The 121,896-nt window shown below is 32.2% G+C and overlaps 1 protein-coding gene across 1 annotated transcript; it reads right to left on the bottom strand.

Moving 5' to 3' along the window:
- Nucleotides 1–224: 224 nt before the first annotated feature.
- On the bottom strand, nt 225–79,332 carry LOC139526317 (NGFI-A-binding protein 1-like). The gene is made up of 10 exons (XM_071321449.1): nt 79,106–79,332; nt 51,862–51,978; nt 51,571–51,708; nt 49,413–49,591; nt 47,733–47,802; nt 46,765–47,088; nt 9,780–10,091; nt 1,947–1,981; nt 1,086–1,197; nt 225–307 (listed from the first exon to the last, which is right to left on the bottom strand). Exons 2-10 carry the CDS (start codon nt 51,959–51,961, stop codon nt 225–227), a joined length of 1,353 nt encoding a protein of 450 aa, XP_071177550.1. The 5' UTR covers nt 51,962–51,978; nt 79,106–79,332.
- Between the last annotated feature and the right edge of the window lie 42,564 nt (nt 79,333–121,896).

Here is a 121,896-nt window from a genome sequence, read left to right as displayed (position 1 = left end):
AACTGTAACATGCAAATAATTTAGATTCTACCTTTTAGTCAAAATACAAGCAGTATAAAAGGAATCCATAAATACAAACTAGAAAACCTACACCGCCTGCACATTTTTATAGATGGACAGACAAAGTTAAAAGTATAAAGCGCATGTATCCTCGATACGAGCCCTTATTAATCTAAACATATGTATTTTCCAGTTATATGTACTTAAGATGCCTTGTTATAGGATTAAGTGACGTTCCAATGTTCTACATCAATAAACTTACCAAGTATATGTTTAGGAATAACTTCATCGTGATCCATCAGAATATCTAAAAATATAAAAACAACAAACTATGAACATGGTTCTCTCAGATTTGAACTTGTTGTCTTTTGTGTTTTGTATTGATCTGATGAGTTAATAGAAATACGAAGATAAACCCTTTTAACTGATTTTTATTGTTTGTTCTTTTGCTGTACTGTTACATCACACTGTCCCAAGTTAGGGGAGGGTTTGACACTGGTACACATGTTTAACCTTGTCACATTATGTATGTTCATGCCCCAAGTCAGGAGCCCGTATTTCACTGATTGTAATTGATTGCTGTGTATCATATTTCATACATAAATCAGGCTGGTAGTTGTCTTGTTAGAATTGTTTCATATTTGTCATTCCAGTGCCGCTAATAGCTTACTTTGAGGTATGGATTTTGCTCATTGTTGAAGGCTGTATGGCGACCTATATTTTTATGTCATTTAGTTTCTGGCGGATAGTTTTCTCGTCTATTTGTAATTTTGATAATGCAAATGTTGAAATTAACATAGCAATATGTTTTCATTGAAGTTATGCAAACATTCAAAGTTAATGAACCATGACTGAAGGTACATGGCTTAACAATCTCCATAGAAATGAAAAGTGCAAATACTGATACAACTACATACCAAATACCATCGACTTATCATAAGTCATTCCCTTAAAACAAACTTAAACACAAACATTAACTTGTAAACTATGTAAAAGTTTCCAAGTCCATGAACCATGATGAAATGGTGGGGCTTTTTAATCTCCATGGAAATATAAGACTTGAAAATGCCAATAAATTTGCATACCAAATATCATTGACTTAACAGTATTAAGCGGTTCATCAACTAATACCTGTAAACTAAGCAAAAGTTTCAAAGTCAACAGACCATGTATGAGGGGCGGGGCACATATTCTCATCTGAAATGAGATGTGTGAATGCTTATTCAACTGTATACCAATTAACATTGGCCTACCACTACTGGTTTTCTTTGAAATAACCTAATGACAAACTAATACATGTAAACTATTCAGTGGTTGTCGTTTGTGTTACATATTTGTTTTTCATTCATTTTTTGTACTTAAATTAGGCTGTTAGTTTTCTCGTTTGAATTGTCATTTTGGGGCCTTCTTTAGCTGACTAAATGGTATGGGCTTTGTTCATTGTTGAAGGCCATACGGTGACCTATAGTTGTTAATCTCTGTGTCATTTGGTCTCTAAATATGAAGAGTTGTCTCATGGGCAATCACACCACATCTTCTTTTTATAAGTAAAAGTTTCAAAGTCAATAGACCATGACTGAGGGGTTGGGCCAAATGATCTCCATGGCAATGAGATATGCCAATGCTTATACAACTGCATACCAAATATCATTGACCTTCCACTTGCGGTTCCCCTTAAACTGACCTAATCACAAACTAATACATGTAAACTTAGCAAAAACTGATTTGACGGACGGACGGATGGACAGACAGACAGACAGACGGTTGGAGTGCAAATCTAAAGCTCCCTTCGACTTCGTCAGTAGGGGACTAAATATGGCTGTAGATAATCACACTAAGAGTAAAACTGCTATAAGACAATATAAACATCAATTTGAAAAAAAATGTACATCTTTCAGTCTTGCCAGAAGTTCAGTGAACTTTACTATAATATTATATATGGTTACCTTTTTCTCATGTCTGTCTTTGAGTTTCTTCATTCCTGAAACAAGACAAATTGCCAAGATGTTTCATAGTCTAAATATTTCTATAACTGAAACCCAACAATTTGTACAACATAATTTTGTCATAAACATGGATAAAGGTAAAGAAGAAACAATATTTGTCATTTTTTTATCAATAATTTTACAAAATTGAATATTTAACAAATTAAACACAACTGACAAAAGTGTTTAAAGAATTAATAAATTACTATTAGCAGATAAGGTAGACTATTGGCCAATAGATTTTTATTTTTCTTCTGTAAGGCCAGGATTTTTAATTTGTTGGTTTACGGATCCGCCGACCCGATTTTTCCGATTTCCAGAATAAAAATAAAATTGACTTTTCATGCTTTTTTATTCCCGCCGACCCTAACAAATGCATTATCCCTGAAAAATAATTAAATAATTTTTTTTTATGAAATGAAATGCATTAACCACTAACAAAATTGATAACACTTTCTGTTGTGAAAAAATAAAACTTCCAGTTTACGTTTCTAAAAATAGACAAATCAATTATAACTGACCTTGAAATGTCGTTTGCGCAAATAATATTGCGGAACGAAACTTGTTTTTAAAACCAATTACACAATAAGTTCGTTTCCCTTATTTGTCATCAGTCCGTAAGATCATCATCTCATAGAAATGGACTTGTCCAAATGTGGACAGGGTATTAAAAGGCATCAAGTTGAAGTACTGAATATTAACAAATCATTTGGAATTTTCTTGTTTCATAGATAATAAAAAAATTATCGTCCATTTGGATAAAAAACGGGAATGCGAGACAACAGATTAACCCGATAATTTCGTTTTCCAGTGGACGAGTCTATTAGGTTTTTAACACGTGTGTTGAAAGTTATTTTCGTACGACGTTTTTACATTTTTTTCTTTATCAGTTTTCGTGCTTGAAGATCATTATTCACCAAGTTTTCTGGAATTGATAAAGAGCTACGCGAATTTATTTTTCTTGTTTCTGATATGACGATTTAATTTCGTCTTTGTCCGTGCACCCCCCTTTTTTTACTGTAATTTATTAGACAATGTCATGCGATGTTTATAACATTTGAGCAATAATATTTCATCGAACTAAAATTTAAGAAATGATGATAAAATAGCATAACAAACATATTGTTAGAAAGGTGAAATATATATTGATTTTGCATATTTTTCTGTCTTCAAAGATGATTTTTTTTCTTTTTTTTTCCCGACCGACCGACCCGACTTTTTCATGGGGAAAATCTGTAAACCATCAAATTAAAAAACCGTGGCCTAAGACTTCTTTGTCAATGAACTTTCAAAATTTAGTATAAAAACTGGAAGTTTGGAACCATATTTTTTGTTAAAATACATTGAAATTTACGAAATCACAGTTATTTTAAAAGTGTTATATTGGGGCAACTTAATTCTTTCATTGAGGAAACAACAAACAATAGAATTTTTTTTAATTCAATGAGGTGATTGCTTTTCAAAATACCTTCAAAATATCAAATAAAATAAGGGGGTCACAGGCCTTATTTTCTTGTAAAAAAAACCAAGTGAATCTGTGAGCTACTGCTCACCAATGATACCCCCGCCCCGCTAAAAGTATAAGGTAAACAGGAAGTTGTTGAGTGATGAATCTGAAAACACATAACACGGTATAGCTGACTCATATCAAACTTGAAACCAAATTTCAGAAATCCTTGTAATGTAGTTCCTTAGAAAGATGTGACGAAATATGTTCATGGGACGGACGGACAGACTGACGGATGGATGGAGGGACAGACAGACAGACGGACAGACAGAGGTAAAACAGTATACCCCCACTTTTTTTTTAAAGTGGGGGTATAAAACATAACTTGTCCTTTCAAATTCAATATAATTATTTGTCCTTGATTTTAAACGGACTTTCCAGAAATGTTTAAATACAAGAGTGCACAGAATGCAATGACTCTCCTTCTTGACTAACCATTAACTTAATGTTTATAGTGCTAAATATAAAGCTCAACTATAACTATCACATAAACTTAATAAGATCCAAGGAAATGAGCTCAAGGTCAGATAAACCAAACTGGAAATACATGTACACCTTGTAATCATTCCATACACCAAATATATATGCTTTAAATATAGTTGACCTATCACACATATTATCTAAGAAACAAACTTAACAAGAAAAACATTGATCAATGAACCATGAAAATGAAGTCAAGGTCAGATTTACCCTGCTAGACAGACATGTACACCTTACAATCATTACATGCTTTAAAAATAGTTGACCTATTGCATCATGTGCATAATCTAAGAAAAAAACTTAACCAGGAAAACTTAAGATTGACCAATGAACCAGGAAAATCAGGTTATGGTCAGATGCTAATTTCCAGACAGACATATACACCTTACAATCATTCCATACACCATATATAGTTGACCTATTGCGTAAAGTACAAGAAAAACAGCAGAAAAAAAAACTTAACATTGAGCAATGAAACGTAAAAATGAGGTTGAGGTCAAATAAAACATGCCAAACTGACATGTACATGGTAAAATATGTTCATACACCAAATATACATGATATAGTTGACCTATTGTATACAGTGTTGGAAACACAGACCAAAACACAAAAACTTAACTTTAACCACTGAACCATGAAAATGAGGTCAAGGTCAGATGACACCTGCCAGTTGGACATGTACACCTTACAATCATTCCATACACCAAATATAGTAGACCTATTGCTTATAGTATCAGAGAAATGGACTTGACCACGAAAACTTAACCTTGTTCACTGATCCATGAAATGAGGTCGAGGTCAAGTGAAAACTGTCTGACGGGCATGAGGACCTTGCAAGGAACGCACATACATGTACCAAATATAGTTAAACTATTACTCATATTAAGAGAGAAATTAAGAATACTAAAATTCTTAGCTTTTTTTCCCAGTAGTCACTGAACAATGAAAATGAGGTCAAGGACATTGGACATATGACATACGGAAAATTAGTAACATAAGGCAGATTCCAAATAAGAAAGTTGAAAAGTTCCAAAAAAATATTTAACAAAATCAACTTAAATGAAGTTCTGTTTTGGAATACATGTTATACTGATATAAGTAAACACTTTTTGACAAAAAATAGATATATTCGCATTATATTTTTTACATAAAGAACACCTTAAAAAAATGTTGCTATCATAACAAAATTGACAGACATTTTGACGGAAAATTTTTATGTTAGCAACACAAAAAATCCTGATATTTTCAGTATTATCAAGGTTTGGATACATGTATATCTTGATTTTATATGAAAGGCAAATTGGAATAAAACATTTCTGAACATCTGCACCAATAAACAAGAGGCTCTCAAGAGCCTGAATCGCTCACCTGGTAAACAATGCCTTATTGAACAGCAAATATGATGAACAAATTGTGAAAAATTGTCATTAAAGGACATTTACCCCTTAAGGGGTCAATTGACATTTTGGTCATATTAACCTATTTGTAGATCTTATTTTGCTGATCATTTTTGCTGTTTACAGTTTATCTTTATCTATAATGATATTCAAGATAATGACCAAAAACTGCAAAATTTCCTTAAAATTACCAATTAAGTGGCAGCAACCCAACAATGGTTTGTTTGATTAGTCTGAAAATTTCAGGGCTGATAGGTCTTGACCTAATGAACATTTTTACCCCAGTCAGATTTGCTCTAAATGCTTTCGTTTTTAAGATATAAGCCAAAAACTGCATTTGACCCCTATGTTCTATTTAAAGTAAGGGCGGCCATGTTTTTTGACGGATCAAAAATCGAAGCACACACTTTGTGCAGGATAATCTAAGGAACTATCATGCTAAGTTTCATCCAAATCCATTCAGTAGTTTCAGAGGAGAAGATTTTTTAAAGTTAGCAAATATGATGAACAAATTGTGAAAAATTGTCATTAAAGGACATTTACCCCTTAAGGATTCAATTGACAATTTTGGTCAACTAACCTATTTGTAGATCTTACTTTGCTGATCATTTTTGCTGTTTACAGTTTTTCTTCATCTATAATAATATTCAAGATAATGACCAAAAACTGCAAAATTTCCTTAAAATTACCAATTAAGTGGCAGCAACCCAACAATGGTTTGTTTGATTCATCTGAAAATTTCAGGGCTGATAGATCTTGACCTAATGAACATTTTTACCCCATGTCAGATTTGCTCTAAATGCTTTCGTTTTTGAGATAGAAGCCAAAAACTGCATTTGACCCCTATGTTCTATTTTAAGTAACGGCGGCCATGTTTTTTGACGGATCAAAAATCGAAGCACACACTTTGTGCAGGATAATCTAAGGAACAATCATGCTAAGTTTCATCCAAATCCACTCAGCAGTTTCAGAGGAGAAGATTTTTTTAAAGTTAGCAAATATGATGAACAAATTGTGAAAAATTGTCATTAAAGGACAATAACCCCTTAAGGGGTCAATTGACAATTTTGGTCATATTAACTTATTTGTAGATCTTACTCTGCTGATCATTTTTGCTGTTTACAGTTTATCTTTATCTATAATAATATTCAAGATAATGACCAAAAACTGCAAAATTTCCTTAAAATTACCAATTAAGTGGCAGCAACCCAACAATGGTTTGTTTGATTCATCTGAAAATTTCAGGGCTGATAGATCTTGACCTAATGAACATTTTTACCCCATGTCAGATTTGCTCTAAATGCTTTCGTTTTTGAGATATAAGCCAAAAACTGCATTTGACCCCTATGTTCTATTTTAAGTAACGGCGGCCATGTTTTTTGACGGATCAAAAATCGAAGCACACACTTTGTGCAGGATACTCTAAGGAACAATCATGCTAAGTTTCATTCAAATCCATTCAGTAGTTTCAGAGAAGAAGATGTTTGAAAAATTGTTAACGACGACGACGACGTCGACGACGACGACGGACGCCAAGTGATGAGAAAAGCTCACATGGCCTTTTAGGCCAGGTGAGCTAAAAAGGAATTTTAATAACTTTAAAAAAGGATTATCTTTGAGTTGCTAACATAAGGTTTGACAGACATGAACAATGCTGCTAACATAAAATTTGACAGAAATTAAGTTGTTGCTAACATAAAAATTGACGGACTTTTTTGTTGCTAACATAACATTTGACGGACTTTTTTGTTGCTAACATAATATTTGACGGACTTTTTTGTTGCTAACATAAGATTTCACAGACATTATTGTTGCTAACATAAAATTTGACGGACTAAAATGTGTTGCTAACATAAGATATTGACGGACTTGTTGCTAACATAAGATTTTGCTAACATAAATAAATTTGACAGACAATATATATATTTGACATTTTTAACCAACATTGGAGATTTTATCCTAGTTGAAAGTCATATTAAGAACTCCTGCAAAATACTGCTGCCTGAAATTTAAAAAGATTTCAACCCAGGACAGATAACTCTTATTTGTAGCACATCCAAATGTTGCTAACATGAAATGTCAAGTTTGACAGAAATTATGTTAACAACAGAATTGATAAAACTATTGATTAAATAAAGTAAATTGAAAGATCCAAAATGTGTATGTTTAATGTACATTATGAAATACAATTTTAACAGGCTTATATAAGTACCTACAATGATGTGGCAAGATTTTATGAACCTGTTGCTATCATAAAATTTATTGACAGACAAGCATCTAAGAAGTAAGGTATTTGAAATTGAAAAAAATATATATCACAGATGTTTTATCAAAAGAAAAGCAAAAGATTTAGAAACAGGGATGTTTGAATAATCAAACTACACTAATAAAAACCATTATATCAGTGTCAACTTAAAGTTAATGTAAAACATGAACCTTGTGTCAAAAAATGGGAAGTAATTTCTGTCAAACAGTTCACATTTTTCATCTTGTTTTGATCATTTCTACTTTTAATGGAAAGAATCATATCCAATAATTGGTTTTCTTGCTTTATATAACATTCTTATTCAATATAACATTTACACATTATCATTCAAATAACAGTTTGTATTATTTTTCTTAATTTGTTCTTTTTGACGGAATTTTTTATTTCTTTTTGGAATCTGCCATAAGGCATCTATATGCAAAGTAGGAAGGATCCAGGTAATCTACTTTCTGAAATATTAAGCTTTTAAGAAGTTAGCTAATGCTGCTGCCGCCGGATCACTATCCCTATGTCAAGCTTTCTGCAACAGAAGTCGCAGGCTTAACAATAACCAAAAACCAGTTTTTTAATAGTTCCTCTCTCTTTTCTGATTTAGCAATATGTTTGTTTCCAACACTAGATCATTCATCTTACAGTTAAACACATATTAATGAAAATGTGTCTGTTTTTAGTTGAATTGGATACTTTTTTTTAGCAGATTAATATAATGGGAGGGGGCACTGACTGCCTGAGAGGGGGGCCCACTCCAGTCATGCTTCAGTGATTCCCTAAATAATCAACCAATTTTTTTCTCACAAAAGGGGGGAGTAGGGCTGGTCCCCTTTCCCCTTAAATTCCGCCTCTCAATAGATACACTCAATATGCTTTGAAAGTTTGATGTATAAAAAAATGGGCAGTTTTCATAATAATTTTATAATTATGTAAAATTTATGATATATATTGGAATCATCTAAGTAAATCAGCAGGGGTTAAAAAATCCACTAGCCCGACGCCCGGGACTAGATCATTTACGCCTCGGGCAATTAAAATGTGTAATCCGATATGCCCGACGGACTAATGACAAAAAATTCTTGACGTTTCCAAAATGGAAAGTGAAAAATCCCTTTATCACTATTCTATGTTAGCCGTTTCGATTCAATTAAGTCATCCGGGATTCCAAGAATTTGAACTGGTTTGTACAGGTCCTGTTGTACATATTTTAAAAATAGAACAAATAAATCTGGCATGTCTGGGTGGCCTGGTGTCATGTGTTGATTGGAATTCTCGTAAATATCGATTTATCATACCATGGCTTGGGGTATTGTACATTGCTTATCGTGCCGAGATTTCCAATTAACACTATTTGGGGGTATGATGTATTGATTGGTATTGACCTGTCTTGTTGCACAGCTCTTGAGCACGAAACCATGCAACAAAATATTTCTTAATATTTTAGTACGGGAACCCCAGAAACTTCGTCAGTTATTCAACGAAAAACGGTAGATGAAGGGAGTAACGAGGCTGAAAATTCATCCCCCAAAAATGCTAAATACGACAGGAAAAGACGCGTAAAAAAAATAATAATGTACAGGACAGCAGGGCTGTCAAGTCTTTAGCGCGAGACTCACACATGTTCATGCTTATTTGGCAGCATTTTCCTTTGATTTATTGTTTTTTCTCTTTGATCTTTACAATTTAGCAAACAAATCAAGCATTCACTTCCTGAAAAGTTGGCAGAACTGGGACACAATGATTCCCCTGGCAAGGTTGGCTGTTGCTGATGAAAAAAACAGACAATGCTCTGTGAATATTGCTGTTAGTTGCCCCAAGCACGCCAATAAAAAGTTTGCTTTAAATGTGGGAACAACTAAGTTAGGTTAAGCTCCAAAAGAATAAATAACAGATCAACAAAAAATATCAAATACAGTGTATAATGTCTCCTTCAAAACAAAGGACACCCACTTGGTATTATGCAGCAAACTCTTGATTTTTAAGGCATACTAGGGCTAGCAGGTCAGTTTTGATGGACTAGATATAGCAGTTCTTCCAACAGGGCTAGTAAAGTCCTGCTGCCAATAAGTCCTGGGCTAGTTAGCTGTAACAAAATTTGTTAACCCCTGATTAGGTATAATATTAATTTCAGAATCTGCTATTATTATAATTACCTATTTGACAAAATTGTATTTCTTGATCTGACAATTCTGTCTTCTCCATTTCTGAAGCAACATCCTGGTATTTTCCGTGTCTTACAGCTTCAAGAAGGTGTGTGTATGCATCTTCACCTTTGCGAATCAATGTGTTGTATAAAAGTCTATTACTTTCCTGTTGAGTGAGTGAAGAATTACAAATTTCCTCTTTTTCTTCAGTACTTAAAACATCAGACTGATACAGGTGGTCAGCTATGTCTGTTTTGGAGTCAACACCATGGACAAACATCATGTAATTCTTTTGTAGTTTAACTTTGTGTGTATTCAACACTGAAATATAAGAAAGGTATGAATGAAATATTCTCTCCCTCTTTCACACACATATTTTTTTTCCAACTGTGATTGGCTGTTTTGTTAAAGTTACTACATTAAATATCAATTGTAGGAGTAATTTTTTGTGTTTGAAATATTGGTTTTATTCCAATACACAGAACAAAAAAAACTGTACCAAGAGTGCATAATACGTAATAAATAGAATTACATTATGTATATATATATCAAATTAGACATGTAATGCATGTTAGACAATGAATGAACAAAACAGTATTTTTAAGATAAAAGGCGGGAGATAGCAAGGGGATTTTCAATATTCATAAGGCTGAGAGTCTGACAATGCCATGGCGAACTGGAGGCTCTTAAGAGTCTGTGTCACTCAACTGGAGCTATGCGAAACATGAAAAATGACCTTTCACCAACATTGTACACTACAATTTAATGCATGACTAAATTCGCTTAAAAATCTTGTTGACCTTGTATTGCTGATATTTTTTTTATCTCTTTAGTTTCTCCCTATATATATACTATCGATTCCAAAATTAAAATAAATGTCAAGAGCTTAAACGTTAGTAAAAAATTGTCTTTTATAAGCATGATAAGGGGTCAGCCAATAGTTTGTCATATTGGCATTCTTATATATATACCAATCATTTTTGAGGATAACAGTTTCTATATATATATAATTCTTTTGTACAGGCCTTGTATTGTTGATAACTTTTGTTTACAAATTATACTTATCTAATTATCTATAATTACAAAATGAATTATAGTTTTCAAGATAGAAGGCAAAAATTTACAAATAACTCAAAAATAAAATTTGAAGGGCAATAACTCCTGTAAGGCCCAAAAAAAAATTATGTCTGTTTCCTGTTTCCCGACCCACCCTGACTCAAAGCCCCCAACCCTAGATCTTTTTATTCAATTCCGGAAAAAAAATTGTTTCCGGTCCGATCCAGATCCGTATTTTACTATACCCAAACAATCAAAATGGCTGCTCCCAGCACAAATGTGTTACAATTAAGGTTTAAAAAATGTCGGCACTGGGAGGATTATTCAATTAAAGCTTCTGTAAAGAGATTAAACGATTTTAGGGTACAGGACCCATGGATTTTTCTAGCATTCCACTGAGTCCGGTATTCGGACCCATTCCCAATGGCAAAACCCCTATATTTTTCCCAATTTCAGGCGTAAAAATTCCCAAACGTAGTCAAAAAGTCCGGATTGAAATCCGCAATTTAACCTTTCCAAAACTACGCTCTTCACTTTAAAGGTAAAAAAAGCGGGAAATCCTTATCACATGTGCGCTTTAAGAAGCCCCGAATTTAAACTGGACACCTGTTGTATTCACTTATCGCTACACTGACAACAGGTATGGCCTAAATCCCGTGGTCAGAATTCTGACCACGGGATTTGATAATCCGACGAGACAAGTGCATCATGTACTATGTTTATTATGTGTTATACTGATAGGAAATCAAACAAGAAATTAGCACATTTATAAGCCTACTGAGTTCTTAAGGGAATAAAAGATACCGGCTCAGTTTGTCAAGAACATGTTAACACGCTCGTTGGTCATTTATCTGCGCTACCACCATGGGGTTAATTAACAGATACTTATTTATTTGCGGCATCACACGGTATTATTAACATTTGAGGTTAATTTCCTATCACTATAATTGGTCAATTTTATTAGCGAATCGTTGAATTTGTAAAACTCGTCCAATTAATGCCAATGTGACAATGGCACCAACCCGTTCCTTCGGTGCAAAGCTATAGATGGAACGGCGGATCAGTGTACCCCGAATTTTGATAATAAAATAAATACTTTTTAACTTCTTTCCTTTTGTAAACATGTCGTCTCACAATAGTAAATACATTTACTATATGAAGAAATTGAAAAACACCGACGGCAACAAATCCCGTAAAATCTTATCTTTTTTCAAACCAAGAGCTGTTATTGACGATGCCGCAACTGCATGTAATGAGTCAGAGGCAGCATTATCTGAGACTGAATCAATTGAAAATGTTACCGATGTTGTTGATGTTCATTAATTTCAAATGATGATCAAAGTCAAACCAATACCGATTCACTACTGATACAACCTAAGGACCAACATGACCAAGCTTAATTGTAAATTCCAAACTCAAGCTGAAATCTGTAAACCAAATAATGAAATACCAACAATGAAACCTAGTAGTAGTAAAGTCATGACTGTGTTGGGTAGTACTGACAGTAAAACTGCTCTTAATGATAAATTAAAAGTATATGATGTATCAGACAGAAGACTTTTTGGTGCAAGGAGGTATGAAATGACATATAAATGGTTTTACTATAATGAATCCTTAGAGGGATACGTCTGCAAATATTGTGAGTTATTTCCGTTTGGTAGTACTGACTTTAGTAGTAAGGGGGTAATTTTAGGGGATCATCCTACAATTACAAAAACATGAGATGAGCAATAAACACCAGCAGTCATCTGAAAAATCGTCTTCTTGAGACATTTAAAAACAAAAAGGACAGAAAAATAAAATTATAAATGACAATGAATCATGTATTGTAGTTTTTCTTTATTTTCACAAAAAAAAAATTCTAATAAATTATAGTATGAAACATACTAAAACTGACTTCTGGTTTATTGTAGTTTTCCCCAATTTCTATATAAATCGCGTAAAAAAATTCCCAAAAGTGGCCAGGGTCCTTTTTCCCAAAATACCCAGATAAACCCCTGGGACCCTAACCAAACATGACATATAACCATCTGCAAATCAGACAGGGAGTGCCAAAATAATAATAAAAAAAAAAAAAAAAAAAAATCCTGACCTACCGACCCTGATTTTTTTGCCTTGGCAGCAGGAGACAGACATATATTTTTTTTGGCCTAAGGAGTCACCTGATGGTTTGAATTTCATTGTTGTTTCTTTTGTAGATCTGATATATATGTAATTATTTACCTATCTACCTATCTATTATCATGATTATCATGATTATAGTCAACCATTATAGTACATGTACTTGTCCAAAATATTGCTGATATTAACCTAAAGTACATGTAGTACAAGTTTTATAAAAATCTGGGAAGAATTGTACATGTGAGAACACTAGCAAGGCCATTTTCCATAACTGTAATATTTACAAGGGGCATAACTCTTTTTAATCAAAGAGCTGATAGCTCTGAAGTGGAAGAAGGTGAATAAAAGGTAACTTGAATTACCATAAAAGCAGCCCCACTTACCCAGGCTGCTTTGTTCCATTATCGTTAAAATGTATTTTTTTTCTTCAAACAAGAAAAGGTCATAAGTACATGGATTTCCCATCCGTACAATCATTTTCTATGTTCAGTTGACTATGAAAATTAGGTAAAATCTTTAATTTGGCAGTAATTAAGAAGATCATATCAAGAGGAACACATGTGTACTAAGTTTCAAGTAGATTGGATTTCAACTTCATCAAAAACTACCTCGACCATAAACTTTATAACCAGAACAGGACGGACGGACAGACTAGAAAACATATTGCCCATAAATGGAGCATAAAAATAGTAAGACTTGTTACATACCTGCCAACTTTTGAAAGTTCCCATATGGGTTTTTACTGCACAACAATTTTAAAGGTTACAATTTTTAAGGACGTATTTTGCAAGATCTGGATTGTCTAGAAAAAGTGTCATATTTGTATGATGAACTTACATGCCTTTTCCTTAAGTCTGTTTGCATGATTCTAGTTATATATTAAATCGGTAGAAAAAATATACATGAAGCTAGCAGACCAGGGTTTATTTTCCAGATTAAGAATATTAGATGCTTGTTGAAATTTCCAATTTTGAATTATGCACAAAGATAGACCTTTAACAGGTTGGGAACAACACTCCAAATGAAGGTAACCTAACTGGAAGATCATCACAACCCACTGTAAAAAATGAACACAAAATAGAATTTTTCAATAAAATGCTGAAAATAGGCTTTAAAGTATTAAAATGCATTGCAAAAAACAAATATTTCATTAAATAAATTTAAGTAGAATATTCCTATGATATTCCTTTTCATATTGGATACAAATTTTATTGAGTCTACTGCAGACACTTTGTAGTCAAAGTGTTTCAACTGAGGTACTACACAGGCGTCAAAAGGCGTCATTATGGAGTAAAGGGGGTGGCGTCAAAAAGCGTCATTATGGAGGAAAGGGTTAAGTACTGAATGGTCAAAACATCATGTTTTTTTATCGACATAAATTTTGTCATAAATGTAACCAAATGATGTAGAAATTGTGTTTTTTCTTCAAATTTCCATCAAATTGTAATGTTTATAGTTCCATTATTGCCTCTCTATTTGAATAAAATAAAATAATAAGAAGAATCTGTTTCTTGTTTTGTTTTGTTTTGTTTTTGACAAATGATTGTTCACTGCTAGCAAATGAATCATTATATTTATATATCTTATCTGTATATATTTTTGTTCATGTCTTCATCTCCTTATCATTTGTAAATGTATAGACAAATAAGAAAGAAATAAGCTCCACCTGTATATTTGCAACATCGTAAATTAATTGAAATAACATTTTGTTGTAAACAAAATTATAATATAAACTTCAATTTAATCCTTGAAAGGAGGTCTAGATTGCTAAAATAATTTATAAATTTTAATTTTTTTATTTGTCCAAAATCATTTAAATTCATTTAATCAACATCCTTTTATGATTATTTGATTTAAATATTAATCATTTATAGTCTTTTTACAATTTACATTTTTAAAAGCAAAATAACTGAAAACAGGATAAAACAAAGGGAAGTAACAAAAAAGTATTTCAATATTCCCAATACACCTCGTTTTGATAACACAACGGCAGTTAGCCGGAGGTAAACATCGTTGATTACCAGTATGTTTGACACCCAAGCTGTCAAGTGAAGCCATATAATTATACATCTTCTTTGATGTTCAGGTAAAATTTAACACAGGTGTCAATTACACCCGTACAGTAGTAAGAAATGATCAAATATGGCGTCTGAAAAATTTCATACACGGGAGTTTTTTTCTCCTAAACGGGAGGTTCACATGTATGTTACGAAGGGCATCTAATTCACATGACAAAGGAAAACCATGAATAAAGACAACACTTTATATATCCTTTTTATTTATATAAAAACAAAATCTTCTAGTCTGCAGGATTGCAAATTCGTAACTTCAAGGGCGAACTTGTAAACAGGGTGAGTTGTCCCGATACCAAATTCACGCATGCGTAATACAAATATCTACAGTTAAAACATCCTGTTACAAGTATCAAATAACGTTCATGTGGATGAGATGAAATCTAATAATTTACATAAATAAAAGGGTCATATTTACGATAGTGATTGTTTTACAAAATTATCATAATTTACAAATTAAATGATTCAGATGCCTAATCATGTGTAAAAATCGGTGTCAGGAATCTAAGTTGTTTTGAAATTGTAATACACGAAATGAATGCGGCATACGGAGACTCAATGCCAATGGTCAGCCCCTTAAGTCTTCAGAAGACTTGACGTCTTCTTCCACTAAAAAAGTAGATCAGCCACCATTATAGAACTTGTCCAAGATATTGCTGATTTTAACCTATATCATGTATATATAGTATAAGTTTTAAAACTAGAAGCTCTAAAGAGCCTGTGTTGCTCACCTTAGTCTACATGTATCAGAGATGGGTCCGATTACTTTCAATGTAATTGATTAAATTACAATTACTTTGTCATTTGTACGATTAAATTAAATTAAATTAATGATTACATCATTTCTGAAAGTATCTGATTAAATTAATGATTACATTGGCAAAGTAATCATGATTACATCTGATTATAATGAATTTAAAAACAAAACATTTTGAATGATGTGAATGAATAAACGTTCAATAACACTATAGCATTTTGAGAAAGTATTTTCATTGGTTCAATTATAAAATGATAACTTCAAATTAAACTTCATTTATTTAAATAAACACCAAATTTCACTACATATATATACATTAAATTTTATCACCAATGATCTCTGAATTAATTTGAATTAAATTTAATAAAGATATATCATAATGAAGAGTTTTTTGTTTGTCTTCTGACCTCTTTCATAATTTATATGTATTCCAAGTTGCAGTTTATGGAAGTTTAAGTATGGATGAAATAAAGTTACCAGTTAAAACTATGTTAAATTTGAATAGAAGTGTTTAATCAAATTATAAACAATATGTAAGTACTAAAAATCATTGCATTTTACATGTCCAGTCCAAATACAAAAAAAAATTAAACAACATATTTGTCCTTCTTTTAATTGAGTTTGTGCTAATTAGATAAATGTGCATGTCTGATTTTTTTTTTTATCATATATATATTTCCCTACAGCTATACTCAATTTGTAATTGCAATAAAAACAAACCTTAATTAGTCTCCTACCTGTCAATTCAAAGTTGACAAAAATCACAAAAATTCACAAAAGATTATAATTCAGGGTTAAAGAAAAGTATTACTTGAATATATAACAGTTATTATCAAATATTAATATGAAGATCATTATAAAACGATGAATATACATGTATGTAAAATATCTTTTACCAAGATAAAAGATATATAATTGTATTATATGTCTCTGCTTAGGCTAATGATGACTTTTCAATACTGTAACAGTTTATTTTTTACTGAAGTAGACATGCTTAAAGTAACCAAATAATTTTAGTATGTTTAAAATTTATCAAATATGAATAACAAAGAGGTTCATTTAATGACCAAAACACAATTTTAGATTTTTTTCATTGTAATTAGAATGTAATCAAAAAGTAATCATGATTACATGGTATTTTGAAAAGTAATTGATTAAATTAAATTACATGTAATCAGATTTTTGGCTGATTAATGATTACACTGATTACTTGAAAACATTGTAATCAATTACAGCTGATTAATGATTACAATTACAATTACCCCAAGTCTGACATATATGTGCATATTCAACAAACACTCTCCAACATTGAAGACAAGAATACAATTAATGACAAAAATCTGTTTTGTTGATCTTGTAACAAGACGAATTTATCAGTTATTTTAACAAGAGTGCACACGCTGAAATGTCTCGCCTTCTAAGACTATACTAGCTAAGCTTTATAACAACTGTCACATAAACTTAACATTAACCAAGATAACTAAACATAGACCAATGAACCTTGAAAATGAGGTCAAGGTCAGATGAACCATGCCAGGCAGACATGTACAGCTAACAATGCTTCTATACAACATATATAGTTGACCTATTACTTATAGTTTAAGAAAAATAGACCAAAACACAAAAACTTAACACTGTGCAATGAACCGTGAAAATGAGGTCACGGTCAAATAAAACCTGTGCGACTGACAAAAAGATCGTAAAATATTTCCATACACCAAATATAGTTGACCTATGGCATATAGTATTAGATAAAAAGACCAAAACTCAAAAACTTAACTTTGACCACTGAAGCATGAAAATGAGGTCAAGGTCACATGACATCTGCCCGCACGACATGTACACCTTACAATCGTTCCATACAACAAATATAGTAGACCTATTGCATATAGTATGAGAAAAACAGACCAAAACACAAAAATTGAACTATAACCACTGAACCATGAAAATGAGGTCAAGGTCAGATGACACCTGCCAGTTGGACATGTACACCTTACAGTCCTTCCATACACTGAATATACTAGCCCTATTGCTTATAGTATCTGAGATATGGACTTGACCACCAAAACTTAACCTTGTTCATTGATCCATGAAATGAGGACGAGGTCAAGTGAAAACTGTCTGACAGACATGAGGACCTTGCAAGGTACACATATATCAAATATAGTCATTTGTTTTTGTCCCGGCTGATAAAGCTGCTAATAATATCATTATTGTTTGACGTAAATTTTATATAGAGGTTCTGCAAAAGGAAATCACGAATTCACCAACATTCCAACTGACTTCATTTTCAGAAAACGACATCTGTAACAAACATAAACTTTTAGCTACTTCTTTACAAGCAGAACCAAACACAATGAAAGTCCCAACTATGTACTGGCTTCCGAAGCTGCACAAAAAACCTTACAAATATAGATTTATTTCATCTTCCAGCCATTGTTCAACTACTAAATTGTCTGTTTTACTTACTAGTACACTTGGTACAATAAAAAACCTGATAATAAATTGTTCAAATAAGGCATTTGAAAATAGTGGAATTAATTACTTTTGGAGTGTCAAAAACTCGTTGGAAGTACTTGATAAATTGCATGCATATATTGGTGATTTTGAATCTGTTCAAAGTTTTGATTTTTCTACCCTATATACCACTTTGCCTCATATTCTTATTAAGAAAAAATTCTCATCCCTAATTAACTGGGCATTTAAAAAGTCGGAATGCGAGTACATATGTTCAAACTCTTTTAGATCATTTTTTAGTAGCAATAAACAATAGAACTATGTCAATTGGACATGCTTTGATACTATTTATGCACTTGAATTTTTACTTGATAACATTTTTGTTCGCTTTGGAGATTCCGTATATCGTCAAGTTATTGGAATTCCAATGGGGACTAACTGTGCACCACTTATTGCGGACCTGTTTTTGTATTGTTATGAGTTACAATTTATGACTAAAATTAGCAAAGACCCATCAAAACAACATTTGATACAAAAATTTAACAATACTTTTAGATATTTGGATGATATATTGGCTCTAAATAATGACGACTTCAGTATGTATACTAAAGAAATTTATCCTGTAGAACTTACTTTAAATAAAGCTAATGATAACAATGACCACTGCCCTTTCCTCGATCTTGATATCTATATCATAAACGGGAAGCTTAATACAAAAATTTATGATAAAAGAGATGATTTTTCATTTCCTATTGTTAATTATCCATTTTTAGATGGTGACGTTCCCTTGTCACCATCTTATGGTGTTTATATATCTCAACTTGTACGATTCGCTCGTGTATGTAACAATGTATTAGATTTTAGCGAGAGAAATTTATGTATTACTGAAAAATTATTACACCAGGGTTTTCGATATCACAAACTGGTCAAAACATTTACTAAATTTTATCACCGGTATAAGGAAATAATTCGTAAATATAACTCAACATGCAGACATCTTATACGTTCAGGTATTTCACATCCAAAATTTTATGGAAATATTCTTTATAAAGCACAAAAATGTCAGTATTCTCCTCAGAAACTAACAAAACCTATAAATAGACTTATTAAAAGGGGATATAGTTACGATACTGTTGTCAGGTCATTAAAGATTGCATATTTTGGCTTTAACATTGATTCACTGATAGGGTCTTTGCATCGGAACTAAACACATTTATTTCTAAAAAAACAGTTGTTGGCATGACACGGGTTATGTTCTTCTCATATATTTTATGATAGTATGATACTAAACCCCTAACGGGAGGGATTGTACCTGATATTCATATGATGAAGACATAATCTTTCAATCAGTTTAATTGAGGTCTGGAGCTGGCATGTCAGTTAACTGCTAGTAGTCTGTTGTTATTTATGTATTATTGTCATTTTATTTATTTTCTTTTGTTACATCTTTTGACATCAGACTCGGACTTCTCTTGAACTGAATTTTAATGTGCGTATTGTTATTGTTTTACTTTTCTACATTGGCTAGAGGTATAGGGGGAGGGTTGAGATCTCATAAACATGTTTAACCCCGCCGCAATTTTGCGCATGTCCCAAGTCAGGAGCCTCTGGCCTTTGTTAGTCTTGTATGATTTTAAATTTTAGTTTCTTGTGTATAATTCGGAGTTTAGTATGACGTCCATTATCACTGTACTATTATGCATATTTTAGGGGCCAGCTGAAGGACACCTACGGGTGCGGGAATTCTCGCTACATTGAAGACCCATTGGTTGCCTTCGGCTGTTGTTTGCTCTATGGTCGGGTGGTTGTCGCTTTGACATATTCACCATTTCCTTTCTCAATTTTATCTTATTACTTATAATAAGAGAAAATTCAACATTACAAAAAATTTGAACTTTTTTTTCAAGTGGTCACTGAACCATGAAAATGAGGTCAAGGACATTGGACATGTTACTGACGGAAACTTCGTAACATGAGGCATCTATATACAAAGTATGAAGCATCCAGGTCTTCCACCTTCTAAAATATAAAGCTTTTAAGAAGTTAGCTAACACCGCCGCCGCCGGATCACTATCCCTATGTCGAGCTTTCTGTAACAAAAGTTGCAGGCTCGACAAAAAACTAAACAAAACCGACCAGAGTTTTAATCCATTTCAAGAAATAATTCTCAAAAATTTTGAAACATTATTAATTTTGATGATTTTCAAAAAAACAACAGGCATGACAGGACAAATGACTTTCAGGAACACATTAAAACCAGTGAGATTGTAAAGACAAATAAGTCCCTAAAAAATGGGAAAAGCACCGAGCTAGCTCTACTGAATTATTTCAAATGAAATGTTGAAAAATGGAATATCAGTCTTAACAAAACAATTACAAAAGCTATTTAACTTTATTTTAAAAAACGGCTTGGAACGAATCATTTTTAATGCATGTACTTCTACATAAAAAGGGAAGTAAAAGTGACCCTGGTAATTACAGAGGATAATAACCATTACTTTGAACCTGGGAAAATTGTTTAATAAAATAATCCTCTCTTGATTACTCGCTCATATAAATGTTAATAAATTAATAAATAATAACCAGATTGACTAATTGATCAGGGTTTTCAGGAACAACATCGTTACATGCAAATATTTCAGCATCCTCAAAATTAACATTTTTCCAGAGCGTTTACAAAATAAGTGAACGGGCAGGTTATGTTGATGCTTTAAGAAATAGATCAGAATCGATCATAATTGTGTAAATTAAGAGTTAGTGCTCATAACCTTGCCATTGAAAGAGGAAGATATTGAAAAGTGCCCAGAGATCAAAGAATTTGGGAAATCTGTAAAAGTGGTGAAATTGAAAATGAACAGCACATGCTGCTACACTGCAGAGGTTACTCCAGTATTAGAGAGACTTTTGTATTAAAAATGTTCAAAATTACAGGAAAAAAATATAACCACATTGCCAAATGATTGTGCGATAAAAATAAAATAAATCTATAATAATTGCAATAGATTTTCATTATACCTTTTTTTTATTCACAAATATACAATTAAAATTGAGAATTGAAATGGGGGAATGTGTCAAAGAGACAACAACCCACAATAGAAGTTAGAACAAACAACAGCAGAAGGTCACCAATAGGTTGTCAATGCAGCTAGAAATTCCTGCACCCGGAGGCGTCCTTCAGCTGGCCTCTAAACAAATATATATATACCAGTTCAGTGATAATGAACACCATACTAAACCCCAAATTATACACAAGAAACTAAAATTAAAAATGATACAAGACTAACAAAGGCCAGAAGCTCCTGACTTGGGACAGGCGCAAACAATTGTTTGTATTTACCCGGCGAGAAGAAATTCATGACTTCATGAACTATCATGAATGGTTCGTGAATGTTCATGAATGGTACATGAAAATTCATAAATAATTCATAAATGAAGGTTCATGAATTTAATTCATGAACTGTTCATTAAAAGTTTTTATGAATGTTCATGAATTTAATTCATGAACTGTTCATTAAAAGTTTTTATGAATGTTCATGAAGTTTTGATGAATCACTAGCTGCTCATAAAAATTCATGAAATGTTCATTAAAAGTATTTATGAATGTTCATGAAGTTTTGATGAATGACTAGCTGCTCATAAAAATTCATGAAATGTTCATTAAAAATAATTATGAATGTTCATGAAGTTTTGATGAATCACTAGGTGTAACATTTATAACTTACATCACACGTATAAATGAGTATCATAGGTACCGTTTCGACCGATATATATATGTGGTGGTGTTTAACGACCTTGACTGGCCTTTCAGCCCTCGCACGGTCGGCTCGGTGCCCGAAGGCGTTTGGTGAGCTTTAAATATTCTGGAGCCATGGGTCAGGAACAAGTAGTGGAGGTCGCAATATGGAGGCCGCCATCTTGGTTTTGGTGAGTTGTTTTTGGTTTTTGACTATTTTGTTGTTTACTTCTTCACAACGGCTGCTTTCAGGGCCAGTTTGGTCAGCTTGGCAGCCCGCTAACCTCGATGAGTGAGTACTGGTAGATGATCTCGGACGTAGTTCGAAAGATGACAGGAAGCATTATCAGGACCAAAGCCGTGAGGCAGTGAAATGAAGGTCGTATCACCCAACAGCCTAGGATACAGCCCTCGGACGTTAATCGGCATAACACTCCCCATAATACAATGGTTTTGGAGTGCATGTTAACGCGGGTACGCCAACTACTACGTCTATCTGTACGGCATGGATCGGTTTCTGTCATCTTAAGTAGTAAGTCGTTGATATCTAACTGTAAACCCTCATCGAAGATAGCGGGTAAAGGAGAGCTGGCCCAGCACGTCCGTTCAGCTGTAATGACTGAGACGTGAATTGATGGATGTTTCGACCGATCAGAGTAGAACATTTTACCTAATTATTCGTGAAATATCATAAATGTATGGTGTTTTTATTTTTTTTATTCCTGCAAAATAAAAAAATAAAATAAGATGAAATAGAAGTTGTAGCTGTATTTTAAGATAGATATTATATACAAAACTAAAATTTTAAAAGGAAAACGTATATTTTAATGAAAGTGAAATACATTTTCAAAACATTCTCAAACACCCATATTAAGGGGAAGTAACTCTTGTGATTTTAAATTTCTACAAACCGGCAAACCCCGCAAATCGGCTGTTTCCGTAGTCCAACGGTCGACCGATTTTGAGAAGTTCACTGAAATACCATAACAGGGACGAATCAACTTCGGGCCGATATTATATGGGACGAGATTGACACCTTGACTTAAACGCACTTGCAAATATGACGTCATATGATTACGCTGGATAACAAAAATGGAGAATCCAAACGCAGATGTTTTCAGATAAGTATTTGATTTAACATATAATGATTATGAAATACAATTTGTTGAGGCAATATAAAACATTTAGGATTTTAATCTGAGCAAAACATCAGAAAGTTTAGGCAGACAATAAATTAATGAAGAATGATAAATTGATATATTGTTGTCACATTCATAACAGACATATCGTAATCTGACATGTAAATGGTACATGGGTATATATGATAATCTGATATGTAGAAATTAAATTGTGTGAATAATATTCATCGTAAATTAACTTGGTGAAACGTTAATAATAATTTAAGTCGCCAGTTTCATCTTCAAGGGTTAAAGAGGGGGGGGGGTACTAAATTTGAGTTTAACTTAAACTTCCAATGCAATTTAAGATGCATAATGCTGTTTCTATTGAATGTATTGCTTCATACAATCATTACCTCTTGAACAATTGATTCTTTGTGGATATTTTTGTACTTTTAGGGGATTAAATATGAGCTGCCAGCAATGATATGAAAAAGATTTTATGCAGACTCCATTTTAATACCTTTATTCAGCAATTATTGTTGGAAATACAGAGACAGCAAGTTTTGAATTACAGAAAGGAAGAGAAGTTTATATATCACGCATAATTTTTATATTAGTTAATCAGTTTGTGGATTTACCAGTGATAATTCCAGTGGAATCTACTGGAACAATTCATGAACAAGAAAGGTTCATGAACATTTAAGTGTTCATGAACTTCAATGTTCATGAACAATTTATGAACAAAGTTCATGAACAATTCATGAACAAGAAAGGGTTCATGATCATTGTTGTTCATGAACATTTAAATGCTCATGAATCTTTCTTGTTCATGAATTGTTCATGAACATTAAAGTTCATGAACATTACTGTCGATTTTCAGTTCATGAATTGCTCATCAAATGTTCATGAAGATATGATGAACTGTTCATGAAATCTGTTCATGAACAGTTCATGAAATGTTCATGAATATTCATGAATTATTCATTATCATCTCACAGGGGTTAAATAATACTACCATGTAAATTGCTTATCCATTACGTTATTACCATTTATTATAAATGCGTGTGTGCCAATAAAATATTGTATTGTATTGTACATGTATTGTATTGTATTGCTGATAATTTAGCCTATTTAGTTTCTCTCTATCTTCTTTAGTTTTTGCTCAAAACACAAAAGAGGATAAAAAAATCCTCATGTAAGGGCAATCACTCCTATAGATAAAGCAGGGGCAGATCCAGCCATTTTTAAAAGGGGGGGGGTCCCAACCCAGGATAAAGGGGGGTTTCAACTATATGTCCCCATTCAAATGCATTGATCGTCAAAATAAAAGGGGGGGGGGGTTCCAACCCCTGGAAACCCCCCCCTCTGGATCTGCCACTGTTAAGAGTGAGTCTACGAAACTATATCAGCAACATTTGACTTGTAAGTAGATCTTTACTTGCTGATCATTTTTGTGATTTAAAGTGTATCTTTATCTATTATAATTTTCCATCATATATATGGCAAAAGCAACAACAAAAAACGAGTGTGGATAGTAAACCCCCATTGACAGAAACAAGTGCCTGTGTGTGATTTACTTGGTAACAATATGTCTCTGTTGGTAATAAAGTCATAATGCATACCTAATATATATGCCATAATGCCCATACTGTGAAATTAAAATTTCTCACACTCACACATGGTGACATGACACCCTTTCTTTGGGATTGTGCAACTGAATCATTACCTTTTAGCATTATGTTTTATAATGTATAGACGTTCCACTCCATTTTTTATGTATCCCGCCTTTTATATCAAGGGATGAATAGACGCAGGGGAGTGAAACGTAGCCTATGCTTAAAAAATTTCTCAAGGTGAAAACCGTAATAAATATTTTGCAGAAAATCATTGTTAAGGATGTTCGCTACTCTGTTTCAAACGTGGTTTCAAAATAACAAACTTTTTTTAAAGACTGTTATAAATTGATAGAATGTAAATACAATAACTAAAAAAGCAGAAAAAAATGAAGGGTCCGTGTGCCATCCGTGTGCTTGTTTTCGAGATATAAGCCATTGAAAATTTGGTGGGAAATAATTCTCTTTAGATTTTGCATACATTTAACATTAGCACCTTTTTTTCTTTCAAAACGATGAAAAAATAACAAGGATTTTATAAGATTTTCAATGATAACATTTAAAACTATATGTAATAAAATTATGGAAAGAGAAGTTGGGGTTAAGGATGCTCGCACCTCTTGTTTTAGAATTTTTGCCAGATATTCGAAATCCTCTGGTTTTATCCATGTAGTGCCATTAAACATTTTTGCCCATTAACCCCTACATTGATTGCTTCGTCGTCTTCCTCGCATTCTTCACAACAGACTGAGCTTTTTATTCATGTGTTTGTTTTGTTTTGTTGCAGTACATTCTTATTAATGATGCAGGCCGTTCAATGTTTAACCTCAGAGCAATTAATATGCATGCAAGTGGTCGGGGGAAAAGTACTATTGAAGTTTCGCAGATATTTGGTGTGTGACAAGGTAATGCTAAAACCAACTTCTCTTGATATTCTGCTTTCCGTGGGCGAATCATCAGTGATGTTATGAGACTTGCACCAGAAGGCAAAATTGGTGCGTCTTTAAATTAAATTGATTGATTGATTGTTGGTTGCTTAAAGTCCAGTGGCAAATATTTCATGCATGTTCAGGACGAGAACAAGCTAACAATAAAAACAATAGGTAGGTTTTGTCATAATAGAGGCCGTTCGGGATGATGATCGGGAAAATTTATACTGCCACTGGAAAATGATGGGATATATTGGATTGGGACAGAAATTTTCCATTACAACATGCCACCTACGGACCCCTTAAAGAGTTGATGCAAAGGTTTTTAACGTGCAAAGAACGTGACACTCCCTTTACACGAGGCAGCGGATTAAACGTCCCCATTCTGACCGGACGTGACTGCGAACTTGATACATCCCGCACAGCCAAACGGACGCACAACTTCGTTTTACTGCCGGTCGGGGGAAGACCAAGTGACCATATTTCGTTTCCACATTCACCCTTGGGGAAATTTAAATTAGAAACAACAGAAATCCATATATGTGATCAAACTGATCGACATGTAACCTCACAACCTGACACTTTTATACGATCTCGCGCTCAGTTTCTTCCTTGTAGTTTGGATATGAAAACAGGGTTTTTGTGTAAAAGAAAAACCTTTAAAAAAACCCAGAAAACACCGCAAAACTGAGTCCTCTAAACGTGTTAACAGTCTTTTAAGTTGTGCTTATTGATGTGAGTAATCATTTATCAATGCATAACCAAGTACTTATTGAAGTCAACCCCTGTGCAATTAAGTAAAACAGTCACTGAAAAAATAGAATTTGAACTTGCTATCAGTTCATTAATAACGATTGTTAGTGATGTGATTTGTTTTTCCATAAGAAAAAGCCTTTCTCATGTAGCACATCCTCTATATATACCGATCAATTTTACCCAAGATTGTCTCTGATGCTTACCAAACTGCCAAACTCCAGAACTAACTAGATATTGAGACACCTTACAATTAAGACACAGTGGGGCCAAGGGATATGAATTATAGAGTTTAGCTCTGAACTCAATTTAGGGGATGCCATATCTGCTGCAGGAAAATTGAAGTCTATATAAAGATTTTCAGAATTACACCAAGGTGTGTCTGAAAATATCAAGGATACATTAAAAGAAGAATTACTTCATCCTGCCACCAGTGGTCTTATGAGCTATGTCCTCGTTTTGGTATTTCTATGGAAATGATGCTTGCATAGCTTGTTAATAGATATAGGAAGATGTGGTATGAGTGCCAATGATACAACACACCATCCAAGTCACAATTTATAAAAGTAAACCATTATAGGTCACGGTCCGGTCTTCAACACAGAGCCTAGGCTCAAAAGTTCATTTGATAGTTAATCGATGAAAAATAACACAAAGGCGCTTCTGAACCGTATATTGTCCCTAAAGATAACAAAAATTCGTAAATGTATGGCTATTACAAAATCAATCGTTTCTGTAGCAACATTCGCCCCTTTACATTTGGGACTGGCAGTGCAGATACATCATGCATATGCATATGGGAATATGGGTCACGAACATTGATCGAAACTTTGTACTCACATTTCTTTTGTGTTTCCTATGCAAAGGGAAGACTATATCTGACGAGATTGACCAAGTCATGACGGTATTTACGCTCCAGATAGCATTTGTACTAAAAAAAACTGTGTTTGCTTTGAACAAACTCTGTCCTGCGCCGAACTTGTTCTTATAAAAAAGGGAAGTGTCTTGTAATGCTAATACGCGTACTGAATCCGCATATGATGACTAAGAGATTGATTCAGGTCCCTATTTTATGAATACTTGAGCTATTGTGTGTCGCTTTTAAAAGTTATATAAGGATCATGACTGAATTTGTATATTTTGTGTTATTACTGCTCTGTCCAGACTTTCAAATACACAATATGTATTTATCTATAACTAGATACTAATTTTCACAAAATACACAACCTTTAAGATGCAAAATTAAAAACACTGTTTCAGCGCTTGAATTTTGTTTTTTTCAAAGATAGAAAAAATATTGAAATAATTTGATAAACTGGTGTTTTATACTTTAGAAAATAATTCTGTAATATACTATAGTGAAATACTATACACAATATGAAAGTTTATGGATGTGAAAAGGTCAAGACCACTTCTTTTTTTGCTATGTCTTAAATGGAAAACAATCAGAAGGTTCCAAATCAACGCCATTTTGTAATGGCAGCTCTTCATATAATTAGTCAAATTTGTCGTTTAAAACTTTTAACATCGTTTATAGCATATGCTTATGATTGAATCGTTTTTGTAGAATTCTATTGAATAAATATCAGAATATTTCTCCTTTTTGTTCTTGTGTTTGAAATATTGATATTTTTAGGTCTGACCTTTGACCTCAATTTCACAAAATTGTGACCACTCTGGATTTTTACGACCCAACTTTTCTTAATGTACACGTTGTCCTCTTTCCATCGATATATAATTTAGGTGTGTGTTCTTCCGGACCATTAAAGTTTTAAAAAATGAACTCTGGTTGCAGTACTATTAATGCAAGTTTAACCTTTCAATGTAAAAGGTCAAATATGGCAATACCTTTGTTTTTTTTCTTCAAATTATTTGATACCGGGAAATATGTGACCTTACTTTAATTCAAACCATGTCAGCTATCTTGTTTTATTTACAATAAAACAAACTGTTTTGCATTCTTTGATATCAATTTCAATTGTCCATGCAGAAATGACAAATTTTTTTTGTGTCCACTGAGTAGCATTGCATGTTCTTAAAATATATTTCTCGCACAATTCTGAACATGCAACATTGCAAAACCACGTTTACAAATGAAAATCAACACGCAGACTATAGTCATAAAGTAGGACAATAAACAATGATAAATGAACAAAAGACAAACCCAGAACACAGAAGTACAAACATTGACAAACAATAGACCATCAACTCTGAAAACTAAAAGTAAAATAGAAACATGGATAACGAAAAACATCCAGGGGATACACCAGAGAGTGAGGAGAACTTGCTCCTTGCAAGACATTTTCCGTGAAAACAATTTGATATATGAAAACAACATTTTGTTTCATTTTTTTTTTTTTAATTTTTTACATGAGGCATAAAAAATTTGCCTCATTTGCCTCAATCTAGTTACGGCCCTGGTAACTATACTGAATTGTTCATGACTTAAGATCAATCTTAATCGTAAGTTTTTTTTCGTGAAACCGACTCCTGCTCCCTTGTCCGTCAATGTTAGAAACGCCACTGACGTCATTCATAACAGAGCACACTTATCGGTTGTTTGAATTGCCTGGGCAGAACTAATCGATGATTTTCCCCGGACATAATTATGACTAGAACAAATCTATTGATTCCATTTGCAAAACATAATGGTTGCGTTACAAATATGTGATATTCCAGCTTTAGCTGGCACTTATAGTAGAAGCATCGTTTTGAAATAAAGAACGATAACTCTCTCTACACGACCCATCTGAAAAGTTTCGTCACTCTCGTTAAATCTCGTACGATGATTTTTTTTAATGGCGGCCGAATTTAACGTTTCAACGAGAACTTGAAAAAACGGGACAGATCGGAATGATTTCTATGGTAAATACGACATCAATTTTTGTTTTGTTTACAAAAACAAGAATTCAGAAATTTTCGCAACTTGTGTAGTTAATTTAAATTTTATTGTACCACCATGACCACGGAAATTACCGAAGTTAGGACAACAAAATCTGACGCCATGTTTCGTCTGCTTTGACTTTCCATTAGCTGCGGAACCGTAGCTCTTAGGTCCTTATGTTATTTTTTGACTATTTGCGGACCATAGATCTATGGTCCGCAAATAGTCAAAAAGTAACATAAGGACCTTAGAGCTACGGTTCCGCAGCTAACTTTCCATAATATCAGTGAGGTCAAAACAAATTACCTAAATAATCACAGGTACTTCATTTAAAAGTCTCAGAATCATATTTCGATAACATATTTAGGGTAAAAGTTCCGTCCAGCCATGGGAACACAGAAAAAACCTCCGCAAGCAATACATTTCGATTTTTTTGCCATGCGGCATGCGGGGTTAACTCCGGTGCACTGGTTGACCATGACTACTTGTGTTCATCTGCCGCATAATTCCACACATCAAGGAACAGTGATAATGACGTTGGTTAATTAAACTGTTGAATGTGATCACGGTTATTCATGTTGCCAGTGGCGAATACAGAACTTGTCAAGGGGGCCCCGCTGACTCACTGACTGACCTGAAAAGAAAAGGGTGGGGTGGGGCTCCAGTTTTTTCCCATGAAAGGGGGGCTGGGGGGCTCCAGTCATGCCCTATATAAGCAACAGTTTTTTCCCATGAAAGCCCCCCCCCCCCTGGATACGCCTATGGTAGCCCACAGCCTAATTCAAAACTTAACAAAAGTTTAGAACAAAAAAGAAATATTCAAATAATTCACAATCTTCTAATTCTGTACTTCCTTTGGCAAACTGAACTCTCAACAAATCTTTTCATTGATGATGTCATATATCAGATATCTACCTTATAAAGTCCCAGGTGATGGACACTGTTTTGTTTTCTCTCTCTAAGTTTAATAAAAAAAAAATGAGACTTGAGTCTGAGTAGTACATTTAGTAATGTATATATTGTATGCTCCCATATTGTCAAAAATTAGATTTTATGGGAAGATTGAGTCATCATGATAACCCATGAGAATACCATGACTTTGATAGGTATATACAGGGCATGTTACTTGGAAGTATGTGGGCTACATCATTTAAAACTCAATCTGCAGCAGTGGCCTGTATATTTTATGCGACAGTTTAAACCTGATCATAACATTTTCAATCTACCAAGTACTTTAATTATCACTATATCACTATTAGGTTCACATTTCAACCTATTTAGCAATATACACTTTGGCTATATAACATCACAGTACCAAAATTGCACTCAGTACCCAAATTGCACCTACATGTATCCAACAAAAAAAGCTGCAGAAATCTTTCAAGCTTTCTTTCACCTGACATGTGAAGTTATATAATTATCATATTTTTAAAAAGAGCAAATTAATTATAAGAAAGAAGATGTGGTATGATTGCCAATGAGACAACTGTCTACAAGAGACCAAAATAACACAGAAATTAGCAACTATAGGTCACAGTACGGCCTTCAACAATGAGCAAAGTCCATACAGCATAGTCAGCTATAAAAGGCCCTGATATGACAAAAATTAACTTTGTTACCAGCATCCTTTTCTTCAAAAAATAATATTTGAAGCATGGAATAATGTCAAATTGTTCAAATATCTGAGAAATAAAACAAAACATCTGTTTATATTCCAGTTTTAAGGATTTGAAATTAAACATGTAATCATGTATGGAATTTTGGTACTGACCTCATTACAGAATCATGGATTGTTTAGAGGTCAGTTCAAACCTATTTCCTAATGACTCTACATACATGGACTCAACATTAAATTGGTGTATTACCGTAACTATATTGTAAACAAGGATAGTCTACAAAATAAGCACAGAATGGTTCATAAAAAAAATTGGTGAAAAAAACTGACAATATAGGTGCAATTTAGGTACTCTCATGTTAGCAACTTCACAACTACAAATTTATTTTTAGGACCAAAACAAAAAAAAAGTACAAACCTAAAGGCAATAAAATGTTTTGCCATGCACAGCCTGATACGACCACGGTACATATGTATATTTAGCATATAAAAAACACCAAATTTTTTATGTCAGTTGAAATCAAGCATAATGTTGGGCCCTTCAAACTTCAATATGGACTAATTTGAAAACAGGTATCAGTTCAACCCAAACATTTCTATTCAGCAGCAGTCTCTAACTACAAATTTTATATGATAGTCCTACAAAAAAATATTGAAAATGTGTAGATTTTTTTCTTTCTAGCTTCTCTCATCTGAAACCAGTACCTTTGTGATCACTATTTATGTGTTGCGTCTAAATAAGAATTGTAACACTTTATAGTGACTGAACAGGTTAAACAAATACTTCTCAAGAAGCAGAAAAAGAAGACAACTTGAAACAGCACCAGCCATGCCAGTATATGTATGAATAAAAACTCAGATCAGAATAGCATGGACAATATGTTAGAATATATGTTCTTGTGAATAGTAAGGAAAGTTATCAATAATTCTGCAGATAGTGCAATTTTTGCATCAAGTGTTTTGTACATTTTCTGTTAAAACTATCACACAATCAGTGAAACATTCAAAAAGGCTTAAAACTAAATTTTGATTACCATGATAACTGAAAGTTTCAAACAATGACAACTTCAAGTGTTATATCTACCAAATAACTCATGTGTTTCTGTGAGAGAGAAAAATCAAGTGCAATTTTTGGAATTAAAGTGGAAAAATCCTTTTGACGCGCACTGGCGCATGTCAATTGTGAATATACTTACCAAATATATTTTCTTTATCATTATACTGACGTCAACATTATCAAGGAGTACACATTGTAGGAAAAATGCACAAATTACTGATAAATTAATTAAAACACATTATTTTGTTTGCATCTCCTACCAAATCAGTATTTGTTGCATCTATATATATACTAGGGAAAAAGCTGACAAAAAATCTTTGGACTCTTTTTTTAATTCAGTAATGAAGATAGTTGATATTCGAATACAACATTTTAAAGAACATTTTACCCTCAACAAAAACTATAAAAACCCTATTTCGCGTATCAAAAATAAACTAACAGAACTAGCCAAGGAATTTGTTTTTGTCCCGGCTGATAAAGCTGCTAATAATATCATTATTGTTTGACGTAAATTTTATATAGAGGTTTTGCAAAAGGAAATCACGAATTCACCAACATTCCAACTGACTTCATTTTCAGAAAACGACATCTGTAACAGACATAAACTTTTAGCTACTTCTTTACAAGCAGAACCAAACACAATGAAAGTCCCAACTATGTACTGGCTTCCGAAGCTGCACAAAAAACCTTACAAATATAGATTTATTTCATCTTCTAGCCATTGTTCAACTACTAAATTGTCTGTTTTACTTACTAGTACACTTGGTACAATAAAAAACCTGATAATAAATTGTTCAAATAAGGCCTTTGAAAATAGTGGAATTAATTACTTTTGGAGTGTCAAAAACTCGTTGGAAGTACTTGATAAATTGCATGCATATATTGGTGATTTTGAATCTGTTCAAAGTTTTGATTTTTCTACCCTATATACCACTTTGCCTCATATTCTTATTAAGAAAAAATTCACATCCCTAATTAACTGGGCATTTAAAAAGTCGGAATGCGAGTACATATGTTCAAACTCTTTTAGATCATTTTTTAGTAGCAATAAACAAAAGAACTATGTCAATTGGACATGCTTTGATACTATTTATGCACTTGAATTTTTACTTGATAACATTTTTGTTCGCTTTGGAGATTCCGTATATCGTCAAGTTATTGGAATTCCAATGGGGACTAACTGTGCACCACTTATTGCGGACCTGTTTTTGTATTGTTATGAGTTACAATTTATGACTAAAATTAGCAAAGACCCATCAAAACAACATTTGATACAAAAATTTAACAATACTTTAGATATTTGGATGATATATTGGCTCTAAATAATGACGACTTCAGTATGTATACTAAAGAAATTTATCCTATAGAACTTACTTTAAATAAAGCTAATGATAACAATGACCACTGCCCTTTCCTCGATCTTGATATCTATATCATAAACGGGAAGCTTAATACAAAAATTTATGATAAAAGAGATGATTTTTCGTTTCCTATTGTTAATTATCCATTTTTAGATGGTGACGTTCCCTTGTCACCATCTTATGGTGTTTATATATCTCAACTTGTACGATTCGCTCGTGTATGTAACAATGTATTAGATTTTAGCGAGAGAAATTTATGTATTACTGAAAAATTATTACACCAGGGTTTTCGATATCACAAACTGGTCAAAACATTTACTAAATTTTATCACCGGTATAAGGAAATAATTCGTAAATATAACTCAACATGCAGACATCTTATACGTTCAGGTATTTCACATCCAAAATTTTATGGAAATATTCTTTATAAAGCACAAAAATGTCAGTATTCTCCTCAGAAACTAACAAAACCTTTAAATAGACTTATTAAAAGGGGATATAGTTACGATACTGTTGTCAGGTCATTAAAGATTGCATATTTTGGCTTTAACATTGATTCACTGATAGGGTCTTTGCATCGGAACTAAAACATTTATTTCTAAAAAAACAGTTGTTGGCATGACACGGGTTATGTTCTTCTCATATATTTTATGATAGTATGATACTAAACCCCTAACGGGAGGGATTGTACCTGATATTCATATGATGAAGACATAATCTTTCAATCAGTTTAATTGAGGTCTGGAGCTGGCATGTCAGTTAACTGCTAGTAGTCTGCTGTTATTTATGTATTATTGTCATTTTATTTATTTTCTTTTGTTACATCTTTTGACATCGGACTCGGACTTCTCTTGAACTGAATTTTAATGTGCGTATTGTTATTCTTTTACTTTTCTACATTGGCTAGAGGTATAGGGGGAGGGTTGAGATCTCATAAACATGTTTAACCCCGCCGCAATTTTGCGCCTGTCCCAAGTCAGGAGCCTCTGGCCTTTGTTAGTCTTGTATGATTTTAAATTTTAGTTTCTTGTGTATAATTCGGAGTTTAGTATGGCGTCCATTATCACTGTACTATTATGCATATTTTAGGGGCCAGCTGAAGGACACCTACGGGTGCGGGAATTCTCGCTACATTGAAGACCCATTGGTTGCCTTCGGCTGTTGTTTGCTCTATGGTCGGGTGGTTGTCGCTTTGACATATTCACCATTTCCTTTCTCAATTTTATAGATGAGTAATAATCAATGTAAATATGGTAAGTTTTTGAAGACAAACCCTAAATTGTGGTAAAAAAACACACCCAAAAATGTTGTACCATAACCCCAAAATCAATTCTAATCTTCCTTTTGAGTATTGAACCTTCTAGCACAATTTCATAGAGATCCATTCACTTATACTTAAGTTATTGTCTGGAAATCAAATGTGTCTTCTTGAAAACAGAGACATACAAATGTACAAAATGTATATTTGTATTATATGTCTGTTGAAAACAACTATGACATGATTAAGCATTACTCAAAAGCAAATTTTTGACATCCTTGTATTTCCCATTTCCATTCTCAATTTTATTTTGCTGTCATATAATAAAAACTTAGTGACCTAATACGGTATATATGGGGTCAGTAAATTCCATATGGGGCGAGAGCGAAGCTCGAATCCCCATATGGAATTTACTGACCCCATTTATAACGTATTACGTCACTAGCACACTATGTAACGAATTTATCTTACCGACTATCTTAACGTGTGAAATTAAGACTAGTGATTCTCAAAATGAGCAAGTCTTCAATACTGTTAGCACTAAGAAAATACTTCCATTGATCCTAAAAAAACAGATGCCAACAATAACGACTTGTAAGGTTTAAATGTGTTTTATGAATTTGTTTCAATCTTAATCATCAATTTCTACGTCTGTTGGATCTTTTAAGATTTTTTCTCAGTACCGTTTTGTTTTTTATAAAGGGACATAACACCATTACTAACCGTGTATGAAATAAGCTCCGCCCCTTCTTACCTAATAAGGTATATAAAGGGAAGTAACTCCACTACTAACCGTGTATGAGATAAGCCCCGCCTCCCTACTAACCTAATATCAAATATACACGGTTTGCACGCGGACGCTTTTAACCAATCATATTCCTGGAAATGTATAGGAGGTAAGATGAAATTTCCTATCTTGTCATAATTGCACTCTCTTGAATGGTATCTATTAGTGTATGACATATTCAATACTTGGAGTTCAATACACAACTTGCATATTATATAATTTCAGAAGAAACAAATTTGATAAATATAAAGCAATTGTTTCAAAAACAATTGTTAGGCAGTCTTTCCCCTATGATGAATGGATAATTGATTTTTTTTATTGATTGATTTGGAAAAAGGGGGGGGGGGTATTTGTTTATTTGTTTGTTTGTTTGCTTTGGTATGGGGTCTATATTATTATGTTACCGGAGAAGTTTCATGTTTAGTTTGGAAAGTTTTTCTTTTATTTTAGATACAGCGCGCGCGCAAGATTGAGGAGACATCACGTGACGCGGGTTTATATTAAGAAAAACTTAGTCTTTTTATTTCTTTTTAGGTCGGGACTTTGAACAGACAACATCTATAGAGATGGAATGTACACAATGTAATTTCTTTTGTCATTGTAGGAAATTGACATTTTGATCCCAGTTCACCAGCAGTGCATGTTTTGGATTTAATCGATCCGGTGTAACTTTAAAACACATTTAAGGATTATTTTCTGATAATGTACATTTTTCAGCACCTGTTTGTAACACAGATTAGTATTTCAATCTCGGAGCGGACATTTTATTGTAGGTTTTTACTGAGATTTACGGACCTAGCAAGCGATTTTTACGGCATGCCATTTCTTTTTTCTAGGAAAAGTCTTGAGAGATATCTGCAAACAGTTTTTTTATGAACCTTCAATACATGTATGCCCTGCTGACTGCAAATTTTCAGGTCGATTGGACTTGTAGTTTCAGAGAATATGTGGATTTTTTTTCAGAAGAGACGTAAGAACAATAATAAAATAAAAATGTTCTTGAATAATTGAGAGTTTGTTCCTTCAATATACTGTCATAAATAAACAGTCATACATATTGATTGATTGATTAGTTGGTTGATTGATTGATTGGTTGGTTGGTTGGTTTGTTGGTTGGTTGATTAAACACGTTTGATAGGGTCACTTAGAACAAGGGAAAAAAAACTCAAGAGACCTTGCATCCCGTATTAAACGCATGACACGGAAACATACATTAAGTGATTGATTGGTTGGTTGGTTGGTTAAACACGTTAGTTAAACATGTTGGTTGAACACGTTGGTTAAACACGTTGACTGGTTAAACACGTTGGAAAGGCTCAATTTAAACAAGCGAAAAAAAAAACATCTTGGATCCCGTATTTAACACATGAAACGGAAACATGTATTGGTTGGTTGGTTGGTTGGTTGGTTGGTTAAACACGTTAGTTAAACATGTTGGTTGAACACGTTGGTTAAACACGTTGACTGGTTAAACACGTTGGAAAGGCTCAATTTAAACAAGCGAAAAAAAACCATCTTGGATCCCGTATTTAACAAATTAAACGGAAACATGCATTGATTGGTTGATTGGTTGGTTGGTTGGTTAAACACGTTGGTTAAACATGTTGATTAAACACGTTGGTTAAACACGTTGGCTGGTTAAACACGTTTGATAGGCTCAATTTAAACAAGCGAGAAAAAAAAACATCTTGGATCCCGTATTTAACACATGAAACGGAAACATGCATTGATGTATTGGTTGGTTGGTTGGTTGGTTGGTTGGTTGGTTGGTTGGTTGATTAAACACGTTGGTTAAACATGCTGGTTAAACACGTAGTTTAAACACGTACTTTCAACACGTTTGATAGGCTCAATTTTAACAAGCGAAAAAAAACCATCTTGGATCCCGTATTTAACACAGGAAACGGAAACATGCATTGATTGGTTGATTGGTTGGTTGGTTGATTGGTTGGTTAAACATGTTGGTTAAACACGTTGGCTGGTTAAACACGTTAGATAGGCTCAATTTAAACAAGCGAAAAAAAAACATCTTGGATCCCGTATTTAACACAGGAAACGGAAACATGCATTGATTGGTTGATTGGTTGGTTGGTTGATTGGTTGGTTAAACATGTTGGTTAAACACGTTGGTTAAACACGTTGGCTGGTAAAACACGTTAGATAGGCTCAATTTAAACAAGCGAAAAAAACCCATCTTGGATCCCGTATTTAACACATGAAACGGAAACATGTATTGGTTGGTTGGTTGGTTGGTTGGTTGGTTGGTTGGTTGGTTAAACACGTTGGTTAAACATGTTGGTTATACACGTTGGTTAAACACGTTGGCTGGTTAAACACGTTAGATAGGCTCAATTTAAACAAGCGAAAAAAAAACATCTTGGATCCCGTATTTACACATGAAACGGAAACATGCATTGATTGATTGATTGGTTGGTTGGTTGGTTGGTTGGTTGGTTGGTTGGTTGGTTGGTTGGTTGGTTGGTTGGTTGTTTGGTTGTTTGGTTGTTTGGTTGGTTGGTTAAACACGTTGGTTAAACACGTTGGTTAAACATGTTGGTTAAACATGTTGGTTAAAAACGTTTGATAGGCTCAATTAAAACAAGCGGAAAAAAAGAAACCTTGAATCCCGTATCAAACACATGAAACGGAAACATTGATTGATTGATTGATTGATTGATTGATTGATTGATTGATTGATTGATTGATTGATTGATTGATTGGTTGGTTGGTTGGTTGGTTGGTTGGTTGGTTGGTTAAACACGTTGGTTAAACATGTTGGTTAAACACGTTGGTTAAACACGTTGGCTGGTTAAACACGTTAGATAGGCTCAATTTAAACAAGCGAAAAAAAAAAACATCTTGGATCCCGTATTTACACATGAAACGGAAACATGCATTGATTGATTGATTGGTTGGTTGGTTGTTTGGTTGGTTGGTTGGTTGGTTGGTTGGTTAAACACGTTGGTTAAACACGTTGGTTAAACATGTTGGTTAAACATGTTGGTTAAACACGTTTGATAGGCTCAATTAAAACAAGCGGAAAAAAAGAAACCTTGAATCCCGTATCAAACACATGAAACGGAAACATTGATTGATTGATTGATTGATTGATTGATTGATTGATTGATTGATTGGTTGGTTGGTTGGTTGGTTGGTTGGTTGGATGGTTGGTTGGTTGGTTGAAATTCAAACACACATAAAACTGTTTAAATAGTGCCAAAACCACATAATTTGATGACCTTGACCTTTGACCTTGTGACCTTCGTCAAGGTCAATGCTCCACAAGGTCATTGCAAAAGATCCTATGGGTCAAGGACCTTTTGTTTAAGAGTTTTGCCTAAAAATGGCTTTTTAAAAACCATCGATGGGAGTTATGTCCCTTACATGATGGTAAAATCAATATAGTCATACTGTAAAAAAGTTGCCCCTTGAAGTACTTAACATTTTTCACTGCTTAAATTTTCTGTATCTATAACCATTCAAGAATTATAGGGAAATCAAAGACATATGAAAATCTAAAATATGACCTTGACCTTTGACCTTGACCTAATTTTCTTAGTTAGGAATCAGGGGACTCAAATAAAAATATTCCAGGGTTATACGGTTAACGGTTTATGAGTTAAAAAAACATACCGACAAATTTATTCCGTAAAGGTACATAACTCCTATAAAATTTCATCGAATCGCTTCGATCCAAATTAGCCAAAAATTCCTGAGGATGTAACGAACAATTTGTAAAAAGAATTTTGTCGCTTTCTTAATTTGTTACGAAGGAGATGCACACACATGACAAACAGTGAATAGGGAGATAACTCTTACAAAGAAAATGGTTCGGCTTAGCAGGGTGAAATTTAAAAGCGCATAAACTATACGATACAATATGAAAAAAATCTAAGCGACATATTGCGAAACAAACATTTATCGCAAGAACAAAAGTTGGCGGAAAAAAAAAAATAATAATAATAATAATAATTAAAAACCAATTGTTCAGAGAACAATTGAAGGTCTTTCCACCAGTAAATATCTATTTTGATATTAAAAATATTAAAAATCAGTCTAAAATGTCAGTTCCTATGGCTTTATGATGTATAGATATGAATTTTAAGCAAAGGTCATAATCTAGAACGTCAAATTTATCTATGACCTTGACCTCATTTTCAAGGTCACAAACCAAGGACCTCAAATCAAAAAACCCTAGGTCTCTAATATGTATGGATAATGAGTTATATCACTTTACGCATAATTTTAGATATGAAAGGGGCTTAAACTCCTATTTATTGACTACGCACCCTTTCAACCAAATCTATGAAGTTACGACATGTCGTAACTAACAATTTAGTAAAAATAACATGTCGATATGTTATACGGTTTTTGAAGAAAAGTGAAAATAAGCCAAAATCAAAATTTATAATATGACCTTGACCTTTGACCTTGACCTAATTTTCATTTTTTTTGACCAAGGACCTTAAATCAAAAGACCCTAGGTCTCTATTACCTATGGTTTACCAGTTAGAAATGCATATTACTAATATCAAATGCAAAAGGGGGAATAACTCTCATATGGAGTGTTCATATCGCTTCGGTTAAAATAGGACAAATCATGCGAAGGATATAACGAGCAATTTTATAAAATAAATTTGTCGCATTTTTCTACGGTTACGGAGGAGATGCACTCTGATGATAAACAGTGAAAGGGGAGATAACTCTTACAAAGAAAATGGTTCGCCTTAGCAGGGTGAAATTTAAAAGCGCATAAACTATACGATACCATATGAGAAATATCTAAGCGACATATTGCGAAAGAAACATTTAACGCAAGAACAAAATTTGGCGGAAGAAAAAAAAATAATAATAATAATCAGAACAAATACAATAGGTCTTTCCACAGAAAAGTGGAAAGACCTAATAATAATAATTAAAAACCAATTGTTCAGAGAACAATTGAAAGTCTTTCCACACCAAAGATATTTTGATAAGAAGATAGTTTCTTCATACTGATGCGATAAATAAAAGTTTAATTATATTTTTGAGTGATATAAGGGATATAATATGCTACTTCCGGTGAAAAGAATATCATTTCCGGTCTCATATGATAGCTTCTTTCACACTGATTCCAAAAATATATAGTTTTTATATACTTTTGTATGTAGAAGTGGAAATAATTGGCCACTTCCGGTTTGTTGGAAGTCATGTTTAGTCTTCAGTAATCAGTTTATGTATCTATATAACAAAATATATGGATTCTGAGTACTTTTAGATGAAACAATTGCAAAAATAGCTACTTCCGGTTTTCTCAAGGTCACTTCCGGTAGTCATTTTTCAAGGTCATTTGTCACCTAACCTTTTGTACAAGGTCAAATGCCTTTATAATGAACTTATTTAAAGCTATAATCAAATAACTTCATATCAAGACATTTCAGGGGCACCAACTCCTATAAGATGCCATTTAATTGTATAAGACTAAATGTAGCATATCTTCATTACAATAAAGCTGATACTTTGCACTTGTTCTTTTATATGTATCTCTCAAAGTGTCGGAGAAAATGCAAAAACAAGCAAAAGTCACAATTGAGAACTTGACCTTGACCTTTGACCTTGACCTCATTTTCTAAGTTAGGACCTAGGGGACTCAAATAAAAACATTCCAGGGTTATACGGTTAACTGTTTATGAGTTAAATAAACTTACTGACAAATTTATTTTGTAAAGGTAGATAACTCCTATAAAATTTCATCGAATCGCTTCGATCCAAATACGCCAAAAATTACTGAGGATGTAACAAACAATTTGTAAAAAGAATTTTGTCGCTATCTTTTTTTGTTATGGAGGAGATGCACACAGAGGATAAACAGTGAAATGGGAGATAACTCTTACATAGAAAATGGTTCGCCTTAGCAGGGTGAAATTAAAAAGCGCATAAACTATACGATACCATATGAGAAATATCTAAGCGACATATTGCGAAACAAACATTTTGCACAAGAACAAAATTTGGCGGAAGAAAAAAAAAAAATAATAATCAGAAGAAAAACAATAAGTCTTTCCACAGAAAAGTGGAAAGACTTAATAATAATTAAAAACCAATTGTTCAGAGAACAATTGAAGGTCTTTCCATATCAAAGAAATTTTGATAAGAAGATAGTTGTTCATACTGATACGATAAATAATGGTTTAATCATATTTTTAAGTGATATAAAGGAGATAATATGCTACTTCCGGTGAAATGAATGTCACTTCCGGTCTAATATGACAGCTTCTTTCACACTGATTCCAAAAATATATAGTTTCTATATACTTTTGTATTTAGAATGGGAGATACATGGTCACTTCCGGTTTGTTGGAAGTCATTTTTAGTCTTCAGTAATCAGTTTATGTATCTATATGACAAAATATATGGATTTTGAGTACTTTTATACGAAAAAATTGCAAAGAAGGTTACTTCCGGTTTTCTCAAGGTCACTTCCGGTAGTCATTTTTCAAGGTCATTTGTCATCCAAACTTTTGCACAAGGTCAAATGCCATTAAAATGGACTTAGTTGAAGTTATAATCAAATAACCTCATATCAAGACATTTCAGGGGCACTAACTCCTATTAGATGCTATTTAATTGTATCAGACCAAATGTAAAATATCTTCATAACTATATAGCAATCATTTTGCACTTGTTCTTTAATATATACCTTTTCAAGGGTTGAAGAAAATGCAAAAACATGGAAAATTCCGAATATATAATAGGGAGATAACTCTTACAAAGAAAAGTGTTCGGCTTAGCAGGGTGAAATGTAAAAGCGCATAAACTGTACGATACAATATGAGAAATATCTAAGCGACATATTGCGAAACAAACTTTTGTCGCAATATCAAAATTAGGCGGAAGAAAAAAAAAAAAAAAAAAAAAATAATAATAATAATAATAATAATCAGAACAAATACAATAGGTCTTTCCACAGAAAAGTGGAAAAGACCTAATTAAAAACCAATTGTTCAGAGAACAATTGAAAGTCTTTCCACACCAGAGAAATTTAGATAAGAAGGTAATTTGTTTATACTGATGCGATAAATGATGGTTTAATTATCTTTTTGAGTGATATAAGGGAGATAATATGCTACTTCCGGTGAAATGAATGTCACTTTCGGTCTCATATGATAGCTTCTTTCACACTGATTCCAAAAATATATAGTTTCTATATACTTTTGTATGTAGAATGGGAGATAATTGGCCACTTCCGGTTTGTTGGAAGTCATTTTTAGTCTTCAGTAATCTGTTTATGTATCTATATGACAAATTATATGGATTTTGAGTACTTTTATGTGAAAAAAATTGCAAAAAAAGCTACTTCCGGTTTTCTAAAGGTCACTTCCGGTAGCCATTTTTCAAGGTCATTTGTCACTTAACCTTTTGTATAAGGTCAAATGTCTTTATAATGAACTTAATTGAAGTTGTAATCAAATAACTTTATATCAAGACATTTCAGGGGCAATAACTCCTATAAGATGCCATTTAATTGTATAAGACTAAAGTAGCATATCTTCATTACAAAAAAACTGACATTTTCCACTTGTTTTTTTCTCTGTACCTCTCAAAATGTCGGAGAAAATGCAAAAACAAGCAAAAATCACAATTCAGAACTTGACCTTGACCTTTGACCTTGACCTCATTTTCTAAGTTGGGACCTAGAGGACTCAAATAAAAACATTCCAGGGTTATACGGTTAACTGTTTATGAGTTAAACAAACATACCGACAAATTTATTTTGTAAAGGTAGATAACTCCTATAAAATTTCATCGAATCGCTTTGATCCAAATACGCCAAAAATTACTGAGGATTAAACGAACAATTTGTAAAAAGAATTTTGTCGCTATCTTGTTTTGTTACGAAGGAGATGCACACAGAGGGTAAACAGTGAAAAGGGAGATAACTCTTACATAGATAATGGTTCCACTTAGCAGGGTGAAATTTAAAAGCGCATAAACTATACGATACTATATGAGAAATATCTAAGCGACATATTGCGAAACAAACATTTTGCGCAAGAACAAAATTTGGCGGAAGAAAAAAAAAAAAAAAAAAATAATAATCAGAACAAAAACAATAAGTCTTTCCACAGAAAAGTGGAAAGACTTAATAATAATAATAATCAGAACAAATACAATAAGTCTTTCCACAGAAAAGTGGAAAGACTTAATAATCAGAACAAATACAATAGGCTTTCCACAGAAAAGTGGAAAGACCTTATAATAATAATAATCAGAACAAAAACAATAAGTCTTTCCACAGAAAAGTGGAAAGACTTAATTATGAAAAAAACGATTTCAAGTAAACGCTGTGAACAGAAACGAAGTAGTGTCCCTTTCCTTAATCATTTTTTGTCAAATTAATGCTTGAAATGGTTTGTTTCACGAAATAATATATATTTATTGATGCATGTTATCAGCGATGGTTTCAAGATACCTAATCATTTTACCACTGAGGTACAATTTTAAATATTGAAGAGCCTTTTTGATTATCGTATAATTTGGCCAAAAATGTCAACATGTTTTAGTACAATCAAAATATAATTAGGCGCTAAGTGTTGAAGTCATTTTGATACAACATTATCAATTGGATATCACAAATCAAAATAAACTAGTATGTACCCGATAGATAATATATACAACTTAAGCTCAAACATAATTTCGGTCTTTCTTATGAATATCTTTCCTTTATATCTTAAGATAAATACTCATAATAAAATTGAGAATGGAAATGGGGAATGTGTCAAAGAGACAACAACCCGACCATAGAAAAAAACAACAGCAGAAGGTCACCAACAGGTCTTCAATGTAGCGAAAAGCAAGTGCACTGAGTAATTTATGTTTCAAACTTTATAACGAGAAAATTTCTGTATTAAATGCTGTGGATGTTCTATAAAAAAAAATCTTGGTTCATTTGCCACAAAGTAATCCTTTTCTAGTAAATGCAATGAAACAGTAAATAATTATGCTTTCCATCAAGTTTCCCTTGGTATATATACTAAATGGCCTATCTCTATTATTCATTATGTCTGTAGTTTTGGTACAATTGCAGTTTGAAAATTTCGTACAAATATGGCTACAGAAGGGCTCATAAACCTTAAAATCTTGCCCCGAGCTGAAAGCAGTTCTTATTAATTTTATATTTTTGGATTAACAATAGCAATTAATATACTGGACAATTGATCCGTTGAATTAATTACCACAACGACAATTTAAAAAAAACATAACTATATAATGATTTCAATACATATTTATATCAAATCTATTAAAATTGAAAAAAAAGTCAGGTTAACCGGTTAGCGTTTTTGATATTCGGTATTCGTTCGTTCGAACGGTTAACCGGTTAAACGGTTAATCGTTGTCAACACTAATTCCTATGCAAAGACCCTATAAGTGAATCAATATTAACGGCAAAATATGCAATCTTTAATGACCGGACAACATTCTGTCAAACTTTTGGTTTTTGGTTATCGTCAGCTTTTATAACGTGGACAACTGTTACAAATTACGTAAAGATTGACATACTTTTTGAAATGGTCCTTATCAATTCAGGTGATATTGGCACTACCTCTGTGATCTTAAAGTCAGATATATCTTTAGTATGAATTCGCATGTACAAACGCATGAGTCACGCAATAGACACACGGGTCTTCAAAAATAGAGGGGTGTCTATGCTGTATACGTCAAGATCAAGAATGTCTTGAGCATTAACATGTAATATAAGGTTTGGCTCCTTCCTCCTCTTCTTATTCACATGCTACCACAGGGGCGAATGCAGGAATTTTTCAAAGGGGGGGTGCTATCCCAGGGCAAAAGGGGGGGGGGGTGCAAAACATATGTCCCGATACAAATGCATTGATCGGCCAAAATAAAGGGGGGTGCGAACCCCCGAAACCCCCCCTCTGGATCCGCCACTGTACCACTCACTCTTTGTAAAACATGGTGCAATAAAATTGGAACCGTTTATGTTGTTAATTCAAAAGTTCCCGGATCCACTACTGATAAAGCTTAGCGAACCAAAATAGGCTTATGCGAGTTATATTTTACGTTAAACAATTTATCTAGTCGAATTAAACTATTGCTGTCCTAAACGTTGCATAAAATACGTGAATTTTTCCAATTTCTTTTAAAAAAGCAACAATATTTGTAAATGGAACATTATTAAATAAATCATACATATTATTGACATTGAAATGCTTCTTACGAATATCAGCAAAGTCAATACAATTAATTAAAACATGTTTAATAGTATACTTGCAGTTGCAAGGAACACATTGTGGTTCCTCTTCATTTTTTAAAAGATACTCGTGACTAAAGAAAGCTATCAGTAGCTAAATAAAGTTTCAACTCAACAAAAGTAGTAGCTACTTAACAAGCAGTTATCGATTAAGCTAGGGATTCGAAGTACTTCTTTAGCTCAGTCGGTTCGGGTGCTGACTTGTAACACAGAGGTTCCGGAGGAGGCAATATGATTTGTTATTGAAAATCATGCTCTCATTTTTTATCTTTATCTGTCAAAATATAAACTATTACACAAGGCACAATCCGGATTAGGATCAAGCCACTCATTCCTTAGGATTGTCTGTACAACAAAGAAAAACCAAAACAAAACAAAACAATATACAAAAACGTTAAAAAGACTGTAACATATCATTTATAGTAAACACAAAAGGAGCTATATGTAAATTATGTTTTAATCGAATTGTATTAGGCCTCACTACTGCTATGATTTTCAGTATGTTCTTCAGTATGTTTTTTGTGAGGACCTCAAAATAGATTAGTGAATGCTAATTGAGCCATCCTCATTAAATAAAGTCATCCCCTTCAAATAAGGTCATTATTATTTACTATTATTATTATTATTATTATTATTATTATTATTATTATTATTATTATTATTATTATTATTATTATTATTATTATTATTATTATTATTATTATTATTATTATTATTATTATTATTATTACTTACTTACTTACTCTCGTTCTGATATTTCGCGCATCAACGATCTAACGAAACCCGATAGAGAGGTCAAATTTTGTGACATAGATTCACGAACCTTTTATTTGAATAATATTTATTTTTCGTCCAATCAGAATTGATCTCTTAAATGAATTGATGCGCGACATATCAGAACGGGAGCAACTGAAGGATTTAATTTTAATTAGATTGTTATTTCTTAATATTTTAACTGACATTTACACTGGTATTTTTTTCGGCAAAACCTTGTAAAACTTCCATGTTTTGCATTTATATAAAGACATAGAAAAAACTTAAAGTTATTCGCTGTGATAAAGGTTAAAGGATAATCACTTGCCTGAAACTATATATTTAAATATATCAAGTAAGTGTGCATGACTCATTCTACATCTATTTCAACAAATGTTTAGCTGAAACTACTTACCAATCTCATTTCCTTGCCAACTAATGTGTTCGTCCCTACTTTCAGTTCTCATCATTCTCTTGACAAGCTCTTGAACACAACTATTGGATGGTTCAGATTTCTGTAAGACATTCCTAAACAAATGGAAGGTAGAATATGGTCGTTCAGTCAAGATATCCAGTAGAACCTTGTTACGTTCACGTTGTGTGGTTGCTTTGATAATTTCTTCTCTGTCCTCTATCATTATAATACATCTGGAAATGAGGTTATCTAAAACCATCTTGTCAAGTACTGTGTTATCTAATAACTCATCATAGTAACCAGTAAGGTCATGGTGTTTCTGATCTAAAATACATATAAACTGATGTTTTTAAATTATCACTGAAAGATATTCACGGAATACCCAGCAAGTAAGTTGAAATGATATTTTTGTCTTTTATTTGCAATACCCCATTTCACAATAAAAAAAAACTATATCAAGGGGTATGAAAATAACAGTTGACATGTACAACTGTAATGTGATCTCTTTTTCTATAATTTAATGACTTTTAACTGCCTTCCCGACCTTACTCATGTCACATGAGAGTGAAAAAAGGAATTACAAGCCTGAGGTTGTTAATTCACCAGTTCTTATATTAACTGTTTGTTCCCTTCATTGTAACATATTTTTCGGCTATCATATAGCTAGGTTTGGGTTTAAATGTTTTTCAACTCGTTTGTGTTTTCCAACTGTTATGATTGAATGGTCACTGATGAGTTTTTGTTGTGTAGACGAAACTCGGGGTTATTAACACATTAAGTACAATTATCATTTTCCGACTCAGAATTCAACCAATAAAAAACCCGATTGAGCGTTTTGAGCACACATGTGTGTTTGTTTCGTTCTCCAGTTTTGAAGAAACAGATTACCATAACAATGAATAACATGTACAAAGCACGGCAAATCAAATGTCAAGTTATGCATGAACACAGATCTGAAATAATTTTACCTTTGACATCACTTTGTGTTTGTTTTTGCGTGGTTTCTTCTTTCAGATTGACTTGTATCTTCTCGGATTTCTAAAACATAGTAGTTGCATCTTTATTTTTACTTAACATGCTGAATTATTACTGTTATTTGAATTTTAACTCATCCGAATATAAACAAATTTAATCTTGTCAGGAATATGTGTCCACAAGACACACTATATTAGATCCATGTTCAGTCAACTGTAAAATATTGGTTAAAAAAGCGAAAGTCATAAATATATGCGCAAACTTGAGATCTAGAATATATTTTCATCTGGGAGATCTTGGAAATGTTAAGTACATAATTACGTAATTACATAATGACAGTTGCAATCATCTCTATTGCTGAAAGTTTTGTTCTCAACCATTAATGTCAATGTATGGATCATGTTGGTGTCTGGCATAATATAAGGAAGACTTTTCTGTATCTATGGAATTATGCAAGAGGTTTTATGCTGCTTGATTTATATATCCAAAATTATGAAGCGGATCACAAAACAAAGAGATATAGGAGCAAAATATCAATGTGAACTTGAAACAACATGTTATGAATTTTGTAAGTGTAAAACAAAAATCAATTGAACAGATGTTTGCTCCTCCATTTTTTTATTTTTTGCCTGATTTTCGGAATCCTCTGGTTTTATTTATGTATTGTTATTGAAAAATTTTGCCCGTTAACCCCTACTTTTCTTTTCATAATTTTATTACATAAAATTTACAAAGCCATGTTTCAAAATTTTATAAAATTCTTGTTATTTTTTCATAGCTTTTTAAACAAATAAAGTGCCAATGTTAAATATATGAAAAATCTAGAGAGAATTAATTCCCGCCAAATTTTCAATGACTTTTATCTCGAAAACAAGCACCCAATTTTTTCTACTTTTTTAGTTTCTTTATTGATATACTATCAACTCATAATAGTCTTTTCAAAAGCTTGTTATTTTTTTAACAGAGTAGCGAACATCCTTAACGAAGAATATATCCTCGTGGACCACCAGATGAGGTATAAACCCAGTCCTGTAAAAATTGAATAACAAAAGGTCATGTGACATTCTTTATTCTTCAGTAGTAACTTAAATCGGACCTGAACACCGGTCATTGACAGACTCGTTCATGTTAATGGCCGTTTGAGCTTGTTTTTTTTCTGTTTAGAGTGATGTTCCGTAATAAAACGCATGCGTGATTCGGACGTCTCTATGTGGACAAATTTAAACGTACACTATGTGGATATTTTCCAGTTAAACATTTCCTTGTTTTAATTTTTATTTTTATTGCAGTTAGGTTGTTGAATTGGCTACCATATATTTCGTTAACTGATCATATTATAAAACTTTATTTTGTATTCATATACTGAAAAATTGCAGCACTGAAATAAATGGAAGTGACCTACAGTTATTATTATGTCTGATCTTAAGAAATCGTACATTAACTTGGGTTTTCTATAATCAATGTAATTGATGATTTTTTTTAAATACATGATATCTCAATGAAACAAACTAATTATTGAAAAACTATGGCTCAAATATTATCGCTGTCGCAATCAATACACCTGTCCCGCGGGCAGTCTATTTATCACGATAATGACTTTTATCTAATTTAGTTATTATAGATGCAAAGGACTTTTTTTAACATTCTATTGATTAAAAAAGAAGCCGTACAACCCTTGGCAGTCCTTCTTGTTCTTGTGTATCCTTCCGTTTAGTCAGAGGCAAATTGTGTACCACAGAAGACTTCCCAGACTGTGATAGTGACACTGTACCAGGCTTCGAGCCAGATGGAGCTAGAGACATTGTAGAAATATCAGCTTTCGTAATGTAGCTAGGCACATGCGTATCCTTTCCTAAAAATTGAAATAAACATGCCAAGTAAAAATCAAAGCATCGGTTGTTGAAAAATAATACATTTTGACAAGGGTCTTCTTTCGAGCTTTGAACATCATTTATATTGCATCAACCTGGAGATATATACTCCATAAGAAGCCACTACTGAATCTCAAATCATTTTGCGTCTTCTTTGTTTTGAACCAACCCGTATTTTAAAGTTCTAGATATTAATTAAGTCAGGTTTAACAACTCTAAGTTCGGTGACCCAAGGGATCTTTTACGTCCTAAGCTTTATGAATAATGAGAATGTTTGTGAATGTATCCAACTTTAAGGTTCTTTTAAACAATGAATGAAAGACACCATAGGAACATTCAAACTCACACGTCAAAATTCAACCGACAACGAACGCCATGGCTATAAAACAACCAGACAAACAGACACACAATAGTACACAACAATAAAGAAAACTAAAGACTAAGCAACATGAACCCCACCAAAAACTTGGGATGATCTTGAAGGCTCCCGAAGTAGATTTATAATTCATCAATAACACCTTCCTTTGACAATTGTTTCAGGAGGAAAGAAGATACGTGTGAGGAGTTAGGAGGTGTACCTTCGAAATACTTAGGAATGAGTTATTAAAATGTATAGCTTCTACATGTAAATTTTACTAAATTGCGATTTGAACACAAAATGCGAGAAAACGACACAAGTTGACAAAAATTATATATGAGTGTATCTACCCAAAAGACGCTGTCAGGTTAAACAACGAGTAACGTATTTTAATTGTTATAATGCATTGTGAAAAAAACTCATCTTACAACAATACATTGTTATGTAACATTTATGGAAATTATGTTTTCTAGTCTGCTCGTCCGTTCATTCGTTCGTCCGTACGTCCGTCCCGCTTCAGGTTAAAGTGTTTTCGAGGTAGTTTTTGGTGAAGTTGAAGTCCAACCGACTCGAAACTTAGTAAATATGTTCCTTATGATATAATCTTTCTAGTTTTAATGCCGAATTAGAGATTTTTCCCCATTTCACAGTCCCCTAAACATAGTAAATGAAAGTGCCGATGTTGCATTCGTATACTATAGATACATTCTTGTTTCCACATGTTTCACTTATTTCAATATATATGCAACTGGTATGAGCACTTAGATATTAAATATTTCAGAAAAAAGAAGACAGAATACAGAAAGTGTCTGTATATTATAGTAATATAAATCATCGTAGTTTACATGTGGATTAACGCAAAAACATAATTGTCTCTAAGGAGGTATAATAGTTGTGGTTCTTGCGATCTAAAAACCATGATATGGAGAACGCTCTGATTGGCTTATTTTTTATTTTTTTTTGTAATCTATCTTACGATTGGTTGTTCTTGTGCATGTTTAAAACTAGAAGTCCTATCTATGACTAAAAGTCAGTCTGATAACGGAAACAATATCCGGACACCTATTTTGTCGTTTTCCCCCCAAAATAACTCAATCTGAATAATCATATCAATGGATGACAAATGCGACTATGCATGTTACATAAAGAACACAGAGTCATGATGATTAATTTATTCTGGAAGGAAGAGAAGCGACACACAAAATGAGGTCTTCTCGTTTAATAGTATAGATATGTTGTGTGTCTCCATCAAAGTCACAATTACCAAAAGTAATTCATGACAGATCAAAGTACGGTATGTTTTTATTACTCTCCGAAATATTGATAGTCTTCCTACCTTCTAAACAAAAAAAAAGATGGATGCTGAGGATGCTGAAGACCGCGTGAAATACAACAACATTATGTTTTAAGTTATCCAAATGACTCGTTAAACAAGTTAAAGTTACAAACAAAAACATGTGCAAAACAACAACAACGTTTGATTCCCGTTCAGCTCCTTACTCTGATGACATTATTGAATGCAAATTAACATCCACAGGATTTAATTCTAAAACAAACATACACTGTTGCACATTACTTCATAGTATTACACACATGGCTTACCTGGATCTTTAACCCATTCAAGGAGCGAGTTTTTGAACTGTCGCACATGTATCGATTTCTTTGCCATTCCAACTTTCTCCATGACGTCTTTGAATTTATCATCGTCTGATTCAGATAACTGCAGTACATTGCATTCACCTGGAACAACGTATATAGGCAATATATAATTATGTTGTTATTTTAACTACCCCTACTTTATATACCTTGTGAACTATGTATATATATATATTTTTTAAGTAATCATGTAACCTTTGAAATAGATGCAATTGATTCAATATATTTTTACTGTACCTTGTCTAATGAAACTTTCATAATACTGAAGAAGGCTCGCTCTTTTTAAAACACAATGCAGTTGCCATTCTAGCAAGTTCTGAGGTTGATTTGTTGCCATTTTGGTTAACCAATTATCTGAAGAAAAAAAACAAGTAATAAACACTGTCAAGCTTATAATATATCAAATTAATTAATGATTAATAAATAAACTCTTGTTTTTTTTTTAAACAAGTGTCAACTTACAAACTCAAAGCAAAAAACCCAGGCCATCTGTGTCAGAAATAGGCAAAGAACATTAAAGAAGCAATTATATCATGTGTTTTGAATCAACGATCTTTATCTTTCATCTGTTAAGCTGGGGTCATACATTCATGATTTTTACTACCGTCCTTGACAGGACCATTCCCGATTAAAATTTATTAAAAGTCTGATCAAGATCCTGTGAATCGTGGATGGAAATTCAAACTTTAATTAAAATTTGTAAAAAAAAAAATTTGACCACGACAGCAATCAGATAGTGTCCAGGAAGCGTCGATTTTCAACCGTGTCCAAGCGAATATGTCCGTATAACCCCGTTCTGAATCCGCTTCTTATCCGATTCGTATTTTTCGCCAGGTAAAATTCGACCGAGTCTGTCACGACTGCGTCCCGACTCTACCGAATGTAATCCGACAGAGATCAGACAGTGACTAGACAGTGAACCGACGCTGACGGAAGTTATTTGTTCAAAAATGTTTTAAACTGTCGGCATATTCGGGATGATCATGTACTGTCGGAACGTAATCCTATCACGGTCCGCTCTATCGCATTGCAAAAAGCTTTGTCTGGTCTCAGTCGTATTGTATTCTGTAATTGTCGGGACTCTAACGTGTGTATCATTGACGAATTTCGTATTAATAATGGGACTGTTTCGGAACGGTTTCGGCAAAAAACGGTTCGCAATCGGCAAGATCTGGATGCAATCTGGACTCAATTGGCAGAAACACAGCTATGAAAATTTACTCCAGATCATTCCCGTTCCACAGGCCACAGAATACACAAAACATTGTTCGGTATTTAATCCGATACAGCAGAATCTGTCACGACATAGCCACGATTGTAATCCGACTAGAAAAAATCGGCTGAGTTGCCCCGAATGTTACGGTAGGCACCAAACTGTCGGGGTGCTTTGCCGAACTATTCGGATCCTTCCCGACCCGTAGGAATCTGTTACGAACTAAAACGACTGCGTTCCGACAATGATAGGACATTCCACATAATTGAGGATGCTATTCCGAATTTTTCACTTTTCGTGTCGTATTGCTGTCTGATCTCAAACGGGAGCAATAATCGGCAATGTGTGAACCCCGCATTAATGGATTACTTGGGACTATTATAATGGAATATGTGAAACAATGCTCTGTCCTGGCAAGAACATGTTAACACTTTTACTCGACAAGCATTTAGTTATAAATTCTTATTTAGTTTATTTTAATGTACATAAAGAAGGAGTTTTCATACAAATGGAACAGTCCTTTACCCCTGTTTAAAAGTCATAAATCGATTGAAGAATAATAAAAAAAGGTAACAAATACAAACTGATGGAATCACATGAACGACCACACGAATGGTAGACAGTTGTGAAATTGACCTTCATACTGCATGTCCTTACCTTATAGTGATACTGAATTTCCAGGAGGAAACACACCTCAAGACCTGCATTGAATTAAACTCAAAGGAATGGGAAGATACGAATTCTCATATTTGTGACAGTCGTTTTTGATGTGAAAATCTTGTAGATAGATAAGTTTATTTCTATTCATAATTTCATGCATTACCTAAGCACTCCAATTACACCAAAAGGTACTTACACTAGGTACGTCACATAGGTAAGTATCATGTTATGCATACATAACACACCTTAAAAAGTAACACTTAACAAAATGTCGCAATAAGAAATAGGACGACATTATTATACTAATATCGAAAGATCAAAAGATTTAAACAGACTGCCTGTGAGAGGAGACACTGACATCCTCTAGATCTAACAAACAAATCTATATTGTGCATGTTGTGTATATAAACTCATCACTGATACCAGGATTGAATTTTCTATTACGCCAGACACGCGTTTCGTCTATAAAGACTTATCAGTGACGTCCGAATCCAAAAGTTAAAGAGACCAAATAAAATTCATAGTTGAATAGCATCGATCACCAAAATTCCGAAAAGTATTGCCAAATACACCTAAGGTAATCTATTCCTGAAGTAGGAAAACCTTAGTATTTCAAAAAAATTTTTGGTGAACAGTTAATTTAAAAATATGACCATATCAATAATAATTCATGTTCTTATTCATATTTCGCCTTCGGTCTCAAGTAATGAATTAGCTTTACTTCTCTATGAGGGGTGAAGCTTACATATAATATCTCTGTTTAAAGAAACAAACTATATAACCACCTATAGCTGGCCAGTGACCTTGACCCTAGTATATAAGCACCTGTTCCATAATAACTTGTCATTTTTTTTTCTAGAGGGTTGAAGTGAACACTTCACATAAGTTCTTTTTAGTTATTTTATTTTTATCTTAAATTTGGCAGAAAGTTATTAAAGTTACATTAACTTGTCTACGATGTACGACAAGTTCTAATGTTATTTTGTTATTTACAAATAATAATTCCTCAATTGTCTACGATGTATGACAATTGTTGATGGAAATGAATTTAAAAATTTCTTGTCTACGATGTATGACAAGTGTTCATGGAAATTAATTAAATATTTTATTGTCTACGATGTATGACAATTTTATATATTCATTAAGTTTTTGCCTAATAGCACATTTGTTACTTAATTCATACTCCTGTTTGTTAAACAGGTAGATATTTAAAAGTATTTCTATTCATCTGAAGGTCGTGAGTACTTTTCACAATTTACACGTGTTTTACCTGCACAGGTACACATTTTTGTATTACAATGGCTGAATTTGTTTATGCAAATGTATTGTTTTTGCAAGATGTTTAGAATGATGTTTACACTTACAAGGGTGATGGTTATGATTTTCATCACCTCTGGAATGTTTTAGAAATTAAAGATGATAAATTTAATAGGAATACAAGAGGTATTTTGAATAAATCCTCTTCTTAAACAGTTATAAAACCTAGTAGTTTTATAATAGATCATAATGGCATGGCAATTGGAAATAATTGACAAAGCAACAGAACCTGTAAAAAGTAAGTTTTAAAATCTAGTGTTACTTGTATAACTTCAAAATCTACTTGATTTGTGATTGTTTCTAACGAAAGTGCTGTTGAGATTTAGATAGGCATGTATATTGATACATTTACTATTTATTATTAATGTATTAAAGAACCTGTATGAATCATGAGGTTTGAGACAGTTTCACTGCCTTCAACTCTAGCAGAGTTTGTAGAGAAACCTGCTGCTATATTTGAATTTTTGCCATTAGAGGCTTACTTTAATGAAGATTTAGTTCTAAATTTTGATCTTATCTACTGAATTGATACGGTGTATGTACCTCCTTTTGGAGTATGTGCCATGGCTGATGATAGTCCAGCCGGAGTTGAATTTGATACGTCTTTTGATCCTGCATTAAGGTCTTTTGATCCTGCATTAAGGTTTTCAGAAGCCTTTAAGGCTTCTTTTAGTGAGATTAATGGTCCATTATCTCATCCTGTTTGTTGAACAGTTTAATCATGATTTTGATAATATCAGGAATATATAAAGTTCTTAGAGGAAATACTATCACACTGAGAACTGTGACAATCCTAGTGTGTCTAGGATAATTAAAAAATCGAAATGGCAATGCCTAGACAGGCCCACTCTGTGGTTTCAAAGATGCAGGAAACCCAGAGATACTTTATTAAGGGGTTGATCATCACCCCTATTGTTGAGTTTGCTATTTCTTGTTGTAGGAATGAGCCATTGGATCTTGATAATACAAGGATTTTATTGTAAAATTATATTTGTTTGTTTTACCATGGTTTTCTGGTTAAACCCATAGGAGATGCTCAGAAATATTTAGATGATAAAACTTATTTGTAATTCTGTTGTGATAGTTGCTTTATCACATTTCTAGTTATGATTGCAAAAAGCAAACTTAGTGTTTATACAAAGATTCTTAGCAAATTATAGATTCCTTGGAAGAGGTTCCAGGTCTAGCAATTAATTTACTACCAGCTGTTATGGGAAAGGCAATATCAGTTTTTTAACTGCAGAGGCTCTGTTGGTCAACAGGGCGACTATACTACATGTAGTAGGCAATTCCCTTCATTGAGAGGGAGACGTTTCCAAAAAGGGAACAGAGAATCTCAAAGAGGTCACATTTCTCAACCAGTTGCTATATATACAGTAGATAACTTAAATATTATGATTTGGAAAATGTTACTAATGATCTATTGATATTAGATTTATTAAGAAATGGTTATAAAATTATTTTTAATCATGTACCACAAGGTTTATCCTTTTTGAATTAAATACATTTCACCTTTCATAAGGATGAATTAATTTCAGAAGTCCAAAAATTGATAGCTAAGAGAGCTATTTAAAAGGTTGATCGATCAATGGAAAATCAGTTTATTTCCTATTTTTTCTTGGTTCCTAAGAAAGATTGGTCTTCAAGGCCTGTATCTATTTGAAAAATTAAAACAAACTAAGTTTGTGGCTTATCAGCATTTGGAGCAGGACCATTTATCTTTTGTTTAGATGTAATTCTTTAGAATAATTATCTATATATATATATATATATCTATATAGATAGAGCTAACATCTATAGATCTCACAGATGCATATTTAAGTATCATTTATGTTTATATCACAATTTCCTGATTTATGTGGAAAAGACATTGATATGATATTTATGTTTTTTTGTTTTGGATTGGCTTCTGCATCAAGAGTTTTTACTAAGGTTTTAAAACCTGTCTATGTATTTATGAAATAATGTCACTTGAAGTATATACATGCTATAGTTTATACATTGATGATTATAATTTATTATGGATCAGAGTTTAGATGATTGTATTGTGAATACAGAAGAAGTGGTGCAAATGCTTGATAAGCTGTGCTTCAGAAAAATTTTGAGAAGTTGGTACTCATTCCTTGGAAGCACATTGTTTTCCTTTGTCTCATTATTGATACTGAGCTATTTAAGTTTTTTCTGACAGATGAGAAATGGTAAAATTATCTCCCTTGGGAAATTCTTTTTAAATAGAATTGTGTAACGGTATTATAGATGTTTTACATCATTTTTTGGTCTTGTGATGAATGCTTTTAATGCAGTATCTGTGGCATGCATGGGAATGTTACATTGCAGAAACATGGCGAGAAATAATGTTGAAACACTGTATAGTTGTTACAGTGTTTATTATCATCAATAGGTGAAATTTTTTAACAATTTAAAATCAGAAATTAAAAATTTGATTTATAGACCCATCCAAATAAGTTTTTGGGTTGTACCAGATTCCTCTGACATAAGGATTTGGGATCCAAATTTGAAGAAAATGTTTCTGTTGGTAGACGGAGCTTCTTTAAGAGTATGCACTCATTTCATATAGATTTCATAGTATTGTTGGCTATAATATTCTTCTGGAGAAAAAGTTTTAGTCACAGAGAGTTATACAATCAGAAGATACAATTTCAGTAGCTTTTATTATGCAATAGGAGGTGTAACCTCTTTGTCACTTAACATGCTTACTACAAATATTTCATTATTTGGGCTTGGTGTTCAAGAAAGAACATTTTTATCACAGCTCTTTATATTCCTGGTAAGAAAATTTTTGATGCTTATCATATGTCTAAAAAATTTACAGATTCAAAAGGATGTCAATTGAAAGAAGATATATTTGTTTTGTTGTTATTACGTTTTCATTTTCAATCTGTAGATAATTACTTCGTTGTCTTTTGACCAACAAGCTCCTTTCAGAGATGTTTTTATTTTCATGATCAGAATTATGACCTTATGTTTTCCCATCTTTTTCATTGTTGGGGATATTTATAAAGAAAATTATTAGTGATAAAGTTCAGAAGGCTCTTTTGATTATCCTTTTTGGCTTGCTCAGAGTTGGTTTTCTTTGCTAAGACCAATTTTAATTTATTTGCCAGTTAAACTGTTAAGCATAAAAATTAGTAACAATGTTACATACTGAAGATAATGTCTTTCCGTCAGGAAGAGACTTAATTTAACTGTATATTGTAAAAAATTAAAGTGAACCAACACCTGAAGGGTTGATTGTGCAGTAGGGTAAAAACGTGTGTATTATACTCAGAAATCACTTTAATATAAACAGGAGATTTCAGAATCATTTGTAAAATATATTTACACTTCATCTTGGAGACCATGCATCTATAATCAAGCATTATCAATATTTTTTTGAGAAATTTCATTATTTGGTGTGTTCAATTAGAGAACCAATTCCTTATCACCATCTAAAAAGGATGTTAGTCACGGATTATTGAAATTTTTGTAAAACACAAGCTTTTCATATTCAGCATGTTTAATGTGAATTTTTCTTGGTCTATGTTGAAACAGACTTTATCCTTTAAGAAATAGATTTTACTGAATTTGTTTGTTTACTACATGTATTTGTGGAAGGTTGCTTAAACCTGAATCTGCAATTGAAGAGTTAGATACTCTTTCACTTGGGAGATGAATTTTAGCACTATCTTTTTTAAGTTCTTAATATTCATTGGAGTATTTAACATTGAAACTGTCTTTTATACTTGTGTCTTTATTTGCCTTGACTACATCTGCCTTGAAGTACTATCTTTATCAGCTGTAGATTTACATTCTATGTCTTTCATTCAGAGACATGGCACTTTATTTTTTCATATACATGAGTTTTTGAAAAATACTAGATCTGTTAGTTAGTTTACCTAATGAGGTGATCAAAGGTTTTGATAAACCAAAACTTTGTGTTGATTAAGACAATGATTTATCATGTTTTGTGTACAAAATAGGTGAGAGAATTCATCTAAGTCTTTTCGTAAAGTTTAGAGAGTTCTAATTTTATCCGAGGTTTTAAGGTTAACTCATTTGGAGGAACCTCTTCATAAGTGCATTTAGCTTCAGGATGTTCTATTAAGGACATTATGGCAACAGTTTTGTCTGGACATATGGTAAAACTTTTTACAAGTTCTATAACAGGAAAGTAAATAATATCAGTACTAAAACACTTTTCTTCAGTTGTAGTTACTGGATGATCTTGTGATTTTTATCCTTTATTAAATGTTGGCATTTATATAAAAATTGTTTTTAGTTTGTGTCTACACTTTAAACAAGCTAATTCATTACTTGAGACCGAAGGCGAAATATGAATAAGAATGTTCCTTCATCCAAGCATATCTTGGATGTGCAGGATGAAGGTCATTCTTAGAATATGAGCCTGAGGCTCGAAAGTAATTAATTCCCACCCTAGGGATTATCAGTCAGACCCACCCTTTTCCACTGGGTTTTATATTTGGTCGACACAAACTTGCTTTAAATTATGACAAGTTATTATGGAACAGGTGCTTATATACTAGGGTCAAGGTCACTGGCCAGCTATAGGTGGTTATATAGTTTGTTTCTTTAAACAGAGATATTATATGTAAGCTTCACCCCTCATAGAGAAGTAAAGCTAATTCATTACTTTCGAGCCTCAGGCTCATATTCTAAGAATGACCTTCATCCTGCACATCCAAGATATGCTTGGATGAAGGAACATTCTCCTGGACTAGCGATACCCTCAGGGAATTAAAACTCCACACGCAGTGGCTTCGACCCAGTGGTTGTAAATAAAGTCATCATAGAAACCAGGATTAAATTTTGTTGTTACCCCAGACGCGCGTTTCGTCTACAATGACATCGATGGAGCAGTTTTTTTGTATAAAGAGACATTTGTGAAATTTAGTATAGTGTACATATTCATAAGCGTAACCTATATACTTTGACCTGTAAACGCGATTTCATGAAGCGAATGGAAGATAACGACTACAAAATGATGATAGGAAAGTTGAAATCTATTTGGATACCGTTTTTTATCAAATTTAAATAAACTTGAATAATACCGATTATAGTTTTCCTGACGTAGTAGGGCAAAACCAATTAACAAGACAGAATATTGTAAAGTTTTTAATTGTAATCAGTTTTAAAACATTACATTTAGATGATTCTTTTGTTGTTTATTTAATGAAACATTTGTATTTGAAAATTTCATTTATCAAAAAGACTTTTAAAAGTAGTCTTAACGATACACCAATAAGGACAACAGTTTGACTTAGACGATTAACATGAATGCTATAGATAATTTATATCTGGAAGGGTAATCTTACCAATTTACATGTTATGCTTCAATGTCTCTGTATTGTTAAAGTGCATTATCCCGGAAGTTGTCATTTCTATTAGTTTGTATGGACAAGAAATGAACACTGTGTAAAAAAAAAACCCGAATAATCTAAATATTCAAATACTTGATTTTTTTATTCTTTTATAAACTATTTCGATAACGAACGACGATATAGCATGTTATCATTTTAGCCCGTGTAACAATTTTGTATTATTTACATGAAGGTCAATACCTTTTCCTTTGAATCCTATTTCCAAAACAGTAATGTCAGCTCCATTATAGCTTGCAATGCGGATTGAGTTGTTATTAAAATTGAATTGAACACTGTTATCTATAGTTTGTATCTCCTACCTCATATTAACCATGATGGAAGGTTTTCCCATTGACATTTGTATCATAATTTCTTTGTTTTCAAATTTTAGTTTCAAATTTTAAAAATGTTACAATGTCCGTTTTAGCTGTACGGCATTTTCTTTGCTTTGCTTTGCTAGTTTAGTTTTGTTGAGCATGACTGTGTGTGCGTAAGTTTGTTTGTTTATGCAAATTTGTAACATAAATTGGATTTTTTCCTTTGATGTTTTTATGAAATAATTTGCTTTAAAAGTGTGGTGAGGGAAAACCATGGTATATTATATGCAAATTTATGTTGTACCATACTTTGCTAATTAAATATGCAACTCGACTAGAATCCAAAGGAAAAAAGGCGGAGCTTCAGCCATGGTATAACATATTCATTTTGATGTTATTCCATGGCTGAAGCTCCACCTTTTTTTTTAAATGCATCCGCCTCTAAAATATTTAGGAAACTGTAAAACGTACTAAAAGGTCAAGATCTTCATTTGTTTTCATTTTATAAGAAAAAGCAATAAATTATGTGTACCACATTTCAAGAAACCCTTTTCAAACTACATAGTATTGTTACGAATTCCCTTAATTTTGGAAACAATTACTGAATGTTTCTATTTTCAGTTTTGAAAAAAATAAAATGTAACACTATCATTTCCTTTGCGAAAATTCAATTTAAATTCGATTTAAAAAGGGGGGTACCTATACAAAAAGGAATAAATATCGGCTACAAATATCTGTGAAAAAACATGATTAGGGGACGTACACTATCTACGCCCCTGGATCCGTCACTGTTAAAATATTATTTTATCATTTAAATTGTATTTTAATAAATAATCTAATAAAATAACGGAAGAGAAGCATTTTTCATTTAGATAAAAATTCTGTAAAATATGATTAATTTGTATGATACATTGAAAAAAAAAAAAAAATTCTTACCGTCATTAGAATAATTATTTAATCCTTGTCGCTGGAATCCGACATTTGTGTTTACCTCAATCTGATGACATGAAATTACCTGCGCCTACAATCATACACGGGGCGCAAAACTAAAAACAAATCAGGGAAAATCCGACATTTTCTTTACTTTCTGCAAATTCAGGGGTTCTATTACATGAAGTACACAGACGATCATACACGCAGCGCAAAAGTGACTTGCGCGAGCTTCCATTTCATTGGATAAAACTGTAACGTGATCAATTTCAAATATTAGTTGAAGGTCTTGAAGCTGTCAATCATTTTATTTATATTACAAATTTTATATACCATGTGTCTTACTCATTAACATATTTTAACAAACTCATCCTTCGGATTCGTTTGTTTAAATATGTTAACTCGTAAAAACCATGGTATATATAGTACTTAATTTTGTTTCACATTGATTCTAAATACCTCGGACATGACAAAGTCATTGTAAAGCCGCTTTAACGGTATTGTTCTTTATTCACGTCAAATCTTTGTATTTGGGACATTTCTTTCTTTATTAAATTGAAACACATTTTAACAATACACCACTGACAATATTTCCTTGATTGTAAACAAATGTTCAACTTTGGAAAAGAAATTGTTTTTGTTCATTGTGTGATTGCCGTCAATGAATTCTTAAACATGGAAGATGTTACAGATTTTAGTATCATTTTCATGATGTATCTTGTATATCGTATAATTATCAAAACGTATTGGTCTATCTCATCTAAACAACCATTCTAAAAATGCAGTATGGCGGAAGTTGCCATACAGCTGACATGTTTTGAATGTGCAAAATCTGATGTACACAAATAGTATAGAAGATATTACACAAATAATCTTAAAAGCCTTTATTCAAACTGTCGCTCTGTTACATTTTATGCAATTCGTTCTTACGGGAAGATGGAAGATATGTCACATGAATTCCTCATCAAAACACCTTTTAAAATGCTTCTATTAACGTAAAATAAATTATGTGGCAACTGTTACTGTATATTCCTTCTTTATGTTTTTGTCAAAAATAAAAAAAGAGTACCTATATTACTTTTTACATATGCTTCGGAAATTTTAATATTTTGACTCACACTGAAAAACGATAGTTAGGTCGTCTACGTGTAGGAATTGTGGAGGTACTGTTCATGATGCACTTGGTTACTTTTGCCACATGTTTGTGTCAGATAACAAGTGTTATTAGACTGACAATCGTCTCCTTTTGTACATATATTACAAAAGGTTAGAACTAAAGGCAATATAAGTATACCGCTGTTCTATAGTCATAAACTAATACAAAACCAAAACCGAGGAAACACATCAAATAGAAGAAGAAAATATCGAATAAACACTTAACTGATACATAAACCAAACTCTAGCATACGTAGAAGCAGACTATATGGCAGTTGTTATATATTCGTTTGATGTGTTTGAGATTTTGATTTTGTCATTTGATAAGGGACTTTCTGTTTAAAATTTTCCTCGGAGTTCAGTATAATTGTGAATTTACTTTCTGATAACAAAAAAGGTAGATTAAACCAGATGTTATTACTAACCAAACATTACGCTTAGTGTAACGACATTGGTAAAATGACTACATTACGTGACAATAATCCAGTACAAATAAAAGCAAGAACACTAAGGACTTAGCGAAATAGATATATAAAATGCAAATGTTCATTTCAACATGTCTAAACCACAGAATAACAACGACCCCCTAAATATTTTTTAAGGCAGTTTTGTTTTTGCAATTCAACATTGATTACAAGTGAAAAACACGTCGATGCTTCTCTTTGCAAACGTCTGTTTGAGCAATTTGTTTTATAAAAATACCTGGTCAATAATTCAGGTAACATATAGCATATTGCTATTTACATAAGAATTACGAGGAGGTCCATTTTGTGGGAAAAGGAACAATCCAATATAAACATGATATGGTGTTATGTGTTCCCTGTCCAGCATCAACGATAAAAATGGTTGAATAATATCAGCTGTAGTCCCCAGTAATTTGGAAATTTCATAACTCAACGTTTGTATATAAGGTCAGAAATTGCACACTATGAAGACGAAACACGAGTCAAATTCTTAATCCTGGTATCTATAATGAGTTTATTGTCACACATTGTGCAGCTGGTAATCACCAAAAGAAATCTATACCAACCTTTTGTTTATAAACATGTGTTTACAACTTTCAGTCAAGGTTATTGTAAAGGAAAGATTTAAATCAGATTTAGCGACTCTAAACGGTATTGTTCTTATTTCATGGTTGCAATTTAATCATAGTATAGGAGACATTTTTTCCTTTACTTTAAAGGAATGGAGTTTTAACAATTCATCAATTACAATATTTCCTTGTTATACAAACAATGTTGGCTTGGTAAATTTATGGTTTTCGTCTGTTGTGTGGGTGAACTTCATGATTTCCAAAAACATGGAAGATTAAACAGATTGTAGAATAACTTTTTGTCAATATTGAACAAATATTTTAGAATATTAATGGTTTAAGAAAGTTCCAAATATTTCAGATTGAACAGATGTCCGTATCATTTTTGTATCGATATACAATACATGTTTTTATTGTAATTGTTCCTATAATTCGTTGACTTATTATTTTCTCGATTGACATACAAGACCGTAATGTATATATTAAGATATGTAACGCCATACAATCGGGTAAAGAATAGATAGCTCCAGAAATGTAGTTAGCTGAGAATTCGATATTAAATCATCATTTATGTTTTGTGGTACGTGTGTCAACATAGTGAACAAGATTAAGATATAAAGCTGTTTTCTTTTTAGACGTTTCATTAATCGTCTGGTCTTTGTCATTGATTAAATGTAAACATTCACCTACATGGGCAGAATTGAATGACAACACAAAACAGTTTAAGAAACTAAGGCAATTAAAAGAGTGCATTGGTCAAACGAATTCAACAAATATTGTTGATACAAAAAAACATTGCAACACTGTCTTGGGTGTATTTGTTGAACCAGTAGTGCATTTTTTTTCATAAATACAAGCAATCTACTACAGCAAAAATTACTTTAGTAAGAATCCAAGACCGACGCTTATCCTTACATATTGTTGTTACGGCTATACTTCGTTCTTTATGAAAACTTTTGAGAAGTTTATGTATTTAGCCTACATACAAGTGTCATTGTTTTCTTAATGTAAGTACCAAATGATAGGTCATTATTATACTTTTGCTGAACGTCAACGATAACTATGGATTATTCAAATGAACATTGTGTTACTTATGTTGAAACCCGATAATTGTCAACCAGAAACAGTAGTTTCTCAATTTAATAACCTAATGTATCTGTTTAATGTGTCATTTGTCACATAAAGTATACTAAGTAATTTACAGAAAAATATCCATAGAAACATTGACACAAAATACCCCGCGCTTAATAAGGTTATTGTAAAGCCGTGAACTAATCGTATTTAAAGGCCCTAAATAGTAGTTTTTTTATACACGTATTTAGTCATACCTTTGTATTGGGGACATTTCTTTTTTTACTTTAAAATATGTCTAACAATATATCACTGACAATATTTTCTTCGTTTGAAAAGTAATGATCAACTTTGGAAATTTAATCTTTTTCGACCATTGTGTGGGTGTCGTAAAGGAATTTCTAAACTGTTACAAAAGAATTTCAACAGATTTTAGTATCATTATTAAGCGATAGAAACAACTATTCTAGGTTATTATTATACATGATGATGAATTAAATATTAAACACAGTATTTACCAGATTTAATATCGATAAACATTCATAGAGTCCAAAAAATGATGCACTTAAAATATTCTCAATTCTGAAAGCATTAACGGACATTTATAATGTGGTTGATAAAACCCAGTATTTATAGATATTTAGAGAACAGACATTATTTAGGTTTATTTCTTCATGATGCAATTTGAAGATAATCAAAGTTATGACTATAAATAAATTTCAACTAAATTAAAGCTCACACCTTTTTATTTTCAAAAGTATCATTAGCAAAACGTATTGGTTTATCTCATCTAAAAAATCATTCTAGAAATTTAGTATTTCTTAAGTAAATCTACCATTTCTTCTGGCTAGTTTAGTTATGTTTAATACTATGTACATAAGTAATATAAACGACGTTATACAAATTAACCAAAGTAATTATCGCTCAGTTGCAAAACGATATACTGGGAAGTTATTTTTAAAATGCTTCATCTTTAAACGCTTTTTAATGGTCGTCCAGTGTTGTAACATTGATTATGTAACAACTGTACATATATTGCGTGTCTGTGTTTTGTTGGTAAATGAAGTAAAGACTTTGCATATATCAATGGCCAATTTTAATTGTCGACCAAAGGTAGGCCGTTAACGCACAATAAAATTGCAGTCACTACAAATGTGGCACCAAACTTGATTTGCTAGTGTTGTTTTAGATTTAACATTTACAAACTATTAATATACCATAAAAGTAGGGATTGGACATTACATTTAGCCTGAAACGATTAATCACTGACAACCAAATCGTCGGAAGTGCAATGTAAATAACATGCAATCTACAAACATATTTTTTATTTCAAAAATATAGTGTAGAGTACAACTGCAATGTATATTTAAATACAGTTAAACAAACCGATTATAGTTGTCCTGACGTTGCAACAAAAAAAACCACAATACACATGACAAGACTATTATAAAGTAAAGATTTAATCAGTTTAAAAACATTACATTTGGGCGATTTTTTTCTTGCTTATTAAATAAAACATCTGTATTTGCAAAATTCAATCTATAAAAAGGCCTTTAAAAGTAGTTTTAACAATAGATCAATGTGGTCAATAATTCTTAAACACGAATAATATAAATACTATAGACAGTTTTTGTATATCTTAAAGGATTATCTACCCAGTTCACAACTTTTCACTATAAAACTTATTTTCACTGAATTTGTTGAGATAGAGACAAGCACACAAGGGACAACAGATAATCAACGTACTCATTATTTATCATGTTTATCTGAGAATAAAATTAAAGAACCTTTGAAAATACTTATTTCTTCTTTGACTTTTGAGGATGTTCTTCACGATTTACGTTTTTAAATAAAAATTTAGGTGAGTAGAACAGGTGCTCAAACCGGATTCTTAAAAATACCGACTTTTTATCATGAGATCATTTCACTACGCTTAACAAATTGAATTGGATCTTGTCTTCTTTTGTCTTGCATGCAGTTCACACATTTTTATGTAACGGCTATATATCGTTCTTTATGATAAATTTTGGGTAAGCTCATTTATCCAGTAATTATACAAATGTAGTCGTTCTCATTTACATGTTTTATATTAGTATCGAATGAAAAGCGGATAAGTGATTTCTTATAATCTCCTCTATATTGAATATGTGTTGAACGGTCAATCTATAAATTTAATATTAAATAAAGGATTTCCGAATTCCATCATAGCAATGAAGATTTTCAGAGTCCTTAAATAGTGCGCCAAAAGTTGTGTTATATTCAGATCGCATCAAATGACATTGCTGTTATTATAATTATGTGTTTTATATATGCAGGTATTTGTCGATGTGTACAGAAGAGAGAGAGAATATACCAAAAGGAATATTCATACTTAAAGATCAAACAAAACGATCAATCCAAAAAATCAAAACAACAACACCAACAACAGTACACAACAGTACACAAAGCGCTAAAGAAAACTAAAGACTGAGCAATACGAACCACACCAAAAACTGATGGTGATTTCGTGTGCTCTGAAGAGGTGTCTGTTTTCTTGTTCCTCTTTTCAAATATACTTTGTAATTTATCATTTCTGTTTTGAACCATTACATGTATAAGCCATTGCTTTGATGAAGAACAAACCAGCTTTTTATCAAAGAACGTAGTACTTTGTTTTAAAGTGACACCTAACATCAACGCTTATCAACATCAATCCAAATTGAAATAGCAAAACACTTATTCGGAAGACTCTGCATACATACTATAAATATTTTATTGTAATAAGTTTACAAAATAATTATCACATATTGTTAGTATTACCATTCTGTTTGTAGGAATAGCAATGTCATTTTAAAACAAGATGGTCTTCCATAGAACACTTATTTGTATATTTCAGGACTGTGTAATATGGAATGCCACATTTCGTTGTTAGACCAATGTTTGCTCTGTTATCATCACACTTTATACATTGTTTAAAACATTACTTGATTATAATACATTAAAACATACTAATACATCCAAGGAAATAGTACTTGATTTAAAGCTCGTACCTTGTATGCAACATAATTAACAAAACGTTCAAATTGTTCTACAAATTCAGTATTTCATAGGTTATTATTACAGCCGACAGGTTTTTAACAAAAGCTGTGGTTAACCCTGTGCACACAAGTAATTTGAAAGACTGTACACAAATGAACTAAAACAATTATAATTGTAAGTATCGCTCTGGTTCATTTAAAGTTATACGATCTAATGGGAAGACATTTTCAAATACTTCCTTTTAAAACACTTTATAAATAACGTCTGTTGTTGTAGCATGTGAAATGGATTATGTGACAACTGTTAACATATATATGATATATTGCTGGTTTATGTTTTTTCTTTGGTAAATAAAAACAAAATAATGAATTCCTTTATTCTATCGATGTTTATATTTCAATAAAAAAGACAGAATATATATGTATATATACATAAGAAAATTATTAAATGATAATAACGGTTTCAATTCATCACTTTTACTAGTTTACATCAAATCAAATCTTATCAAAAGATAAAATCACTATCAACTCATTGTTGCACGATTGATCTCATAAGTAAAACGTGTCCGTTTAGTACATGCTCAAATAGGCAGCAAATTTCGAAGAGAAACACCCAATTTATGTCATCAATTTTGGAAGGTAAGCTGCGATTTGATCGATACAGTAACACGTGTTAATCCTGATCAACAATATCAAAGATATATAAAAATTGATTATCACGAAAAAAAATTCAAATAAAAAATATATGCCTCAATATATCTAAAATCAAAACAAAAACAAAACATTTTTTCATAACATTACATTCACTTATATCAATGTATATAACGAGCTGATTTTATAGATTTATATTTTTTATTCAATTTATATAATTTGAATTCGTATGACTTTTGTATTGATCTAAATATTCTGCTGCAGACGTACAATTTTTAAGATTTTTTCAAAAGGGGAAAGGGGGTAGGAATGGGACATTCTGCCTTTTTTCAATTAAAAAAAAATCTTATTTATTTTGAGTTTTAATTTTTAACACTCTCCCATCCCCCTTTTCCGTTTTTATAAGAAAGAAGTAGTACATTTTGCATTTAAAAGAGGTATTCAAACTTAACAGTTTAAAAACTTTAATGGTCATATACCAACTAATGTAAGTTAGATTTAATCAGTTTTAAAACATTACATTTAGGTGATTCTTTTGTTGTTTATTCAATGAAACATACCTTTTTTTTCAAAATTCCATTCATAAATAGGTTTTTAAAGGTAATCTTAACAATGCATCAATATGATCAACAAATTACATGAATACTATAGACATTTCTGTTCTAGACGGATTATCTGCCAAGATAAAATGAAATCTTAAGATGTCTTTGTATTTCTTATGTGAATTATCACGGAATGTATTTTTACTATAAATATGTAAGAAGGAAACGAAAAAACGCATTGTAAAAAGATAACAAAATGATTTAAATATCCAAATTCTTGCTTTTTGCTTTACGATTTTAACCTCTTTTTTTTCAACTTGATCTGTTTATAAACTAATTTGGCAAAAGAACGAAGACGTATTAAGTTATCTTCTTAGCCTAAGGTTAAAGTGTGTATTGTTTTCATAACCACTGTAAGTCGATACCTTCCTTATTCTTTTTCCGCAATGGTAATGTCAGCTCCATTCATTTCAATTATAGCTCACAATGCGGTTTGAGTTGTGAATAATAACGAAACAGCACGGTTATATATATAGCTTGTATCTTATACCTCATTTTGGGCTCTGATTGGGAGTTGTTTTCAATAAGATAAATAAACATTCAGTTTCATATACATAAATTAAAAACATAGTATCCTTATGATTACTCTAGGAATGCATTATTATCCACATTTATACTGCACTCGTTCTATTTGAGCAGTCAAAATGCGTTGACTGTATATTTCTATGTCATATACAGTCACTGACCCGATATCACTTTTCCTCATGAATATTTAATTAGAATTTGCCGAAATAATAATTAATTATTCATACGACCTCTTCAACCTGTTTTTGTTTCCAATGCATACAACGATGCGTGGAACGACTTAACCTTGTTTATTTTCAATTTATTGGAAAAACATATTTCATTGGTTATTTTTTTTTGTTTGCAACCTATCAATCATTATGTTTTATGCTTATGGTTAATATTTTAGTCAATACTCAAACGATTCACGTTCACCATCGAATGTGGGTATCAACAGGTATAAATGTGCATTTCATTGTGTTGTATATTTCTCCGCGAGCATGATATGAGGCCTTTTTAAAGGCGATTTCCCCCAGTATTTAAATCAAATAAATAACCTTAACGCATTAGACAACAATTGAAAATGTTTTTTTAGATTGCAGTATAAAGACAATAATAGTGCATTGACTTGACATATCAATGATATAAGGATTCGGCCCGATGCACAGCCTCGCATTTCCCCGTTTCTAAGCCTCATCCTTATATCGTTGATATGTCAAGCTAATGCACTATTATTGTCTATGTAGATTTGTTAATGCTTTTATTATCAATTTAAACTGAACTTAAAAAAACGAAGACAATGTATTGTATTGATAACGACGACAAGTACAGACACATATAGATGTCGCAACTACTGCATTGATAACACAGTTTAATTAGACAAATTTTGAGGAAGCAATGTATCTAATTATCAGACTGGCGACACATTTTGCTTCTCGCAGCTGATATATGAGTTTGAGAATCTCACTACCGATATAGAAATATACTTGACAAAACAGCGTAGTATAATTATTGTATGACGTAGCGGAGTGTTGTATACATTTACATTAGAAGGAATGATATTTAATATAAAATTCAATTAATAAATGGCATTTATGATTTCCTTGCTAAACGTCAACCATAACTATGAATTATTCAATATGATAGTTGTCTCAATAATGTTGAAACCGAAAAAAAAGTATAATCACAAAAATACTAAACTCCGAGGAAAGTTCAAAATGGAAAGTCCTTAATCAAATGGCAAAATAAAATTATAAAACACATCAAATGAATAGACAACAACTGTCATATTGCTGACTTGGTTATTATCAGCCAGCAATAGTAGTTTTTATGATTTTACTTTTTAGTTACTAATCTTTTTAATTTGAATAACTTATCACAAAAGGTATACTAAAAGAATAAGTACAAAAATATCCGTAATAAATCGTGTTTTTAAAAACAAAACTATACACATTAAAACCAAATACCTCGGACATGACAATGTAATTGTAAAGTAGACATTTAATCAGGTTAAAAGGACCTAAACGATATTGTTATTTATTTACATATTCAGTAAAATGTTTGTAATGGGGACACTTTTTCGTTGTTTAATTGAACAATAGTTTCAAAAATACACCTCTGACAATGTTTCCTTGTTTGTGAAATAAAATATTCAACTTGGGGAAAATACTTTGTTTTCGTCCTTGCGTGTGATTTGTGAAAGAATTTTTAAAGAAGGAAGATGTTACAGATTTAAGTATAATTTTCTGGTCGATAGATAGCAACGGTTTTATTTTATTTGATTATTTATGTTAAATTAAACATTCTTTGCTTATTTTCCTTGATTGACACACACCAGCATTATGCACAATTTGAGATATGTAATTGGTACAGGGTAAGTGTCTCAAGAGAAGCAATGAGCTGATAAATCGAAAACTCATATAATAATGAATGTCTTTTGTCTTGTTTTGAAGTCCTCAATCTGTATAAAAACTGAGAACAATACCAATATATGACAGAAAAAAAATCACAAAAATACTGAACTCCGAAGAATATTCAAAATGGACAGTACCTAATCAAATGCCAAGATCAAAAGACAAAACACATCAAACGAATGGACAACAACTGTCATATTGCCGACTTGGTAACTATTAGCCAGACACAGTAGTTTTTGTTATTCTACTTTTTAATTACCTATCTTTTTAATATGAATAACTTGTCGCATAAAGTATATTTAAAATTTTACAAACAATATCCGTAGAAACCGTGTTTTAAAAAACAAACCTATACACATTGATACTAAATACCCCCGGCATGACAAGATCAATGTAAAGCCGAGATTTAATCATGTTGAAAGGACCTAAACAGTATTGTTCTTTATTTACGTATACAGTCAAGTTTTTGTATTGAGGACATTTCTTTCTTTATTTAATTGACAAGTAGTTTTTAACAATACTTCTCTGAAAAAATTTCCTTGTTTGTAAAAAAATCTTCAACTTGGGAAAATACTTTGTTTTCGTCCTTTGTGTGGGTTTTGTGAAGGAATTCTTAAATGGGGAAGATATAACAGATTTAAGTATATTTTTTTGGTCGATAGATAGCAACTATTTTGTTTTATTTCATTGTTTATGTTAAGTAAAAAATCCTTTGCTAATTTTCCTTGATAGACACACACCAGCGTTATGTATAATTTGAGATATTTAATGGGTACAGGGTAAGTGTCTCAAGAGATGCATTAAGCTGATAAATAGAAAACTCATATAGTCATAAAATAGAATAATAAAAGAATCTTGATCTTGGGAAAAAAACATGTTTTTTGTTCGCTGTGTGGGTTTCGAGAAGGAAAAGGTTACAGATTTTAGTATCATTTTCTTGTCGATGGATAACAACTATTTTAGATAATATTATTAATGTCAAGTAAAAGTTCTTTGCTAATTTTCCTTGATGGACACACACGAGCGTTATTTATAATTTGAAATATTTGATGAGTACAGGGTTGGTGTCTTAAGAGATGCAATGAGCTGATAAATAGAAAACTCATTTAATTAGAAATATCATTGGTCTTGTCTGTTAATCCTCAATTTTTGTCAAAACTGAGAACAACACCAACATATGAAAAAAGTAGAATCACAAAAATACAAAACTCAGAGAAAAAGTTAAAACGGAAAGTCCTTAATTAAAGGATATGAAGCTGCTTTTGCTATTCAGACTATTTTGCATGAATTGAGTTTAATAAATAAAGGCAACAGTAGGATACCGATGATCAAAACTCATAAATCGATAGAAAAAAAAATCCGGGTCACAAACCAGAACCGAGGGAAACGCATTAAATAAAAGAGAATGACGCCACAACATTATAATGTAACACACACAGACACGAACTAAGCATTAGAAAAATCCGATGAGAATAACAAATATAACATCAAAACTAAATACATGAATTTGGGATAGAAAAGTACAGTGGTACGTCTTATGATATTGTGAATTCACACTCGAATATAAGAGGAAACAAACGACACAAAAGAAACACAACGTTAAAATGTAACACACACAGAAATGAACTATAATATAACAATGACCATATTCCTGACTTGGTACAGAACACTTTTTAAAGAGAAAAATGGTGGGTTGAACCTGGTTTTGTGGCATGCCAAACCTCCCTCTTTTATGGCAATGCTAAATATAACATTAAAATGACAACGCAACATTACAGGACTATAATATAAAAAAAATAGGAGAACACAATTGACAAAGAAACACACGGTTAATAGCTAACAAAAGGTACCAGGTTTAAAATTGCATACGCCAGAAGTGCGTTTTGTCCACACAAGACTTACTAGTGACGCCCAGATACAAACGTTTGAAAGTCAAAACAAGTACAAAGCTGAACAACATCGACGACCGAAAGTTCAAAAAAGTTGTGCCAAAAACGGTCAGGGTTTTCTGTTAGGTACCAGAACATCCCTATTATTTAGAATAATTTATACTTTTGCAAACAGTAAATTTTATAAAATTACTATATAAAAGATATACATCATGAAGTATTAACTGATTACAGAAAACAACCGGATACATTACATAACCCGACAAAATCCAACACAACCAAACACAAAAAAGGCACATCCGAATTAGTCAAGGCCTCAACACAAAGTCACGTCAAATTTGAAATAATAACATCATTAAGACGATTAAAGGCCATGTTTTCCTCAAGAATGAACTTCACATATACTTCACATTGTTAGTTTAATATTTTTCATCATAGTCTTTCTGAATTCAATATTTTACAGTCGAATTAAGTTTGGGAAGAACTATTTATTCACTAATTTTAATTAAACGGCTATACATTGTGTTTTAATAATAAATATCTGGATGTCTATTTTTTTCAAGTAAACAGACAACTGTTATTGTTCTCATTTACATCTTTTATGTAAGAACCGAATGAGAGGATTCTTACAATCTCCTATATGATAATATCAATGACAACGGTCATTGATGAATATCAATAGTTAAATAGTTAAAAAATACTTTACGGGACAAAAGGGAAAAAAACTCCTAAATATGTTGAAGTTGCGCCTTTTTGTAAACAGTTATTTGGCAAACACATCATATCATTTACTGTAACAGTTTCTTTAGAATAACGATAACAAGCAAAATTCAAAATTTATAATATGACTTTGACCTTGACCTTAACATTAATTTCCTAAAAATGGACCAAGGACTTCATATCAAAAGACTGTAGGTCTCTACAACTTATAACGTATGAATTTATCCAACAAATCACCAATCTTAATTTTTCAAAGGGAAATAACTCCCATAAGATTATTTTCGATAACTCAAGTCAAACTTAACCAAATCATTCTTAAGAGTAGACCAACAATTTGGTGAAAACAGTTTGCCGAATTCTTTTACGGTTTTAGAAATATTGCGATAACAAGAAAAAGAGGACGTTCGGAGATAACTCCTATAAGAATAAGTGTTCGGTCACACAGGGTGAGTTTTGAAAACCCCATTACTGTACAACATCATTCGCCAAAAATCCATTCGATATGTTTTAAGACAAAAAAAGCATCTCAGACTGCAGAAGAAAAAAAAAAAATTAAAACCAATTGTTCAGAGAACAATTAAAGGTCGTTCCACCAAAAACAATGTATTTTAATATGGAAGTTGTAAAATTAAGTTTAAAATGTCATTTCAATCGTCGAATGATAGCTTATTATACGCTGATTCAAAGAAAAGTATTCGGTTGCGCAGGGCAAATTTCAAAAACGCATAAACTGTTCGATATCATATACCAAATATCTAAGCGACATATTGCAAAACAAATTTTTATCGCAAGAACAAAATTAGGTGGAAGAAAAAAAAATCAGAAGAAAAACAATAGGTCTTTCCACAGAAAAGTGGAAAGACCTAATAAATAAAAATTAATCAGAAAAAAAAACAAAAGGTGGAAAGACCTAATTATCGCTTTGTTGCATTTAAAGCAATACGATCTCCTGGGAAGACATTTTTAAGTACTTCCTCTTAAAACACTTTATAAATGTCTTCTGATGTTGTAAAATGGATTATGTGACAACTGTTAATATACATGATATATTGCTGGTTTATGTTTTTTCTTTGGTAAATGATTGGACTATTTTAGATGCTTGAATTACACTGAAAAAGATACATGTACTGTGGAGATCACTTCTAACCTCTTATCAAATATATCAAAATATGTCACAAAAACTGTTCTACCGACTTTTATATTTCAATAAAAAAAACAGAATATATAATTTTATATAAATCAAATCAAATCTTATCAACAGATAAAATCACTATCAACTGACTGTTGCACGATTGATGTCACTAGTAAAACGTGTCCGTGTAGTACATGTTCAAATATGCAGCAAATCTCGAGAACAATCACTCAACTTATGTCATCAATTTTGGACGGTAAGCTGTGATTCGATCGATACAGTAACACGTGTTAATCATGATCAACACTATCAAAGACATATAATAACTTATTATCATGGAAAAAAAATTCAAAAAAAAATATATGCCTCTATATATCTAATACAAAACACAAAATTTTTTCATAACAATACATTCACTTATATAACGAGCTGTTTTTATACATTAATATTGTTATTCAATTCATATGATTTGAATTTGTATGTATTGATTTAAATATTCTGCAGCAGACGTACAATTTTTAAGATTTTTAAAGGGGAAAGGGTGTAGGAATCGGACATTCTGCCTTTTTCTCAATTAGAAAAAAAAATATTGATTTTGAATTTCATTTTTTAACACTCCCCTCCCCCCCCCCCCCCTTTTCGTTTTTTTTTCACAATAAAAATCAATTGTTAGCTTGCTTACTTTTGAAATCATTTTCATACATTACTTACTTGCGAAGTTGCATTTTAAAAAATATCAAATGTGTACAACATTCATCTTTCACTTAAAATTGTTCTTTTGCATAAAATTATTAGAATCTTTAATATTTTAAAATAAGGAAGGAAAAGGAATATTTTTAACTTACATTAACTGGTATATGACCATTAAAGTTTCTAAAATTTTAAACGTATATACTTCTTTTAAATTCAAAATGTACTACTTCTTTCTCGAAACGTCGTACAAGTCAGATACAAAACAAAAGAAACAAAGAAACCAACCAGAAACAACCGTATAGTTTGTACTAAATCGAATACGTAGCCTCAAGTTTTCGTTTTCATCAAGTTTTGAAACTCTGCACTATATTTTATTTCCACTGAGTGGTTACAACCTTTTTAAATTAATACTACATCAATATCGATAAATTGGTTGGATGAAATAGTAACATTAGGTTAACATTGTTACGTTATGATGCTTATTTTTCATAATGAATTCTTAATTAAAAAATGAATGACTTTTTTAATTATTTGAACAGGCATTAATTAAAGTTTAAACATACGCTACAGAAAAAAAAAATCATAATTTATCCTGCATGTAAGGTGATATAAAAAAATTGTTAATGTGTTGGCTTGGTCTCTCAATATATATAGTATACTGTGTTGGCTTGGTCTCTCACTATATATAGTATACTGTGTTGGCTTGGTCTCTCACTGTATATAGTATACTGTGTTGGCTTGGTCTCTCACTGTATATAGTATACTGTGTTGGCTTGGTCTCTCACTGTATATAGTATACTGTGTTGGCTTGGTCTCTCACTGTATATAGTATACTGTGTTGGCTTGGTCTCTCACTGTATATAGTATACTGTGTTGGCTTGGTCTCTCACTGTATATAGTATACTGTGTTGGCTTGGTCTCTCACTGTATATAGTATACTGTGTCATTGTATTTATCTTCATACGAATTAAGGAAAGTATGGGGTGTTAACCAATGAGATAGCAATGGGTTATTACCGCTGATGACAAGTGTCATCGTTTTCCTATTATGTAAGTACCAAATGAGAAGACAGATAAGTAGGTGAGCGTAGGTGAGATAACGACTGCGAAATTATGATAGGGAGGTTAAACTCATGCAGTCGGTCATAGATTCTATGCTGCTGTTTAAAATATGAAAATATTGTAACAGTTGATCCGCACTACCATCATTTCCATAGTCTTATTAAGTTCGAAAGAACAGTTGGGCATAAAAAACGATGACTCATTGACAGCCATTTGCAGCGCATTAATTTTCAATAACTTAACCTTTTTTAAAATAAAAAAAAAGTACATAGTGCAAATGCAATGTATATTTAAATGCATTGAAACAAACCGGTTATATTGTCCTGACGTTGTAACACAAAAGCAGTAAATTTAAACATGACAAGACTATTGTAAAGTTGAAATTTAATCAGTTTTAAAACATTAAATTGGGTGATTCTTTTGTTGTTTATTCAATGAAACATATCTATTTGCAAAATTCCATTCATAAATAGCCTTTTAAAGGGTAATCTTAACAATGCATCAATACGGTCAATAGTTTCCAAAGACGAATGACATCAATACTATAGACATTTCTTATCTTGACGGATTATCTGCCAAGTTAAAAAGTAATATGTAGATGTCTTTGTATCACTTATGCAAATTATCATGGAATGTATCATTACTATAAACATGTAAGAAGGAAACGGAACAACGCATTGTAAAAACAAAATAAATTCTTGCTTTTTCTTTACGTTTTGTAATTTATGTTTTATTATGTTTTAACCTTTTTATTTCAACTTGATTTTTTATAAACTAATTCGGCAAAAGAACGAAGATGTATCAAGTTATCTTTTTAGCTTAAGGAATAATTGTGTATTGTTTACATAACCACTGTAAGTCGATACCTTCCTTGTGCATTCTTTTTTTCCGCAATGGTAATTTCAGATCCATTCATTTACATTATAGCTTGCAATGCGGGTTTAGTGGCTATTTATAACGAAACAAAGAAGGAAGAGAATACAGATTTTATTATCATTTTCTTATTGATAGATAACAGCTATTTTATTTTATTTTATTTTTTATGTTAAGTAAAATTTCTTTGTCTTTTTTGTCTTGGTGGACATACACCAGCTTTATGTATAATTTGAGATATTTCATGGGTACAGGGTTGGTGTCCCCATAGATGCAATAAGCTGATAAATAGTTAACTCATATAATCATGAATGTCATTGATTTTGTTTTGAAGTCCTGAATCTGTTTAAATAATGAGAACAATACCAATACTAGTATATAAAAAAAAGAAAAGTCATAAAAATATGGAACTCGGTGAAATCTTTACAACGATTGTCCCTAATAAAAGGATATGAAAGTTAACTAGTTTTTGATATTCAAAATATCCTGGATGAATTAAGTTTCATATCAACATTAAGACAATTAAAGACCACTTTTTTTGTAAGTACAACATTGCTAGTTAACTATATGTCATCATATGTCATCATACATGTAGTCTTTCTGACAGTTTCTTTAAGTTTGGTAAGAACGTTTTCTTATAACATTTGGATTTTAAAGCTATCATAGTTTTTTAAGGATAAATATCGGGAAGTATATTTACTCATTGTCGTTTCGTGGCTTTTTATAACTGGCTATGTGGTATGAGCCTTGTTCATTGTTGAAGGCCGTACATTGACCTATAATTGTTTATTTTGGTGTCAGTTTGGTCTCTTGATGAGAGTTGTCTCATTAGTAATCATACCAAATCTTCTATTTTGGAACACAGACAATTGTAATAATTCTTATTTACATGTTTTATGTTAGTACTGAATGAGAGGCGGATACGTGATTTTCTATTATATCCTCTGTATTAAAAGACAACGGTCAATCGATGAATTTGATGTTCAAAGATTTATTCAAAGCGGCAATATCCCGACCATAAAGCAGACAATTATAGCCGAAGGCCACCAATGTGTCCTCAATGTAGCGAGAAACTCACGAACCCGGATGCGTCCTTCAGCTGGCCCATAAACAAATATGTATACTAGTTCAGTAAGAATGGACGTCATACCAAACTCTGAATTATACACAAAAAAACAAAATTAAAAATCATACAAGACAAACAAAGGCCAGAGGGTCCTGTCTTGGGACAGGCGCAAAATTGCGGCGGGGATAAACATTGTTCAACACATTGCTTCAGTTAAATACATCATCAAACAATTTGATGAAAAAGCAAACTTCTTTATCTACAGAAATTAATTTAAAGCTCTCACCTGTTTATCTTGTATAAAGTATCATTAGCAAATTGCATTGGTCTATCTCATCTAAACAATCCTTCTTCAAATCAAGTATGTCAGAAGATATCATTACAGCTAACACCTGTTCCGTTGTTGTGCGTAATCCTATGTGCAGAAGTAATATGGCAGACCTTATACAAATGATTTTAAAACAATTAAACTTGTAATTATCGCTCTGTTGCACATAAAGCAATACGATCTACTGGGAAGATATGTTTTAAATCTTCCTTTGAAAACGATTTTTAAAGGTCTTTTGTTATTGTGACATAAATCATGTGACACGTGATACTACATGCATGGCTTGTTATTGTATGTTTGATGAATAAAAACAAATTACGGTTACATTTATTACCTTTCACATTTTATTGTCAAATTCAATTTTTTTTACTTAAACTGACAAAACTATAAGGAATTGCTCTCACAAACAAATTCACTATTCATAACCTTGTAATATTCTCCTCTAGTAAATGAAATATAATAAGTTATATGTCAGTTATATTTGATGAACTTTACATATTTACAACAAGAATATAGGGAGTTTTCTCTTACCATAACATATATAAAAGGAAATCCTCAATAGTTTAAGAAAACGTTGACCATTTTATATCTTCTACCTCTATTTACGTACAACAAAATGATATAGCATGATGGTATATACGTATAGTCTACATTATATTTTGACAGCTTAATATTTTAGTGTCAACACCAATCGTTCGGTTGTGTTGCCAATAGTTATCTACACCCAAGTAAAACCACATCTTTTTTTATAGATACGGAAATCCATAACTGCAGATTTAAAAATATTTTTGGTAAAGCCAACACCTCATTCTTACGTTTTTGGACGGTCGAAGCCATTTTCTACGGTGTAGTTTTCATAAAATAGAACTAAACAATTTTTTTTGTTGTTCTTAAACTCTTGAATTTAATGCACATGTATGAAGCCATTCAAGAAAAAAAACATTTCAAATACGGATACACACTGTCCAGTGATATTGAGAAAACCATTATAAAATAAAGACCAAAAGATAAACGTGGCCACTCCAACAGTTCCTTGTTAGATGCAGTCCTTATATATGAATTGGGACATACACAATAGGGTCTCAAATATCTATTAAATATTCCCACAACACTATTCTTGCTAACTGACAATGTTTTCGGTTAGAATGATTGATTATTCAGCTTTTAATTGTGTTTGTAATGCTTTGGAACCTTCCGACGACACGATGTACTTTCACTATTCGATTTATGTACAGCTATTTGTAAAATGAATGCAAAGGTCAGTTTAAGGGTTCAAACCAAACTCATAGATCGAAAACAAACTGACAACGCCATGGCTAAAAAAAAACAGACAAATAATAGTACACAAGACACAACACATAAAACTAAAGACTAAGCATTATGAACCCAACTGAAAACTGGAAGTGATTTAAGGTTCTCCTTGAGGGTAAGCAGACCCTGCTCCACTTTTGGCACCCATCATGATAATCATGTATTAACAAACCCGGTAAATAGTCTATTTAGATTGGTCCCATTCGGTAAAAGGGAACGTGATTGTAGTAGACATATACAAGGAACATATACATTATCCTCTGTGAAACGGATATTCAATAACAGTCAACCAATTTAATGTAATCGGATTTCTTTTTTAAAGTGAGATACAATAAATGACGCATACTTGTTAATTTTCAGAAACACCGTGCTTTGGTGGTCCTTTTTTAAATAATAGGACGTGTATAGTTAGCGGATTTTTTCACTTATGTTCCTGTTTACCCGGCTACGCTGGACTTTCATATGAAGAATAGAATAGAATAAATAAGCATTTATGTAAAGTGTAAAGGAGTGTCCGGTAAGGCCCCTTTTTGGCCCAAAAATATAACAGTTTTACAAAATTATTAAAATGTAAACTTTTAGTTATTTATTGGACATTTGAATGCTTCTGCTACATAAATATGGGCTGTTTTTGACAATACAATGCACATATATCGGGTTGTAGCACCATTAAGTCATGCTAAATTACTGAAATCTTCAAAATTCTATCATTTTAGTTAAATTTTAGACGGTTTCCGTGTAAAACGAAAGTGGCCGCATTCGTGTTCATCCTTAATATTGCAATGTAAGTTGTATTTTATGATAATACATAAATATAAAGGTTGTGGATGGACACGGATGCGGCCACTTTCATTTTTGACAAAAACTATCTGAAAAGTGACGTTTTTTGGCATATTTGAGAGATTTTTCATATTTGAGCTTCAGTCGGATCGTTTTTAATGACTTAATCAGTTGAAATCTTTCACATAAACTAATTGAATCAAGTGAAATAGACACTTAAGTGTTTAAAAAGTGGTCAAAATCTTTCGTCAGATGAAACTGAAATTTGAGGCCAAAATGAGTCCTTACCGGACCTACTCCTTTACAAAAAAAAATACTTAACTCAGAGGAAAATTAAAAACGGAAAGTTCCTAATCAAATGGAAAAACAAAAGCTCAAACACAAGGTAAATAGTCTAATTAGATTGGTCACATTCGAGAAAAGGGACCGGGATTATAGTTGAGACATAAGGAACATATCCGATATCATTTGTGAAACGGATATTCATTAACGGTCAACCAACTCATGATGGCGTCCGTAAACTTTACGATGGAATGATTTCAACTTCACCACTTGGCACTCTTAAAAATTGTGTTGGCCATTGTTTTATTGTAGTTCGCTTCTGTTTGTGCTACATTTTAGTTTTGTGTTTCTGTTGTGTCGTAATTCTCCTGTTATATTTGATGTGTTTCCGACAGTTTTAGTTTGTAACCCAGATTTTTTTCCATCGATTTATAAATTTTGAACAGGGTATACTGCTGTTACCTTTAATTAAGATTTCCGTAATAAATTTCTCCGCAGATTTCTTTTTAAATTTTAACTTGAGTACTGCTCGTAAAAATACACAAGTAAATAAAATGAAAAATCAATTAAAGAGAAAATTAATAAATGTATTAATATAGTCGGATTTTTATTTTTAAAGTAAAATACACCGAATGACGCAGACTTTTTTTTAGAAACACTGTGCTTAGGTGACCCTTGTTTTAACGGTGGGACGTGTACAGTAAGCGGTTCTTCTCACTGATGTTCCTGTTTACCAGGGTACGCTGGACTTTCATGTGAAGGTTAGAATAGAATAAATAAGCCTTAATGTAAAAAATAAAATAACAAAAATACCGAACTCCGATTTAAATTAAAAACGGAAAGTCCCTAATCAAATGGAAAAGTCAAAAGTTTACAAGTAGGCAATATGGGAAAGATGTACTGACATAAGTAGTCTCTAAACACATTAACTCCAAATGGAGCTTTCGTTCGTAGAAGCCATATTAACTATGTGTATCAGTGAGAAAAATGTAAAAGCATAAAAATATAGTATATATACCAATACACATAATTAACAGCGCCTGGTAATGTTTCATAGCCTGACCAATGTTGATCCAAAAAGGACCTTCATCAGAAGCAGAATGGTGGATTAATGTTTGCACCCTATTTATATAGATATGGTAACCGGTGGTTGAGTTAATCAGCGGTTCAGATCCTACCGGGATTTTCCAATGAAAGGATAATTGAACCTGTTTAGATATTAACAAGATACAGATTTATCCACTTGATAACTTTGATCCGCCGGTTAAATCTCAACCACCGGTTAAATCTGAACCGCCAGTTAACTCAACCGCCAGTTAAATATGAACCGCTGGTTAACTTAATCGCCGGTTAACTCAATCGCCGGTAACCATATGTATATAAATAGAATGCAAACATTAATCCACCATTCTGCCTCTGATGACGGTCCTTTTGGACCAAAAGTTTACAAGTAGTTTAAATCATGTTTTTCTACATGTAGTCGATAGTCAATGTAGGGTTGTAATGATTAAATGTACACAAAACCAGATATGTAGAACATGATTTTTACCATGTATATTTAATGCAGAAACTATATTTATTATAATTGAAATTTATAACAATTACTAATAAAGTTCTTTACAGAAATATTTGTCTAAACTTGATATATTTATTTGTTATAGAAAAAAACATAGAAAGCTTTATCAACCCTTTATCAAGACTCAACGCATCATCATTGCTACACAAATAATTCATTTAAAAAGATCTTCCGAATCAATTGGACAAACCCATAAATATTTGCAACTGGTATTTACTCAAACAACGATTTACTAAAATTACTAAAAAGAGTATGCAGTAAATTTAATTGTTTGCCTAGTATCTCAGGTCCGTTAAAATGCAGATACAATCATTAATTTGCAATGTACGAACTGTTATTTTAAAGCCAAAATAAAGGCAACAGTAGTATAATGCTCTTCACAAATATGTTTCCTCAAATCATCATCTCGTTATATGTACAATATATATCTTTAAAAATTATTATTGTCTGTATGCGAATGTATGTGTATATAGGCGATATTTGTACCGACTTTACTTGTGGAAAACCGTTGAGTTGTCGAAAATCTCTTATGTTTTAATAAGTCTTTCCCAAATATTCATCGGAGAAGTAATGTCATTTGAAATACTGAAAAAAGATAGAAATGTAATATTTTTTTAAAACATCTCAATCTCAATCTGTAAACACGCTGCTGCAGCCTTCGTTTTCTAATGCGTAATCGTGACATCTTTAGTATCTTTAAACTATTGTTAATCATCAAAAGGACATACACCTAAAGGGTACACATACTACATATGGTTTTCTTCTCAGTCAGATTTTTTTTTCGCGCGAATCTTTGTTTTTAGTTTTTTTCGACACTAGCAATCAACATTTTTTTCCAATGTTTAACACTTTAATGTATGTGGAAAATCTGGGTTCAGAAATTTGTTTTTGTCATCTTTTTGACCAGAATATTTTTTTTTATCAAATTGGAAATCAGAATATTTTTCAAGGAAAAACCATAACAACCCCTCTCCCTTTTAAATCAAATAGTCGTTCCCTAACTGCTACAAAAGAGGGACGAAAGAAACCAAAGGGACATTCAAACTCATAAATCGAAAATAAACTGACAACGCCATGACTAAAAATGAAAAAGACAAACAGACAAACAACAGTACACATGACAGTACACATGACACAACATAGAAAACTAAAGAATAAACAACACTAACCCCACCAAAACATAGGGGTGATCTCAGGTGCTCCGGAAGGGTAAGCAGATCCTGCTCTACAAAAGTTGTTCGAAAAAATTTGCATTTGTTTCTATGTAATGACTATTTAAATGACACATAGTTTACACGTGTGAACAAATCTCATGTTCAGGTAATTAAGTCAGGTATGTAGATGCGAAAAAATAATTCAATGTGACACCAGTATATATTACATTAAACTAATTATAAACATGTTTACTGAACATGGCGTTTTTGTGTGAAGACGGAATGCATATCCTGAAACTTTTCTTGAGACGAGACTCAATAAAAAAAAAAATAGCCATTACTTATTTGTCATAAGTACTTCTGAATTTCTTATCTGCAAACAATAAATATGACAAGAAATTGAAAAGAAATAACATTATATGTATTTGAACTAAATGATTCTAATGACAAATCTTAGCAAAAATACAAAAATGATGTAAGTACAATTTCCGTGATAAGTCTTATGATGTCATGTCACAAAAGAAAAGAAGATAGAATCGTGGTCACCATAACTGAAACATAAACGCCTAAGAACAGATATTCCAGCAACTACTGATGGTGTCCATAAAGTATTAGAAATGGGCAACCTCATCTTTTGCTTGTTTTGCATCTACCATGTTAACAGTAATTATCAATTATGGATGTGGCATACAAGCTCTGGATAATCGTATTGATCAACCAGAAATACATATTGCATGACCAAGCGCTGTAATTTCACAATGAAAAAACAGCAATCACCCTTTTTGTAGTAAGTATCAGTTCCTTACTGACATCACCTGTCAAGATATGAGGCAATTCAATTGTTCCTTGTTTGTTCCTAACGTTTGATGGTATAGATGCATTCCATAGAATCACCAAACCTGGAGTTATTCGTGAACTTTGTATTTATTCAACCATGAAATATTTTCAGAAATAACAATTTCTCTTAACATATCGTATAGTATATTATAATCTTAGGTAAAAGTTGAACCATTTACCAATGAAACATTGGATTTAGTTATTTATTTTGATGGCACCCAGTCAGCACGTTTTAATTGGTTTAGTAATGAACGGATTAGTTCTAATATTTTCAAAGAATTGACACAATCGTCTTCCGTCAACTTTTTCTCTATTGATGGGTAAATTATCTAGCTATTATACGTGTTTCTCTGTTTTATATGTTCTCCCATTTATTGATGTTGTCATTTTAATGTTATATTTTACGTTGCCATAACAGTGGGAGGTTTGGCATGCCACACAACTAGGTTCAACCCATCATTTCTGTCATGTCATGTACCAAGTCAGGAAAATTTCCATTGTTATATTATAGTTAGTTTCCGTGTGCATTACGTTTTAATGATATGTTTTCTGTTGCGTCGTAGTTCTCTACCCATATTTGATGCGTTTCCTTCAGATTTTGTTGTCATCTGGATTGTTTTTTTCTCAATCGATTTATAAATTTCAAAAGAGGTATACTACTGTTGCTTATATTTTTCTAAAAAAACAAATAAACATTTAAATACTATAATGTCAGTTAACGGTCAAGAACAGATAGTTAAAGATACTTGCACAACTATTCTTATGATTTTAAGTATAAACACGTACTTAAGACTTATTTTTCCAGCTTAAGTTTAAAAAACGCAACCAAAGGATGAATGATTACAAAATAACGTATACATATGTATACAGTGTAATGTATATTGGAGAAATATAATTCACAAAGGCATTTGCCTTGCTAGATATAGATTTATGTATTGTTCTTTGAAGAAAGTTCAATTTCATTAATTTCTATAAATATCCAAAAGCAACTAATATCATTGGGTAAAAAATCTCATTGATAACGAATACTTACAACTAAACTGGAAAGTATTACAAGAATTTACATTATATCAACCTAATATTACTTTCCTTTTAACAAACAATCAGAAACTCCGCTGTGCAATTTATGTAATGTCGTCGAAGAGAATGATAATTATTTTGTACATGCAAAAAGAAAAATCAGAAAAATAATGAACTCCAAGGAAAATTCAAAACAAAAACTTCTTAATCAAATGGCAAAATAGAAATATAAAACACATCAAACGAATGGACCGCAACCGTCCTATACCTGACTTGGTACAGGCATTTTCAAATGTAGAAAATTGTGGATTAAACTTGGTTTTATAGCGCTTACGCTCTATTATATTGACAACAATGTACGAACACAATAAACAGACACAATAGGCGAAAAAATCGCCAATAGGGGTATTAAAACAACACAAACCCCACCACAAATTGCAGGTGATCTCAAGTGGAAGGTTAACCAGATTTCTTTCAACACGTGGAACCCGTCGCATTGCCAATGCTTAAACAAAGCCTGTAAATAGTCTAATTCAATAGGTCACATTCTTGAAAAGGGAACGGGATTGTAGATATGCATACGGAGCATATTCGATTTCTTATGCAACCAATCCGTGATGATGTCAGGAAAAGTTATAAAGTGATGATTTCAACTTTAATATTTTTAAAATTATTTTGGAATCAAATAAAACTATAACTTGATAAACTTAAATAAAACATCATATGATATCACTGACATTAAACATGTTAGCGGGATAGATGTTTTTTGTTCATTTTTTTGTACTTAAATTGAGACGTAGCTGTTAGAAATGTTTTACATTGTCATTTCGGATCCTCTAATATGTGGTATGAGTTTGCTCGTTGATGTTGAACGATGTTTGGCGACCTATAATTGTTAATTTATGTGTCATTTTGGTCTCTTGTATAGAGTCGTCTTATTTGCAATCGTATCAAATCTATTTTGTTTGTATTAACTCAGCAGATAGATACAAATATAAATACTATACAGAGTGGACGTGGCCAGGTACTTGTATATCCCAAAAGGAAAAGGCACTTCATTTTATTTAGCACACTTTTGACAGTACGCGCAGACTTGATAGCTAGTTCAAAGCCACTTACAACTTATAAAAAAATCATGCATCTGAGACTTAATCATTAATCAGTACATATCGAAAATCCAATGAATAGAGTATAAAGACGTCATAAACAATCTTATGCAAACAGGACCTTGTGCAATGCTGGATACAGGTATCGACAGACTGTAGATCCAGGAAAGTGTATATGTCAAACTAACATTAACATTTAGTTTATTCTTAATTTACCGATAACAATATCAATATTAATGCCAATAAAACAATATTCAATGATCTGAAAATTAAATATTACAATATTTCATATACAAATACATATACACATTCATGGATCTACAATCTAATGATACCTGTATCTTGGTATGGCACAAGGTCATATTTTTCTTTGACTGTTTAAGACGTCTTTACGTCTTAAATCCATTGGATGATGAATGTGTACGGATTGATAATTCGGTCTCAGATGCATGATTTTTTTTTATTGCTTGTTAGTTACTTTGAACTACATTTCAGTTAACTGCGAGTACTCTCAGATCTATTCCTAGTGTCTTTTTGTTGTTGGGATGTACCAGTGCCCAGCCACGTTCAATTGCATTTTTGTCCACCTGATGAGTTATGCCTTTTTCAACTGGTTTTCCTAGTTAATACTGTTATACCACTGTCCAATGTGAGGGGAGGGTTGGGATCCCGCTAATATGTTAAACTCAGCCACATAATGTATGTATGTGCCTGTCCAAAGTCAGGAGCCTGTAATTTAGTGGTTGTCGTTTGTTTGTGTGTTACACATTTGTTTTTTCGATCATTATTTTATAAAAATTAGGCCGTTAGGTATTTCATTTGAATTGTTTTACATTGTCATTTCGATGCTTTTTATAGTTGACTATGCGCTATTGGCTCTGATAATTGTTGAAGGCCGTACGGTTACCTTTACGTTTTTATTTCTGAGCTATTCTGGTCTCATGTGGAGAGTTGTCTCATCTGCAATCATACCACATCTTCTTGTTTTATATAATTATAAGACATTTGCAATTTAAAACAATTTTACCTCAGATAAAGTGCAATGGTCTGTAATGACAGATAAAATGTTATTGACAGTAATGACACGTCCTTTATTTAGACTTGTTGCATTCAATTGCATTGCCAATGTAATCAATTATACATTTCAATTACTTTTATCCAAATGTAAGAGTTACGCTTACTTACAACATGTACAAAAGTGTATATACATATATAATGGTGCGTTCACTTGTGAACAATAAATACATTTGATCGCGATTTTTTATGAATTATTTGTTTAATTCATATTCAATTACAATTAGAAGAAAACATATTATATAGAAACAAAATTGATAAATATTCATTTATAAATATATTTAGATCGACATCAAAATATTTTTAGTTATTAACTTCTCATTTTAAAAATTTGACTATGTAAACGATAGTTGTGATTTTATATTTTCAAGATACTCTGATGTACCACATGTAAAATTTTAAGTCACATAAAATTCCATATATAACATAGAAGTAATGGTAGCCTTTTCAAAACTTGTTTTGTAACAAGTCAAAAACTCCAATTTTGTATGTTTTGACATGTTGACTGTTTTACTCTAAATTTTGTAAAAAGTGTTAAAATAATATGCATCTGTTCAGATTTCACATAAATAAAGGCAACAGTAGTATACTGATGGTCAGATTTAACATAAAAAGATAATGGTTACAAAAGCAATGCCTTTTGCATATTATTCAAGGGACGCACTTTGCCTTAATAATTAGTTAATCACCTGAGGCTAAGATTATCTTTTATTGTTAGAACAACACATTTACAAATTGTTTTTATTAAATTGGTATTATTTCTAAGTTTAAGATTTTTCATTTAAACATAAACAGATGGATGCAGTCCTAACCTTAGCAAGTTAACTTGAAAAACAGTCATTTGGCTGGTCAAAGTTAACCTGAAACACGATTTAGGCCTACTCTCACCAGTCCTAGGAACAAAATCTGTTTCACTTGAAAGGCAGACTTGGTACTAAGACTGTTTTTACGTCTGCCAAAAAGGTTCTACTATTGATATAAGTTAACTTCGTACCAGTCCTGCCATAAGTTAACATAAGGTAAGTTCCGCATGTAGGTTAATGCTGTTCAAGACTAAATCGGCTATTTATTCAATCTTAAATTGTAGTCTAGAAACTTTCAATTATATATATAGGAAGATGTGGTATGAGTGCCAATCAGATAGCTCTCTATCTAAACAACAATTTATAAAAGTAAACTATTATAGGTCAATGTACGCATTAAACACGGAGCCTTGGCTCACAACGAACAACCAGCTATAAAGGGCCCAAAAATCACTAGTGTAAACCCATTAAAACGGGAAAACCAACGGTCTAATCTATATGAAATAAACAAGAAACGAGAAGCCCGTATCAATTACATAAACAAACGACAACTACTGTATATCAGATTCTTGGCTTCAGACATGTGCAAACATTTGCAGCGGGATTGAACGTTTTAATGGTACCAAACCTTGTCCCTTTTTCTGCAACAATAGTATAACATCGAAACATAGAAAAACACACTATAAAATATCAATTAGAAGGCTTAACTCAATCAAACGTAAATTAACACATTATGAACGCATAAATTTGATCTTATTCGGGGCAAACATACAGGGCAAAAAAGCAAACAAATCCAAACAGAGCCATGGCAAGACACCACCGCGAAATATTATCAACCCTTGTTGTCTCAAAAACTCCCACCTGGTTACCATGGTGATGGGCATCATTCAAAGATGGCGTGTGAATGTTCAATTTCAAGGGCCTGGCGCACCCCAAAGAACTAAACAAATGAATGAAAATAAAGTTCTATTTAGTTGACAAAGATGTTTCATTAAATTTGACTTTTTATAATAAAAAAAAATCCCGGAAGTGACATCCAACTGTGGCCACACAAAAAGTCAACTATCTTAAAAACAAGAAACAGCAATCTTGGTATTCATGAGCTTTCCAAGAATAAATATGTCAAGTTTAAAGAGATCAATTAATGTTAACCGGGTGTGCCAATGCGATCTTATAGATGAATGATATTCAAGTCCTTACGCGTCGACATTTTAACATTGAGTTGATTCAGATCGATTATTCCCTTTCTCGGTTTAAAAATGCCGGGAAATAATCGACATGTTGATATTTTTTTACTAGAAGTAGACATATTAAAGATAAAAAATAATGTTTGGGCTTTTTTTCCATTTTTATACTTGATTTGTCCATAAATCTTTAAAGAACCACCGTGTGAGGACTACACAGAGAAACAGGAGGGGGGGGGGGGTAAATTAATGTTATACTTTGTAAGCGTTTTCGTAACCAATGTTAATTTCTAACTGCACATATGTATCATATGTGCCGATAGGAAATAAAATTATCTTGATTACTTATCTAAATTTGATTATCATAGGGTCTTCATGACTTTAAGATTACCAAGGTTTGGCATAGTAAAATAACGTGATGATCACGGACGGCAAAACAGTATTTCAAAACCATAATAATTCTCCTGATAGGAAAAAATAAACATTGTAACAAGCATAAGCACTAGGGCATGGTAGAACGAATCCCCTTCTTTCAAACTAATGTTTCATTAGAAATATTAATCTTCTCAGCCCCGTTAACGTTTTTTTCAATCTTTGTATTCAAAACATTTTAACTAGTTCACTGAATTATTAGAATCAGAAACTGTCACATAACATGTGTGAATGTTTTTTTTTTTTTTTTAAATATATCAGCTGTAAGGAAGAATTTCTAGAGCTATGTTCATTTGTTGAACAAGCATTATTCATTCATTGCAGTCTTTTCAGTAAAAACAGTAAATTGTTATAGATAAAACCGTTACAAATATGTCTATTTCAAAAGTTTCAATTAAACTTTAACTTATGATTATTTGTCATTCATTTCAAATAATTTTCTCAAAATTAAAACAAAAAGCTTTGCATATAACTGATAATCTTAATTACAATGCAAACATTACTTTCTTGTGGGTTTCCATGATCCATTATAAATGTAGACATATATCAACCTGCTGGTTTTCTTATGTTAATGTTGTACTTGAAAATTCTTTATTGCTAAACTTGTCTTTTATTTCATATGTTACATATTATTGTTACATATGATGTTTGTATAACAATTCTTACTCAGTTCAAAGTTTTATGTACATATCTAAAATTATCTCAACTACTGCACATGATGCATAATGATATGAACATTTCCTTTTGTGTGTTGATCCTTCAAGAAAGAAGTGCACAGGCATTTCCTCCGATGTTATACTTTTATTTTTTGTCTTTAATGTTCTTGAGTTAGTTTGGACAGCAATGTAATCCTTCCTTGTGTTGTCATACTGAAAATTGCTGCATTTCAAAAGTTACATGTGACAAGGCATGCGTTTTTCATATTCAGCACTGTTATAGTTTGTTTTATGTCCTCAAACTTTTATCTGAAAAAACATTTATTCCACTTTCTTTTCATGTATAGATCTAAAACTATCCTCATATATGGTTACAACTTGTTTGACAATTTCCTTGTATGTGTTAATCTTCAAAGAAACAAAAGAGGGACGAAAGATACAAAAGGGACAGTCAAACTCATAAATCGAAAATAAACTGACAACGCCACGGTAAAAGGGAAAAACACAAACAGACAAACAATAGTACTCATTACACAACATAGAAAACTAAAGAATAAAGATCACGAACCCCACTAAAAACTAGGGGTGATCTCAGGTGGTCACTCTTTTTCTCTGATTACTTTTTTTTCTAAATTTCAGTTACGCTAGATAAAATTTGTATAACATCGTTGCCTCCAAGTCATCTTCATACATTTACTGAAAAAACATCTTAAAGTATAAGTGTCATTTTAAAGTTATTGGTATTCATCTAATAATACAAATAGAAAACTTCAGTCAAAATTTTCACATTTGTGTATTCCTTAATTATTATTGAATTAAAAGTAATCTTGTACAAAGTTCTAATTTAAATTGATTTAAAATGAACTTTTACTTGATGAATTGTCTGATATTATAGAAACTACACCCTCTATGCATTAACTGTCAACTTATATGTGCCAGGTGTAAATCAATCTGCCAAAGCAGTTACATTAATAACTAAAAGATTTCAATTAAACTCAGTTGTATACACACCAGATTGTAAATAAACACATTTAAGATTGATCTGCAGATGTAAATTGTTTTTAAAACCAGTTTCTCGAAATTTGAAAAAAGATCTACACAAAGAAACATATACTTCAGATACACATTATTTTTGTGGATAAATATTGCAAGTGAATATTTCATATATTTTAATGGCTATACACTAAACATAAGAAAAATGAACAAATAATTAAAGACAAAAAAATTAAATGTGCACTAAAAGGGATGATTTAAAATGATAGTATAATGAATATCAGAATTAAAACCATCAATGAAAATATGTTTATCAATTATGGCCATGATAATAAATAATATTTCTGACATATCATAACATCTCCTGTGCCTGCTTACACAATTCTATCAAATACAGGCAAGCCATAGCCATTAGTATGATGCACAGAGTCAGGAATGCATTTATTTTGAATAGTTCTTAAAGGGTCATTGAGCACCAAAGCTCCATCAATCTTTAAAGACCCCCAGGTCATAGAGGAAGTGTCTTGCCTCCATGACAAATATGTTGTCCTTCCACTCTTTGGAGTATTTCATAAAACAAACTGGTTTGTCCTCATTGGTCCATATAATGCTATTGCCATTCTATGATTTAAAAGTTTTATATCAAGAATTGCATAGTTCCCGTCTTGATCCACTTTCTTTCCAAAAATTTCAAAAGAAAAAGTGCTTCTAAACAAGATAGCCACATCCCTACTGCTCGTGGTATGCGACCCAAATATTACTGTATGCCTCTAATCTGTCTGCCAATACTTTTCAAGTTCTTTTTCACAATGAGTATCTACCAAGAAAACCATATTATAATTTTATCTACATTTACTAAATATATCTCTTCTTTTTCTTTCATCAGAAGACAGGCCTCTACAAAAGAGGGAAGAAAGATACTAAAGGGACAGTCAAACTCATAAATTGAAAATAAACTGACAACGCCATGGCTTAAAAGGAAAAACACAAACAGACAAACATAAGAACACATTACACAACATAGAAATTTAAAAAATAAGCAACACGAACACCACCACTTTATGCAACCAATGTTCAAACTACCATATTTTAGATCACTCACAATTGTGACGGATAGATGTTCTAAAATTATACAGGTCTTTTTATTATATTTTTACTATTTGCGGACCATAGAGCTACGGATTTTTCCTAATTCAAAACGCTCGGAATTGCGACCTAGGTTCGGGTCGCACTTATTTCTCAAAACAATATTGTTTATAATCCATCCAAAACTTGTCAATATATATAGTTCGTTTCGTTAGATATTTTTCTAGGATATGACGTACCTATTTATGTTTGAATATTCATTTCCTTAACATTATTATCTAATTATTTCCATTTGTATACATTCTCCGCCTATTTTATTCGGCCATATTGAATCTCGTCGTTCCGCAGCTAGCTGATGACATGTGCGTTTTATGATTGACCGCCAGTCACCACGTTTAAAACTTATAAAAAATATTGTCACCTATAAAAAAATGTTCAAAAAGGGTACGTATCCTGAACACATTTTGCCTGAATTCTCTTGTAAGGCACATATTATGTATTTCTTTAGTTTAGAGTGGGCAATATTACTGTAATGGATCTATCAGAGTTTTTGTCTAAAAAGCTTGAGTCAAAACATCCGGTTTTGTTTGCGCGTGCCTAACTTGGCTACCTAATATGCAAATAAGCCATGCGCGGATTAACCAGGACATACAATTTATCAACATTGAAAAAAAATATATACAAAATGGCAAAAAAAAAAAAAGTAATAACATACAATAGTACTAAACAAAATGTACTTTAAGTGTTCTAATGAGTTTTGTTTGAAATTTTTTTGTTTAAATCAGTTATTACTAATGTTGTTTCAACTGATCGGGCGGAGCTTACGTTTTAATTTACATAAGGACAGTCTATTTGAAGATGTGTGTGATAAGGATGAGTGCCGTTATAAACAAGTCAGTGCCACCAAAGGAATTTACAAAACAATGACAGGACACTTCATTGATGAGTTTATCCTAATACACCTATCCTATAGATGGACTGGTTTATTGTGAACGAATCGGTTAAACTCCACCCAGTCAAGTGAAATAAATCGAGTAATAAAAGTTGTTGGTTTTTTTTACATGAGAAGGTCTGCTAAAAAGTCTATAATGATCCCTTTTTTTCAGCATAACAAACGGATATTTTTTTATGTACACTAAGTGGACTTTCCTCTGTTTAGATGGTGGCAGTGCACGTCTTTCATTTATAGAATTAAATTGTAGCTTTGAAACAGACGGCGGCACATCGGGTACGACACTATAACCATTTCCACGTTTAATTTCATTCCACCAGCCAGCACTTCGTGTCAAGCTATTAGAATATTACACCGTACAATGATCTTTCTATTCTCCTAGTCGTTCTCTTTTCCAGGTAGCCTATGCACGACCTGGAACAGCATTTTTTTCTATGCGCTCCTTTGGTATCTCGAGAGTTTTTTCAAATTAAAACCGGACATAATCATCAGTCGCTTTAGGGATCTCGCCCAAGTGGAATCCGCTCACACCACTTATTACCAGGTTCCGTTTTCGGCCCCAATACTCTAGCTTTAAACGTTACTTTTCTTCTGATATCATTGTTTCCTCAATATCAGGGATGAGTGTGTTATGCACATCTTTTATACTATCCTCCATGAGTTTTACGTGGGATTCAAAGTTTTCTACATTGTCCCTTGAACTCCGTTCTCGAAATTTCAACATCCCCCTCTAATTGAAGGTGCATTCTTGCAAAGCATTTGAACACATACTTTAATTCGTTCATTTGTTTTAATGTTTCATACCTTTCTCGTTCCCTGGGGTCCATGGCTATCGGCTGTTTCAGTATAGTACCGTCAAAATGAACTTAAGATGTCGGTTCTCGATTTTGATTTCCGACCACTGACCTCTTTTTACACGATAACTGGAATTCGATGCACTCGAATGATCTTTTAAACTATAATGTTTGTGACAATTAAAGATTTTTTATCAGATAAATGTCATTAAAACAGAAAGAGTTGTTTCAGGATCATCTATTGGTTTTTTTTAAGACCTTACTCATAAGTCACGTAACTTATTAAGGTGGCTCGTGGGTACAAAAATTTCAGCAAAAAATTAAACCTTTATTTTTTCATTACAAATTTTATTCATTACACTATTCGTTATAACTTTTTAATATGGTACAAAAATCAACCTAAAAAATGGATTCGGTTTGGCCCCAGATGACTTTTAAAATGTTTATATTATTGAAAAAGCTTCAAATTATCTCCCTTTGGTATAAAAATGCCATTTTTTGGCATTAAATTTGAAATATATTTTTTAACTCAGTGGTGACCTATATTTTTTATTATTGTTTTCAAATAATCTGTACATAAACTAAATAATTGTAAAATATAAGCAATTTCTGTAATTAGCTTATTTTTTTATGTCGATATTACCTCTATTTCTCCTTTTAGTTCAACAGAAAAAAGAGGACATTAAAAAAAATGTATGCTTCTTCCGGAGGCAGATTGTGAGCTTAAATGAACGGTGACCCCATTTTTCTTTTAAGTATATGATAAAGTTTATTAATAAAAAGATATAGCGAAATCCTATATTAGAAAAAAAAGGATTTATATCCAGGAGCCCCCTTAACTGTGTTTTCAATAAATTTTAAAACGGCGGAGAGTAGAAAAACACCACTTCATGAAATCGCCATGTTACCGGAAGTCACTATGCTGCTATTTAGATTTGAGATATGCTTCTGTTTTTGCTTTGAAGATCTTTTTGCACTTAATTGTGTAAATTTTACTATGCTGCTACCTAAATTTACATAGTTAAGTGCAAATAGTTCTTCAACGCAACAAGAGCATATCTCAAATCAGACAGCTTGCCTTTCAACAATAATGAATAATAGTTTAACAAAGGGATGCAGTAATCAGTTTTATCCAGCGGAGATCTGAGAGATAGACACATGTAAGTTAATTAGAAAGATGTAAGGACAAAAATGTCATTGATTATAAGTAGTATGGCTTATTTCGATTGAATTAATCAATCTGACAATACGAAAGAGGTAGATACTTTCATAACGGGAATGATTTAATCAAATAATTACGACAGAAGTTATATTTTACCAAGACATTATTTTAAATTCACGTTCAGGATGATAAACTGATATTTTTGTTGAACAACAAAGAGTTTGTTTCCTATAAATTCAAAACTTGGTACTTTTTATTGTAAATTTTACAAATGACAACAGATTGATTTGTTATGCCTAAACTTGTTCCCACTGACCTGAGTATTAAATTACGGAAAATGGAGAAAATTAAAGATCAAAGTATTGATCGTGCACTCCAGGTTTTGATACTGCATAAGAATTATTTGTTGATCGTAATACCGCAACGATTTTCTTCTTTTCTCAAGAATTTCAAATATATATATATATATATGATTCAAAGGAACAAAATAAGTGTCTAAAGTTGATATATAGTTTATCCAACCATATAAATTAAAACCGTGGTTTCTCTGTTTTTGTGTTATAATTTCCTTTACCTTTAGTTAACAACTCCTCAAAGATCAAAGCACAACGAACCTAGAACATGCAAATTCCAATCTGACTTCCGGATAATCTACTATTGTTTTGATAATATTCCTTGAAGAATGTAAAAAAAAATAACAAAAGAATCGAATTCCGAGGAAAATTAGAAACAAAAAGTCTCTAATCAATTGACAAAATTAAGAGTTTAAACGAACCATTTGTTGTATTTCTGACTTTTTATAGGAATTCTCCTGTGAAGACCATTATGTAAACCATTATCAATGAAATAGATGATGATTAACTGACTTTTTTTAGATTTTCAAGTTCAGTATTGTTGGTAAATTCTTTGAAGTTTGGTGTAATGCCTTACCCAGAAAAATGAAAACAACATGCTTGATTAGTTTATGCGTCCGAAGCGCTATTCCGTATTTTCCTTCATTAGGAACTCTCAAAGCCAAATATTTGTAATCCGAGGATGTATAAGTACCGAAACCGTTGAAGAGGTATATGACAAAAGTACCTAAAATAAAGAAATTCATCTAATGTTAACTTTGCTTGAAGGAGATTCGTAATTTCTAAACAGACAATTTTAGAAAGGTTTGTTAAATCATGTCAGTTCTACATTACTAACTACTGAGCCAATATTTGAGAATCAAATGCTCATTTATTTCTTTGAATATGTATTTGAATTATGAATGAATACCGGTGCTTAATCGTTGTTCAACGAATTCAAATATCGCAAAAGACAAAAACTGAAATGTTTTTTTTTTTTCTAAAAAAACTTCACAATAATAATAACTTCAAGGAGCCTTCCATACGAAAATGTGCTTACCAAACGGCAAAATGAAGAGTACAAACCTATGAAACAAATGGTAATCAACTGATATATATTCATAACTTCATACAGGAATTTCCTTATGTCAAACAAATACATCAAAATATTAATACAAATTTAGAAAAGTGTCCCCTATAGATTACAATTCCGATTATGAAAAATAAATTGCAATCCGTCATGCAAAATCAGTTTTCTTTTACGTGTCTTCTCATCTGTTTAGGGACTCTGTGGTAGGATATTGTCCCTTTGGGACCTCTGTGGTCGGATAGAATGAAAAGATACATTATCTCCTATTCTATTCTATACCTGTCTCGTGTTCTCTCAAGGATCCTCTTATGTAGCGGTTTTCGATTGTAAGTGTTTGTCCATTTTATATCATATTTATTGTTTGTCATACGTAGTGACAGCGTCCTCAATGTCACCAAAAAATTTGATTATTTTTTTCTGGCGTTTTAACTACGCCCACTCATCACATAACGTCCGTTGTCCGTCGTCTTCGTCGTCTTACTGTAATAAAACCAAAACGTGTATAAAAATGAGATGCAGACCAAGTGTTGTTACTTTGAAAAAGTGTAAAACCATAAACATACAGAAAATTCAAATGGGAAAGTCCCTAATTAAATGGCAAAATTTAAAAGCTCAAAGACACCAAATGAATGAATAGCAAATGTCATGTTCCTGACTTGGTATAAGTATTTTCTTATGTAGAAATCAAAACATAAACATAAATATTGAAGCTTTTCCAAAATGAAAGATCTAGACGGTTGTCAGCGTGAATTTCGTTTAAAATAGGACTGTATGGACAACAAATACAAATGTGATTTTTAGAGAACAACAGAATGAAACTAAACAAGGTATGAATGTGTGTTTTAAGGTTCTAATAAAGTGGTATTACATTGTAGCTGGTTTGTCAGCCAAGATGGCTGTCAGAAGTTTGTGTAAGTTAGACGTACGACTTTAAGGGAAATCTGGAAACATGTTCTTATTAGGTGCTGATAAAGTGTTGCTACTTTGTTTCTGATTTACTATTAAAAATGGTTACCAGGAGGGAACGAATTCAACATTGAACACTTTTGGGAAAGTTGTCCCCAATGCTTTAATGTAAAGAACCTTTGAACCAAACATAGTATTAGTGTTTCTTATGACGTGCTAACAGTGAAGTTTTTTTTAACTTTGTTACTGATTTGTTATCCATGATAACTACTCAGGGGATACCTAGCTAGTGGAATTACATAAAAGATGTTTGAGTATACGAACCATTGAAGGAGTGATATAATTATGAAATGAAGAAGGGGGCATTGGTGTAACACAGAAAGCTATCGGAAATACATACAATTATCAAAAGGTCTACAGATTAGTCAAATGGATTAAAAGCCAAGGTTTACGTACAAATGTAGAAGGCCTCTATTTGTCCAAAATTGCTGACTTTAAATGTATTGCGACTTAGATGGAGTTTTGACACTTATACAACACCGTCTTATTTGTTGTTTTCTATGATGTGCTGACAAAGTATTGGTACTTTGTTGTCTAGCATATGTCTAAGAAAGCTTGATAAAAAAAGGGCGCAGTTTAACTCAAAGTGCTATGATTTATTCTTACAACTGTGTGCGCTTGAACCGATACATTAAATGAATCCAGACATAGTTTACCTGTTCCTTTGGAGGTGCTGACCCCTAGTTTTTGGTGGGGTTCAAGTTGTCTATTCTTCAGCTTTCTATGTTGTGCCATGTGTTCTATTGTTTGTCTGTTTGTCTTTTTTTCATTTTTAGCCAGAAGTTGTCAGTCTGTTTTCAATTTATGAGTTTGACTGTTCCTCTGGTATCTTTTGTACCACTTTTGAAATTATACTTTGTTGCTGAGCTGTCATCTAAGATAATTTCATCTAAGACCTGATAGGTAATTTTCGTGCTGTAAATTCAAACAATAAGTCAATAAAGTAGAATAAGGTGAGCGACAATGCTCTTGAGAGTCTCTGGTTAAAGTTTAAGCCACTGCTAGTGGACATTTCGTCTCCAAGGGTATCACAATTCCTGTAGTCAGCACATTGATGTTGACATTAATATCAATTATATGGTCAGTATAATAAATTTCCTGTTTAAAAAACTTTGATTTTTTCGAAAAAACTAGGAATTTTCTTATTCAAGGATAATATTACCATAGCCGTGTTTGGCACAATTTTTTGGAAATTTAGATCCTCGATGCTCTTCAACTTTGTACTTGTTTGGCTTTTTCAATGATTTGATATGAGAGTCACGGAAGGGTCTTATGTAGACGTTAAGCGCGTATGGCGTATTAAATTATAATCCTGGTACCTTTTGATGCTAATTTCACATCACTGAATCGATGACACGGCTAGTGGACGTTTCGTCCCCGAGGGTATTACCAGCCCAGTATTCAGCACGTCGGTGTTGACATGAATAATAAGTATATGGTCATTTTTATAAATTTCCTGTTTATAAAAACTTTGATTTTTTCGAAAACTAAGGATTTTCTTATCCCATGGGTAGATAACCCTAGCCATGTTTTGCACAATTTTTTGGAAATTTGGATCCTCGATGCTCTTCAACTTTGTACTTGTTTGGCCTTTTTAAGTGTTCTGATATGAGCGTCACTGATTAGTCTTATGTAGCCGAAACTAATTAATCCTGGTTCCTTTGATAACTACTTTAAGATCGGTTTAGTTTATGTTTATATTTCATATTTTCTAACAAATGCTTGTTCTTTGCTCTGTTTGCTTGCTTTAGTGACAATATATGTATGACAATGCTTGTTTGTTCTTTCTTTCAGATGAATAATCGGTTATAGAAATGAAAACAACACTGATACTCAATCGATCAACTTCAAGATCAAATTATTGCAAATTAATACATTAAAGGTATTTTTAATGATTGAACTATAATGTTATAAACATAAGAATAGATTTGAAAATTAAAGCTATGTCAAACTATGGAACGATAAGTTACATACATAATTAAAAGTTTAAACTTTCAGGTGTGTGTCTGTAGTGTCAAGAAAAGAAAATATTAAAAGGAATAATTCAAGAGATACGTTTGTTTGAATTTATATCTTCTATGATTATATATTTTTTTACAAAAGGATAATACTGCATACATCTCATTTGTACACATTGAAAACAAAACATAATCTTAATAACCATCAATTAAATTTGTATTTGAAATATTCGATTTTTTCGTCATGGAAACAACTGTATATGAAAAACAAATAGTTCTTATAAAAAGAATATGCAAGGTTACGAATAGATCGTTTTTTTCTAGAAAAAGAAGGTTCAAGATTAAAATGACTGCTTATTTTGTTTCCATCAAGTTACTTCTGTTGTTTATTTATAGTGGTAAGTTGTTGTTTTTTTTTGTACAATTTGCAAATGTTACATAACCACGTTTTTCATCTTTGTTTACCTTTATTGATAAATATTCATTACTTGATGCGGATGCATATAAATTTTATTTGTCGACTGAGCTTTAAGAAGATTTAATGCCGTCTATCATCTCTTTTAAGAAAAATTTGAAGAATATAAAAGTTTTTGTAAAGTTAACAGATCTTATACTGAATGGTTTTAATACAAATGATTTAGTGCACATGTTATGGTTGTAATAGTAAAATATGTTGGTATCTTTTTCACACTATTCCGATTTGAACACTATATTTCTCAATGGTCTTCGGATACTTGATTTGAAGATGCATTAGATATGTTATTTTGATGGTCAAAAGAAAGAAAAAGTGGTTTTCATCAGACTATTCATATAAAAAAGACAAGATATACTATATAATCTAAAAATGTACAGCTTACAGCTCTTACAGCTCATATTTTTCGCCCTTCTTTCATATGAGATTCCATATAACATCAAGATTTTGGATGTTTGACGGGGACGTCCAATGCGTCACTAAATGCAAACTTGTTTCTGTTTCATCAAGAGTATAAATGTATTACTAAATTCATCAAAGACAAATCAAAACAACCTCTGATACACAACTTTAATGATATCACTTTTCGATGTTTGGATAATATATTGGCTTTCCATAATGACGGATTAAGTATTCACACAAAATAGATATATCCTGCTTAAATGACTTTAGATACATCTTATAATAACAATGAAAGCTGCCCTTTACCAGGTAAATTAAGTATCCATTTGTTTGTCTAAATAAAAAAATATCAGGATACAAGATTTTTACTAATTTTCAATAAGACATATTCATCAGTTTCGTTACAGTCAAATCAAATAAAAGCCAAAACGAGTTCTGTAAATATTATTATATATGGGAAAGGATTTTGGCCTCAAATTTCAGGTTCATTTGACGAAAGATTTTGGACACTTTCTAAAAGTGTCTATTTCAGTTAATTCCATTAGTGTATATGAAGGATTTTAACAGATTTAGTTATTTAAAATGCTCCGATTCAAGCTAAGATAACACAAATCTATCAAATATGCCGAAAAATGTCACTTTTCAGATGTTTTTTTTTTGTCAAAATTGAAAGTAGCCGCATCCGTGTTCCGTGTTTACATATGTTATATATTATCATCAAATACAACTTATATTGTTATATTTCAATAAACAGAAATGCGGCCAAATTCATTTAAAACGGAAATCGTCAAAAATTTAACTGAAATGCTAAAATTGTGCAAATTTCAGTAATTTCAAAATGATTGCATGATGCTAGTACCTGAAATATGTAAATTGTATTGTCAAAAACAGCCTATATTTATACAGCAGAAGCACTTTACTTTCCAATAAATACCTTATAGTTTACATTCAAACCATTTTGAAAAACTGCTATATTTTTCGGCCAAAAGGGGTCTTACTAAACCTTCTCCTTTGAATTAATATATAATTCCAGGAAATGGTGCAGATGAAATACTAATACAAACCTTTAACAGTGGGAATATTGATGCTACTTCAACACCAGATGTTTTTAATTATTACACAAATCTGTCCGAATACCACTTATTTCCGTCACAGAACAATATGTTCAGGTTTGGAGTCGAAGCTTGTCATGATGCATTCATTCTGTTATCATCTGTAGTCAATCTACAGTCGCAAGACTTTTATGAAATTTGTATCGGTGGATCAGATAACACAGCGACCAGCTTTCGTCGGAAGTACAACACAGGGAACACTCATTTTATTTTCACACCTGAAATTTTAAACTGCACTGAAAAACGGACAATAATTTTGAAATGGAAATTCAACGGAGAAATAACACTTCTTAAAGAAACCAATATCGGAACAGAAGTAGTAATGACATGGATAGATCCCAGCCCAATATATATACATGGTGTAGGAATCATGACTGGATGGGGAGCAGACGGACTTTGGATTATAGAATATCCTTGTAAGTGAACTAATATAAACGTAAAATTGTATCATTAATTGGTCGATTTCGAGTAAGGAATAAAGCATAAACGACAAACCTTCAATTGTTGGTATTTTCTAACGTATATAGGTTAATCAACGTGTTTTGGTTCACATTGATCGGTTAAAAACAGCAGAATCAGCTGTACATATTGTTCAGTTACTTGAATAACTGGATCAAAAATGAAACATATATGTAGCTGTCTTCATTGACGGTTGTAAAACAATTCATTAAGTATTATGATAGTGCTATACTAATCTCTATAGAAGAAATAAGGCTAGTGCATTAATGATTTTGGTTTATTTCATCCCAAAAAAATGAAAACGAGACTAACAGGTTATCTTCCTTATGAACCGTCCTCTACGAATATTTGAATGCAAATTTATTTTACCAAATTGTAATGTGTATGGTCAGAAGAAATCAATGCAATCATATTGAAGGTGTATCATTTTCTGTTTTAGCTGTCCTGATCGGACGTTACTGTGGTGTTCCTACAACATATGGTAATATGATGTTACTTTCAACCTCAATTCAACGCAGTAGAATGACATGCTTGTCCATATGTTCTCTAAACAGTGCTTGTCTTGGAGTCAACTTTAATAAGGAAACAAATGAATGCGAGCTTGTGTCTGGTGGACAGATCATCCATAATATCAGTCGTCAGGATTGGTCATTCTATACAAGATGTTAAAACTAGTCTAGCCTTATTGTTTTCAAACATTGGTAAACCTATATTATTGGAGATTTTAACCCCTGAACAATTGAAAAATAGATAAGTTTTTACAGTAAAGTACGAAATTTATTATTGTGTTTCTTAATGGACAAACATCAGAGAATTTCTATGTCGATCTTTGTTACTAGTAAAATAAAATACTATAAATTTTTGCAGAGCTTGTATTTTCATTCCCAAAAATAAAAAAACATAGTAAAATATCTTGATTTACATTATGATGAATGACACCAACAATCATCGAATGTTTATGGTTTTAATTTAGTTATGACCGCAAAATTATAGTACAGATTCATTAGGAAAACGATTAAGAAAAAAAGAAAAGAGGAAGAAGAAGACTATGTATGATTATATATATGTAGGACTCGGAACCGCGATAATGCTGTGAGCCGCGATGGTCACGTTGAGGTGCGATGGTGTACGCTGAAGTGCGATGGTTAACACGCTCTTGTTGTAAGTGTAATGGTGGCATTGTGACGTTAACTTGGTTAATAGCTTCGCTGAAGTGCGATGGAGGGCGGGGTGGTGGTTACGCTGAAGGCCGATGGTCTGCCTCTGACAATGAGTATAAAAGCAAAATAGAAATGAGCTGTTTAGATAAAATAGAATAAAATATATGCATCATCAGTAGGGAAGCAACCATTTTACTTTAAAAAGCACTAACATTTTATTTTAGTTTTCGACACTTTCAATCAAAATAATTATATGAAAATTCAACTCTATAAGGTATTTGAAAAAACTGGATTCAGAATATTTTCGTTTTTGTCAGTCATTCCCTAAGATTTGACAACCGTAGTTGCTGGCATCGTATTTTAATTTCTGTTCAGGTTAAACCAAATTTAGATTTTTTAAATCTAATTTTAAATTTGTCAATGCTCCGATTAGCACATGAAAGTATGGGTTCAGAAAATATGGCTTCCATAGCGAAATCAAAAACATATTCAGCGTGTATGTCTATATAATAGTACTAAGCAGGGTCCATCTCATTTTATCAAATATGATGACAAAAACTTAGAAATTGCTAATAACAATTATTCCTCTGGAACTTAATATTAAATTTCAATCTATATTGTATTCTATTAGATTATATTCTGATGAAGTTAATCCTCTCTTAAAATAATCCTTTATTTTGTCTCAAAACTTAGACTAGACAGGATTTTATTCTTGGTTCTCATATGTAAAACATATAATAGAAGAAACTGGTATGGATTTGGACACTTTAAAAACATATTCCTCACAAAAGATAACTGAAAATATAAAATAAAAAATAAAATTAAACTTGAAGCATTTTTATGAAAACTAGTAAATGATAAACTATCAGATATAAAGGATAACAGCAAAATCACTACTTATAAACATGTATAAATCAATAATAATGAAGAAAAATATTTAACCTGCTCAAAACTAGAATTCAGAAAACTGATAACAAAATTTAGATTAAGTGACCATAATTTATTAATAGAAAAGGGAAGACACCTTTTAATACCAAAAGAAGAAAGATTATGCAAAAACTATAAACAAATTGAGGATGAAATTCATTTTTTTATATTGTAATAGAAACCATAATAATAGGACAGTTTATTTTGATATTTTGATAAATGAAAATATCCACTTTATAAGTTTAAAGGACATAGATAAAATAACATATATACTCAACCCAATTTCACGTGCACACATTCAGGTAAATAAGCTAGGATCCTTTTTAAAACAGTCTATTGAACTGAGGACAGGGGACTCTTAAAATATTTACTTTTAATGCAGTGAACAAGTCGGCCTTGTAGATTGCATTTCTTATTCTTTTTATATACGAATTTACGAAATGATAATAAATAATTTAAATTTTCGAATGGCAAGACATAATTGCAACTGTCTTCACTTTTCCGTTGGCTGGGTCTTTTTGCCTTTTCAAACAAAACATGACATTTTCTAGTGTTGAACCAAAATAAATACGTATTTCAAAGTTGTCACGATTATCAGTATACCAAAAAGACATCAGCCGGCCACTTTAAAGTGTTATTCTAACAGAAATTTGATGATTCCGTGTATTCCGATCGTCTGGAACTCGCCAACCGAGCGCACCCAAGAGGAAAGGTGTTCTTAAAATAGGGATTTATCTCGGGGAAGAAAACAACATTATATCCACTTAATATAACAAAAAACATTGCAGCTAATGCTAACAACTATTTTTTCGTTTTAATGAATTGTCAACATAAATCAGGTGAAGCTTACTTAGAGATATTAAATCAAAATAACTTTTTAAATAATATACTTTATTTATCGTGAAAAATATTTGTAGCCACAATTCCGAGTTCAAGATTGCTGACCATCATCTTGTTGCCTCATGATTGAGGGCAGTAATTCGGGTACCTTCATGCCGTATAACGGTAAAAATGCTTGCGGAATGATGTTAACGGTGTTTTTTCAGTGCATGACAATATAATGTAGACGATAATTTAATTATATGAATTTGACGAATCACGCTATTTTTTTCACAGTAAAACGGTAACGATAATCATTTGAGACATCTGACGAATCACGCTAAGAATATTTGAAGAATCATGGTAAAATTTTAACCAATTTGATGCTAACGGTAGCCGAAAATGAGCGTTTGACGCCTGACGATAAAAGGCATAACCTCCCTCATGATTTGGCTCCACTTGTAATGCTCCAAAACCTTATGAGACTTCAAACGGTCGGATCTATCTTTTTCCCTTCCTTTCCTTTGTTAGCATAACACCTTCATTTACAAACCAATCCTCCTGCCTGCGAATCCATGTTATATTTGAAATGTATATCATTCAAACGTAATGCTAAACCATCGCACCTCAGCAAAAGGACCATCGCACTTCGGCGTGGACCATCGCACTTCAACGTCACCATTGCATTTCAGCTTCCTATATATTTAAAAAAACAAAACCAAAAAGAACCGTTTAAATAAAGATAAAAAGCGGGGGAATTTAGGCTTGTTTCTACGAGATATTTTATTAATATATAAGAATGAAATACATCCCACTTATGGTGTACACAAAATATAATGTTTAAAGTTATTCAATGTATTGCTACGACGGTGTGAAATGATTGACATCTTTTCACCAGAGATTCATTTGAGATTAGTTGAAGGAGAAGTTAACACATTAGAATCCAAACGTTTCGTGAACGTGATAAAGTTATAATAATCTGAGAAGCTAAAGGTATATCAGTTAAAAGAAAGTATGTTTTAATCGATAAGATCCAAAATAAGCACTCCTTCAGGTCCAAATTCCAATTAAGCATTGGATCGCAGTGATAAATAGTTAAAAACAACCTGATAGAAATTATTTATTCTAAATATAGAATCGATGTTCAACCTAATTTTACAATAATTTACAACTTTCAACAGACTGTCCAATGGGAACAAACTGTAAACCTCTACTTGCCGACTTCTTTCTTTATTATCATGAAGTTGACTTCAAGCAGGAACTTCTTAGGAAGAAAGATAAGAAGTTAGCAATATCCTTTAACTCTACTTTCTGATATTTAGGTGATGTTCGTTCACTAAATAATTCATAATTTGGTGACTATGTGGAACGCATCTATCCCATCGAACTAGAGATGTAGGATACTACCGATACAGTAAAGTCGGCCTCATATCTTGACTTACATCTAGAAATTGACTATGAGGGTCAGTTAAAAACAAAACTTTACGACAATAGAGATGATTTCAGCTTTCCAATTGTGAACTGTCCATTTCTAAGTAGAAACATTCCAGCAGCACCTGCATACGGGGTATATATCTCCCATTCGATACGATATTCCAGTGCTTGCATTTCCTATCATGATCTTCTTGATAGATGGTTGATGCTCACAAGGAAGCTATTAAACCAAGAGTTCCAAATGGTGAAGTTGAAATCACCCCTTCGTAAATTTAACGGACGCCATCACGAGTTGGTTAAGCGTTATGGAATAACCGTTTCACAAATGATATCGGATATGTTCCTTACGTCGTAACTACAATCCCCTTCCTTTTAATGAATGTGACCTACCGAATTAGACTATTTACCGTATTTGTTATCACATAATCAACACGACGGGTGCCACATGTGGAGCAGGATCTGTTTACGCTTCCGGAGATACTGAGATCACCCCTAGTTGTTGGTTGTGTTCGTGTTATTTATTTTTTACTTTTCTATGTTGGGTCATGTGTACTATTGTTTGTCTTTTTTATTTTTAGCCATGGCGTTGTCTGTTTATTTCAGATATATGAGTTGGACTGTCCCTTTGGTATCTTTTGTCCCTCTTTTATTTTATCAATCAGACACAACACATACGTGTAACAAGAGCAAAACAAGCGGAATACAATATTTACACGTATACAAACACTTAGATCATAACACATTCAACCCGACAATACATCTCAAATATTTGGTTTCAGTGTAAAAAACAAAACGTTATTAGAACTAAATACTATGTAGTAGACTCTTGATATATTTACTTTAAATTAATTTGTGTTTATAGGAATCTGTCGTTATTGAATTGTTTGTGTTCCATTCAGATAGGTATCACAACTTATTTTAGTGTGATGTTTAAGAAGATATTTGTTTGTATCGTTCACTGATCGGTTTCAATATAATGGATATTTGTGCAACTGTCATACAAGTCAGAGGTGTAGCGCTGTAAAACCAGGTTGAATCCACCCTTTTCTAAATAAGAAATTGCCTGTATTAAGTTAGGAATATGACAGTTGTTGTTATCACTTCGTTTGACGTGTTTTAACTTTTGATTTTGTCATTTGTTTAGGGACTTTCCGTTTTGAATTTTCATCGGAGTTCATTATTTTTTGTAATTTTACTTTTTCAACTAATTTGGATACCAAACAGCCTCGCAAATGCTTGAGATGATAATAGGAATGAAAATTATTAAGATATCAATTACAATAAAATTGTGTAAAGCTTTGATTATAACTGATTTATCTGTGCTAAAAAAATAGCAGTGGACATAACAAAAGTAAAATATTATTGAAATCACAATTGTAGAAAAAGTTTTCACTAAACTAAAACTAGTTACATGTATCACAACTGCGAAAAGAGAGCTTGAGATTTTATATTGAATATTTCCAAAAATTACAGGCTTTGCTGCAATACGAATTTATGTTAACACTATATAAATTAATTACCCATATATATTCGACGCATACGTTCATAAAACCTTTTACTGTATATCCAACACGTCAGCACTTTTTATAAATATATATAATGTGTGGCAGTGTAGTAGTTTCTGTTTATTTTGAAATTAAATCATGAAATAATTTTCTTATAATTAATTTTGATCAATAAAAATTTGAAAATCTATGCATTTCAATGTCGAAATAAAACAAAAGTATAAGTTAAACAGATCCTTGCTTTCAATATTAGTTGTCAGCACTTGAAATTTGATTTGAAAATTATATTAGATTTTATTAGCATATTTTAAATAATTATGCAGTTTAAAATATTAAAAGCTTCTTGCACTAAACAATAAACGACTAGTCATTTCAATATTTGCTCATGTAATACCTGATTTAACCTAAAGTGTTTACAAATAATAACTAAATGAATAAAATCCAACATTATATTTATCTTCTTTATCATCATTAAAAGGTTTACAAATATTTGATTATTTCAAAAACCATCGAAATGTTGTACTCTGAATCGGATCAATGTTACCATATTTTTAATTGAAAGCTTTTCTACGTCATCGTTATCACGATCAGGTAGATGATCAAGACAAATTACGTGATCGGGAGACTGGTCTGATTCAATCGAAAAGGATGTTCGGGATAGTCTACCTTACTCGCTATCGATCTGACTTTCTACCAGAGAGTTTTTGACATGTCAAAAACAATCGTGTAAGGACCGAAAAGCAAGCCACTCGAGAAGAGATCGAGAATTTGTCGAGTAGCGGTCGAGTTGATCGGGAAAGGATCGTGTAGAGATCGAGTTTGGTCGGAATACAAAAAATGTACCGATCAGTACTCGATTATTCCGACCTTTGCTCGACTAAAGTCCGATCATTTCCAGATTAACTCGACCAATGTCCGAACTCTTCCAGATCACTGCGACTTCTATATTTTTTTATCCTTGACCAAATCGACAAATACCCGATCCCTCGCGACCATATTGGACTACTCTACGATCCCTACTCGCCCATACACGAGGACACATGACTGCTCCACGATTCTCTAAAAGTGTGTGCAGATCTGATAAACTCTCATTACTCTGTCTCCGCAAAAATATATTGGCAACATCATATTTAACTCTACAAAAATTTCTCTATGTACAGTACGTGTTTTTACTTTTGCAAGTAGAGGTAACATTTTAAAAGAGAGATAAAAGACACCAGAGGAACAATCCAACTCAAAGGTCGAAAACAAAGCGACTCAGCAATAGCAAAAAAATAAAACCGACGAGAAGACAAACAGCAGGCCACATAACATAGAAAACTAAAACACTTAGCAACACATAACCACACAAAAACCTGGGATGAAGTCAGGTGTTCCGTAAAGGAAGAATATCCTGCAATTTTGGCACCGGAGGATTTTTCAAATACAAAAGTAATTGAGCAATAACATTCATTATTTGACTGCTGACGACTAAGTTAGCTTTCGAAGTTGGTTTATAAGTGCATCGATCAAGATTATATTTACCTGTTTTATGGGATATTTTCTGTTTTGTCTGTCCGTATTTTTCGTTTGTCTAGAAATGTTTGTACTAGTTTTAAAAAAAGATGTAGTACAATTGCTAACGAGACAGCTCTTCACAGAACACCAAATGACATAGAAATGATTAATAACAATTATAGGTCACATTACTGTTTTCATTCGAACTTTTTTACGTAATTTCACACAAAAAGGAGACGAAAGACAAATATTGTTTTTTATTTGGAGCGAATTTCGTTCTTACACTAGCGATACAAACATTTCAGCGTGCACATGTTTTGATCATTTGTTTCTAACTTACTTTTGCAAAGTTTGCATAAACCTATTTCCCCGCTTAATAAGTTCAAATAACAACAAACTGTGCATGCGTTTTTGACAGTTCAAACAGGGTCAGCAAACTCCAATTAAACGATTCATTTGTTTCTACTAATGCAGCGTTTTACAAACTGTATCAAATGGCACTCAACGTTTACTAAACTTTGGTTAGAAAGAAATGCACTCTTGATCTCCTGATAGATATATGTAAAATTGTAAACAATTTCAGACAAGGTATCACTCCAGGGGATTGAAATTCTACTTTGGGTAAAAAATCGGGGTAGTATGTGTCATTTTTGCCCTCTTTTTGCTGTTTTTTTTTATAAGCAAATACATGCAGGTTGTTGCTATACAGAAAAAAGAAAATAAGTATCTTTAACCATTCAACTTCTGGATATCAAATCTATGAAAAATATTGATTACATACTTATGCACATATATTACACAAACAGTATATACACATACGGCGTTTCATAAAATTTGGTTGAGGCAAAATAAAATTAGAGAACGGAAACTAATATTGTTCGGACGTACGCACATACGTACGGGTGGACAAGGGTAACACGTAATGCTCACCCCGAAGCGGCGGAGAATAAAATTTTCGGACGTTATTATACTACAATTGTGCATACCCGATTATCCCTACGACCCATATACGATCAGGTCAATCTGGTCTGGTCAAGATCAGACTGAGATCGTGAAAAAGTTGATTTGGTTTAGCTAGTCGAGTAAAGATCGTGTAAAGATCGTAAATGGATCGGAATTATCGAATAAGTATTCATTTTGTTGTCGGGATGGAGTCTAGATGTGGTCGAGAATTGTCGAGTAAAGGTTGTGTATAGTCGGATGGCGGTCGGATAGAAGTCGTAAACATGCCCGATCAATATTTTGGTTGAGCTTGGTCGTGAAAATTTGGACACTCGGGTTTATCGAGTTGATCTGATCGGCAGTGTGAACCTAGCTTTAGGGATATATTATCTGTGCTGTATTTGGCATACATTGAGTTTTGTTCTCTCCGGCTCCGTTCGTTATTCGAATTCCGTTTAATTTATTTTTTTTTTACTTTTTTGGCGTTACTGATGAGTTTTATCAGCGTTTGATTTTGTCCACTGATAAGGGACTTTCTGTTTTGAACTTTCACCGGAGTTCTCTATATTTGAGAATTAACTCTTCGCATTAATCATTATAATGATGCGTTTATTGGATAAAAACAATTCATTAGTTATAGCAATTACTTTTATTATTTATTATTATCATATTTAATTACATTTATAGATGAAGTAAGTTCCTATTTACAAAACTATCAATTTTTCGTATAAACTAAGGATTTTCTTATCCCAGGCATAAATTACCTTAGCCGTATTTTGCACACATTTTTAGAATTTTGGATCCTCTATGCTTTTCAACTTTGTACTTGTTGGTTTTATAACTATATTGATAGGAGCGTCACTGGTGAGTTTTATGTAGACGAAACGCGCGTCTGGCGTACTAAATTATAAACATGGTACCTTTGATAACTATTGTTAAAGGGAACTGGATTGTAGTTAGAGAGAATATCCGATGTATTATCCTTGAAACGGATATTCTATAACTGTCAACCAACTCGTGATGACGTCCGTAAAATTTACACATGGATAATTTCTACTTCGCTATTTGGAACTATTGGTTGAATAGCCTCTTTGTAACCAGCAACCCTCTATCAAGGAAATTATAATGAGAAATACAAGCCGGTGAAGATCGTATCCGATGGGGGATATATACTCCGTGTGTAGACGCTGCGGGAATGTTGCTACATAGAAATGAAATTTTACAATTAGGAAGCTGAAGTCATCAATTTTGTCTTAAAATATTTTCAACCCACCCTCATTGTCAACTTGATATAAGTCAATATATGAGGCAAACTTAACTTATCGGGTGTATCCTTTGTCTCTAGTTCGATGGGATAGATGCGTTCAGCATAGTCACCAAATAGAAGAAAGTAAATATACAGGACATTGTTAACTACTTATCTTTCTTACTAAGAAGTTCCTGTATAAGGTCAGCCTCATAATAGAAAGAGGAACAAGTCGAAAAGAAGAGGGACACAATTGAATTCCGAGGGAATGATGACAGTCTGTTGAAAACTACGTCCTCCAAACGTAACAAATATGTTTTCAATCAAGAAATCAGACATCTTGATAATATAAAAAAGGAAGATGTGGTATGTTTGACAATGAAAAAACTCTTCACAAGAGATCAAATGACACAGAAATTCAGAGAATGTTTGTTTGTTTCAGGGTGATTCTTTACAAAGTAGGATTTATCCCACATTAGGACAAGATACTTGTATCTACATTTGCCATGCTTTTTTATGAAAAATATTTTAATTTTGAATGAGAATACTTGTGTAAAGTGTAGAAAAGTCAAATGTGTTAATACTATTACAAGATTTAAGAGTCCTAGATTGTATGAACTCTAAAAGATCATTTGACTGTTCTAGTATCCACATGTGAATCACGACACCTCTATAAAAAGGCAGTTTCACATAACTTTGAAGCCCGGCTTTTATAGCTTATGAAATAGATGTTAATGGTTTTGAAAGATGTTTCTTGTTTCTTGGAGCACTTGGAAAGACCCAGCAATATACTGTTGTTTGTAATGACACTTATGTAGGTTAGGTATATCTAATACAGTAATGGAATATCCAGTTCTTTATTTTTGGTTAAATTCCAAAGGAACATAGAATAGACCTATGATTATCTAGGATTTCCTCTTTGGTTAGTATCGTGAGGGTATATGTTAATTTTCCGAGTAAATTGCCAATACCTTATTCATTTATCAAACAGTTTATGTAATGATAGGTACACATAAAAACCGTTGTTGTTTGGGGCTTTATCTGCGGGGACAACAACATACGTGTCATGGAGGTAAGACAGGTTTTTTTGCAAAATTTTGGTTTTTAAATATTGATGTAGCATGGGTATTATTAGTCCATTAAATTTCTTAATTCTAATTTGTATTAAACGAACTCACAGTTCTAATCCATTCGGAAAGAGTATCTTCAGCTTTTTTCCTGCGTTTTGCTTATTTCTTTTAGAGAGTTTAGTTTAATTTTGATACCTTTTCAGTTCATTTGCTTTTTTATTTGTATCACATGTTTTTGGAAATAATTCCAGGACCCGATTTTAAACGAGACTGAAACGTCAAAAGAATGCATCATGGTGTATTGACGGTTTCAATTTTTTTTAATTTGCAACAGACATAAGTATGATATAAACATAAGCTAAGTATTTTATTTTTCATATTTTTTGCTGATTTAAAAAAAAAAATTAGATCAGTTATAATCATGATTGTGTTGCTTCGTATTTTAAAATTTCTTGATTTTGAATTGATATAAATCGTAATCATTGTAATAGTTTATGCGAACCTTATAATTATCACTGCCACTACCTAGATTAAAGCCTAATTTGAACATTTTTTAGTCCCTACTATGTATTAGTTACCTACATTACACAAAAAACATTTAAATTCCATTTCATCTCCGCATTTACCATCTAGTACAAACAATAGTTAACTCCCGTTTCAAAAAGGTCCTTTCTGGTTTGCAAACGCAAACCGTCTCTTGGCTTTATTATGCTTACATATAAGTGTATAATCGGAATTAAGTATGACGTTATTACTGAACTAGTATGCATATTTTTTCAGGGGACAGCTGAAGGAAGCCTCCGGGTGCAGGAGTTTCTCGCTACATTGAAGACACAATGGTCAAGTTGAATCATTCCATCGTAAATTTTACGGACGCTGTCACGAATAGTTTGAAATAACCTTTTCACAGAATATTTTAGATTATATTCCTTATGTCGTAAGTACAATCCGTTTCCTTTTCACCGGATTTGTAATAAAATAAGCAACACGACGGGTGCCACATTTGGAGCAGGATCTGATGCCCCTTCCGGAGCACCTGATATCACCACCAGTATATGGTGGGGTTCGTATTGCCTAGTCTATAGTGTTTTTATGTTGTGTCTTCTGTACTTTTATTGTCTGTTGTCTTATTTTCTTTAGCCATGGCGCTGTCAGTTTACTTTCTATTTATGAGTTTGACTGTCCCTCTGGTATCTTTTGCCCCTCTTAATTTTGTTGACACTTATGATTTTACTACATTCAGCATTACCTTCACACAATCTTATCAATAATTTTGTCGTCATATTTAATAAAATTGTCTTTTGACATATCTGATTGTATGTGTTTTTGCTGTTACTCGTATAGAGGCTTTTATGTAACGAAAAAAGAAAGTGTTCTTGCATTTACTGGAAATGCAAAGATATGATAGAAGCTTTAAATTTTCTCCGTGACAACATATGTGTACGTTTCGGTAATATGGTGTATCGAAAGTAGTAGGTATTCTATGGGCACTATCTGCGTCCCTTTAATATCAGATTTATTCCTGAATCTCAGTTTAGGGCCAAACTCAGTAAAGACACGTCATTGTTACATTTGGTTGATTTATTCAACAATACCTTCTGTTAAATGGATCTTAGATTGTTGTTTCATAATCCAGAGTTCTCTAAATATACTACCGAAATTTACCCAAAAGAACTTACTTTAACTAAATATAACATAAACAGCAGTAATTGTCTTTTGTTAAATTAAAACATTTCAATTTCTAAATGGAAATTCCATACTAAAATTTACGACAAATGAGACGATTTTTCATTCCCTTCTGTTAATTTTCCTTTTTTCAACGGCAATGTTCCATTGCCTCATTCAGTCTTTATGTATCCCAACTCGTTCGCTAGGCGCGTATGTGAAGTGATGTCATATATTTTAACGAACGTTATTAATGCAGCACGGGTAAATCAATAAGTCATGAATTTCATTTTCAAAAATTACTCAAAACATTTACTTTCATAGAATACAAAAATTTGATTAGTAAATTTGGCTGTACTTAAAAACGGTATTTTACATCCTATATTTAATTTTATATTAAAAGCACCGAAATCTCTATGTGATCCGTGTAAAAGAGGGAAGAAAGATACCAAAGGGACCTTAAAATACTTAATCCCTGGGATGAATTTAGTCTCTCATGCTGGATGTTTTATTATTAATTGTTTTGACGTTCAAAAACCAAACAGCCTATTCATTTCTACCAGTGATTTTTCCTTAAAATTTTGTGTGAAGGTATTTCATGATTTGAGGAATACAAAATGATGAAAAAAATTGGGGGTCACCGACTTTGTTTTGTGACTATAGCAACCTCAGTTTCGTGTTTTTCCGAATATTAATATAATATTTACTTGTTATCTAAACTCTCAAAAAATCCTTTATATCAAAGCTACAAGCATAATTCTTGTTACACGTTAAAACATAGATTTGTATCTATAAAATGCAGGTTCAAGAGTTTATGACTCATATTGTTTTGATATAAAACATGATTTATTTCATTCCCGCCATAAATAAAACGTAAAAATGAAAAACGTTTCCAGTATTTAAAAAAAATCTACCAGTGATGACTTCATCAAAATTTCAAGAAGGAAAGTGTATGTGTACTCTTCAAAATAAAGCAAAAAAAAGGGTATTTCACCGACCTTTAAAAAAAGTTATGAGTAATTTTTATGTTTTTTTCTCGTTTGTTTTGAAGAAAAGAGTTGTCTGTCTTCAGGACATTGCATCTGACGTCATAGTACAAACTTTACTTGCTGGCGCACTATTTGAAAAAAAAATCACAAATTGGATGTTTGAAACCCAAGAGATTAAATGCACGCAAAATAAACGAATTAAAGCTTTTAATTCTAAAACGTTATACATCTATCATAAAATACAATCTCTGGTATTACTAGCTGACGTGTTTTGAATAAAACAGACAATATATATAAAGTAAAAAAAGTTTTTAATTCAATAATTATTTTAGAAATAATTTTCCGTTGAAAACTACAAAGTAAGATTTCTCCAACAGGATAAAATATTATAAATCTAATTTGCTCATTTTTGAAATTAAAACAAAGTCAAGGTTGTTGCCGGCATTGAAAATCGAAATTTGTTTCAATATTTCCGGTCATAGTTGTAGCTAAATGATAGGGTCCGAGATATTTTATGTTTGATATTATTCTTGAAGCAATTGTTTTTGACATAAGTTAAATTTACAACAAGTTAAATTTACAACAATTTAGTTTTAAACACCGATTTAAAAAAAAACTTATTCACATTCGCTGAGTATTAATTTAACTAATATGTTTTGCCTTAGAGCTAATTTCCTAATGCATGTTGGGTAAAACTTTGGTTGGCTGCCTTGCTTTGTTTGTATGAATTTTTTATTCAAGCTTTGTAATTCAGATTGACATCTTCATATATAGGTATGTAAACCTATATGACATTAAAATGCAATTCGACGTTTTCAAAATATAATTATACAAAATACACAAACAAAGCAAGCAAGCTAACCAAAGTTTTGATTTACATACATTAGGAAATTAGCTGTAAGCTTCAGTGAGATCAGGCGAAATGTTTATCATTTCTCTTTAAGAAAATTTGATATGAAACAAATTACAAACGACAATGACCCTTTGTCATAATTTTATTTTTACTTTAAGATTTTGTCAAACAAGCAGTATAAGTATGTATTAACTTCATTGCGAGATCAGATATTTTTCTACGAAAATCATCCAGACATCAGTTACATGCATATGTTGCAAATCTGTCAAAACTTCAAGGAATAATTGTATATGGGCCTGACCTTCTGAAGACTCAACTTTTGAAAAATTGAAATAAAAATTAGAATGATCATAGCATAAGAAACATGTGTACTAAGTTTTAAGTTGACCAACAAACCATAAACCAAAACTTAATCTGAAGCGGGACAGACGGACGAACGAACGGATGCACAGACCAGAAAACATCATGCCCATAAATTGGGCATGAAAATAACTTTCACCTATCTAATTAACCTGTACAAAATCGGCACAAATGAAAGACAAAATCTACGCAAGTGAAATATTAATAAAAAAAAAAATAATTGCAGATCGGTGCAAAAATAAGACAAAATCTTCGCATGTATAGGAATAAAAAAAAACTAAATGCAGATCGGCGCAAATGCAAAAAGTCGAGATCAATTTTGTTTTTAATCATTTTTATTAGAACGGAATGTTAAATATAGTGTAGTATCCATTTGTGCTAAATTTCCACAAGATATCAGCGCGACGCTTAAGTTTTCTTTTCTTGAATGACGTATTCGTAAGCGCACACCATGTTGGAACCCGTCAGTGAAAAACGCGAAATAGGACATTATAATTTGACATTTTTTTATTGCTAGAAACAACGTCATAGAGCTTGTGTGTCACCACCAAGTTGCGTTAGTTGATGCGCATAAACAATAGGCTGTTTGGTCTTTAACTAGCGGTCAGTAACTGCAAGTACTCATAATCGTACTGTCTTGTTAATTTGACCTGTTGATACTATTTCTGACAAGTTTTGTGTTATTTTATGTTAACTAGTATTTGGTCTATTTACCAGCTTCGATTGTTTTGAATAACAATAAATTTTCACTTTCCGTGCTATGAACATCAAACATTATTTCCTTCTTTTCTTTTATACTCTATTTACATCACACTTTTGGCACTTGTACATGAAGAACACAAGTTTTATCGAGCACCAATTTTATAGTTTTACTGCTGATATTCACCCCACATGTACCAAGTTTTGGCATAGTTTTATTGATATACTAGAAATTTTTTGGTGTTCCTAAACGGTAGCTTATACAGACAGGAGAAGAGGTATACAACAAAATTATTTGCATTTACCTGTTTATAATTTTGATATTGTAAATGATGTAATTTCTTATTCAAAGTTGATATTCTTTTCTGAAATTATTTAGCATTTCACAGCAGTATAATTTACTTTAGTTATTATCCCTTATTTTTTTTCAAATTTGTGTTTTCATTGTACCATAGATCAAATATATTCGTTTAGGTTATGCTCAATTGTGTTACTACGTCTTTTGATTGAATCAAGCCATTACAATTGATATCTTATGGTGTGTCTTTCTATGTTGTGATGTTACACTTTTGTTTCAGATAAGAAATATTGTTTGGTATCATTAACAAGTTTAATCCCGCTGCAATTGTTTGCACCTGTTCTAAGTCAGGAATCTTAGGTTAAGTAGTTGTCGTCTGTTGATGTGATTTATACGTGTTTCTCGTTTCTCATTTTTTTCTTTTATATTGATAAGACCGTTGGGTTTTTTTTTCGTTTGAAAAGTTTTACACTAGTAAATTTCCGGGCCTTTATATCTTGCTGTTCGGTGTGACTTAAACTGAGAGTTGTCTTATTGAAATTCATACCACATCTGCTTATATCTATATATTATAAATTATCATTATTTAAAACCAATGTTGGATCTATATATTTCACAGCTTTATTGAAAACTGTTCTTACACATTAAAAGTTTTTGATTGTAGATGAAATTCGAATCAGAACCCTAAATACTGGAAACACGGATTCTTATACGAATCTAAATGTTTTTGAGGACTACATCAGCCTAGCTGATTACCATATTTTCCCCTCAGAAAAACAGTTCGTCAGGTTTATCATTGAAGCCTGTCATAACGCATTCATTCTCTTATCCGCTGCCCTTGACCTTGAGTCACATGACTTTTATGAAATTTGTCTCGGTGGATCAGATAATCAAGATACATATTTACGTCGAAGGTATAATGATGTAAGCCCATTTGAGATTTTGGGCTGCACAGGGAAAGGAACATTTGAAATCAGATGAACAATTGAAGGAACAATACATCTCGTCAAAGAGTCTGCAGTTGGAATAAAAAAAATCATATACGTGAAAGATTCTATCCCATTACTCATTCAGGGGATCGGAATCATGACTGCATGGGGATCCGATGGACTCTGAATTTTTGAATCTGCGAGTAAGTAAACCAGTCTTATGATAATTTATCAACTGAATGTTGTGTTTGGCATATTATACAAATTAGTAAATGTGTATTGTAAACGAGATTAAATTAACAATGAATGTAAGTACATTTGTTTATGTTGGATGTATAGATAAAACACTGAAAATAAAAAAAAAAACGAAACGTCAAATCATCTTCATTTTACTCGAACGAACGAACGAGCGAACGGACCCACATACCAGAAAACACAATGCCCCTCTACAATCGTAGGTGGGGCATAAAAACAAAAACAACATGATTAGTGAACTCTTTTACAATATATCATTAACGTTAATTTAATAATCAACATGTGAATAAGTTTTCAAATTAGTCATAAGTTCTTTGTAAAGGTCATTCACCACCTCCTTAAACATGATATGGAATAGATACATATACGTGGATGTTTTCTAACATAAAGTGTCTTCTATTGATCAGAAATTTGACAAACAGATTTTAATCTTTCTACATCTATTTAATGATTATTTCCAACAAAATGTTTTTGATCTTCAAACTATTGATTGTCGCAAAACAATCGGCACAAGCTCATTGCAGCCTCTTTTTTGAAAAATACGAGTTAGTAAGTTTATATTCCTCGCTTGTTATCCTTTTTTAGCACTGAGACACTCTAAAAGTAAGCACATTTTAAAACATATACATAAAAAGCACTGGCAGTATTTAATTCTAACGTGTGTATATTTTGTATTCTCTAGCAATTTTTGGCGGACTTTATTGTGGTGTTCCTTCAACCTATGGTAGTATGAACTTACTTTCAATAGAAATAAAGCGCAGCAGAATTGTATGTTTGTTTAAATGTTCACCAAATAGTGCTTGTCTTGGAGTCCACTTCAATGAGGAAACTAATGAATGTGAGCTTGTGTCTGTAGGACAAGTCATCGATCAGTCCATCCGTTCCGGTTGGTCATTCTATACAAAAGGTTGAACGGAAAAATGCGAAGCTTGTGAATGCAGGACAACACATCGACGAATGCAACCTTTATAACTAGTCACTTTAAACAAAATGTTCAATAAAATAATGATCAGATTGTTTAAATCTATAGACAGTCTGAGCGAAAAAATGTACTGAGGAAAACAACGTTATCAATAACAGCAAAAATTTCATTATATTTTTCTGTTAAAACAATCTGTTCTTAAAAACTTCATTTTTAACCTATTAATTCCTAAAAACATGCAGTCAAATTCCATTTAGTCGCTACTAAAAAAAATTGTAATAAAACATGTCAAATACCTAAACAGCTTGAAATATTTTAAATATTTTAAATATCTTAAATATTCCATCATTACCGAACTGAACAAAACGCTAATACGACAGGTGCCGTATACGGTGCAGGAAATGCTTAACCGTCCGGAGCACCTAATTTCACTCCCGGTTTTTAGTGGAGTTCGTGTTGTTTCTTAATCACCATTTATAACTGTTGGTGTAAATGTTCTTTGGTTTTGTGAGTCTTTGTTTACTCCTTGGTTTTGATTGCTATTGTCTTCTTTGTAAAAGTAATCATTTAACGTCAAAGTAGGATCTTCAACACGGAGCTTTGGCTGACACCGACCAGCAAGCTATAAAGGGCTGTATTGTTGTTGCTTTTTTTTTTAGCAGAAACTCAAAAGGAGGGGGAAATATCTGGATTTTTGTGCAAGAACTTTTAACGATTCCAGTTATTGATTCGTTAGAACATTTGATGAATATTGATTAGCAAAGCTTCGGTTGATCTTTTACAATGTATTTACGTTTTGATGAATATTTTAATTGATTTGAAACAATTCAGTTATGAGCAAAACCTTCTCTCAATAATCACCTGATAAACCCCTCGTGCAAAAACCCTTACTCGGGTTGACCATTTTGGATATTCATCGACTCAATAGGCCTGTTTTTGTTTTATTATACCAAACGAACATATTACCATTAAAAGTAAAATATATTAACAGATTGTCAAAAACACTTACGTTAGAACATATGCTAGTTATTACTTTTCTAAAATTTTAAAAAGTATGTCCTGGCTGATCATATTTCTTTTCAAATTTCATGACATTAATTAGCAATACCTTTTATATTTCTAGAATTATTTATTCGTGAAAAGAAACAGAATATTGAAATTACCTGTAGTTAACATTAAACAAATA

Source organism: Mytilus edulis, chromosome 6, assembly GCF_963676685.1.
Source record: "Mytilus edulis chromosome 6, xbMytEdul2.2, whole genome shotgun sequence".
NCBI lineage: Eukaryota > Metazoa > Mollusca > Bivalvia > Mytilida > Mytilidae > Mytilus > Mytilus edulis.
The sequence above is the reverse complement of the archived record's forward strand: the minus strand, read 5'-3'. Positions and strand labels throughout refer to the sequence as shown.

Coding starts and splice junctions, on each gene's coding strand:
- LOC139526317 (XM_071321449.1), bottom strand. CDS start 51,961: ATGGCAACAAATCAACCTCAGAACTTGCTAGAATGGCAACTGCATTGT. Junction 47,089..47,732: donor AACACAAAGTGATGTCAAAG/GTAAAATTATTT, acceptor TATGTATTTTAG/ATCAGAAACACCATGACCTT. Junction 1,198..1,946: donor AAGACAGACATGAGAAAAAG/GTAACCATATAT, acceptor ATCTCATTTCAG/ATGAGAATATGTGCCCCGCC.